Raw genomic sequence first — 139618 nt, 5'->3', positions numbered from 1 at the left:
GCCCCCATCATCCTGCTGCTGCTGCCACTGGTGGCCACCATGGCTGCCTGAGCCTCGGACTTTGCAGCCGTGCGTGGCTTGTCTGAGCCTCAGGCCAGCTCTCACAGCGGCAGCCACCATCCGTGGCTTGCCTGAGCCTCTGGCTGGCCAACCGCAGCTTGCGTGAGCCTCAGGCAGCTGCTGCAGCTTTGTTCAGAAGGAAGTCCGAATATTTCTGCCCTAATTAACATACTACCCTTTTATTAGTATAGACATAGTTTTCTGCTATGTTGCCAGCCAGAAAGAATAATAGACAGTACCAGAGAAACACAAAGGGAAGAATGAAGGGAATGAAGGAGCAGAGAAGGAAGGAAAGTGAGGAAGAATGAAAAGGAAAAAAGAAGGAAATGAGGAAAGTTTAAAGAAAGAACATCTGGTGACAACTTTGCTTTGCATAATCTCTACCAGCTTCCTTTTATTTGTAACATTATGAAACTACTAGAGGCCCATGCATGAATTCGTGCACAGGTGGGGTCCTGCCTGCCTGGCCCCAATCCGCGAATCCAGGCCGGTCAGGAGGAGGAGATGGCGGGAGGTTGGCCGGCTGGCCCGGCCCCAATCGGGGCTGGGCTGGCTGGGGGGAGGGGCTGCAGGCAATTGGCTGGTGGGCCCTGCCCCCAATTGAGGTGGGGGGGCTATTGTGGGTTGGGCCAGCTGTGGGGAGGGCCATGGGTGGTTGGCCAGCCAGCCCTGCCCCTGATCAGAGTGTGGGGGGAGGGGGGGTGCTGATAGGGGGCAGAACTGACTGGGGTGAGAGGCTGTGGGCCAATTGGGTGGTTGGGGCCCATTGGGAGTGGAGCTGGCTGGGGAGAGGGGCTGCAGGCCCATTGGGGTGATGGGGGCCTTTTGGGGGCAGGGCTGGCTGGGGAGAGGGGCTGCAGGCCCATTGGGGTGATGGGGGCCTTTTGGGGGCAGGGCTGGCTGGGGAGAGGGGCTGCAGGCCCATTGGGGTGATGGGGGCCTTTTGGGGGCAGGGCTGGCTGGGGAGAGGGGCTGCAGGAGGTTGGCCGGCTGGCCCTGCCCCTGATCGGGGTGGTAGAGGCCCATCTGGGCAGGACCTGCTGAGGGGAGGGGCTGCAGGAGGTTGGCTAGCTGGCCCCATCCCCTATTCGGGTGGGGGGGTGTCAGGGGTGGGGCCGGCCAGGGGGAGGGGCTGCGGGCTGTTTGGGGTGGACAAACTGATCGGGGTGGAGCAGCTGGTGGGAGGAGCCACAGGAGGTTGGCTGGCTGGCCCCACCCCCTGATCAGGCCAGTTCATTGGCTGCAGTGGGCATCATAGCAACCTGTCATTCCGGTAGTTCTAGCGTTTCAGTGGCTGACTTTATAGATAGATAGATAGATAGATAGATAGATAGATAGATAGATAGATAGATAGATAGATAGATAGATGATAGAGAACTTTATCAAATCAATTTAATTAATAATATTAATTAAAATTTCATGGCCAGAATGCCAAAATTTTATACTTGTTTTAATTATTTGTGACTATGTAGTAGCGGGAAAACATGATCATCTTCACATCATTAAAGCATCCCATCAATCCTCTCTGTCCACTAGTCCTATTTCTGTGTGAGAGCCTACCTATGTCACTCCAGTAAATTACTAACTAGTCTCCACTGGCTCTTAATTTAGCCTAGTTCTAACCCATTTTTTAAAATGATACCTAATGATACTTTAAACTCTCTTCTGATTGTTTCTGTTCCTGGCCCCAAACTCTCTTCTTTTCCTGCTTCTTTTAAAGATCCCTATTACCTCTCAAATGAAGCTCAGCCTTCTTAGGCAACCATTGATCACATTCACCACTGTCTCGGGTTCACACCAAATCTAACTTTTTTACTTTATTTCACGTATCTCCTTGGTGAAGGCAGCTATGATCCAAGCGTTACATGTAGAGACTCTTTAGCCAAACCGCTGAAGTCCAATCCTGCTTTACCATTTTCTAACCATGTAAGTAGCTGGGACAAATAACCTCTCTAAGCCACAGTTTCATCATTTAAAAACAAAGATAATATTCTTAAATAATTCCTATGGACTGTTTAAAAGTTCTTGCCCATAATAAGCAATTTATCTCATTGTCCAATCAAATGAGACTACTGACCATTCCTAAAACACAAATTACCTTTCATACTTCTGTGCCCCTCTTTTCCAATCTTCTCAGCCTAGACCAGTGGTCAGCAAACTGTGGCTCGCGAGCCACATGCGGCTCTTTGGCCCGTTGAGTGTGGCTCTTCCACAAAATACCACGTTCGGGCGTGCACATACAGTGCGATTGAAACTTTGTGGCCCATGTGCAGAAGTTGGTATTTTGTGGAAGAGCCACACTCAAGGGGCCAAAGAGCCGCATGTGGCTTGCGAGTCACAGTTTGCCGACCACTGGCCTAGACTGACGTGCTCACTGATCATCTTTCCAAATCCTACAATTCTTTAAGCTCCACTGTAAATGAGACTCCATGAAGTCTTTCACAATAAAAGTAACTGGAACATTGTTCTCCTTTGAACCCCTATAGTACTTTGTGTCATTCTTCTTCTTTTTTGGATATATTCAAAGCCCACTATTCTTTTATGTTATTTATTTTTAATTGATAATAGAGTAAGGAAGAGAGAAAGAGGGAGAAAAATATCGATGTGAAAAACATCGATCGGTTGCCTCCCATTTGTGCCCCAACTGGGGATTGAACCCACAACGTGGGTATGTGCCCTGACCAGAATCAAACCCACCACCTTTTGGTGTATGAGATGATGCTCCAACCAAGTGAGCTACACTGGCCAGGGCTACTTTATGTCATTCTTAATACTCTTATGAGATACTACCAACGGTCTTAATCATCCATAATATTGTAACCTTTGTGTTTCTCAGGGCATCTAGTACTGTATGTAAGTATAGACTAAATGTGTTTGCTGAATGAGCTAATTCAGTCTATTCAGCTCACTGAGATAATGACAGAAATGTCATGCTTCAGAAATCACTTCAGTAGCTATACATTCCTTACTCAAGTAGGCATTTTAAATCCCTCTTTTGAAGAAGTAGACTATAAATTGATTTATATTATTGAGGTGACAGAGGATAAGAATATTTGTTTCACAGATGAAATGAAATCATACCTCTGTAGAAATGTTGTCATCTTCCACATATTACACCCCAGAGGGACACAGAGAGGATGGGTGAGGGACTGTCGAGGGAACCGGCTCCAGTGGGGAGACAGGTCGCTCTCACATGTTCTCTCTAACCAAACCCACTGAGCGCGCCTGGTGTGAGGCTCCTTTGCCCTCCTAAAGGGTTAGGAGCAGGAGCTATTATCAACTGTTGTGAACAAAGGTTATGTATATTGTTGCTTATGCCCGGCTGTGGGTACATCTAAGAACTGCAGTAGTTACTGTGGGCTGGTGGGTCTCCAGCCAGTAGCTATGTCGGTGAGCACCCTCACAAAGAGGATTACAACTTCCAGTTGAGCTGAGGGTAGCTTTACGCTCTGCCAGAAGAAAATGTGGTCCCTCATTTAACCTGAAGGGATACTATTTCAAGAGTTACTGTCTTTCTTCCTATTTCACATCTCTCCACCTTCTCCAATACCTCCCTACAATCCCACATGTAAATTAGCATATGGGGAGGGGGGGTAAGAGATCAACCAAAGGACTTGTATGCATGCATATAAGCGTAACCAATGGACACAGACACTAGGGGGGTGAGGGCATAGGTTGGGGGATGGGAGTGGCCAGGGAGAGGTCAATGGGGGGGGGGGGGGAGACATATATTTTTTAAAAAAAGAAAAACAAAGTAAATTAGGGTATGAACTAGGTGCCATGTGTTAAATGAAACTTTGTACGTGTTTGGCTAACCTAGTGAAAAAGATGCTAAAAGTATCATAGATTGAATTGGGGGGAAAAAAGTATATTCTCTCATTTTTAAAAAACAACTGTTATAGCTGAAATTTCTAGACATAACAGACATTGAGCTATTGATCCAGAAGAAAGCTTTTAAATCCATAGTGTTAGTATGATTTCTCAGGTTGCTGATTCTGTTTGTGTTGTGTTAAAACAGAAGTTGGCTAATTTTTCATGTGAGCGTTTGCACGTCATATGATCTCTGTCAAAACTATTCTGTTGTGCCTTTGAAACACAGAAGCAGCTGTAAACAATATATGAACAAATGAGTATGGCAGTGAGTCAATGAAAATTTATTTATGAACAGTGAAATTCGAACTTTAATTTTTACATCAAAAAATATTATTCCTTTGATTTTTTTCATGATTAAAAACTTGTAAAACCATTCCTAGTTTTGCAGGCTGGTCAAAAATGGGTGGCAGGCCAGATTTATCCCATGGGGGTAGTTTGCTGACCCCTGTACTATTTAAATGTGGGACCCATAAATTAGTTGAATATGATATGTGTATTCTGTTGTAGTGTATAGATGTCAATTGTATTCAGTTCATTGTTTTTATTGATATTTTGCCTGCTAAATCTGTCCATTTATAATAAAGGGGTATTGACAGTGAATTTATCTATTTCTCCTTGCAATTTTATTAGTTTTTGTCTCATGTCATTTGTCTCTCTGTTATTAGGTTCATACATGTTAAGCGTTGTTGTATCTTCCTGGAGAATTGACTGCTTTATCATTATGTAATGCCCTTCTTTATCTCTGATATCTTTCCTTGCTTTTGTTGGTTTGTTTGTTTTTAATCCTCACCTGAGGATGTTTTTCCATTGATTTTTAGAGGGTGGAAGAGAGACGGAAAGACAGAGAGAAACATCGATGTGAAAAACATTGATTGATTGTCTCCTGCACTCACCCTGACCAGGGCCCAGGCCGGGGAGGAGCCTGCAACCAAGATATATGCCCTTGTCCGGCATCTAACCTGGGACCCTTCAGTCCGCAGGCCGATGCTCTATCCACTGAGCAAAACCAGCTAGAGCTCTTTCCTAGTTTTGAAGTCTGTTCTATCTAAAGTTAATACAGCTACTCCTTCCTTTTTTTTTTTTCTAAATGCCAGGAAAAATCCTTTTATTTTCTTCATTAGATACTGTGTTTACTGTGAAATGATATGAACTCCAAGACAGCCAATTAAAAAACCTAAAATACTCACGATCTCTTATACAAGTGCATATTTTCTATAGCAAGAACTTCCTAGTACTGGAAATTCACTTTTCTTCCAAACTGCCTGCCACATTTATGTCAGCCCAACTTAATGTCAACCAATACAGCTACAACTAATTAGAAACAGGCTACCCTTAAATTCCTAAAGAAGGAAAACAAAAGACTGTACAAGAAATCCACAGTTTGTATATAACACAATATTGAAATAGGGTATGATTTTGATCAATTGATGAAATGTTTTAAAAAAAAATCTATTTAACCTTAACAATGGAAACTTTTTCCTTCTAGTGAATTTCCTATTTCCCTTTCTATAAAAATAATCATAGCCTTTGGTTTCATATTGAAAAATTATAAAGATCATTGACTGCTGCTTACTAGTTTTCAATGTTTATAATCCTATATAATAAAGAGCTAATATGCTAATTAGACTGAACAGCAGAATGATTGTGAGGGCTGGCTGAGGCTGCGAGGGCCTGCGAGGGCCAGCTGGGGCTGCAAGGGTCGAGCCCCTTGCACAAATTTCATGCATCAAGCCTCTCTAGTCTATATATATATATAAAAGGCTAACATGCAAAGTGTCCATCCAGGTAATGATGTCATGTAGCAACACCCAGCTTCCTCTCCCTAGTGATTAGCCTCCTTGGAGTTTTTTCAGTCCAGGAACACAACAGTGGCCCAGGCAGGAAGGGAGAGTGTGGTGTCAAAAGGGGCACAGGTGTTCCTCAGGGGACTGTCTCCATTGAGGTTGAAAATCCTTCTCAAAACCCAGCCAACTTCTCCCTACATCTCATTTGGCCAGAACTGGGTCCAATGCCCACCAGAATGGACACTGGGGAAGCCATAGAGTAGTCATGGTGTCTATCCTGGGGCCTGCTCACTGCCACTTAAAAAAAATGAGGAAATCTGGCCGGCACAGAAGAAGATGGAAAACAACAGTGTCAGCCACAACTGTGTTTAATATTTACCTAAATTTAGCCAAACTGGGTTAAACTTTAAGTTGGGAGGTTGGGAGGTGGAAGTACATATATTGGGAGCAGGGTATCCTCATCTTCCATAGTAGGGAACTGTCAATATAAAAAACTGAGACATTGCTCCGTTCTTTTGATTAATGTTAGCCTGGTGTATTTCTCTATTTCTTTTCCTTAATCTATACTAAATGGAGTTTTTTATAAACATCATATAGTTGAGTTTCTTTTGACCTAGTCTGACAATTTGTCTTCTAGTTGGTGCATTTAGACCATTGATGTTCAAAGTAATTATTAACCATTAAGGAAATTAAAGATAAATACCACTAATCTTCCCAAACTTTATAGATCATTTTAAAATAATTTTAATGTCACCCAAGCCAGTTTGGCTCAATGGATAGAGCATTGGCCTGCAGACTGAAAGGTCCTGGGTTTGATTCTAGTCAAGGGCACATGCCTGGGTTCTGGGCTCGATCCCCAATGGGGGGCGTGCAAGAGGCAGCCGATCAATGATTCCCTCTCATCATTGATATTTCTATCTCTCCTGCTCTCCCTTCCTCTCTGAAATCAATAAAAATATTTTTTTAAAGAGAGAAATGAGGGCTCATCTAAGGCATCGAGTTTACTTCAGGCGAAAAGCAGATTAACATCTATACTCTTAGTTTTTAAAGACAGTTTGTGTCAGCCAAGGGACCTGTGACAGAAAAAAATTTGATACATTTTATGGGAGGTTAAAAGTTTAAATTTGGGGAAATGTTGAGTTCTGGGATATAAATATACTTAAGAAGTGCTCATATCAGTTACATTTTGTTATTGGAAAAGTTAACTAGTTCATTTTACCCCAATAAACACGTGTAGATGTTATGTTGGTGGGCACAGTGGCTCCCTTAGAGAACACTGCTACTTGTACCCAGAAAGATCTGAGGTAAGAGAGACAAGAGAGTGGACAAGAGAGACATGACTTTTCATTCCAACATATGCAAACTACAAGTGCTATGCTAATAATCTCAAAAACTAAATTACACACTATATTTTCTTTTTTGTTAATATTTACCTGAGGATATTTTCCCATTGATTTTTAGAAAGAGTGGAAGGGAGAGGGAGAGACAGACAAAGAGAGACATATGGATAGGTTGCCTCCCGCACACTCCCTGACCAGGGCCAAGGCCAGGGATAGAGCCTGCAACTGAGGTTTGTGCCTTTGACCGGGATCAAACCTGGGACACTTCAGTCGCGGGCTAATGCTCTATCCACTGCGCCAAACTGGCTGGGGCTACACACTGTATTTTAGATTTATATTCTGATGCTCAGTATTGTAGATTTAAATCTGTTGCTCAGATTTATATTCTGATACCATAAGTGGACTATATCAAATATTTACTAAGCTTCTACTATGTCTCAGGTGTAGTAAGAATAAGTAAAACTGCTTTTGCCTTTAGCTCAAAATAGTCTACAAAGAATACCTACTAACTGATAGTAATCACAAACCATGTAATAAGTGATATAGCTAATGTAAGTAAAGCATGAAAGAGAGATGAAAAACAAATCTACATACACCAAATTACATCAATTTTAAGTTTATAGAACTTTCACTTCTATAGGAACTACATAAATCAATTTATAGAAAATTAAAATGCAAAATCTTTTGTAATGAAAAAAGTTAGCTATACAACTAATGGCAATAACAATAGAGAACTCTGCTATATCAACATCATAGGAAAGAATCCAGAAGTCAAATTTAAGAACATATAAAGGAACATTTGTAAATATGCATGTATATAAGTAGAAGTCTGGAAAGATATGTGGGAAATTGAAACAGTGGTGTTAGCTCTGAGTGATATTCTCTTTTTCTTTTACAAAATTTTATTGAGGTTAAAATAAGGAAAATTAAATACTTTGTAGAACTCACATATTCATTATTTATTATTTGTTTTCATATGAATTTTTAACATTAAAAATATTTTTATATTTCAATGTCACAGATTTTCAAGTACTTTAACCACTGAAATGTTTCAAATAATGGTAAATTTAGCAATGTTAGAAAAAGAATTATATAAAAACGCATATTCACAAGCCACCTTTCTCTTACTACATTAAATGCATTTGGGTAGGAAAGTTCTGAAACATGGATTTCATTTTAATTTTCTGGCTTTGACAGAAGTGCTTAGTTTCTCAGTTGTAGAATCCCTCACTGCAGCAGGTTATGTAATCACATGATGTGAAAAAAAATCAGATTCTTTTACACTTTTCCAGATTTTTTTACAGAGTCAGGAATTTGTCAATTCTTTCTTAATGGAATAAACGTTGGAAAAGAAAACAAGCCCTAACCAGCTTGGCTCAGTGGATAGAGCGTCGGCCTGTGGACTGAGGCATCCCAGGTTCGATTTTGGTCAAGGGCATGTACCTTGGTTGCGAGCACATCCCCAGTGGGGGGTGTGCAGGAGGCAGCTGATCAATGTTTCTCTCTCATCGATGTTTCTAACTCTCTACCCTCTCCCTTCCTCTCTGTAAAAAATAAATAAAATATATTTTTTAAAAAACAAAAGAAAACAAAATTTTAATTTTCTCACAAATATCCATTAAGTAGTCTAGATATGATTCCTCAGATAGTCACATTTCAAACATATTTGGGAATTGTTTAATATTTTGCTTCTATGTCATGTTTTGGATAAGCAGGGAATACATGTTTAGCTATTAATAAAACATTAGGTAATAAGTGCATTGTTCTGATGATTATCATAGCACTATAATCAACATTTTTAGTTCATTTACACAAAATAAATTCAATTGTTACATTTCATAGAAAGTAAGAATATTAATATTTAAACCAGCAAAGCTATCATTCAGAATTGAAGGTCAGATAAAGAGCTTCACAGACAAGAAAAAACAAACAAAATGACTTCTTTACATAAGAACAAAAGGGTCTTGTCTATACTCAATGTCAATCACTTTACAGGTAAAGATTGTGTTTCAAAATGCTTTTCTAATGAATTCTTTAATGCATAAGCAAAGGCAACCATTCCCAAAACCCTGTAACAATACCCCAATCCAGTGGTCAGCAAACTGTGGCTCGCGAGCCACGTGCGGCTCTTTGGCCCCTTGAGTGTGGCTCTTCCACAACATACCGACTTCTGCGCATGGGCCACGAAGTTTCAATCGCACTGTACATGCATGCCTGCACTGGGGTGCCTGGCCAGTCTGGGTGAGGGGCTGAGGGCTGTTTTCAGGCTGGCAGGTGACTGAAGCTCCCAACCACTCCTTTTTTTCTTTTTCTTTTTTTATTCTGGGCTAGCTTTAGCTTTGAGGCTTGGCTCCAGCTCTTAGGCCTCTGCTGCTGAAAGTAGGTTTCTGGACTTTGTTTACCTTCTGTATTTGAAACAATGTTGCGATCCTGCTGGCTGTAGCCCGGCGGGACTAAAGCAGGTTTCTGAGGTTTTGCTTAGCTTCTATATTTGTAACATAGTTGCTTAGAGTTGCAGCTCAGAGGCCTGCAGCGGCAGGCAGGGAATGTTGGAGTCCTCTGTCACTAAAGCAAGCAAGCCTCATGTCAGTTTCATGCTGCCTGGCTGCCGGCCGCCATCTTGGCTGGCAGTTAATATGCATATTGCCCTGATTAGCCAATGGGAAAGATAGCGGTCATATGCTAATTACCATGTTTCTCTTTTATTAGATAGGATATAGTTTTTTTATATGATGACTTTAAAAATTTATTAATTCACTCAAAAGGCATTACTAAATACTTATTTTGGAATTTCTTCTAATGTTAATATTAGGAAATGATAACTGTCAAATATTTAAGTGATTTTTATCAAGCCCAAAGAGATTCACATAAATGAAAATATTATTCCATTATGACTGGGACTAGAAAAACATCAGTGAAATATGTAGAAAAATATGTTTATGTCAAAAAAACAGGTGAAAGTAGAACCATTTACAAAGAATATTTACAAAGACTTGTTATAATGCTAAATATCAAACACTATGGAAAGGTGTTAAGAAAGACTTAAATGCTTTTCTAAATAATTTTATCAACAATAAAGAATACCGCAAATCTAGAGAGATAGCAGCATGTTACCAAGAGCTACTACTTACCCTCCTCCCTTACCTGCTGACCCTTGACAAAATAGACAAAGAAATTCTACTTATAGGAAACCTAAGCATACGCTGAAACTAAGCAATGGTGACAATCTTCTAAGATAACCAGAAATGAATACAAGCAATGAATTAAATGATGGCCAACTATAAATTCCAATTTATAAAATAGCATCATAACATTGCTTACAGTAGTGCTGGGAAACTTCACTGACTAACTTGATTAGAGGTTAAAAGGCCTGTGAGTGAGGAAGAACCACCTTCTACCACTCACCACATAGTTTTGTAAACATATAGAACAGGAATAAAGGGAAAAAATTCCAAATACAAGGCAAAATGAGTTTGGGGACAATATTTTCTTGTAGTTGGGGACCAGCCATTGTATTATCACTCAGGCGTAAAGGATATAAAAAAAAACATGAAAAAATGGGAACTTCTTTATTTGGAGCTACATTTACTACCACCATGGTTTAATAGTAGTAAGCTATTAGATGAGTGGTTCTCAACCTTCCTAATGCCACGACCCTTTGATACAGTTCCTCATGTTGTGGTGACCCCCAATTTCATTGTTACAAATTGAACATAATTAAAGCATAGTGATTAATCACAAAAACAATATGTAATTATATATGTGTTTTCCGATGGTCTTAGGCGACCCCTGTGAAAGGGTCGTTCGACCCCCAAAGGGGTTGCGACCCACAGGTTGAGAACCGCTGTATTAGATGAAGTCAGCTGACATGTTTGGGCAATAGAAGAAAAATGAATTGGTATCACAAAATTTATACTTAAATTTATTCCCTATGCATATCCACATGTAAAGAAAGAATGAACATCAACTCTTACCTCTCATAATACACAAAAATTTACTCTAAATGGATCATAGATCTAAATGTAAAAGCTAAAACTATAAAATTTCTGGAAGAAAATATCAGATAAATTCTTTGCCATCTACACTAATAAAAGAGAAGCATGCAAATTGGTGTCACTCCACTATGCCCACCAGCCAATCAGATGAGTATGCAAATTAACTCAACAAAGATGGCAGTTAATTTGCATATGCAGTCACGGAGTGAAGACTGAAGATGACTGAAGATGGTGGCAGCCACGGAGCTGGAGCAAGCAGGAGGCTTGGGTTGCTCCTGGCAATGGAGGAAGCCAAGCTTCCAGCCTGCCCTGGCCACCGCTCAAAGAGGGGCTAGGGACCTGAGGGCCTGGGTCCCCAGAGTCCTAAAAACACCCCTCAGCCCCTCACCCAGGATGGCCATACCCCCATGGGGTGAGGGTCCCCACTGGGGGGCATGGCAAGCCTGCAAACAGCCATAAGCCCCTCACCCCATGGGGGTGTGGCTGGCCTGCAAACCACCACAGGCCCCTCGCCCAGGCCACCCCATGCCCCAAGGGAACCCCCCACCCGATCTGGGACACCCTTCAGGGCAAACCAGCCAGCCCCCACCTGTGCACCAGGCCTCTATCCTATATAATAAAAGGGTAATATGCTGATTAGACTGGGAGACCTCCCAGGAGACCTTCTGGACATTCTTCTGGACAAAGTCATGGTGGCAGGGCCAAGGTAGAAGTGGTTAGAGGCCAAGAGGGGAGGGGGGGCCATTGGAGGTGATCAGGCCAGTAGGAGGGCAGTTGGGGGTGAGCAGACCAGCAGGGGGGCCAGCAGGCCATCAATGGGGGTCAGTTGGGGGTTATCAGGATGCAGGGGGGGCAGTTTGGAGTGAGAAGGCCAGCAGGGGGGCAGTTGGGGGTGATCAGGCTGGCTGGGGGGCATTTGGGGATGAGCAGTCTGGCAGCGCGGGGCAGTTGGGGGCAAGCAGGCCGGCAGGCAGAATGGTTAGGGGCAATCAGGCAGGCAGGCAGGTGAGCGGTTAGGGGCCAGCAGTCCTGGATTGTGAGAGGGATGTCCAACTGCCGATTTAGGCCTGATCCCTGTAAACCGGCAGTAGGACATCCTTCAAGGGGTCCCAGATTGGAAAGGGTGCAGGCTGGGCTGAGGGACACCCCCACCCCCATGCACAAATTTTGTGCACCGGGCCACTAGTCTAGTATAAGAAAGATTTCTTTAGAAGCAGGTAAAATATTTTAACAGACATTTTGCAAAAAAAAAAAAAAAAAAAAAAAAATCATGCATGGTTCATAGGTAATACATATATGCATATAAATTCTTTGGTTAATCTCTTCCTGCCCCCCCCTCCCCTCTAAGATTCAGCAGTCTGTTCCAAGTTTCCATGTCTCTGGTTTTATTTTATTCATCAGTTTATTCTGTCCATTACTTTCCTTATTTGTTTATTTTTAGATTCAATTATTGATAGATATGCATTTTATTGACATCTTATTGTTCATATAATGTTGTTGTTTTTTAAAGAAGACCCTTCAACATTTCATGTAATACTTGTTTGGAAGTGATGAACTCTTTAGCTTTTCCTTGTCTGGGAAGCTCTTTATCTGACCTTCAATTCTAAATGATAACTTTGCTGGGGTGTAGGTCCTAGCTTTTCATCACTTTGAATATTTGTTGGCACTCCCTCTGGCCTACAAAGTTTCTGTTGAGATATCAGCTGACAGTTGTAGGGGCCCTCTCTTGCAGGTAACTGCTTTTCTCTTGCTGCTTTTAAGAATCTCTCTATGTCTTTAACCTTTGGCATTTTGATTATGATGTGTGTTGGTGTGGGCCTCTTTGGGTTCATCTTGTTTGGAATTCTCTCCACTTCCTGGACTTGTAAGTCTATTTCTTTCACCAGGTTGGGGAAGTTTTCTGTCATTACTTTTTCAAATAGGTTTTCAATTTTTTGCTCCCTCTCTTCTTCTTCCATCACCCCCATGATGTGAATGTTGGTACCCTTGAAGTTGTCCCAGAGGCTCCTTACACTATCTTCATATTTTGTATTCTTTTTTCTTTTTGCTGTTCTGATTGGGTATTTTCTGCTTTCTTGTATTCAAATCGCTAATTTCTTGGCATCCTCTATGCTATTGTTGATCCCCTATAAATGATTTTTCATTTTAGTTAGTGTATCCTTCATTTCTGACTGGTCCTTTTTTATGTTGTTGAAGTTCTTAAGTCCCTTGAAGCTCTCATTAAGATCCTTGAGCATCCTTATAAACATTGTTTTGAACTCTGTATCTGGTAGTTTTCTTGCTTCCATTTCATTTAGTTCCTTTTCTGGAGATTTATCCTGTTCTTTCATTTGTGACATGTTTCCTTATTTCTGCATTTTGGCTGCTTCTCTATGTTTGTTTCTGTGTATTAGGTAGATCTGCAATGTCTCCCAGACTTGGTAGAGTCGCTTGTGTAGTAGGTTCCTGTAGGGCCCAGTGGTTCAGTCTCCCCAGTCTCCTGAGCTGGGCACTCCAGGTGCACCCTTGTGTAAGTTGTGTGCACTGTCCTATTGTAGTTGAGCCTTGGTTGATGTTAGTGTCACTGGGAGGGATCGTTCCCCAGGCCAATTGGTGGCAAAGATTCATTGTGACTATAGCAGAAGAGCTGCTGTGCAGGAGCCAATGCTATGGAGCAGGACTTCCTTCAGTGGGACTTTGATGCTCACTGAGTCTGCCCCTTGAGCGTCACTTGTGGAGATGGTAGGGTTATAATCCAGCATGATTGAAGTTGACCACTGGGTGCACTGGCTCTGGGGCCTTCTGGGAGGTGCAAAGTCAGCCTCTGCCTGTGCCCTGCCTGGGACCACCCAGCCCAGCAAAGCATCCTGCAGATGACTGCTGCTTGTGTTGAGCTTGGAGGTGCCTAGGAGAGGCCAAGCAGTAAATCAGATGGGCTGCTGTGAGGGCCAAACCTGAGGCCACTTATGGAGAGGTACAGGACATGCTGATGCCAACTGATGCTTGTTTGAGAGATTTTAGGAAAGTCCAAAGCATAAGACAAGAGGGCCAGTTGTATGGGAAAGCCACTGGAAATGGCTTGGATGAGGGAGGGGTGGGGTCTCAGGGAATCACCAGAGCAAGGCAAAAAGTGTGAACCAGGTTGATGAAAATTCAGATATGGTGCAGCCTGTCAGCTCTGTGCAGGGAGAGCTCAGCAAAGGAACACTCACCTCTGCCAGCACTTCTGTCAGGGAGAAAGCTTCCCCTCTGGCTTTTGCCCTGATTCCAGACAAGTTCGTTCCTCCCCGAATGTCCCAGGCTCCTTTCAAGTTGCTGCCTCAGCATTGGAGCTCAGAGGGAGTAAGTCTCAGTAAGTCCATGCACCAGCCCTGAGTAAGTCCATGCCAATTGCCTGTCACTTCCACAGCCTCTGTAAAAACCAGCCACAATCTCCACTGGTTTTTACAGCCAGAAGTTGTGGAGGCTTCTCTTCCTGGCACTGGAACCCTGAGTTGGGGCACTGGTGTGGGGCAGGGACCCCTCGCTCCTCAGGGAAACCTCCATAGCCAAGATATCCCTCCTGATTTTAAACTGACACATGTGGTGTTGGACCAGGCAGTTCCACAATTCCACCCTGTGTCTCTACCCCTCCTACCAGTCTGAATGTGCTTCTTCTTTAATTCCCCAGTTGTAGGACTTCCGTTCAGCTACATTTCAGGTGGTTCTGAATGATGGTTGTTCTGTATTTTAGTTGTAAATTTTGATGTGGTTGTGGGAGGTTGCAAGTACCACATTTACCTACACTGCCATCTTTAGAAACTGTTGACAGACTTTAGTTGAACTCACCATTCCATCAATTTTTTCCCCTAAAACTAATGACTTAAGACATATAATTCATGGATAGTTTTCATTCAAATCCAATATATTCACCCCATAATTTAGAATAATGCCTTAGAGTTTCTCTGCAGGCCAGAAATACTCCACTATTGAGTTTTGTGGATAGATGTTCTATAACCTATAAAAACATGAGAAGGTGAAAATCCCACCTACCCCCACTCTACACTCAGAAACCCTTCTTTCCCTGCAGTGAAAAAAGTGTTTCCAGATAATAATTTGGGAAAATTCACAGAACTCACCTTGTTCGTTTTTCTTAAAGTATCTCAGACTTATACTACATTTTGTCCAATGTCTGAAAACAATTATTTCATATAGTTGTGTTTGCCTTTAGATTTTGTTTTTGCATACAGAGATAGGATTAATCAAGTTCATTAATTTGTCATGGATAAAAAAGGAACTTTACAGGACGTTGAAAAAAGATATAGAGGAAGACATAAACAGATGGAAGAACATACCGTGTTCATAGATTGGTAGAATCAACATCATTAAAATGTCCATACTACCCAAAGCAATCTATAAATTCAACGCACTTCCCATTAAAATACCAACGGCATACTTCAGAGATCTAGAACGAACTCTCCAAAAATTCATCTGGAATAAAAAAAGACCCCGAATAGCTGCAGCAATCCTGAAAAAGAACCAAGTAGGTGGGATCTCAATACCAGATATCAAGCTGTATTACAAAGCCACTGTTCTCAAAACTGCCTGGTACTGGCACAAGAACAGGCATATAGATCAATGGAATAGAATAGAGAGCCCAGAAATAAGCCCAAACCAATATGCTCAATTAATATTTGACAAAGGAGGCAAGAACATACAATGGAGCCAAGATAGTCTCTTCAATAAATGGTGTTGGGAAAATTGGACAGATATATGCAAGAAAATGAAACTAGACCACCAACTTACACCATACACAAAAATAAACTCAAAATGGATAAAGGACTTAAATGTACAACAGGAAACCATAAAAATTCTAGAAGAATCCAAAGGCAACAAAATCTCAGACATATGCCGAAGCAATTTCTTCACTGATACAGCTCCTAGGGCACTTGAAACTAAAGAAAAAATGAACAAATGGGACTACATCAAAATAAAAAGCTTCTGCACAGCAAAAGAAACCATCAACAAAACAATGAGAAAACCCACTGTGTGGGAAAACATATTTGCCAATGTCATATCTGATAAGGGCCTAATCTCCAAAATTTATAGGGAACTCATACAACTTAGCAAAAGGAAGATAAACAATCCAATCAAAAAATGGGCAAAGGACCTAAATAGACACCTTTCAAAAGAGGACATTCAGAAAGCCAAGAGACATATGAAAACATTCTCAAAGTCACTAATCATCCGAGAGATGCAAATCAAAACAACAATGAGGTACCATCTCACACCTGTCAGACTGGCTATCATCAACAAATCAACAAACGACAAGTGCTGGAGAGGATGTGGAGAAAAAGGAACACTTGTGCACTGCTGGTGGGAATGCAGACTGGTGCAGCCACTATGGAAGACAGTATGGAGTTTCCTTAAAAAACTGAAAATGGAACTCCCATTTGACCCTGTGATCCCACTTCTAGGAATATATCCCAAGAAACCAGAAACACCAATCAGAAAGGATAAATGCACCCCTATGTTCATAGCAGCACAATTCACCATAGCTAAGCTCTGTTAACAGCCTAAGTGCCCATCAGTAGATGAATGGATTAGAAAACTGTGGTACATCTACACGATGGAATACTATGCTGCTGTAAAAAGGAAGGAACTCTTACCATTTGCAATGGCATGGATGGAACTGGAGAGCATTATGCTAAGTGAAATAAGCCAGTCAATGAAGGAAAAATACCACATGATCTCACTCATTCATGGATAATAGAGACCATTATAAACTTTTGAACAATAATAGATACAGAGTCAGAGCTGCCTCAAACAGATTGTCAAACTGTAGCGGGAAGGCCGCGGAGGGTTTGGGGGGCAGGAAGTAGGGGGGTAAGAGATCAACTAAAGGACTTGTATGCATGCATATAAGCATAACCAATGGACATAAGACACTGGGGGATAGGGGAGGCTAGGGGACTGTCTAGGGCGGGGGGATAAAATGGACACATATGTAATACCCTTTGTAATACTTTAAGCAATAAATAAATAAATGTTATTAATACATTTAAAAAAAGGGAATTTGCTGTTTTATTTTTACTGATTATTTATAATTATTTTATTAACATACCATTAGGTAATTTTAGTTGGAAGCTTTCTAACAGGTATATTAAAATATCTGATGGGCTTTCCAGAACATGCATGTTACACACTAGGGTTTATCATCTTTCAGTCATAATCAATAGGGTTATTTATAGCCCTGGCCAGTTTTGCTCAGTGGATAGAGCATTAGCCTGCAGACTGAAAGTTCCCGGGTTTGATTTTGGTCAAGGGCATGTGGTTTGGTTGTGAGGGTTGTGCAGGAGGCAGCTGATTGATGTTTCTCTCTCATCAATGTTTCTAACTTTCTATCCCTCTCCCCTCTTGTTGTAAATGTTTCCCTCCACGTCCCGCGTGGTTGAGGGTTCAGGATCTGGAAGAAGAGCCGCACACGAATGAAAGAGAAAAGACACGAGATAATTTGGGAATACTGGGGGCCAGGCGGGTAAGTCCAACTCAGGAGGAAGGACTTTAAATTAGAATACTTGGGGAGGGGGTGTCTATATTGGATCGCCATGTGCTCCCTTCTTCCCTTCCCCACATGCTTTGGGGGAAGTCTCCCTAGGTAATATTACTGTACAGATAATTATTGCTAGCATGGCAGGAAAGACATTCTCAGGCTTCAGGTGTCTGTACCGTCTTCTTTACCATGCTCCAGGTGGTCTCCGGGCTGTTTATTATCCGGCTCGTCCTCCTCCTGCTGCTCTTCAGTGGACTGCTTGGAGTCGCTGCTCTCTGTGGCTGAGGTAGTTGATTGTCTGCAGCTGCATGGTGTGGCTCCAGGCGCAAGGTCCTCATTAGTCTGGCTAGTTTCTCTCTTGGATCCCTGTTGCAGTTTAATATTTCTAACAGGAATCCACATGGGTTTGGAAAAATTCTCTGTGAATATACAAGCATACCCTCTGCCAAAGGTTAATAATGGGTCAGGTCCCTTCCATAAACCAGATTCCGGATCCTTCCATTTAACTAGACCATTTTCTTTTGTTTTATTCTGACACCAATGTAGCTCCATAGGTGTCTTTCCATCAGCATCGCAAGTGAAAAAATTTAAAGTAATTAAGGCTTGGTGCAGCCTACCCGTAGGTGATTTCTCCAACTTCCTCTCTATAAAAATCAATAAAATACATTTTTTAAAAGGGGGTTATATATAGAGGGCCCTAAAGATTCCACCTAAACACTACTAGAATAAATAAATGAATTCAGTAAAATAGCAGGATGTAAAATAAATATTCAAAAATCATTTGTATTTGTATACACTATCTAGAGGCTTGGTGCATGAAATTCATGTACAGGTAGGATCCCACCTGGCCGGCAATCAAGGCCGATCAGGGCCTTCCAGCTGCCAGCCAGGGCCTTCCTTCCCTGGCTGCCAGCTTCCAGCCAGGGCCTTCCTTTTTTCCACACTGCCCCCTGGTGATCAGCATGTCATAGCAAGTGATCGAACTCCCGGTCTCCCAGTCGAATTCCTGAAGGGACACTTTGCATATTAGCCTTTTAAATATAGAGATAATGAATTATTAGAAAGAGAAATTAAGAAAGCAATCCCATCCACAATTGCTTCAAAAGAATAAAATGCCTAGAACAAAATGTAACAAGGGATCTAGAAGACCTGTACTCAGAAAATTATAAGAATCTGAAGGGTAATTGAAGAAGATACAAGTAAGTGGGAGCATATACTGTGTTCATAGATAGGAAGAATCAACATCATTAAAGTGTCCATCTACTGAAAGCAATCTATAGATTCAACACAGTTCTAATCAAGATACAATAGTGTATTTCACAGACCTAGAACAAATATTTCAAAAATATATAAGGAACCATGAAAGATCCCAAATAGCAACAGTGCTCATAACAAAAGAAAACAAATTTGGAGGAATCACATTGCCTGATATCAAACTATACTACAAAGCTGTAATAATCAAAACAGCATAGTACTGATATAAAACAGACATATAGATTAATATAACAGAAGAGAGAGCCCAGAAATAAACTCACACCTTTAAAGTCAATTAATATTTGACAAAGGAGGCAAAAACATACAGTGGGACAAAGAGAGTTTATTCAATAAGTGATGTTGGGAAAATTAGATAGATTCATGCAAAAACACTAGACAACCTTCTTATATCATACACAAGAATAAACTAAAAATGGATTAAAGACTTAAATGTTAGACTTGAAACCATAAAAATCCTAGGAGAAAATGCAGGTAATAAAATCTTGGACACTTTTCATAGCAATGTTTTTTCTGATATATCTCCTTGAGCAAAGGAAACTAAAGAAAAAAAATGAACAAATGGGACTATATAAAACTAAAATTTATTTGGACAGCAACACAAACTATCAACAAAATGAAAAGACAGCCCAGCTGGTGTGGATCAGTAATTGAGTGTCGACCTGTGAACCAGGAGGTCACCTTTCGATTCTCAGTCAAGGCACATGCTAGGTTGCAGGCTCAGTCCCCAGGGGGGGGGGGGGGGGGGGGGGGGCATGCAGGAGGCAACTGATAAATGATTCTCTCTCATCATTGATGTTTCTGTCTCTCTCTTCCTCTCCCTTCCTTTCTGAAATCAATAAAAATATATATTTTTTAAAAAGATGAGAACACCAGACCACCATTTAAAAAATAACCCACTAAGTGTAGGGAAGCACAGGAGACTTGGTTGGAAAGTCTGTAAGGAGGAAATTCCAAAAAGGGAAGTTGGCTGAAGGTAGCCCACCCCTGTTTATCTGAATTCTGACTTAGGGGAGTTTGCTGAAGGCATCTACCCCTAATTGTTTCTTGACCTTTCCAAACAAGTCTGTGCACATGCGGACCCTTGGGTGTTTACCAGAATCTTTATGCTTAATCTTTAGGTGTCACTGCAGACACATGTGTCCTCCCAAGATTACTTACCCTACTGATTGTATCTAAAAGATAAACTTTATCACAAACTGCTATTACAATAAAAGCCTGAAGAGGCAGGCAATTGAGGCTATTGGTTTTTTTAGCCAGGCAGTCCCTTAACCCTCTCTTTCACAACAATCCTGCATCAGAGTAATCATTCATCCATCACTCAAGGTCTCCAACTAAGTGGGAGAACATTTTTACCAATGATATATCTGATAAGAGGTTAATATCCAAATATATAAAGAACTGATAAAACTCAACACCAAAAAAGCAAAAAATTAAATTAAAAAATAGGCACAAGACCTGAATAGACATATGAAAGGATGCTCAATGTCACCAATCTTCAGAGAAATGCAAATTAATACCACAATGAGATATCACCTCTCACCTGACAGGAGGGTTATCATCAATAAATCAACAAACAACAAGTGTTGGTGAAGATGTGGAGAAAAGGGCACTCTCATGCACTGTTGGTGGGAATCCTGATTGGTGCAGCCACTGTGGAAAGTAGTATGCCATTACCTCAAAAAATAAAAAATGAGCTGCTGTTACCTCAAAAAATAAAAAATGAACTGCTTTATCACCCACTTCTGGGAATATACCCAAAGAAACCCCAAAGACTAATTCGAACAAATATATGGACCCCTATGTTCATAGTAGCATCCATGTATATAAAAGCCTAAGTGACCGGCCAACTGGCCAACTGTTCAACCATCTGACCAGTAGCTATGACACGCACTGACCACCATGAGGCAGACACCCTATGCAAGAGCTGTGGTGACTTGGCAGCTGCAGTTCTCATGTGACACACCCAGAAACAGAGAGGAGGGAGCCCGATTCCAGGGTGTGTCACCTGAGAACCACTCTCTTACAATCCAGGAGCCCTTGGGGGATGTCAGAGAGCCAGTTTCAGTCTGATCCCTGCAGGCCAGGCCGAGGAACCCCACCAGTGCATGAATCCATGCACCGGGCCTCTAGCCCATTGGCTCCCCACTTTGGTTCTGGCTCCACACCAGTCCTCTAGTGCATTGCAGAGGTCGTGGGTCTGGCCCTTACAGTAACTTTTCAACTCGATTAGCTAAATGATGAGATGTGCAGGACCTACTGGCTGCGACCTGGACATATGGCACCCAGACCGGCCCATCCGTTTAGTATTGATTTCCAGTGGAGGCAGTGAATTTTCCTGCTACTGCTCTGGGGTGGGAAACTGGCTGAGGTTCTCTCCTTCCGGGTGGAGAGCAGCACCAGCAGGCAACCTCTAGGGAGGGAAGGAGGTGTAGTAGCAGCTTAGGTGGGAAGGAGGAGGTTCCCACTGCCACAGGCCTCTGCCTGGGTGGAAGAGCCCGGGCGGGAACCTGACATTGAGCAGGGTCCTGCCCTAGGCCGACTAGATTCCAGGCTAAGTAAATAGTGTTTGCTAAATAATTGCATTTTCCAGCTAAATGCCCACAAGTCATCAATTACCACCAAACTTAGGGTAAAGTGAGATGAAAGAAGCAGGACAGATACAGAGAGAAAGTGACATAATATTGGGAGAAGAGAGGAGGGAGCCCGATTCCGGGTTGCGTCACCTGAGAACCGCCTTCTGGCAATCTGGGACCCCTCACAGGATGTCGGAGGGCCGGTTTCAGTCCTATCCCCGCAGGCCAGGCCAAGGGACCCCACTGGTGCATGAATCTGCGCACCAGGCCTCTAGTTATTTATAACAGCCAAGATTTGGAAGCAGCCAAACAGTCCATCAGTAGATGAGTGGATAAAAACAAAACAAAACAGTGGTATGTTTACACTGTGGAATACTACTCTGCCAGCCATAAAAATGGAAGGAAATTTTATCCTTTGTGACAGCATTGATGGACCTATAAGCATTATGCTAAGTGAAATAAGCCAGTCAGAGAAAGACAGGTTCCATATGATTTCACTCATGTGTGGAATCTAATGAACAAGATGAACTAACAAGCAAAATAGAGACAGACTTATAGATAGAGAGCAGGCTGACAGCTGTTGGGGAAGGCTGGGTGTGGAGAATACAGAGATTAAGCAAAAAAGAAAAACAAAGAGAAAAAACTTATGGACACGAACAACAGTGTGATGAAAAGCTGGGGAAATGGGTTGTTGGGGAGTTAGAAGGAGGTATAAGGAGGATAAATGGTGAAATTTATAACACATCATCAGTGTATAGATGATGTGTTGTAGAATTATGCACCTGAATCCTGTATAGATTTGTTAATCAGTGTCTTCCCAATAAATTCAATAAGGAGGAAAAAATAAAATTAAAACAATTACCCTACAATTTTTCAGGTTAAAACAACAAATGTATTATCTCATAGTTTCCGTAGGTCTGAAATCTGGGTGTGGTGTGGTTGGGTGGTTCTGGCTCAGGGTCTTTTATGAGGTTACCATCAAGCTGACAGCCAAGTCTACAATCAGCTCAAGGCTGTAAGATCTGGTTTGGGTTTTTTCACGTGGCTATTGAGAGGCCAGCTGGCTATTGGCCACACTTCAGTTCCTTGCTATATGGACTCTCTATTGGGCTGCTTCCCCCAGAGTGAATGATCCAGCACAGGAAGGGAACTCATCAAGGAAGCCATCATTTTTTTGGAATCTAATCTCCTGATGTGACATACCATCACTTTTGCTGTTTGCTATTGGTCACACAGACCACCCCTGGTGTGGTGTGGGAGGGTGTGAATCCTGGGAGTGGAGGAGTTGTTGGGGGCCTCTGTGCAGGCTGTCTACCACAAGGTATATGAGATGTCCAAGGGGAAATGTCATATAGACTGTTGGGTATATTTTACTGTAGCTCCCAGAAGAGATCTGGGCAACACATAATTATTTCAAAGTCATTCATCATGATATATGAAGCTGTTGGAAATGTAGGAGAACCCAGGGAGAGAAACATATAAGGAAGGAAGAGGACCCTGGACCCAGTCTGGAAAAGCCTAATATTTAGAGAGCAGTGGAGGGGCCAGCAAAGGAAGATGGCCAGTGAGGATGGAGCAAACATTTGGAGATCAGTGGAGGAGGATCCAGCAGAGGAAGATGGCCATTGGGGATGGAGGCATACCAGGACAATGTGTATGCTGGCATTGACTTAAATGAAGGCAGGAAATACCTTGAATATGGCTAAAGTGAAAGAATTTCTGAAAACAAAAGCAATTTAATACACTTTAAAATGAGAATTTAAATTTTGACCCAGATAGAATCAAAGAACAAGGGATTGCATATACAAATAGAACATTTAAAGTCTTGAAAAGTCTATGCTTGTGTACTTACTGCCCCCTTGGCCTGAGGGTTGGCTATAAGCTCTCTGGGGTTGTAGTAGTATGTAGAAAATCCCTATGTAATGCTTTTAAAGGTTGATCTTGGAAATTAAGCTTGTAGACAAGATAATAAACTGTATTGTATGGGAGGAGCTACTGACTTTGGAAAAATGTCCATCCTTATTTTCATATGCTTTAAGTGCTATATGAGGAGTCTTTTTCTTCAATTGTCTTAAATATACCCAAAACCCTAAGCTGATTAAGCTGTGCTCAGTGGTTCTATGAACTTCACTGTTAATAAGAGGACCTGAGATGGTTGTTGAATATGTTTTTCATATACCAGATGTAGCCTCCTTCCTGTTTTCTTTAGCTGCTCTTTGCAGTGGTCGCCAACCTTTTTGGACCTCACAGACCACCAATTGGCAACTGCTGCTCCAAAATTTCCTTAAACCAGCGGTCACCAACCTTTCAGACCTCACGGACCACCAGTGGTCTGTGGACCACCGGTTGGCGACTGCTGCTTAGAGTATATTTTCAATTGTCCGGGTTTTTATAAAGAATTACATTTTACAAAATACCCTACACATTCCTCCTTTAACAAAAAAAAAAAAAAAAAAAGAAAAAAAATCTGTTCTCACTTGACCACCAGGCCAAACTGGCTTTGTGGTTCTGACTACCTGCTTCATGAAAACAATATCTGCATATACCAGTGATGGTGAACCTTTTGAGCTCAGCGTGTCAGCATTTTGAAAAACCCTAACTTAACTCTGGTGCCGTGTCACACATAGAAATTTTTTTAATATTTGCAACCATAGTAAAACAAAGATTTATATTTTTGATATTTATTTTATATATTTAAATGCCATTTAACAAAGAAAAATGAACCAAAAAAAATGAGTTCGCGTGTCACCTCTGACACGCTTGTCATAGGTTCGCCATCACTGGCATATACAAATACCTCTGCCTGCACAACATGAGTCATGAGTGTTAAACATTTCTCTGTCCCCTTCCAATTAGGCATGGCCATGTAACTTATTTTGGTCAATCAAATATATGCGAAGTGACATGTGTTACTTGCAGATGGAAGCTTTAAAAGCCAGTGAGAAATTTGTCACATATTCTTTCCCTCTTCCAGAATGACCAATTTTTAGATCATGGCTATTCTGTCAGCTTGGGTCATGGGATGAAGACAATGAGCAAAATCCCCCTGTCACTCTGTGTTAGACACAGTGTGAACCAGAAATAAGCATTTGTTTTGATTTTGGGACTTGCTTGTTAATGAAGCATACCCTAGCCTATCCTAACTAATATACTCAGGTAAGGTCTGAGACACATGCCTGTAAGGATTACAGGTCTCCAATTTATCAGACACCTTGGAGCCTAAGAGGGAGCCTAATTTAATAGGTGAAAAACCTTAAAAGAAGACTGAGCCCTCCCTGAAGGGATAGCTTCTCCTTGTTGGCTTCATTAAGTAGGCAGCCATACTGAGTAAGCTCACATGGACAAGAGCTTTAAATGAACTTGCTAGACTGAATGCTTTTGTCCACTTCCCTCCCCCCAATTCATATGTTAAAGCCTAATGCCCGATATGATAGTATTCAGTAGTGGTGCCTTTAGGAGATGATTAGGTCATCAGGGTGGAGCTATCATGAATGGGATTAGTGCTTTTATAAAACAGGCCTAAGAGAAATCCCTTAACTCTCTGCCATGTGCCACAGCAAGATCCTGTCTCCAGAAACAAGGAAGTGGGCCCTCACCAGACACTGAATCTTGATCTTGGGCTTCCCAGCCCCCAGAATTGTGAAAAATAAAGTTCTGTTGTTTATCAGTCTATAGTACTTTGTTGTAGCAGTCCAAATAAAAAGCAGTCTGCATTAGCTTGTACTAAGTAAGCTCTCAGGAATTGTAGACAACCACTATGACCCAAGGACAGCCTTCAACTGAGAGGTAGCAATTAGCTGGGGAAATACATAGACAGTCGTAAGAAAATAAATTCTGCAAAGAAACGAAATGAGCTTCAAAGCAGTCTTCCAGTTAGGCCTCCAAATGACAATGCAGCCCAGTGGACACCCTGACTGCAGCCTTGTGAGACCCAGAGCAAAGGAAACAGCTGAGCATGCCCAGACTCCTGCCCTATGAGAATGTGAAATAATAAATGTGTATGTTTTAAAGTGCAAAGTTGGTAGTGATCTGTTATAGGGCAAGATAAAACTAATATACTAATAAAGGATCTTTACTTTAACGCTCCCCCCACCCCCGCACTATCTCCATAATTACAGATATTGTTTCTTTGGAATTTCAAAAAATGTGAGTACCCATTATCCCACTTTTATCCAACACCACTTTGTAGTATCAAAGAAAAAAATTTAAAACTCTAAATATTGGAAAGAAAACTGTCACAATTTATAAATTATATGTCTGTCCATGTAGAAAATCCAAAAAAAAAAAAAAATCTGCAGATAAATTATTTGAGTAAGAAAAAAATGAGAGTTTAGCAAGATACTGAATCCAAGCTCAAAATGCAACATAGCAATTTTATTTCTACAAGCTAACAACAAAAAGGAAATGAAATTGATTTTTTAAATAATTATTATAGGATCAAAAGTGTCAAATAAATGATAATAAATCTAAAAATATATATACAAGACTTCTATGGTAAATATTAAACATTGAGAATTAATGAGATTGACTATTAAGTAGTTTGAAAAATTCAATATGAACTTTTTCTCCACAATTTATTTATAAATTCAATGCAATTCCATCAAAATCCTTGCTGTGTATTGGTAGAGCTTGACTAGTTGATTATAAAAGATATATGGAACCCTTTCTTGCTTTCTTTTTTCTTTTTTAAAACATTTCGATGCAAAGGCCTGGGGACAAAATCAGGGAGGTGTTGTGCCCAGAGTGAGGTGTTGGAGCCTGGATGGAAGAGAAAGGTTTCAGTCTGGGAGGGCCTCCTTGCACAGTGTTGGAGCTCAAGTCAGAGCATCCCTGAAAGGTGAATGACATAGGATGAGAGGTCAACGACTGAACAAGGTCAGGAGGCATCCAACAGAGGCAGGGCAGCCCAGCTTGAGTTTTCAGAGCCTGATGGGGCAAATCATCTGCAGAAGAGGTGGCCTGGCAGGGCTCTGAGGAAGGATGGGGTGAAGAGAGCATACGCTTTGGAGGGACAGCAGTTAGAGACAATCTAGTGTGGAGTGTTACAATTCAAGTGGGAGTGAGGAGGATATGTCTGTATGTGGCAGGGACAACAGAGACTAGTTACAAACAAGAAGATTGAACAAATAATCAAAGATACTGATGATGGGAGCCAGCTTACTGTCAGGAAAGAAAGTTAAAATTGAAAGGGAAAAACTAGAATGAACCATGTGGGATTGGATTGGAATGGAAATATTGGTAAGAGCGCCTGCTTTTCCATATATTTTTTATGCAGAACTGCAGATTAATGTATGCACGTGTGTATGTGTATTTATGTATACACATATGACCCCTGCTGCTCACTGAGGGAGCCTATGAACAATGACAACCCCAATAGCGATATGCACTCTACCATAATTAGCGCCCAGATCTGGTTTCTAAACATCACTGGCCCCTGGAAGGAATCAGGGCTTTTATGAAAACTGACTGACTCTAGGGCTGGGGCAAAAAGCTACAGGATGAGCTTGAAACATCTTATTGTCCAGAGAGTAAGGAAATGCTCAAAGAATAATAGGGACAGGTAAAAAAGACATGAAGTCACCTTGAAATGGCTACCACTGGCCCAATTTTGGGGAAATTAAGCACCAAAATAATAAGCTTTTCCTTCTCCCTCACTTGTTCATTTGTTTGGTTTGGCTTTATGTATTTATCAATGTAGAAGCAGTGAAAAAATAAGAATATCATCATTTGGCAAACAACGTAATAACTAATTTAAACAAGAATCACCAATGGATGTTATATAAACTGGGAGAAATTCTGAGGAATAACCAAATATTTACAGAGACTCAAATTACCTCCACATCAGATATGTGTGAAATACAAAAGGTAAATAGTACTTTTACTGTGGACAAACCTGGCAGACACTTCTTAATCACATGATCAAAGTGAATGCTGTACGTAATGGAGCTGAGCATGTGCCTGCAGATTTGCTGCATGAGGAGAACTTAGCATCGCTTGTGACATTCTTGCCCAAATGGCATAACCTGAAGCTACATAAGGAAATTTCATACAGACCTTAGCGGAAAGTCTACAAATAACTGGCTTTTACTCTTCAAACTGTAAAAGTCATGAAAAGTTAAGGAAGCCTAAAGAATTGTCCCAGATTGAAGAAGACTAGAGAAAGAGGACAATTGGACACCCACATCATTTTGAGTTTTCTTTTACTATAAAGGCTATTACTGAGATGATTGGAAAAAACTGAATAAGACCTAATATTAAATATTAATACTGAACCAATTTTAATTCCCCAATTTTGAGAATTGTACTACAGTTCCTTTTTCTTAGGAATTACACACTAAAGTATTTAGGAGTGAAGAGGCACCATGTCTACAACTTACAAATGCTTCATATATTATACATATTATATATATTATATGGTATATTTGATATGTCTAATGGTACTATAACAATTGTAATATATCCAAACTTTGATGGTAGCTGTAACAGTGGATATAAAAATGATGTCTGTCTAAATCTTTAGGACCAAATCCTATCTAATAAAAAGGTAATATGCAAAATGACCATCACTCCAACATAAAAGATGGCCACCCCCATGTGGACACAAGATGGCCAGCAGGGGAAGGCAGTTGTGGGCAATCAGGCCATCAGGGAGGGCAGTTGGGGGGGACCAGGCCATCAGGGGAGGGCAGTTGGGGGTGATCAGGCCTACAGGGGAGGGCAGTTGGGGGAGATCAGGCCAGCAGGGGAGGGCAGTTGGGGGGGACCAGGCCATCAGGGGAGGGCAGTTGGGGGGGACCAGGCCATCAGGGGAGGGCAGTTGGGGGTGATCAGGCCTGCAGGGGAGGGAAGTTGGGGGGTGACCAGGCCAGCAAGGGAGGGCAGTTAGGGGTGACCAGGCCTGCAGGGGAGGGCAGTTGGGGGCGATCAGGCCTGCAGGGGAGGGAAGTTGGGGGGTGACCAGGCCAGCAAGGGAGGGCAGTTAGGGGTGACCAGGCCATCAGGGGAGGGCAGTAGGGGGCGATCAGGCCTGCAGGGGAGGGCAGATAGGGGCAATCAGGCAGGCAGGAAGGCGAGTGGTTGGGAGCCAGCAGTCCTGGATTGTGAGAGGGATCCCAGATTGGAGAGGGTGTAGGCTGGGCTGAGGGACACACCTCCCCCACCCCCCCACCCCGTGCACGAATTTCATGCACTGAGCCTCTAGTATAGTGGTAAAATCGAAAAATTCACAAAAGCTATCAATTATATAGCTAGAGTGTGAATGACAACTTGTTTGTTTGGGTGTTGTTCAAAGAGCTATCATTTTGATATGTAAATAAGCTGTCATTTTACATACATACATATGTTGTATGTAAAACTCAACAGTGCTGGCTTTAACCTACAAAATTTGCTTAAAAGTTAATTAGATGCCAAGAAACAGAGTTTAAAATACTATATATATTTTCATCACACAAATGTGATCCAAAAGTATTTTTCTTTAATAAAGATTTTACATGTCATGAGTTTAATGGAAAATAATAAAAATATTTTGTAAATAGTCCAGTAAATACATTTTTACTATTTATGTTTCAGATCATATAATTTTTCTTCAAAATCTGTACATATTCTCGTGACGTTTTCAAAAGTAAATCTTGATATGAATTTGACTGGTCAACTAATCCTACAGGATAAGCTGTATAGGATTCAGATTCAAATTCAGCAGCATCTGGAAAAAAAAGGAAGAATTATATTTTTTACTTAAACTATAAATGAGTAAAAGTGTTAAGAAGACAAACATCTATATATGATTACAGTACATAAGATTTATTATGAAATATAATTTGCCCATGGTTGCACACTGAATTGGTTGATATTGTGGCTATCAAAGCTTCTAGTTTTCTTGCCCTTCATTCATTTATTCAACAACATGCACTAAGGTAGTATGACAAGTGCTGGAGTTACAAGACAAAGATGACAGAGTCAAACTGAAAAGACAGATAAGTAGTCAGTTTCCACTCAGAGTCATATGTACTGCAAAAAAACACAAACAGGGCACCACTGGAGTACACAGAAGGGACATCTCAGTTTTGTGTCAATCTTGTTGGCTTTTTGGTGGAGGGATTGGTAAGTTCATACCTGAAGGACAAAGAAAAAGTATGCCAGAAAGTGAAATGCAGCAGATGCCAAGATTAGAGGTGAGGATGAGCACTGTAGAATTATAAATAGTCCAGTTTGCTAGATGCTAGAGCAAAGGACAGAGTAGGGTAAGTAGCATCTAGAAATAAGACTGAATTATGTGGCAAGAACTAAATGGATTGTGGTATTTTTACTCCATGCAAAGGAATCTGGAGATTTTCCTGAGGGTGAAAGGTAAAAAAATGACAAAGTCAATGCCTGGAGATCTAAATGTCTCCCCTCGGGTGATAGCTATATGAACTATAACTGCTTGACTAAGTATTGCATCACTAGCGAAAACATGAGAAGTGGATGAAGCCCAGTTTTCTGACGGCTTCAGTGTGTATGTTGACAGTTCCATAGGGTTGGCAGAGGAAAGGAAGGGGACAGCCAGAACTGAAAAGAGATACATGGACTTTTGAAATTTTTAAAAAGCTATGGAATGTGATGAATAAATGCAGAATAAGTGTATTCTTCCTTATGAATACTTATGCTTTCACATTTTTCATTCATTATGTATAAGAAAACATTTAATGCAGTCTATGTTACCCAAACATGGAAACAATGCCACTTACTGTTCACAGTGAATTTCAGAAATCAATGCTACCTAATTTGATTAATAAATTTTGGCAACATACCTTCTTTTAGTTCGCTAGTTAGAGTTTTTTCAAAGTCCTGCTGCATCTGCAATAAGTCAAATATTATTTGTTGTATTTAAGTAAAACATGAGACATTATTATAGGAATGATAAACAGCCTATGAAAGATATCCCTTAGAGACCAGACCTAACTTAGGGATTACATAAATAGAAAAATAATCACATAACTAAAATAAAATAAATTCTTATTATAATTTTAGATAATGGAAACATGTATGTGTAATGCTATTTAGATTAATCTGATAAAATTATAATTAATACTGGTCTATTGCATAAACCTGATCTCACTGGTACAAAGAAGCTTAAACATGTCAAGCCATATTTTACACATAATGCGTAACTCTAAAATTCTTAGTAAAACTGCCCTTTATAAAAATTTAATCAGAGACTTCCTGGCAAGATGGCAGTGTAGGTAAATGTAGTACTCGAATCCTCCCACAACCACATCAAAACTACAACTGAACTACAGAACAACCGTCATTCAGAACTGCCTGAAATCTATCTGAATGAAAGTTCTCCAACCAGGGATTTAAATAAGAAGCCACATTGAGACGGGTGGGAGGGGAGGACAGTGGAAACAGGTTGGTCCCACACCTACATGTGGCTACCGAGGTCCCCCTGAGGAGTGAGGGATCTCAGCCCCACACCAGGTACCCCAGCCCAGGGTTCAAGTGCCAGGAAGAGAAATCCCCATAACTTCTGGCTATAACAACCAGCAGGGATTGTGGCTGAGGAAGACTGAGGGCTGCTGGGAGTCCCAGGCAGTTCCTCTTAAAGGGACCATGTGCAGACTTATGCTAGACTCACAGCCTCTGAACTCTAGTGCTGTGGCAGCAGCTCCATATGAGGAGGAACTGAATTGTCTGGCATCAGGGCAAGAGCTGGAGATGCAGCTTTCTGCCAGACAAAACTGCTGGCAGAGGCCATTGTTCTTATTCTAAGACCCACCCCACTCTCCCACTGGCACAGAGAGGGCAGGCAGGCATCATATCTGAGGCTCCATCAACCAGGCTTGCATTGTTTGCATGCCCTGGTGATTCCTTGAGACCCCACCAAAACCAACATGTGACACCACCCAAGCTGTTTCCAGAAAGAGAAGGGGTAAGGGAAAGGAAAACAGGGCAGTTATATTCCCTAAGCAGAAAAGCCAGCAGTCTCAAGGCTTGGCAAGATAAAGTGCTTCTCATGTGTTCTAGGAAGGCCACAACAAAGTAAAAAGGGACCTTGAGAATGAATCTATAGCAAAATATTTAGCAAAGCAATTTTGAAACCTATAGACAGGAGGGTATATAACTCCTCGGACCCCCACCCTACTCACTCTTCAGATTAGCTGAGAGCCCAGAGCCCTCTGCACTTCATAAGCCAGATGTATAGGCTTGCTTTCTTTGCTCTTTAATAAAGGTGCATGTTTTTATTGCTTTAATAAATTGGCTTTACACAGAGCAGTCAAGGTCTCTCATATTAATTCATTTATATGAGAAGACAAGGATTGAGGTTGGAGACAGCCCTCTCCCACTGACTCGGGGCTGTCCAGTATACCTCTCTGGTGTCTGTGAGAGGTGCCTCTAACAAAACAAATTCTGGAGCTAAAGAAGTCAATAAATGAAGAATGGATATATTAATAACAATGACACACAATGAAAACTAGCTGCTATTTCAAGCCTCCCTATCACTGCCATCTTAGTCATCAGTCATTCAAGGGCTAACAAGGCATACAGACATAGTGAACTTCATTTTAAAAATTCACAGATAAAAAATAAATTAAAAAAAATTTTAATTCAAATATTTCCTTAATTTAACTATATAGAAAATGTAAAACTGCTCAGTAACACATTTGATAAAAATTGAAATAAAAATGCTGTAAGTAAAATAGCAATTAAAAATGTTTTCTCCCATTAAGAAGATGGCAAAAATTCTCATTTAAAAACAGAAATTAATCCTTTTAGTGTTACAAGTTTATTTAATTCATAAAAGGATTTATCTCAGTTTCATTTAAATAACTAACATCCAGATATGGATAAGTGCTTGGATGTCAATCATTTGCTTATGCTTAGGGGTGAAAAAACCAGGGTGCAGCAAAACTTTAAAATTGTTATGAACCATCACCAAACTAAAACCTATTAGAAAGTACGCTAAAGCATCTCCAAGCATTGATCATTAGGCAATAATACTTAATTTCTAAAATAAAACTTTAATGCAGCTTTTTAAGAAATTTAAAATGTATCACTTTAGTCACATTTATTAATAAAGTTAACGATAGGTATTTTTTATAAATGACAGGTCCAGGGACTTAAAAAAGACTAAAATTTCAGTCTCCTTTCTATGTAAGCAAAATAATGAAGATTTTTACTTAGTGTGCATTAGTCAATTAAACAACTCAATTTCACCAAATTAAATGCAAGAATTGTATAAAAAATCTGAAACCCAAGGGAAAAAAGATAATGTAACAAACCTTGATCAAGTAAGTCTCTATGCTGTTATTTGAAATCCGTGGCCTTGAGGTAGGAATCACCATGTTTTCTCTTGGAAGAGAATGTCCATAGAGTACAAAACTATTATTAAAGTTTCCAACACCAGGTGTCTCCAGGACTGGCCTCGTATTAGGAACACTGAGTAAAGATCTGTTCTGCTGTTTCTGCAGGAAAAGTTCGGTGCTGACCTCTGCTAGCCTCTCATTAGTCCTGTGGAGATTGAAAAAAAAATGCTTAGTACTTACCTTTTCCCTAAGTTACTTACATTTTTTTAAGTTGCCACAATAGTAAATGGAATTCCCCATTAAACAGGATTTTAACACTGAAAATGTGTCAGAGCAGAACTACTATATGTAAGAATAGGTTCTAAATTGTTCTAAAGAAATACCTGTGTGGAATGGGGGTTCCTAACTAACAAGTAATCTAAAGTACAGAGGAGAGAGAAATGACTATTACTGATGTAAATGGCTCATCAAATAATACTTGCTGCCTTTTGGAAGGGCTATACTCAGAGATTCTTGAAGATGCCTTTGGACACACTTAGTGAACCAGTTTAGAGATTAAAAAAACACCTCTCTAAGATATTGTCAAGCATTTGCTTTCATCACCCTTGTACAATACACTCATTACCTTGGAGATTTTAAGCATTTTACCAAGGCATAATTTAGAACAACAACCTCTAAGGCAGAACAAGATAGCCGAGTAAATTGGTTCCAACCTGGGGCACACACCCCACAGGGGGGCAATTCGAGAATGAGTTATTAACAGTGAATTTTTTGCATTTCTTATGGTTCTAGCGACCTCATATACAGTATATAAACATACATTGACACATTTATGCATTTCAGTTCTCTATTTGTATGTTTTGAAACTTTATTTGTTATTTTTTTATATCACTTCATATTATTATTTTTTAACAATTTTTTTAGTGATTTCTTCTTCAATACTTCAACTGTCCTTTCATTCTTTTTTTCTTTCATTGATGCCATATTCTTTGGAAGTTTGTTTAGACCAAGTTAATGTCCTTTTAGGCTTCCTCCACATGAATAAAAGTTCACTTTTTTAATAATAAGAATTTTATGTCACAGGGGGTGGAGGGCATCAGGATTTTAGAGATGGTTAGGTGGGGCATGGCCAAAAAAAAGTTGGGAACCACTGGTCTAGCTGGTGATCAAAATGAATGAAAACAGCTCTGGAGGCAATCAGCATATAACATTGTTACCAGGGCATTAGAGGTGGGATCTGCCCTTTGTCTTCCACATCCCCCTCAGACAGACCACCTTATCACTTTTAGCCACTTTGTTAATTATACTGCCCTTCACCCCATGTTAATCTTTCCCTATTTAACACATATATCTCTATGTAAGGATAGTTTTCTCAAGGTGCCCTTTAGTGATAATAACAAAGATCACAATCAAGAAAGTAAATTTGCCAAATGCCAGAATGTGTCCAATACTTAACCCTTTGCATTTAAGTTATTAACTTCAAAGAAAAATAGTTAAACTTGTTAATATTTCTATTTAGGGAAATTCTGACAATTTTATAATAATATTGCTGTCTAAATTATAAAACTTTCAAAGCACTTAGCTTAAAGACTAGTAGATCAGGTTAGCTACATGAAAATATTAGGGGGAAGAAACATAAAGGCACATAAAACCAAAAATGAGGGAGATGCAAACTGTTCTGAACAAAGATTTGAAGGATAAGTTCATTTACTAACATCATTTTCCAAAATTATACTACTTAGTTTCCATGTTCTACTAATCTCATGAACCTAGTTCGATAAAAATTATGCTTTAGAAACTAAATAATGAGGTAAATTTATTTTCTCTGATTCCGCCTTTTGTCTTCCACACCTATGTTTTGACTTACTTGTTTAGTTTATTTGCCAATGATTTTCTACCTTCTAATTCTTCTAGGTAGAGTTGCTTATATTTTTCCAAATTTATTTCTGTAGAATCTTGAGAAGTTTTCATTTTGAAGAGTTCATATTCCAGATCTTTAATTCTGAGTTCCAACTGACTTCTTATTGAAGTATTATGATTCTCTCTTAACTGCTCTAGATTTTCTTGAGATGCTGCTTGTGTCTAAAGCAATAAGAAGGATATATTTTTAAAATAAGTATAATCTGAATAATTATATTTTTTTCCTTTGAGTTAATGATTAAGGGAGCATCTTTAAACATGAAAAAAAGCTTAAGTTTTAAAAATTTAATATCAAAGTTAACAAAACTAAATCTACATTATAAAAATAAAGCCTGTCTTTTATTAGTACTCATACATTTGGATAATTCAAGACTAATAGAATCAATTTAAAATTTTAAAAATTGAACAATATACCTTAACTAGAGGCCCAGTGCACAAAATTCGTGCACTGGGTGGGTGGGGGGGGGGGTCCCCCCTCGTCCCGGCCTGCACCCTTTCTCAGTCCAGGACCCCTCAGGAGACATCCCTCTTGCAGTCTGGGACACCTCGCTCCTTACCACTTAGCTCGCTGTTCCTTAGTGCTGCCGCAGAGGCAGGAGAGGCTCCTGCCACTGCTGATGCGCTCGCCAGCCATGAGCCCAGCTTCTGGATGAGCAGCACTCCCCTGTGGGAACAGCTCCTGCATTGAACATTTGCCCCCCCCCCCCCCCGGTGTTCAGTATGCATCATAGCGACTGGTCGTCCTGGTCATTCTACCATAACGGTCGCTTAGGCTTTTATTATATAGACTAGAGGTCCGGTGCACAAAAATTTGTGTACTCGGGTGGGGGGGGCGGTCCCTCAGCCTGGCCTGAGCCCTCTCACAGTCTGGGACCCCTCAGGGACCAGTCATTTCCAATCTTTCTGCTGTTAGGGTCAGTTTTCATATTACCCTTTTACTATATAGGATAGAGGCCTGGTGCATGGGTGGGGGCTGGCTGGTTTGCCCTGAAAGGTGTCCCAGATCAGGGTAGGGGTCCTGCTTGGGTGCCTGGCCAACCTGGATGAGGGGCTGATGGCTGTTTGCAGCTGGTCCCATCCCCTTCAGGGTGGGGGTCCCGATTGGGTGCCTGGCGAGCCTGGATGAGGGGATGATGGCTGTTTGCAGCTGGTCACATCCCCTTCGGGGTGGGGGGTCCCCACAGGGGTGCCTGGCCAGTCTGGGTGAGGGGCTGAGGGCCGTTTTCAGGCTGGTGGGTGACTGAAGCTCCAACCTCTCCTTTTTTTCTTTTTTTTTTTTATTCTGTGATTTATTTACCTTCTATGGCTGTCACTGGAGCTGAGAGCCGGCTTTAGCTCTGAGGCTCGGCTCCAGCTCTGACACCTCAGCTGTTGAAAGCAGGTATCTGGGTTTGTTTGGGTTCTATAATTGTAACACTGTTGTGGTCCACTAGCTCCAGCTCTGATGGCTGAAAGCAGGTTTCTGGGGATTGTTTAACTTCTATAATTGCAACATAGTTGCTTAGAGTGCAAGCTCAGAGGCCGGCAGCGGCAGGCGGGGAACCTTGGCTTCCTCTATCACTGGAGTAAGCAAGCCTCCTGTTCGCTTCAGCTGCCTGGCTGCTGGCTGCCATCTTGGTTGACAGTTAATTTGCATATCTTGCTGATTAGCCAATGGGAAGGGTAGCGAAGTTATGGCTAATTACCATGTTTCTCTATTATTAGATAGGATAATGGTATAATTTTTAACACATTGTATGCGGGAAACATATTTACACGTTTTATGTTGACTGGTAGTAGAGCGCGGGACACGTATTAATACGTTTTTTTATAGACTAGCAGTAGAATGCGGGTAACATATAAATACATTTATTTTTATACTTTTTTATTGCTCTAAAGGGATGCTAACATGCAGATATACGAATTCCAAAGGACAAAATTTGGGTCTCTAACACATACAATGGTAAATTATGTATGTACATCCAGGTATAATGGTAATCAATCTATTCAACTGCAAAAATGGCCCGTGCCACCTCTTAGCACATGATAAAAACTACCCGCAAACAATGTGTTAAATTACATTTTTTTCTTTTCTTCCTAATAGTCTTGTTTTACATTATTGGTCTTAAAAATAAAATTATCCTTTAATAAAAACCATTCTGAAAGATTAATTTGGTAATAATGATGAAAAAGTAAATATTGGAAGGAGAAACAAAAGCCACCTTCCTTCCAGAAATCTACAAAACAAACTGCTATTAAGGGAAGTAGGAAAATACATACAATGTAATTTACAGTGTAATGAATTAAAGCACATTAAGATCAATAAATTAACCTGTAAAAATAGATTGACTTCTTTTAATTTTTCTACTACATCCTGTCTTGCTCTTTCTTCAATCTTCCGTTTATACTGCTCTACTTCACCAAATTCGACCACATTCATTTCTAAAAGTCTATTGAGGTTTACTACTTCTTGTTTCCACTTCTTTTTTTCATTCTCTAGCTTTTCACATTTCTTTTGTATTGCTTTCATAGATAATAACTCCTGTTGAAGAAATTTATTTTTTTCATCCAGATGTATACACTTTGAAGATGCACTTTCCAGTTTTGCTGTAAGATCATCATTCTGCAAGAATAAAATAATATAGTTTGGTTATTAAGGTGCAGACTAAGAATAGTCTAACTCAACACCAGTATCAAATTTTGAAGCAAATTTAGTTGCAATCAAATTTTATCTGTACTGTAGTAGAGTCTTAGAATGTGGAATTTTGAATTATTCAAGATTAAGATCAAAGTTAAAACCATCAGGAGTCACAAAAATATAATTATTGTCATTTTTGCCACACAATGTGTACACTTGATTTTATACTCTTTTTTCTATGAGTGTTTCATGTCTTTCCTCCACAAAATGACTATAGGTCACCTCTTAGTAGAAAGTCTTTACCTCTTCCCCAATATTAATTCTCCATAGTTTTTAAAGACGTTTTAGGGATATCATATTGAGATATTTAGACCTGAATAAATAAATGCCTCCCCAAATAAGACTTTCAAAATAAGACTTTAATTAATGAATCTTATAAATACAGATTCTAATGTCATAGACTGAACTACCAATGTTTGATGCTAAGTTAAATTGTATTCCAAGAAGAAATGATTATCAGGGTTAAATAGAAATCACATCTGCCACTATAAAGTGAGATGAGCCGTACATTTTTAAGAAAAATAACAAAAAGGCTTAGTTTAGTAGTGCTATCTTGAAATTGTTATTTTCCACAAAATAAGAGAACATACTCAAACAACAACAACACAACAGAAACTTGCTGGAAATTCAGTCCTGACTTTGGGAAAACTACTTTCTTTAGATATGATGATGATTTGGCCAGACAAGGTGAATGTTGTGGAGTTTCTAAAACACATCTACAAATTCTTTGGCATATCTCCCTCCATGAAATAGGTGCTTAGTACTAACGGTTTCTAGTGAATAGAATAGGGTGGCATTGCTGTGTGACTGCTATGTCTGGTGATACTCTCTCCCTCTAGGGAAGCTCACCCTGAGAACCCAGCCACCATCTTATAAAGAATGAAGCAGCCCAGGCCACATAGCCAGTCCTTGTATAGGTGTCCAGCTGAGACTGCCCCAGTGAATGACCCAGCAAGAAGCCTGCTGCACCTGATAGGTGAGTGAACAAGACTTAAGATGATTCCAGGTCCCAGTTTCAAGTCATCCCAGCTGATGGCAAGTCGAAAAGAAATGAGCTGGCCTTACTGAGCCTGGCCTCACTGCAGATTTGTGAACAAAATTAATGCTGTTTTGAGCTACTAGCTTTGGAGGTGTTTTATTTAGCAGCAATCAATAACTGGCACAGATACTGACATTAAAAATAGAGTGTTAACACTAAAAGAGAAAAAAACACACACATGTGGGGGTACCTTTGAACAGGAGGCAGGTGGAACCTGAGATAATGTAGAGAAGCATGAGAATGAAAACCAAAGGGCCTCCAAGAAACAGTAAGTGGAGGCCTGATGGTCCCTAAAGAGGCTGACAGCAAGGGCTTCTGGACAAATGAACAAAATGACACTGAAACAAGGATGACAGGGATTCTTTCTAGGAAGCTGGTGAAAGTGAAACTGATGAGAAAGATAAGCTAAAGAAAGACTATCCTATATAATAAAAGCCTAATATGCTAAGTGCCCTGTCATTCAGTCGGCCATTAAACCAATCAAAGCATGATATGCTAATGATATGCTAAGGCCACTCAACTGCTCGCAATGATGTGCACTGACCACCAGCGGACAGACTGTTGACCGGTCGACCAGTCGCTATGACTGGCACTGATCACCAGGGGGCAGATGTTCCAACTGGTAGGCTCGTTTGCTGCTGGTGTCTGGCCGATCAGGACTGAGCAAGATGGGCCAGATATATCCTAGAACCCTCCCATGGTCCCTCCCCAGCTGGCCAACTTCCCGCATCCCTCCCCGGCCCTGATTGTGCACCAGTGGGGTCTCTCAGCCTGGCCTGCACCTTCCTGCAATCCGGGACCCCTTGGGGGATGTTAGAGAGCCAGTTTTGGTCCGATCCCACAGGCCAGGCTGAGGACCCACTGGTGCACGAATTCGTGCACCGGGCCTCTAGTTAAATATAAGAGAACCAGGACTTACGGTTTCAAATATCCATTTTCCATTTATAGCTTCTCCCACATGTCCAATAGTCAAATAATTTTAAATAAATAAATGGCTTCTGGGCTAACATCAAATCCAGGGTGCTTCCTGGAAAACAGTCTAAGGATGACTAAGCAAGACTATAAAACCCTTAAGATCTCAGAGAGATTTACGTGGTGCCTCACATTCCTCTAAGGATTTTCAGAATGTAAGAATTTTAAAGGCATTGTCCTTCAGGAAGCCCAAGCTATCTGAAAACCATTTATGAAAGTGGCTTTTCTAATGGCATGAACCCAATAAAATTCACAGGAAACTCAAAGCTTCTAAGAGAACTGTAGTAGCAAAACCCTATTTGCTAGCTTGGACTAAAGGAGACCAAGACCATAAAGACCTGTGGGTGTTAGATGTTCCTCAGGGAGGAAGCAGGCTAAGAAAAGAGCTGCAAGCACAGGTCACTTCTTATGAAAAGGACAGAACAAAGAGCTCAGAGGGAACAGCCACAGCCATGGAAAATCATTCCATGTTCAGAACTAAGTTTTCCTTTCCTCAGTGAGGAAACAGAGAAAATTATGAAATCATTTTAAATCTCAGCAGTAAAACAAATGCAGTGTTTTTTGGCACCATTTAAATACAATTTCTCCTCTACCGTACTTCAAACTTGTCTGTATTGGAGAGTAAGACCACCTCATCTTTATGTTATACTGCAATACTTCACCATAGCACACAAATTTGCTTTAAAATTTTGACATTTCAAATTGAGAGATTTCTAAAGAGGAAAGGTGACAGTCCGGATTTTAATCTTTTCCTCCCTAGGCAGTAAAATCTATCAATGAGTCTATGGATTAGGAGTTAAACATAGTGAAATAGATGACTAAGTCATATTAACATAAGAAACATTCAAACCTGTAAATAATTTTTGTAAATTTGTTTGAGCCAGGAAGCAGAATCCCAATGCATTGAGACAATGCTCCTGAGAAAGGTGGTTTTTCACCTATTTTTATAAATTACCATAAAAGGTAGAGACATAACTGGGTTACATGTAATCCATTGGTGATAGAATAGGGAGACAGGAGAAATCAAAGGATAGGGGGGTCCTCTGGGATTGGGTAAAAAGTAAAATGATAGACACAAGCTTTTTTTACATAGGTGGGTACAGGATAGTTAAGTCAACAATTAACATAACAATAATCCTATGTAATAAAGAACTAAATATGCAAATGGTTATCATGCCATCAGGGTCATCACACCATCACACTGTAATGGCTCAGACACTCAACACTGGGGAGAGAGGGACGGGGACCAGCCAGGCTGTGGCCCTGGAGAGGGACAATCCGCACGCCCCACGGTCCCCGTGGTCCTGGGTGCCAGTGGCTGTGCCTGTGGCCCAGGAGAGGGACAAGCCACCTGCCCATAGTCCCGGGCACCAGTGGCTGTGCCTGCAGCCCAGGAGAGGGACAAGCTATCTGTCCACAGTCCCCTGTGGCTGTGGCCGGCCCGGGAGAAGCCAGCCTGGGTCCTGGGTGCCTGTGGCCGGCCAGAGGGAGGGAAGCCCGGGTGCCTGCGACCAGCCGGAGGAGAGAATCCTGAGTCCCGGGTGTGGGGCGAGGCAGAGGCAGTTAGGGGCAATCAGGTCAGCAGGGAAGCAGTTAGGGGCTATCAGGCAGGCAGGCAGAGGTGGTTAGGGGCAATCAGTCAGGAAGGCAGAGGAGTTAGGGACGATAAGGCAAGCAGGAAGGCGAGTAGTTAGGAGCCAGCGGTCCTAGATTGCGAGAGGCAGTCGGACCTCCCCCGAGGGGTCCCAGATTGGAGAGGGTGTGGGCTGGGCTGAAGGACTGCCTCTCCCTCTATCCCCTCACCCCCACCCCCCCGTGCACGAGTTTCATACCCCAGGCCTCTAGTAATGAGATATTTTGTGGTCTCCACCCTGAGGGGTCCGAAAAAAGGGAAGTTACAAGGTACCCTGACATTCTAAAGATATTTATTTAGATGCAAAAAGACATTAGGCTCAGTTAAGATCAAAATTGATCCTTGTCAGGGAAGATACCAGCCTAAGCTATGACTACCCACCATACCTGCTTTTGGTTAAAGTTTAATTTCAGAACATTCTTTGTGGTTATTTTAGGTCTCTGAGTTTGCAAGGCCACCATGCAGGCCTTTCCTGAGCTAGTCAGATTAGCATGTGGCCCCTTTTCATCCAGTCAGCAGATCCTGTTACCAGGATTTAATGGAAATGGGAGTGAAGTGAGAGGCACTGGGTTAGAGATTAAACTTTTGCATGGAGAAAAAAGGAGTAGATATTACCTTTGTAAGCCTACTTTTCCATCATGTCACAGAGTCAGCAAAACATAAGCTGGCCACAGACTTTATCAAGAAGCAAAAAAAATCTTCACAAAAGTAGAGTTAAAAACATTCCACTACACTGACTTTTTATTATTACTAGAGGCCCGGTGCACAGATTTGTGCGTGGGGGGGGGGGGAGTCCCCTCAGCCTCGCCTGCACTCTCTTGCAATCCAGGACCACTTTGGGGAAGTCTGACTGCGGTTTAGGCTAGGCCTGCAGGGATTGGGCCTAAACTGGCAGTCAGACATCCCCTGAGGGATGCAGCAGTGCGCCAAGAAGCAGGTGGCCAGAGAGGAGCCTGAGCTGGCGCCGCACCGCTCACGCACATCCCAGTCCGCTGTGCCTGCCACCGCAGCTTGGTAGCACTGCCGCAGAGTCGGAAGAGGCTCCCGCCACCACTGCGCTCACCAGACGTGAGCCCGGCTTCTGGATGAGCAGGCACTCCCCGGGAATGCACTGACCACCAGGGGCAGCTCCTGCATTGAACATCTGCCCCCTGGTGGTCAGTGTGCATCATAGCAACTGGTTGACCTGTCGTTCCAGACGTAACAGTCGCTTAGCATTTTATATATATAGATACTAGAGGCCTGATGCACAAAATTCATGCAAGGGGCTGGGACCCCGCCACCACTGCGGCTGTCTTGGCCCCTGCCACCGCAGCAGCTGCCTCTGCCTTGTCTGTGGCACTGGGGGTCTCTGCTGCCTCTGCCTCGGCCCCTGCCTGCCACTGTGGCTGGGGGCCTCTGCCTCGGCCCCTGTCACCGTGGCTTCATCCAGAAGGTTGTCCAGTCTAGTAAGCATATTACGCTTTTATTATTATAGATAAAATAACTGCTAATATGCAAAATGACTGGGAAGGAGTTCTCATAAAATTTGATTTGGTACTGGCATAAGGACAGACTTATAGATCAATGAATTAGAAGGGAGAATTCAAAAATTAACCCTCACATTATCACCTAGTGCTTTTTAACAAGGGTGCCAAACAAGTAAATCAGACATGAATAGTCTTTTTTTAACAAATTGTACTGGGACAACTGGATATTCACAAGCTAAATAATAAAATTAGACATCTAACTCATACTATACATAAAAATTAACTCAAAATGTAAACGCTAAAACTACAAAACTCTTTGAAGGAAACATAGACGTGAACTTGGATGTCTTTTTAGTTGTGAAACCAAAAGACAAAAATAGATTAACTGGACTTCAAAATCCAAAATTTCTGAGCTTTAATAGATACCATCAAGAAAGTGAAAAGGTGAACTGAATGGAAGGAATATTTGAAAATCCTTTATCTAATAAGGAATTTGTAACTAGGATATATAAAGAACTCTTACAATTCAATAATAAAAAATCCAATTAAATTCAGGCAAAGGAATTGAATAGACAGTTCTTCAAAGAAGATATATGAATGGGTAACAAGCACAAGAAAAGATGGTCAACATTATTAGCCACTGGAAAAGTACAAATCAAAACCACAAAAAGGTGTCACTTCACACCCATCAGGATGGCTACAATCAAGACAGGCAATGATAGTGTTGGCAAGAATGTGGAGGAATTGGAACTCCCATACACTGCATATGAAAATGTAAAATGGTGCAGCTACTTTGGAAAACAGTCTGGCTGTTCCACAAAAGGTTAAAGATATGAATCAGCAATTCCATTTTATAAGTATATTCCTAAGAGAATGAAAATATATGTTCACATAAAAACTTGGGCATGGATGTTCATAGCAGCATTATTAACCAAGCCAAAAAGTGGTAACAGAAAGATCCATCAAATGATGAACACACAGAAAAATGTGGTTGCTCCCAGACAATGAAATGTTATTCAGCAATAAACAGAAATGAAGTACTGATGATACATGCTCCAAAATAGATGTGCCTTAAAAACATTATGCTAATTAAAAGAGGCAGTCAGAAGGACCACATATTGTGTGATTCCATTGACAGGAAATGTGCAGAATAGACAAATCTATAGAGACCAAGAGTACAGTGGTGGTTCCTTAGGACTCGGAAGAGGAGAAAGTGGACACCCTGCACAGGGTTACTTTTTAAGGTGATACTAATGGGCATAGGGTTATTTTTTAAGGTGATGAAAATGTTCTAAAATTTATTTGTGATGATCATTGTATAACTCTTTGAATGTAGGAAAGCCACTGCATTGTACATTTCAAATGAGTGAACTGCAATGGTATGTGCATTATATCTCAATAAAGCCGTTACCCCCCAAAATTTTGATTTGGTGCTGGTGCCTGGGGACCTGTAATGAAACGGTATGCTTCCTATCAGGGTTCAAGATAGGAGAGTTAACAATATGCCCTTTTAATAGAAAAGTGATCAGGAAAAAAGCTCTTCTTCACTGATATCAAGTCTATAAAATTAATAGAAAAATCTATATTTCATTACTCAAAGCATCAAGTGATATATATTTTCCCAACTTAGGTGATCTGTTGTCCCAAAAATGATTTAAAAATTACCTTGTGTTTTAATATATTAATCTGAATATCCATTTCAACTTGATTCGGTTTTAAATCTCCAGGGAAACTAAGCTCTTCATTTTCATATTCATTTAACTTCCTTTTTGTAATTTTTAAGAGTTTCTTAAATCTGCAGAAATGTATAAAATGAGTAAGTCAAATTCTTTAAGGATACATATTTAATAATTATTTAAACAGATATTATGTTCTGTCATATAATTCTATAAATATCCTTTCATTTGTCCCAATTTAATACTGTTTGAAACTATACTACTAAATTATATTATATAATAACATGAAAAAAATTTCATGACATATATGATAGAGTTAATATTGTAACTACATAGAATTCTTATAAATAAATTATTAATATTAATTTAGTATATTAAATAAAACATTAACCTATAATTAAATATCAACTAGAAACCAGAGATCACTATCCAAGGTAAAATAGGAAAGTATAATTACATGTGAATGTTTGAAAAGACACGAAAATACCTTTGATACCTACTGACAACAAGAAGAAAAGAAGAAAAGTACCAACAAAAAACATCAAGGAGGTCATTCAAAATAAAAAGAGAAGCAGGAAAGAAAAATATTTGAAGTCTGAGTTGAAGGGAAATTCGGAAAGGGGCAGGGCTCTAGAAGAAAGTAAATCAGAGATAATGTGTAACAGTCTCTTCAACAGACTTTTTTTTTTAAATAAAGATTTTAAAGCCATCAACTTTTTTCTTTATATATACATTTTTTATTGATTTCAGAAAGGGAGGGAGAGGGAGAGGGAGAGAGATAGAAACATCAATGATGAGAAAGAATCATTGATTGGCTGCTTCCTGCACGCCCCACACTGGGGATCAAGCCTGCAATCCAGGCATGTGCCCTTACCAGGAATTGAACCAGGACCTCCTGGTTCATAGGTCGAGGCTCAATCACTGAGCAACACCGGCCAGGCTCAAGACTGTTTTAGGAAAAGATACTTGCTAGCACAATCTTAACAAAATGAAAGGGATACAAAACAACTCGAGAAAGACAGTTAAATGAGGGAAAACACTGATGAGAATGAGAGGACAAACTTAAGTGCTCAGCGAATAAACAGGAAAGAAGTCATGTGGGGACTTCCCAGACTCTGGGAAAGACCATCATTATTATTATTATTATTATTATTGTTATTAGTAGTAATTTAATCTTCACCCAAGGATGTTTTTATTGATTTTTAGAGAGAAAGAGGAAAAGAAAGCAAGAGAAACATCCATTAGTTGCCTCCCATGTATACCCTGACTGGGAATCGAACCCGCAATCTAGGTATGTGTCCTGGCCGACAATCTAACCTGTAACCTTTTGGTGCATGGGATGAAGCTCCTACTAACTGAGCCACCTGGCCAGGGCCTATTTTTTTATTTTATTGATTGATAAAAACATGATTATACAACTTTTTAAAGTCACATATACATTTTTGTATATGTGATATATTTTATCACTAAAAATGGAGAAAGAAATGTAAGCCAAATCAAGATAATGTTTGATGCTGTTAAGCAATGACATAGATATTAAACTATTTGAATGCTGAAGGAAAGCACACTCTTAAATGAAGGAAAGATTACCACAGAGAGCAAAGATATCTTGCAAAAATAAAAATTCAAGGTAGACTTGAAAAGTGCAGTTGACAGGATATGTAAAAGGTATCCTCATTATGGTTTTAGGAATCATAAAAGAGTAAGTACAATATCGTGGCCCTCAAAACAGTTTCAGATTGTGCTGTGTGTTTCTGCGGTAATTTTTAAAATAGGATAATTTAATTATGAAAATTACAGAGGTGAAATAAAATTATATTTCAGTTTTAATAAAGTAAAATGACAGTTAAATCTTAATTCATGGCAGAAATGATCTGAAATATTAAAATCTTGCCTGGTCTTCTCTTTTTCTAAGTCATTCTTTGTATTCGCTGCTTGCTGCCACCTCTGTTGCAGAAAGATGTTTGACTCAATATATTTTTTTAAGTCTTCCTTTTCATGCTGAGACTTTGAAAAAAAATTAAAGAAAATCTTAAAAATTGAGAGACTCACTTTTCTTTCTTAAAAATACGGTTTCTCATGAGTTAATGAATAACATGTGTAGACAAGTTTATAAAAGGTAGTAGACAGGTTTATAAAATCTAGTTTATAAACTTGGTGCCAATATGGAGAGATTTAAAAAATAATTACTTCTTACAGCAGCTTAAATTGATTTTACATTCTCACCACTTTCTTTCTGAAACTTAAATTGCCAAAGTTGGTGAAAACAGAGGTTTTTATATATAAAATACTATGTCTTAAAATTTTTTAAGAGAATGGCTATATTGACAATTTAGTTTCTAAAGATGCCTTAGAAACATTTTCAACAATAGTTCAACATATTCTAGGTTCTATTAAATCCCATCTTACTAAGATAATCTCTGAAATTCCCACAGTTTCCATTTCTTTATAATGACAATCTGACTTTAGGATGAGCTAAAGACTCTCATTCTCTGTAAACTTTCTTCCAGAGGTTTCAATTTCTCTTTTTCTATTAAACATGTTTCTCTTTAAATAAAGTTTGTCTTCTCTATATTTTACAAAAACATAACTTTTATTTGATTCTTATAGCTTTTCTACCATCCTGTTTTCCCTTTTCATTAAACTCTAACATTCTATAATGCAAGGTCTCATCTGCATATTCATATTTTCTTTTTTTAAAAAATATATTTTATTGATTTTTTTTACAGAGAGGAAGGGAAAGAGATAGAGTCAGAAACATTGATGAGAGAGAAACATCGATCAGCTGCCTCCTGCACATCTCCTACTGGGGATGTGCCCGCAACCCAGGTACATGCCCTTGACCGGAATCGAACCTGGGATCCTTCAGTCCGCAGACCGACGCTCTATCCACTGAGCCAAACCGGTTTCGGCCACATTTTCAATACTTATTCTCTTCTTTTACATAAGAATCTGATTTTCAATCCTATAATTGCACTAAAACAATTTGAGGGCCATCTTTTTCTTTAGTCCTGATCTTGCCTTACTTCTCAGCAGTAACTGATAACAATGATTACACACACACCTTCCCTCTACTCCTCTAACCCCAATTTGTTTCCAAATAGTAACCCTGATGTATAGGTATTGACTCTATTACTTTTTAAAAAATTCTGAGTTCCTTAAATTTCAACACTTCAAACCAGATTCCCTAATCAACATTTCCAATTTGATCCCTTTACTGAGGTCATCTGTACTTTTCTTTCTCCCTTTAGTTCCCAATAGACAATATCCTTAACCACACACTCATAAACCATAACTTTGTATGGGTTACCTTTGTAGATAGGTAATCTTGTACATTTTATGTTCTTATTGGTGTTATTTTTTTTAAATATATTTTATTGATTTTTTACAGAGAGAAAGGGAGAGAGTTAGTTAGAAACATCGACGAGAGAGAAACATCGATCAGCTGCCTCCTGCACACTCCCCCCTGGGTATGTGCCCGCAACCAAGGTACATGCCCTTGGCCGGAATCGAACCTGGGACCCTTGAGTCCTCAGGCCGACGCTCTATCCACTGAGCCAAACCAGTCAGGGCAATATTGGTGTTATTTTGAGTGTAGTATTATTTTTCTGATCTTGGGGCCACCTTCAGCCTTAGGATGTTGACCAGCATTCTGTATCTGGTTTTCCTCTTATAATGCAAATGTTTTTCACAAGTATCAGATCATCAATTATTTGCCTTTCTAAAAAACTAGAAGCCAGTGCACAAATTCGTACACGGTTGGGGTCTGGCCGGGCCACCCCGATCAGGGCCGATCGGGCCGGGCCAGCCAGGGCGAGGAGCTGCCGTGGGCGGTTGGCCAGCCGGCCCTGCCCCCTGGTTGAACTCTCGGTTGAACTCCCGGTCGAGGGGACAATTTGCATATTAGCCTTTGATTATCCTATATATAATAAAAGCCCAATATGCTAAGTGTCCAGTCGTTCAGTCGTCCGTCCAACCAACAAAGTGTAGCATGCTAATGATATGCTAAGGCAGCTCAACTACTTGCTATGATGTGAACTGACCATCAGCGGGCAGACACTCCGACCAGTAGGTTAGCTTGCTGCTGGGGTCCAGCCGATTGGGACAGCAAGACAGGCCAGCCATGCCCTCGAGCCCTCCTATGATCCCTCCCCAGCTGGCCAACCTCCCGCCTCGCTCCCTGGCCCCAGTCATGCACTGGTGGGGTCCCTTGGCCTGGCCTGCGTCCTCTCACAATCCAGGATCCCTTGGGGGATGTTGGAGGGCCAGTTTTGGCCCGATCCCGCAGGCCTATGGAAGTCTTCTGAAGTTCTTTTCACGTGCATACTCAACTACATAGTTTAAAGGTTTGAGAAAACTAGAGTTATCTTCTTGCCAATTCAGACTCTTCACCTCAATATTGTGTTGGTCAAATATCCTAACCCAGATAGTCTCTGGCTTGAGAATTCATGAGATGAGAACTTTCCAGAGAAGTTAGGTCTATTGATTAAATTGGTTGAAATGTTTACTCTATAAATTTTTTATTCACAGGGTAGGCCTTAAGGTGGCTAATAATTCTATGTCATAAACCTAACTGGAATCTACAAAAAAAATTCCTCATTATTTTTGTATAAGTTTAATCAATTTTGGGTATTCTTACAAATTTTTCAATTTTTGATACCTTAAGAGATTTTTGTATGAAATTTTAAGGTGACAACTCCTGGCACTCTAATTCACAGAAGACTCCTTATCAATATATCATTTCACTTGTATGAAAAGTATGCTAATACAATATGACTTATTCATATAAAGTCTAGAAAAAAGTAATTTTAAATGTTTCTTCAGCCATAAGAAGGACCAGTGAACACAATGTTCTAGTTCCCCTGATAGGTATATCTTGAATAATGAAACTGCATGAACCTAGCTATTGAGACTGAAAGAAACTAGTTGGTAGGTGCATCTACTAGACTGCTTAAACTTCGGGTTCACAGTGCAATCTTCTGATCTTAGATCATAGGTAGCCTCTCCTACAGAGGAAAGTATGAATGGAAGGAGAAACCTGTTCTGCTGGGTAATTAGTTATGCAGTTTTCACCATTCATTAAAAAATTGAAATACTGGATCTCACACCCATCTTTTCTGAGATTGGATTGTTCAATCTTTGAAAGGCTGATTAGCACAAGTGAATGGAAAATAAATAATCTGCAAATTTGTAGTGCTAGAAGTAATATGTTGCTATATAAGGCCCTGATTGAGCAGCCTTTCCTACTTTTTCATTGGCATCTCTTTTCTTTTTAAAAATCCAGCAAAGGGTCCACCTAGTGTGGTTCAGTGGTTGAGTGTCTACCTGTGGACCATGAGGTTGCAGTTTGAGGCACATGCCTGGGTTGTGAGCTTGACCCCCAGTGTGGGGCATGCAGGAAACAGCCAATCAATGATTCTCTCTCATCATTAATGTTTCTATTTCTCTCTCCCTCTCTCTTCGTCTTTGAAATCAATAAAAATGTATTTTTTTAAAAACTGGAAAAATCCAGCAAAGGGAAAAAATATACTCCTTTCAAAAAACACTTGCATGGCCAAAGCCGGTTTGGCTCAGTGGATAGAGCGTCGGCCTGTGGACTGAAGGGTCCCCGGTTCGATTCTGGTCAAGGGCATGTACCTGGGTTGCGGGCACATCCCCAGTGGGGGATGTGCAGGAGGCAGCTGATCGATGTTTCTCTCTCGTCGATGTTTCTAACTCTCTCTCTCCCTTCCTCTCTGTAAAAGATCAATAAAATATATTTAAAAAAAAAAAACACTTGCATGATGACCTAGTATTCATTCTTGATGAAGAGAACAAACTAGAACATTAAAAGTAATTCATTTACAAAATCTCACTGGAGGGTTTTTATTACAAGAGAAATTCAGAATTGTAGATTAGATCATTACTCAAATTTCTGGACTCAAATAAATATCTGTAATGTCTATATCATCATTATTAACAACAGCCAGAAGCTGAAAAACCCAAATGTTGGACAAATGAATAAAGAAAATGTGATATATATCAAATACTGCTTCTAGACTATCACAATATTTTTATTAAAATCTTACTATAAAAACCATTAATTTTATGAATTCAGTAAACTTCATCTATAAAGAGGAATTACATTACTAGAATATAATAAATATGAATACAATAAATACTTTAATCTGTGAGACTTTCATGTTGTCCAAAATATCTTATATACTACTACTAGAGAATAAAAATTCATTTTCAGTGTGTGGAAATTAAGAGATTGACTTACCGAATTTTTCCCCAACAGGTTTGTCTGAAGCTGTTCAATTTTGTGTGCTTGTTTTTTTATTGTAACTTTTAACTTGTCATTTTCAATTTCAAGCCTAAAATATATATTTTGCAAATAATTATTCTCACACATAATATAAAAATACCAAATAATTTCTGAAAAAGACTTCTGAAGGTGCAATTACATAAAATCTTAAAATTTGAAAAGTAGATGATTTGGCAATTAGGCCATTTTTCTAGTTGTGTTTTGTGGATAATGTGCAAAATTTAGAGACAATGTACACAAATTATGTATTTCAAAATAGCTCAAAGCTAAAATATTTATCCAGCTTAACACAAATGTTTTTCCTACAATAATTGATCTATTTCTCATCTTATACTGCTCATTTGCTTTATAAATATTTTCTGTGCTGTTTTAAATTATACTTTTGCATGTGCTCTTGCGTCTCCTCGGCACATTTTACAGCCGCAGTACATCGATCTTGTGCTTCTTGCAACTAAAATAAAGAGAAAAAAAATACTTTTAACTACTGATAGTCTAGTACAAATCTACCAGTTTTTGTAACTAAAATTTTATTGCAACACAGCCACACTCTTTCATGTGTACTTTTTTATGGCTACTTTGTGCCAAACAGCAGAACTGAGTTGTGACAACAGAGACCTCGTGGCCCACAAAGCCTAAAATATTTACTACCTGGCCCTTTCCAGAAAAGTTCACCACCTCTCCTCTAGTACTAAAACAAAAACATTATTCAGGTTTTAAAATTATATCTATCAAATAAATATACAAATTTATAAATTGGTCAAATGGGTTAAAATAGAAAATTACCTTATGATAAACATTTATATTTTGTATTCCAAGCACCATATCAACTATAATTTTAAATATTCACAAATGTGAATGGCCATGGCTATTCCAGTGCTTATAAGAGTTAACATGCCGCTTTCGTTGACACCTAGAAGTTTCATGGAATAGCTTGAGAGACAGACTCTAAACAGGAGCCAGAATGCCTGTTTGCATCCCAAATCCCCCAGTTATTAGCTGTGTGAACTTGAGCAAATTACTTAAATTTCCTTTGTTAGTTTCTTCATCTGTAAAATGGAGATAATAATGGCATTTACATCACTAGGATGTTGGGAAGATAAAATTAGGGAATATACATAAAGGACTTAGAAGAGTATGTGGCTCATTGTACACGCTAAGTGTTTGTAGTTAGCATTATTATTGTTGTATATTTTATATTCTAATAAAATTTTATATTTTAGGCAAATGGCATGTCAATGGAAGTGGTCTCTTGTTTAAGTTACTCTGAAACTTTCACCAATTCTACTAGCCAATAATACTTTTCTGCTTATAATAATTTATAACATACTTCCTCTCTGCACTTCTCAGTGGACAATCATCACGAGCTACAATGCAAACACGAGCTACTTCCTGGACTGAGAACATGACTTACAGGAGAAAGCCGCTAACATGGAGCTAACGGACTCTATTGCTAAATCAAAGTTCCCAAACCCATTCATTCCCAGGAACTGTTTATGTTGGGCTGCTTTAGTAAGTACTCTGATAAGTAGGTTAAGGTGATGTGGTATAGCATACCAGAAAAGCTGTTCCAGAGTTTACAAAGTGCTATAAATCTGTATATCCCAGTTCTGGCTGCATAGTCAAGGAAGGCTGATTTACATTTTTTTTTCTTACAGTGAGGGTAAAAAAGATGAGCTTCTGAATAAACAATTCTCTATTATATTTATATTTAATTGCTTAAAATACACTGAAAACAAATGATTAATTATATCAACATCTACAAGAAGAAAGTATGGTGTAGTATAAAGTATTTAATTTTATCCTAATAATAGTTAAGCTAAAATATTTTCAAGGTATACAAGGATAGGAACCATCATATCTAATAATATGCCCCCCAAAACAAACTTATACTTAGAAAGACAAGATTATCTTTCGTGAAAATAATGAAAACAAATGTAAAACTAAGGGCCAAATTGTTCTGGACAGAAAAGATGACAAGTGCTGAAAAGAATGAGGTCACTGAGTGTTTGAACAGTCAGAGCATGCTTCATGGAGAAGGAGAGATTGCACATACATGAGATACACAGAACAGGCAAATCTATAGAGATAGAAAGTAGACTGGCTGTTGCCTGCTGCAGGGTGAGATGAGAAGCTGGTAGTGACATCTAAAAGGTGTGGAGTTTGTTATTTTGGAATAATACAGATATTGCATAATTGACAGGTGATAGGTAGACAACTCTCTAACTATGTTAAAAAATATTGAATTATACAATTTAAATGGGTAAATTATATGATATGTGAATTACATTAATACAGGTGTGTTTTTTAATCCAATGGTGGATCTAATTTTCGTTTTCTTAATTGTCTGTTGTACATACTATCATGATCTGAATATTTCCATGTTTTTATAATATTTCTAAGGGAGAGAAATGAAGGATATGCCTACTTCAAATGTTTTGTATAATGAACTTCCTGTACAAGTTATTCTGAAATCTATGATAAAGATTCTAGATCCATTCACCAAAGTGAAGATAAGAAATAAAAAAATTTTCTGCAACATCCCATTAAATATTATCCTCTGATTTCACCTGGCTGTCTCATCATAATAATGGAGATATCACTAAAAATATTTTTTAGTAGAAAAAAGTCTCTTGACTTCTATGAAGAATCATGCATTTTTCTCAACTTTCCTAAGGGCAAATATTATAAGAAAAAAAACCTATAAAATATAAGTGGCAGAATTAAAGCCAGGGTCTAAGAAATAAGTGCATTATAAAGACAATAAAATTATAATTAATTACAATAACTATACAAAAGAAAGCTGCCCATGAAATGTAGTACCCTAAAACACTTTATTATTTAACCAGCTACAGATTAACTGACAGGTTAAATTTCATACATACCTGACTTCTGCTTTGATCTAGTTCCTTCTTTAACTCTTGTTTCTCATCTTCTAAATTCATACGATAACGTGATGTAACCTCCAGTGAGGCCTCTGACATAGACTGTTTTTTCAGTGTATCAGCCAGTTCTTGTTGAAGTTGTCTCACAGCTGCCTAGGTAAGATATTTCTGATTTTATAAATTATATTATTTTTAAATTGTTAATAATAAATAACTTCACATACAGGATGAAGCAAAAGAAGGTTTAAAGTTGTGAATACGTGAAACACTGAGTTTATTCTTGTATTGTTATTTCATTAATTATTGTATTTTTCTCTGTCTGAACAACTATAAACCTACTTTTGCCCCATTCTGTTTATACTTTGTTAGAGTCACATGTTATTAGCATAATATATAACTGGAAAAATATCACCACCTACATCAATTTGCCTTCTTTTTCTCATATGGACACATTCCTGTTTGCTCAATCAGGTTAAAGACAGAGAAAATGTAATCCTCTTGCCTAATCAGTATTAGGTTACTTAGACAATTGATTCAACCCCCTCCCCCCTCATAATTCCCCCTTCATGAATCTCAAATCTTTATAATCTACTGATGTCTGAAAGAAAAATGGGTATGTAGGTGAATCAAGTGGTGGGACATTCAATATTGCAGAACATTCTCTCTCTTTTTTCTTTTATCAGAGGCTTCAAGTAACTTTAGAGGTCCTTGCATATTCAATCTCCTGCTCAAATCCTTCCAATAGTTTCTATCTTAGAAGAAAAGTGAAGTCATTCCAATGGCCTTGACCTCCCTCCCTGCTACACATAAATCCTGCCACCCCTCACTAGTCTGAATAGAGATACAATGCCAAATGAATAAGTCACAGAAAGCTAAAATTTTCTCTTTGGAGAAACTTATCTCTAAATGATAGTAATTTGGCCTTGAAATGAGAAATATGAGTAAATTACTTGTAAAATATTCAAAGAAAACCGCAAATAGTAGTGGAAAGATTAAATCAAGTATAGTTTTGCTAAAACTCATCATACTTGCCCCAAAATATGATTTAATTAAATAGATACTTCTAAAGAATTGACAGGTCATAAGAATATATTACTTGAGACTGAAACACTTCCAAATTTCATTCAAATTGACATGAATAAAAATAACATTATAACTACTAAAATGTCTAAGAAGCCACTGAAGGAAAGATACTATGCGATATAACATCTACACTTCAGTTCATCTGAGAAATCTGAACTTAACTGTCAAGATAATACATTTAATTGAATCTTAATTTCAAAATGCTAAATTTAGGTATAGCATTTCTATTTATCTGCTTTCCAATGGTATTAAAATATGGTGACAGAAAGATTAAAATTATTATTCTATCAATATAAGACTAAATTATTAATATCAATCTATAAACCTATTAAAAATCTATAACTTAAACTCTTAAAATTTCATGGGCAACACAATGTCTCTACTCAAAACAAAGTACCTCTCAGGTTTAATGTTCATTTGCTGGATACAATGTCTGCTTTTAAGCTGATAGAGCAAACACATATATAATCTACGTATTTTTAAAATATTCAACTAGATTCAACATTTAGCCATCATCAAATATTACTTTGAATTTTCTCTTAGGAAATTTGAAAAATACTTATCTGTCTGGATACTTACATCTCTTTCTGCATTATCATTTTCATACTGATACATTCTTTCTTTTAAATGATGCCATTCATTGATTAACTCCTTATTTCTTTCATTCAGCATAAGACCTTGCTTTTCACTTTCGGCTTGAAATATTTTTATGATATCCTGAATCTGATCTTGGATGTTAATTACTGTCTTTTCTTCTCTGTCAGCTTTGTTGTGAGCCTGATCCAGTTGCTGTCGAAGCAACATATTTTCACTCTGTAGGTGAGATAGCCTCTCCTGTAAGGATTCCTGCTTTCCAATGTCTTTATCCACTTTACCTTGTTCCTTTTGATACATGTGTTCAGTTTCCTCCTTTTGACACTGTTTTTGAATGAGGCCTCTTTCTAAAACCAGTGTCCTTTCTTTGAGAGCATCTCTTGTGTGATGAAGCTCAATTTCTAAGCTATTGCTTTTACTTTCTTTTAGAAAGTTGTTGAGAAAGAATCTCATTGTTATGTTTTAGGTTAGACATATCAGAATTCATTTTGTCACATAAACAAAACCATTCATCTCTTGGTCTCTGGAAAGTAAGTTGTAGGTCTCCTTTTGATGTCTGACAATGTTCAAGATCCTGTACAGCGGTAGCCAGTCTAGACCGGTATGATTCAACTTGTGCTTCCAGTCTTTCTCTGTTTTGTTTTTCATTCTCCAGTTTAGAGTTTAGCATTGTATTCTCAGCTGTCAGAACATCAAGTTGTCCATTATGTTGAAATGCTGTTCTTGTTAATGTTTCCTCATTCAGTTTTATTGTCTTTTGAAGATGGTCATTCTTTTCTTTGACAATTGCAATGTCCTCAAAATATTTTTTTCCCATTTCCTGGTTCTGATTTTCTACTGTGTCTATTTCCAGTCTTAGCTTGGCATTTTCATCCCGCAACATGCAATTTTCATGCAACAAAGTTTTTTCTTTTTCATAATTATCAGAAACCTAAGTAATACAAAGAAGACTTTAAGCTAACACTCATTGAAATGACATATCATGATATCTTCTGAAATTAAAGGGTAACCTATATGTTTATATAATTAAAAAGGTTGCAATAAGTGGATACCCACTAGAAAAAATGGAGTTGGATCCAAATCTCTAAATTTATATAATTCCCCAAAGTTCAAAAATTTAATATATTATGATGAATCCATAAAAGTGAAAGAGGAATCATAAGAGAATTTTTAAGCGTCTCAAAATTAGAAAGGTCTTTCTCTGAATTATCACAAACCCTGAAGGCATAAAACAAAAGATTAATAAATCTGATTACATTTAAAAATTGAGTGCATGGTCTCAGCCCTGGCAGTGTGGCTCAGTTGGTTGGAGTATCATCCCATGGACCAAAGGGTCTCAGATCCAATCCCCAGTCAGGTCTTGTGCAGGAAGCAACCAATCAATGTTTCTCTTCACATTGATGTCTCTGTCTCTCTGTCTCTCTCTCCTTTGTTCTCTCTCTAAAACCTATTTTAAAAACTTAAACAAACAAGAAACAGAAAGAAAAGGTTCATAGGATTTATATTAGCAGGTGGAAATCTTTAAAATAAAATAAAATAAATAAATATTGACTGTACACGCTGAATATACAGCTACCCCACAGTAAGAATATTAACCCTGCATATATTAGGACAGATTAAATTTCCTATAATTCTTTTTTTCCTGAGAATAATCCATATACTACTTTTCTAATACTTTCATAGTCAGTTATAAGAACTACATCTACTAATAACTGATCATCTAGGCATTGTCCTAAGCACTTGTACATATATCACTGAACTCATTCATTTATCACAATCTTGAATGGAGAGGTTAAAAAGACAAGCAAATTTAGGATTTTGTGTATTGTGCACAAACACAGAGATATGCTTTTAAAATCCTCTATACTTTCCATTATATACAGTATTGGTTTTTTAAACATATGCACACAAATATATGTACAAGAGCATTTGAAAATTACTAAACAAAATACCTCAGAAGTCATTTTCTTATGAGCTATTTCTATTTCCTTTTCTTTGCATAGGTGATTGGTCAGAATTCCATCTTGTAATATTCTGGCATTCTGTTCTCGAGAAAGTTGCCTCTGAATGTCATTTCGTTCTTCTACAACCTAGAGACACATTTCATTAGGTTTTTGCACTCATACCATTAAGAAGTTATAAGCTTAAGAGCAGAACCTTTAAAAATCTGTTCAAAGAAGATAGCCTTTTTAAACACAAGGATCTTACCTCCCATGAAAAACTCAAATCTTAACTTAAATCACAGCTAACTTGTTAAAGAGCAAAAAAAAAAAAAAACAGTGCTGTGAAATGTCTTTACGAGACATTTGACTTCTATCACGGTCTCAAGGCAACTTAGCCTGCATGTTAAACATTTTAAAAAGCCAAAATTAGTATTTATGTTAATGGTTAAACTCAATTTACCTTCCATTTCTTCATTTAGAAAAGATAAACATAGCATTTATTAGATGTCAAGAGTTGCAATAAATTGATAGTTTTAATTATATGTGTCATAGTTCATATTTTAAATGAGATAACATTTTTTAATTGTTTTAAACTTAAATAATATAAATTAAACCAAAGGGACATTATAAACATTGATGAAATACTATAAGAAATAAGAAATTTTACCAAAGATAAATTTACCTGATTTAAATTCTTTCTTATAATTTTCAATTCCATCTCTAGTGTTCTAAGAGTGGTTTCAAGTTGTTGGTTCACTTCAACTTCTTTAATATATTGCTCTTCTTTATTTCTTAACTGCTCCCTAATTTTATCATATAACAAATCAGTATTTCTTCTCTTCTCTTTTTCTTCTTTTAAGGTAAATCTGCAGTTAAATACACTTATCTTAAAATTCATTTTATTAGAAAATAAAATGTCCATTTTAAATATTTTATTGATTTTTTACAGAGCAGAAGGGAGAAGGATAGAGAATTAGAAACATCATCGATGAGAGAGAAACATCGAAAAATGTCCATTTTATAACATGGTTGTACATATGTTGGTTTATTACCCTAATTAAATTTCTATGTTCTTGCATGTTTTTATTTCTCATTTAAATCTCTTCTAAAAGTTATATATACCTGAAAGGCAGCAATGAGAAAACATTCTTCTACTTAGTAAGCTTTAGTCAATAGTAACTCTGGTAAATAATATAGGAAAGGAAATTTGAAATTATTCAGTGAATGTAAAGTTGATATTAGCCTATTTCCGCAGTCATAATTACTCTTCCATTAGGAAAAATAACTTAGTTACTAATTAGAAGGAGCAGTTGTTTACAAACAAGTTTATAAATTGACTAGAAATAAAATTTCAGCTTGACAAAATATATAGGTACCCCTAAAATGATTTACAGTGAAAGTCAGCATCTGCAGATGTCTTTTACAGAAGACATCCACTGACTACTGTACTCTAAGACTAGTCTAGGAGTCTATTATCTGTTACTCTATACTTTTTGTTGTTTTTTTTTTTAGAAGACTTTCTTCTTTGCCAAGGATATGCTTACTGATTTAAAAGAGAGGGGGGGAGAGAGAGAGAGAGAGAGAGAGAGAGAGAGAAAGAGAGAGAGAGAGAGAGAGAGAAACATCATTGTGAGGAAGAACACTGATCGGTTGCCCTAACCGGGGGTTAAAACCCACAACCTAGGTATGTGCCTTGACCAGGAATTGAACCCACAACCTTTAGGTGTATGGGACGATGCTCCAACCAACTGAGCCACACCTTCTCTTGTTGGTCATTATTTACTTTATAGTTCACTTTAAAATCCTTATTAGAACAAAATAGAATTCATATTAAGTCAACAATAAAGAGTAATACATGCTTTCAGTATGGCCCTTTTAATTAATTTTATCTATGTATAAGATGTTGAATAAAGTAATCAGTCATCACTTTCTATTTTACTTTTCATTTCATGCATATATTACAACTAAAACTGCATCAGTTTTTTTTTAATTTTCTGTCTTGATAAAAGTGATCATTTAATAACTCTTTTGGTGGGAATGTAAATTAGTACAAATTACCTTGATAACAATTTAGAAATATGAATAAAAATCTTTTTTAAAAGTTCTTACATGTAACCAAATAATAATACTCTATTAAATAATTTACTATTAAATAATTTATTCAGAGTATATAATAAAAAAATGTAGAAACAAACATATATGAGACATTCCTGGAAGCATTAATTATAATACACAATAATGAAAAACAATGAAAATTCAATTTATTAAATAAATAATGAGGTTTCCATTTGGTGAACTTTTATATGGTCATTCAAATGATATATAAAAATATACATTAACTTATTACTAGAAGTATGCACTATTAAAAATTGCTATATTATTTCCAAAAATGTCATACTCCATACCACTAAAGAAATGTTCTTCCCTATAAAATCTTAGAAGGTAAGAAGGCAGTTACAAAACTTCTCCTACATATATGTAGAATAAAAGTAAATATTCAAATATTTCTTTAAAACCAAATTATTCAATACCTCAAATTGCAGAGTTCTTGTTCCCATTCCACCTTTTGATGCTCTAATTGTGTTTTCATTTCTTTTGTTTCTGATAGTTCCTTCTGCAGTCCACTAATCCTCTTTTCCATTTTTTTAATTTTTCCAGTAAGCATTTCACAGTGATTTTTTCTAAGTTCTATTAATCGTTCATATGAAAGAACTGCATCCTGGATTTTCAATAAGCTAATAGAATCTGCATAAGAAAGAAAACAAAAATAGAAAGATATATGAATTATTTTTGTGTATAAAGAACTGTGCATATTCACATTCATTCATACATTGAAGGGGACCTATCCTGTGGAAGACTAAGCTCTGCACATAAAACAGACAAAACCCCTGGCTCTTATTTAGCTTAAAGTCTAACAGCGGAGAAAGACAAATAAAATGATCATCACAAATCAGATAGATACCTAGAAAACAGAGTTCTATGGTCACATAACAGAACTTGATCTAGACTGGGCCCAGGGAAGATTTCCCCATGAGTGGATGGCTACATTGACAAAGGCAAGATGAGCAGGAAGCCGTCAGATAAAGGAAGAAGGAGAGTATACTCTACAGCACATGCAAAAGTTCTATGCAATCTGTCTCTAGCAAGATGGAGTAACAGGTACTGATTTACCTTCCTACCTGAAATGAGCCAAAATGAAACAGACAAAACACATTAAAAACTTATTTGCAAGACAATGGAATTCAGGCAATGAAGGGCAATGATTCCTGAAACAAATGAAGTGAGCCTAACGAATGTCCCAGCTCACTGCCTTGAGAGAATTTCCAGGCCACAACGCAGGGAGAAGGAACTGAGGTAGAGTCCACCAGACTCCTTGACTTAGGTGATGAAGCTGATGGTCTGGTAAAACAACGGCAAGTAGAGATCACAGGTCTAGACCCTGGGGAAGAGGGAGCGGAACAGAAAAACCCTGGAGATCTGCAGAGGGTACTCAGCTGAGTAATGCATAATGCATACTTGTGAGGAAATCACTTGAGACCAGGGAAAACAAACATCTGAAAAGAGTAGAGGAAACAGTGCCTGGTACTCACTCAGCACCAGGAATACTGTCTTCCCATTAGCCAGGCTGAAAAGCTCATAACTCTCAGGACAATGAATAGAGCAGGCAGAAAGGACTCTCCTTAGTAGTGGGGAATAATTAGTCCCTGGCCAAGCACTGCTCTGGATTCACCTAACAAATCATAAGAGTGAGACCAAAAAGAATCAAACTGTTTTTAAGTAACTCAACTATATAACAAAACAAGCTAAAAAAATATATAGGTAGAGGCATGAAACCGATGTTCTAAAACTCAAATAGCACTTACAGAAATGCAAATTATGCCTGATATAAAAAATACACTGGGTGGGAATAAATGCATATTAGAAATCACAAAATAAAAGATTAGTAACTTTCACATCAGTGAAATATGAGAAAACTTAAATGGCTAATGTAGCATAAAGAAGCAGGAGGAAGAGACAGAAAATATTTGAAGAAACAATGGCCAAAAACTTTCTAGACTTAATGAAAAATATAATCACACAGATCCAGGACAGATCTGGGTTGCAGAGAAGAAATGAAAGTAAATTACTATATTTTTATTATATTACATATGATGTACTATAATATTACTTGTACAATATGATCACTTAAAATCATTTACCATAAACCAGTCCTAAACCTACCACTATAATAGCAACAGTTATCGCTAATAAGCCAAAAGAAATACAGTGGGGACTTGACTTACGAGTGTCCTGACTAATGAGTTTTTCGAGATACGAGCCATCTCTTGGCCAATTTTTTGCTTTGAGTTGCGAGCTAAAATTCGGGTACAAGCCAGCTTCAGATACCCCACCGCTAGTTGGAGCAGCAAACGTCACAGTGAACGCCACAACATCAGCCCAGCATCATGTGTCTCACTCGTTCACTTTTTGATTTGACATACGAGTAATTTGAGTTATGAGCTCCATCACGGAATGAATTAAACTCGTAATTCAAGCCCCACTGTACTACTAAATTATAAAAATTACTTGATGAATATAAAAGACAGAAAAAGATGAAAACAGGAAAAAGAGATGTAACCAAAAAAAAAAAAATCAAACACATGAATGACAAATTCAAATCTATTACTAGTATATTAACAACCACATTAAATGAAAACTGTCTAAAAACCTCAATTAATAGACAGATTGTCCAACTGGATAAAAAACTAAGACCCAACTACATGCCACCTGTCAGAAATGGACTTTAAACATAAAGACACAATTTTTTTAAAAGCATAGAAATAAGATAAATAACATTAACACCTGGTAAAAGAAGGCTGAGGTAAGTGACTATCTTAACATTAAAGGTCACTGCATAATGATAATAAGCAGCATAACAATCCTAAATGATCATGCACTTAATAACAGTTTCAAAATACATGAAGTATAAATGGATACAACTCAAAGAAAAATAGAAAACTTCACAATTATAGTCTGAGATTTTAAAAAATTTATTTATTGTTGACACTATTACAGATGATCCTAATTTTATCCCCCGTTACCGCCCTCTTCCTAGCCCCCATACCCCCTCCCTCTGGCCATCACCACACTGTTTGTGTCCATGGGCTATGTATATATGATCTTTAGCTAATCTCTTCAGCTCCTTTCATCTGTTCTCCCCCACCCCACCTCCCCTAACCAATGTCACTCTGTTCCATGTATCCATACTTCTGATTCTATTTTGTTCATTAGTTTATTTTGTTCATTAGGTTCCACATATAAATGAGATCATATGATATTTGTCTTTTCTCTGTCTGGCTTATTGCATTTAGCACAGTAATAATCTCCAGGTCCATCCATAATGTCGCTAAAAGTAAGAGATCCTTCTTTTTCATAGCCATGTAGTATTCCATTGTATAAATGTACCACATCATTTTTATCTACTCATCCACTAATGGGCACTTGGGCTATTTCCATATCTTGGGTATTGTAAATACCACTGCTACAAACACTAGGGTGCATATATTCTTTCTGATTGGTGTTTTGGCATCCTTAGAATATATTCCCAGAAGTGGGATCACTGAGTCAAATGGCAATTCCATACCTAATTTTTTGAGGAAACTACATATTGTTTTCCATAATGGCTGCACCAGTCTGCATTCCCACCAAAAATACACAAAGGTTTCTTTTTCTATACATCCTTGCACGCACTGTTGTTGTTGATTTACTGATGGTAGCCATTCTGACAGGCTTGAGGTGATATTTCATTGTAGTTTTAATTTGCATTTCTCTGATGATTAGTGACGTTGAGCATTTTTTCATATGTCTATTGACCATCTGTATGTTTGAGATTTTAATACCACTCACTTTAAGTCATAGAACAAGTAGACAGAAAATCATCTCAAGTATTCATGGAATACTTAAAACAGACTATATTCTGAGTCATAAAATAAATCTTAATAAAAAGTCAGTCAAAAAGATTTGAGTCATACAATGTATGTACCCTGGCCACAAAGCAGTAGGATTGAAAATCTAAAACAAAAATAACTCTGGAAAATATTCAAATATTTGGAAACTAAGTAACATACATATAAATCGCTGCTGGGTCAAAATAGTAATGAAGATTTTTTTTGTGGGGGAGGGAAAATGGAGACCAAATAGGCAGACCTTTCAGGCACCTCATCCCAGGGCCAGGCTGTAAATACAACTAAATTGGAGAACATTCACCTGGAATTTCCAACTGTGGTCCAGCTGAGGGAGTGACTTATATCAAGGCAGGACAGAAAATACCTGGAGAATGGTAGGAAGGGCAAGATCATGAGAGGTGGAGAGCCCAGAGAGGAGGGACCTGAGTTATGGGAGAACTGTTCTGGGACACAGGCAGGGCTCCACACACCCATCTGTGGTGAGCTTCCTGGCAGGTGGAGGCGGAGACCTGACACATGGTACTCCCAAACAGCAGCATGACCTGCAGCACCTGTATCATCCAAGCAGCTGCAAAAGGTAGCAGGACTTCTGGCGGCAGTGGAGTCTAGACCGGGCAGACCAGAGCCAGTGGAGGAGATAGTCGCAGTTTCAACTGCCTTTTTTTTAATCATTATTATCTCTAAACCCAGAGCATGGGGTGGAGGGGTTGGGGTAAGCAGTGCAGAGAGACTTGGAAAAGCAGTAACTAAGAGTTCTGCATTGGGTCATTCATACGCTTCCAAACCGAAACAGCCATTTTCCCTGGGGGGAGCTACCTCCTCCCAACAGCTAGAGGACAGGTAAAAGGGGGGGGGGGGGACCCACCCTAGGTGATACAGCCTGCCACACCCTGCATTTTGAGCTTTACTGAGGAAACAAAGGCCGAGGTCAAGCTTATGGGTCTGAACAGTCTCAGGGAACCCTCAGTGACCGGAGTGGAGGAGAGGCCATCAGCCCCACTATTCTAGGAACCAGACTGATAAACAGTACAGGGTCCCAGCTGACCTCATTGGTTTCCATACAAGGATCTCTGTCCAGCCAAAGGCAGAGTAATATTTTGGGCCATTTGTGGAGGAGTAGCTCTGGGACAGAAAAAAACGCCCCCATCATATTCCCTGAACGTGAAATAGCACCAATCCCACCTAAAGTCCTATCAGAAACAGACTCTTGAGTGATGAAGATTAACAGCTGGCAGATAGGCAAAGAGGGCAGATTGGCCCCTCCTGTTTGCAGCCAAGGCCTGTGGAGACAGACAGAAGCAATGGACCAGTGGAGCAGTTGGAGTTTCAATCAGGGTGCTAAAGGCCAAAAGATAGTTCCTGACAGTGGTTAGCACCTAAGTACCTAAGAGAAAGCCCAGAATTGGCAGACAAAAGAATGGGGACTAAGCTACTTCCCATGGGGCAGTAAAACTCAGCTGAAGCAAACGAACTCAGTTCACTTCACATTTTTTTAAAATACCTTTTTCTTCCTCTTTTCCCTTTTTTTCCTTCTGTTTTTTGTTTTCCTTTTTCTTTTTCCTTTCTTCCTCCTTTTTTAAACTGATCTTATTTATCTGTCTACTTTATTAATCTGTTATTATTCTAGTCTCTGTTTTGTTCACATATCTAATTTCCTCTTCTCTGTTCCTTTCCTCTTTCCCTTTCTCTTTCCTTTTTTCCCTTTGCTACTCAATTTTTTTATTTCTTTTTTCTCTCTTCTCTTTCTCTTTTCTTCTCCTAATTTCTTAACTTCACTTCCTAAATTTAGACCTATCTGGTTTCTCCTCTATACTCCTTTTCAAAATTTTTTTTCTTGTCTTCTCATTTCTTTTCTCCCTCTGTTATTCTAAACCATGGTCCTTCTCCTATTCCTCTAACTCCTTAACCTTATTTTCTTTATTTAAGTCCTGCATCTACAGATTCTGTCTACTCTGCCCCCTCCTTGCTGGGTGTGTTTTGTTCATGCTTTTTGGTTTGTTTGTCTGTTTTGTTGTGTTTTCTCCCCATATCTTTTCTTTCTTTTTTTCTATCATACTTATACTCTTTCCAAATTCTCTTTTCTCTGGTGGTCACTTTTGTTGGGGCCATAAGGGTCTTGTGTACAGTCTTGTTCTGTTTCTTCTGTGTCATGTCTTGTATTGTTGTATTTTGTGCTGTTCAGTCAGCACCTCTACAACAATGGCTGGCATGATATAGTAGGGAGTGAACCACATAATCATACACCCTGATTGGAGACTTCATCCATGAATGGGACAATAGCAAATTCAAAACCCAACTACAACAGGAGAACCCAAATTCACAAGTACAGGGCCTCCCTAGAATACCCAGCTCAGGAGACCTGAGAAACTGCACCACTGGATCCCACAAAACATCTACTACATAAAATAAATTTGAGTGGAATAGCAATTTGATCTAATATATAGAAACAATTTGAGTAGCATAGCAATTTGATCTTATACAGAAACAAATACAAAGAAACAGCAAAAATGGGGAGACAAAGAAACAACCCCCAAATGAAAGGAAAGGAGAAATCACTAGAAATGGAACTAAATGAAACAGAGGCAAGTAATTTGTCAGAGAAAGAATTCAGAGTAATGGTTATAAGGATGCTCAAATGTCTGGATGACAAATAAACATAAACCAGTGAGAATTATAAGGAGCTGAATGAGAAATACACCACCATGAGTAAGAATCAAGAGGAAATGAAGAATGGCATAGCTGTAATAAAGGATACCATGAAAGGTTTCAATAGTAGATTAGAAGACTGAATCAGTGAGTTAGAAGACAAGGTAGAAAAAAAACAAAAACACCCATTCAGAGCAACTGGAAACAAAAATTAAAAAGCAGGAGGAGAATCTAAGGAAACTTTGAGACACCATGAAATGAAACAACATCTACATAATAGTGGTCCCAGAAGGAGAGGAACCTGAGCAAAGAATAGAAACTAGTTAGAAGAAATGACAGAAAACTTCCCTGACTTTGGGAAGAAACAAGTCACACAAGTCCAGGAAGCACAAAACGTCCCAAACAAGATGAACGCAAAAAGACCTACACCAAGATGCATGATAATTAAATTAGCAAATGTAAAAGACAAAGAAGGAATATTAAAGGCTGCCAGAGAAAGACAGAAAGTTATCTACAAGGGATCTTCTATTAGACTATCAGATAATTTCTCAACAGAAACACATCAGGCAAGAATAGAATGAAAGTGATGAAAAGCAAGGAACTGAATCCAAGAATATTCTATCCGGCAAGGCTATCATTCAAAATTGAAGGTGAATTAGGAGCGATGCAGAGAAAAAAAACTAAGAGAGGTTATTACCACCAAACCAACAATGCATGAAATGCTAAAGGGACTGCTGCAAAAAGAAGAAATAGAAAGGGAGGAAGGAACACAGGCATAAAGAATAAAAATGGTAATAAGTACCTATCAATAATAACCTTAAATGTAAAGGAATTACATGCTCCAGTCAAAGAACATAGGGTAGTAAATGGATAAGAAAACCCATATATATATTGTCTACAAGAGACCAATCTCAGAACAAAGGGCTCATACTACTATTTGTGGCAACATAGATGGACCTTGAGAAGACTATGCTAAGCAAAGTAAGTCAGAAAAAGCTAAGAACCACATGATTTCACTCATGTGTGTTATAAAACTGAAACTCATAGACACAGACAACAGCATGGTGGTTACCAGAGGGAATGGGTTGGGGTAGTAAAAGGTAAAGGGGGCCTAATATATGGTGATGGAAGACGATTTGACTTTGGGTGGTGGGCACACACTGCAATATAGATTATGTATCATAGGAATGTACCCTTGAAACCTATATGATCTTATTAACCAATGTCACCCCAATAAAATTAATTTTAAAAGAAACAAAAAACAGTAATGAAAGCCCTGGCTGGGTAGATTAGTTTGTTTGAGTGTTGTCCTGATGCAATCCCCAGTCAGGGCACATAAAAGAATGAACCAATGAATGAATAATTGGAATAACAAATCGAAGTTTTCTTTCTCTCCCTTCCACTCTCTCTAAAAACCAATTAAAAAAAAAAAAAGGTAATGAAAGAGAAATTAGAAAAAATTTGAACTAAATTGCAATGAAAAACAAAACATTAGATTTTGTGGAAGGCTTCTACAATAATATTTATATAAAAATTTTAGCAATGAATGTCCATATTACAAATGAAGGAAGATCTCAAATTATGACCTTGGCTTACACCTTAAGAAACTAGAAACAGAAGAGTAAATTAAACTCAAAGCAAACAGAAGAAAGGAAATAATAAGCATCTATGGGGATCCCTGTTCGAGGCATCAGATATGGGGGGAATGGCGTTCTCTCTTCTTGTGACCAGAGCAGAAGAGAGAACTCGGAGGTTGCTGAAATCTTGAATTGAACGCGACGAGGTTTTAAGAAAAATTGAATAAAACAAGACTGAGACAGAAATAGAGGAAAGCTGGGACTGGGTGTGGCGTCTGCTCTCTGATAGATGAACAGGGCCTAGAACCAGCACAGCAACTTTTATTTATAGCCAATTACCAGGAAGTTTTACTAAGGGTAAATAAAAGGGGGATGTGTGCGTTCTTGTAGCTTCCTGGTAAATAGTCACCTCCAGGTGGATCCGAATCGCATTCTTTCCTGGTACTTGACTAGATTTAGATAAGAACGCTTTTCCTGGCACCTGGCTTTGAAGGTCAACTGAGGCATTCCCACCTCTTGGTTGGATATACCCCCAAGATAAGGTTCTGCCTTCATCATGGGTTCAGTCAACATGAATTTAAAAGAAAGCCAGTGCCTTCCCTGGCAGAGGGCCTTCCACAGTAAATTAAACTCAAAGCAAACATAAGAAAGGGAATAATAAGCATCAAAGACTAAATCAATGAGGAAAAAACAATTAAAAAAGGAAAGAAGTCAATGAAACCAAGTGCTTTCTGAGGATCAGTAAAAGTAATAAACCTTCAGCTACTAGACTGATAAAGAAAAAGAGAGAAGATACAAGTTACCAATATCAGAAATCATATGACATTGCTACAGATCAGGGGTCCTCAAACTTTTTAAACAGGGGGCCAGTTCACTGTCCCTCAGACCGTTGGAGGGCCGGACTATAGTTTAAAAAAAAAACAAAACTATAGCCAAAGCCAGTTTGGCTCAGTGGATAGAGCGTTGGCTTGCGGACTGAAAGGTCCCAGGTTCGATTCCGGTCAAGGGCATGTACCTGGGTTGCGGGCACATCCCCAGTAGGAGATGTGCAGGAGGCAGCTGATCGATGTTTCTCTCTCATCGATGTTTCTAACTCTCCATCTCTCTCCCTTTCTCTCTGTAAAAAATCAATAAAATATATTTAAAATAAATAAATAAAGATAAAATAAATTAAAAAAAAACTATGAAAAAATTCCTATGCACACTGCACATATCTTATTTTGATGTAAAAAAACAAAACGGAAACAAATACAATATTTGTATTTGCATGTGGCCCGCGGGCCATAGTTTGAGGACCCCTGCTACAGATATTAAAAGAATAACAGAGTAATATAAAATTTATGTAAATAAATATGAGGACTCAGATAAAGTGGGTCAATTCCTTGAAAAACAGAAATTACTGTAGCTCAATCAAGAAAGAACAGGTAAAAGAACCTAAAGTCCTGTTAAAGACCTTTCCAAAAAGGAAATTCCAGAACTAAATGCTATATGGTGAATTTTACCAAACATTTTGGAAAAAAATAATACCAATTCCACACAAACTCTCTCAAAAAATGAAGAGTAGAAATATGCCCCAACTTATTCCCTAGTACCCTGAAACCAAAACCAGACAAATATATTATAAGAATGAAAACTATGTCATGAGCATGGAGGTAAAAATTCTGAACAAAACATAGCAAATCAAATTCAACAACAGATTAAAATAACAATTTGTCAGGACCAGATAGGGTTTATCCCAAAAATGCAGGGTAAGTTTAACATTCAAAATTCAATTAGGATAAAGGGGCCAAATATACGCTGATGGAAGTAGACTTTGAGTGCAAAGCGCACAATACAGTATACAGATGTATTGTAATGTTGTACACCTGAATTTCATATTATGTTACTAACCAATATTAACTCAATAAATTTAAGTAAAAAAAGATCTTTCCATATCAGCACCAAATTTTTTTTTTAATTAAAAGATAAAAACAAATCCTATAATCACAGGAAGGGAAATTTTCAGTGGGAGTGGGACGTGAATCTTTAGCTACCTCATATATTATGCACATCTCTGACATCCTATCTAATAAAAGAGAAACATGGTAATTGCCGTATGACCGTTACCCTTCCCACTGGCTAATCAGGGCGATATGCAAATTAACTGCCAGCCAAGATGGCGGCTGGCAGCCAGGCAGCTTGAAACTAACATGAGGCTTGCTTGCTTTAGTGACGGAGGACTCCAAGGTTCCCCGCCTGCTACTGCAGGCCTCTGAGCTGGCAGTTTGAAACATAGTTACAAAAATAGAAGCTAAACAAAACCCCAGAAACCAGCTTTCAGCTAGCCAGGATCTCAGACCTGGAGTTGATACAGAGTTTCGATTGTAGAACCTAGACAAACCAGATACCTGCTTTCAGGAGCGGAGGCCTAAGAGCTGGAGCCTCAGAGCTAAAGCTGGCTCAGAATAAAAGAAAAAAAGAAAAAAAGGAGCAGTTGGGAGCTTCAGTCCCAGCCTGAAAACAGCCCTCAGCCCTTCACCCAGACTGGCCAGGCACCCCAGTGGGGACCCCCACCCTGAAGGGTGTGTGACCAGCTGCAAACAGCCATCATCCCCTCATCCAGGCTGGCCAGGCACCCCAGTGGGGACCTCCACCCTGATCCAGGACACCCTTCAGGGCAAACCAGCTAGCCCCCACCCATGCACCAGGCCTCTATTCTATATAGTAAAAGGGTAATATGCCTCCCAGCACCGGGATCAGCGAAGCTGAGAGGCCTCCTGGCACCGGGATCAGCATGACAGGGGGCAGCGCCCAAACCCCCTGATCGCCCTGTGGCTCTGTGTGTGACAGGGGGCGGGGCCACAACCTCCCTATCGGCCCTGCTCTGTTCGTGACAGGGGAAGGCGCCCCAACCCCCTGATCAGCCCTGCTCTGTGCCTGGTATGGGGGAGCTCCCCAACCCCCTGATCGCCCTGCGGCTCTGTGTGTGACAGGGTGCAGTGCCCCAACCCCCCCACCCCACAGGCCCTGCTCTGTGTGTGACGGGGTAGAGCCATAACCTCCCCATTGGCCCTTCCCTGAGTGTGAGAGTGGCGACGCCCCAACCCCTGATCGGCCCTGCTCTGTGGGTGATATAGTGCAGCGCCCCAACCCCCCCACCCCATGGGCCCTGCTCTGTGTGTGATGGGGTAGAGCCATAACCTCCCCATCGGCCCTGCCCTGAGTGTGACAGTGGCGGCGCCCCAACCCCGATCGGCCCTGCTCTGTGGGTAATAGAGGGCGGCGCCCCAACCCCTTGATCCGCCCTGCTCTGTGCGTGACGGGGGGAGCTCCCCAACCCCCGGAAGGGCCCTGCTCTGTGCGTGACAGGGGGGAGCTCCCCAACCCCCGATCAGCCCTGCTCTGTGAGTGACAGGGGGCAGCGCCCCAACCCCCTGATTGGCCCTGCCCTGTGCGTGACAGGGGGTGGCGCCGCAACCTCCCCATCGACCCTGCCTTGAGTGTGACAAGGGGTGGTGCCCCAACCCCCCAATCAGCTCTACCCTGAGTGTGACTGAGGGTGGCATTGCAACCTCCCAATCTGCCCTGCTCTGTGCATGACAGGGGGTGGCGCCCCAATTCCCCAATCGGCCCTGCTCTGAGCCAGACCAGGGGCTGCACCTAAGGATTAGGCCTGCCTTCTGCCACCCGGGAGCAGGCCTAAGCCAGCAGGTCGTTATCTCCTGAGGGGTCCCAGACTGCCAGAGGGCACAGGCCGGGCTGAGGAACCCCCCCTTCCCCCCCCCCCCAGTGCACAAATTTTTGTGCACCGGGCCTCTAGTCTAATATATAAAAGGCTAAGTGTCTGTCCTTCCTTCCGACTGGTAGCTACGATGTGCAATGACCACCAGGGTGCAGATGCTCCAACCAGTAGCTATGATGTGCACTGACCACCAGGAAGGAGATGCTCAACGCATGAGCTGCTATGAGGCGCACTGGCCATTTAAAAATAAACAGCACCATGGACCTGGCGCTGACAAACCAACATTCAGCTTCCCCCAAGTGGGACACAGGCCCCGCCACCACCCTGGAGTGACACCCCACCAAATCGCAGCCAATGCTGCCAAGACCCCATGGCGGAAAATGTGGCCACAGCCCAGCCCAGCCCAGAAATGGTCACTGTGGGCGCGAGATAATGATATCATGTAGCAATGCCCAGCTTCCTTTCCCTAGTGACTAGCCTCCTTGGAGTTTCTTCAGCCCAGGAACCTGACTTGCTTTAAACATTTTACAGTTTAATCAAAAGTTTGTGCAGCGTTTTCCCATGCCTCATCTCATTTGATCCTCACAGAAGTCCTGGAGTAGGTAGATAGGAGACCCGGTAGAATCCTATTTTCTTTTCATTAGCAAGACAATGGAGATTTAGAAAGTATAGGAACTTTACCTGACTGAAGAGAAGTAAGAAATGATAGAACTTGAAAATGACTTCAGATTTTCTCACTGCACAGAATATAGTTAAACACTGCTGCAGTTAAATATTTTACCCTTTGTTCTCCCTGTGTGTTCTACAATAATAATCTGCTTCATGGTGATATTTACTGCTATGTTGCTGACAATTACTTGAAAGAGAAGTTGGGGTGCTTCACTGGGCTGGAAAAAGTTTTGCTACATCAGAAAGCAGGTCTAATTAAGTTTATCTATACTAATAAAAGGGTAATATGCTAATTAGAGCAGAGACCTTCCGGGAGACCGTCCTTCCGGACAAAGCCATGGTTGGCAGGGCTGAGGCAGAGGCAGTTAGGGGTGAGCAGGCCAACAGGGGGGGCAGTTGGGGGTGAGTGGGCTGGCAGAGGGGGACACTGGGGGTGAGCAGGCCAGCAGGGGGGGCAGTTGGGGGTGATCAGGCTGGCAGGGGGGCAGGTGGGGGTGGTCAGGCTGGCAGGGGGGCAGTTGGGAGTGGTCAGGCTGGCAGGGGGGACAGTTGGGAGCGAGCAGGCCAGTGGTGGGGGCAGCTGGGGGCGAGCAGGCTGGCAGGTGGGGGCAGTTGGGGGTGATCAGGCTGGCAGAGGGGGACACTTGGGGGTGAGCAGGCCAGCAGGGGGGGCAGTTGGGGGTGATCAGGCTGGCAGGGGGGCAGTTGGGGGTGGTCAGGCTGGCAGGGGGGACAGTTGGGAGCGAGCAGGCCAGTGGGGGGGGGCAGCTGGGGGCGAGCAGGCTGGCAGGTGGGGGCAGTTGGGGGCCACAGGGATCAGGCCTAAATTGGCAGTCAGATATTCTCCAAGGGGTTCCAGATTGGAGAGGGTGCAGGCCGGGCTGAGGGACACCCCACCCCCTGCATGAATTTCATGCACTGGGCCACTAGTCTATATGTACAAAAGGCTAAGTGGACTCACACATGCAGAATACATATAAAGCTCTTGCTGGCGCCAATCACATGCATGTGTTTTGATCCGTCATTGTTGATGGTAAATTTGGTTGACATGTCACTTCTATTATAGAGAAAGGGTGAATAGTGATATTGAAATATTTCTTCTAATTAATTTCCTGTCAATGTGGACGAATCTGTGCACCAGGATACTAGTTCCATTATAAAAGTCTACTAATTTTGTTGATTATTGTACTAAGAGTACAACTAGGTGGATGTTTGTGAATCTCAGTGTGACCAATTTATCACAAGCAAAGTCAAATTTAGCTAATTATCCATTATAATACAATAGCAAATTAAGTTTTTATTTTGTTTAAGACTCTTTCAAATTAGAGCTACTTAATCCAGCCTCTTACCAAGTGAGAGAGAAAAAAATGTTTTTCTTTTGAGCTGCATAGTCCTAAATTCGTCTTTAAAAAAATAGTTACAAATGGGTACAGGGTTTCTTTTCAGGGTGATGAAAATGTCCTTACATTGTGGTGATGGTTGTACAATTCTGTGAAAACACTAAAAACTACTTTATTGTGTTCCTTAAATTGATAATTTGTATGTCATATATTATATCTCAATAAAGGCATTTTTTAAAGTAAAAAGAAATCAACTGTTACTCACCATATTAATAAACTTATGATCATATTAGTAGGGGGGGGGGAAGCACTAGACAAAATTCAAAAAGTATTCCTGATAAAAGCTTTCAGCAGACTAGGAATACAAGGAAACTTCTTCAATATGATAAGAAAAGATCTATGCGAACTCTACAGTTGACATCATAGGTAATAGTGAAAAGCTGAATTCTTGCCCTAGGAACAAGACAGGAATGACAGCTTTTACTCCTATTCAGCACTAAACTAGAGGTCCTAGCATAATTATGCAAGATAAAGAAACATAAGGCATCCATATGGGAAAGGAAGAAGTAAATCTGTCTTTATTAGCAGACAACATGATCACATAATAAGACCTAGCAAACTCCCACCTGTGGGTCAGGTTGCTTATTTTAGTAAATTAATTTTTATGGAACTATAGTCATGTCCATTAATTTATGTATTGTCTATGGCTACTCTCATGCTACAATGTCAGAGCTGATTAGGTGTAATAGAGAATGTTACAAGTCTTAAATATTTCCTATCTTTAGTAAAATAGTAGTTTAAGAAAGAAAGTTTGACAACCTTTGTTTATGAGGAAAATCTACCGAAAAGCTACTAGAATAAATGAATTTAGCAAAGTGGAAGGATAGAGAATCAATGTACAAAAATCAACTGTATGTCTATATATCAGTAGTGCACAATCAGAGATTAAAATTAAAGATACATTACAACTGCATTGATAAATAAAAAATACTTATGAGTAATATAATAAAAGATGGAAAGACCTATACAATAAAATATTACTGAGAAAATAAAAGAAGATCTGTATGTTTTGATCAAGGGTAGACAATTCAATATTATTAAAAAGTCAATTTTTCAAAAATTAATCTGTGGATTCAACATGACCCAAACCTAATTTTGAGAATGCTAGCAGACTATCTTTAGAAATTGAAAAACTGATTTAAAGTTCATGCGGAAATGCATCAAGAATCTAGAATAGCAAAATGGCCATTAAAAATAACATATTATCTGATTTCAAGAATTTTTATAAACTTAAAGTAATTAAAATACATTGTTATTGGTATAAAGATGGCCAAACAGATCAATGGGACAGAACGGAGTCCAGAAATAAACCTACAAACATATGCTCAACTGATTTTGACAAAGGCACAGTAGCATGAAGTAAATAAAATATAGCCTTTGTAACAAATGGTGCTGGAACAACTTGAATATCCATGAGCAAAAAAAAATTAATTTGGATCCATACTCTGCATCATATGTAAAAGAGAACAAAAAATGAATCATAGGTCTAAACACAAAACCTGTAAAACTTCTAAGGGAACTCTTTAAAGAAAATGTGACCTTGTGCTAGGCAAAGTATTCTTAGATATGAATAACAAAAGCAAAGTCTATAAAATAACAAAGGATAAATTGAGTTTCATCAAAAAGAGAAAGAGTTGCTCTTCAAAAGACACTGTGAAAACGACGAAAAGACAAGCCACAGATTGGGAGAAACCCTTAGAAAAAATATAACTGATAAAGGAATTGTATCTAGAATATATAAAGAATCCTCAAAATTCTACAAATAAGAAGACACCCTAATTTTGAAAATGGCAAAAGATCCAGATGGACAGTTCAGAGATGTACAGATGGCAAATACACACATGAAAAGATTTCAACGTTATTATTAGGGAAATGAATACTAAAACCATAATGATATATACACTACACACCCATCAGAATGGCTAAGGTTTTTAAAAACTGACAATACTAAATGTCTGTGAAGATATCATGCTCTGCTGGTGGGAATGGAAAGTGGTATAACTACTTCAGAAAACAATTTGGCAGTCTCTTAATAAGAGATATAAAGGGTCATGATGAGACTTTTAGGGATGATGGATATGTTAACTATCTGGATTGTGCTGATGAATTCATATGTGTTCACATATATCAGAACTATAAAGTTATACACTTCATATATGTGTAGTTTACCTAACCAAGCTGTTGAAAAAAAAGCTCTACTACAGGAAAAAAAACACATAAGACATTGGCTATAACGTTGGTTCTCAACCTTTCTAATGCCACAACCCTTTAATACAGTTCCTCGTGTTGTGGTGACCCCCAATTTCATTGTTACAAATTGAACATAATTAAAGCATAATGATTAATCACAAAAACAAGATGTAATTATATATGTGTTTTCTGATGGTCTTAGGTGACCCCTGTGAAAGGGTAGTTCAACCCCCAAAGGGGTCGTGACCCACAGGTTGAGAACTGCTGACATAGATGGTACAAAATGAAGCTAGAGGATTATGGCCTTTAACCTTAAAGCAATGAGAAATAATAGCTTGGTCTTAAACATGATGAGATCTGAATGTTTAAGTGTATAATAATAATGGTGGCAATATAGACCAAGGTTCCAGGAGGTGGGAAGGCATACAATCACTCATTTTATCTATATACTAGAGGCCCAATGCACAAAATTCATGCAAGGTGCTTGGCCCTAGCAGCCCCAGCTGTCTCTGCCAGCCCTTGCAGCCCTGGCTTCATCCTGAAGGTCGTCGGGACAGTCATTCTGCTGTTTGGTCTAATTAGCATATTAGCTCTTTATTATATAGGATATATAAAAGCCTAAGCTACTGTTTGATAGTATGACCATTTGACCAGTAGCAATGATGCATACTTACCACCAGGGAGCAGACGCTCAACACACAGACAGGCATGGAAACATGGAATAGACTAATGAATCTCAGAGGGAAGCGGGGGAGAAGAGAGGGCGGGAAGAGATTAACCAAAGATCTTATATGCATACTAGAGGCCCAATGCACAAATCTGTGCACTGGGCCGGTTTCAGCCTGATCCCCGCAAGCCAGGCCGAGGGACGCCACCAGTGCACGAATCTGTGCACTGGGCCTCTAGTTATAATATAAAACATATTTCCCAGATAAATACCTCAACAATATATCCTCTGTGGTGCAGAACTAGACAAGGTGTGCATATATTTCTACATTATAAAGAAAAAGGCTTTACATTTATACAATGGTGTTACCTTTACAATTCATGCCAAGTTGTTCAATTAGCAACATGGAATTTTTATAATTGGAGTAAGGCACCTCGCAATGTTCTGAAATTATTTCAGATGACTGAGTTAAGTCATCAAGGTCATCCATGGAACCAATTTTCTCTTTAACCTACAAATAAATAATACTGTTTTCAAAATGTTGATAAAATATACTAAGTGTATACTGTATGGGTAAATATCCACCTTTTTATAAAAACAAACACATAGGTATTCTTAAAAAAACTGATTGTTATCAAATAGGTACCTTTATCAATAACTAGTGTTTCTAAATTTTTAAAATAAATGTCTCTACAACAAAGATTTTCTACTTTTCATTATATTTTTATAATGTATTTTTACTACAGATAATAGTTTTGATAATTTAACTTTTAAAATACCTTGTTCTCTTCACTAGATGTTTTCTCTTCACTAGATGTTTGCTTTGCTGACCTAAAAAAAATATAAACATTTCTTTTCAGGCGAATATTAAATACTTAAAATACAAAGAATAGTTAACCTATTATTTCTTATATAAAATCTCTGAATTTGTAATTAACTTTCTATAAGGGGGATTAAACAATAAACAAAAAGAATAACTAACATTAAGGGACAAAATAGATAATATTAACACAACTTATTAAAATTAGATCAAGATGATAGTCAAAGCAAAAGGAAAAACATAATGTTTATTAACAATATACCATGGTTTTTATTGTCATGTTCAATAAAAACAAGTTTTTATTGGCCCTGAGACCTATTTGGAAAGTATGACTTACGTTCTTATGTGAAGGAAACCCTTTTATAGTAGTTATATTAGCTTCTTGAGGACTTAGTATGCATTATTATGAGCATTTTACATGTCTTAGGAACATTTTATATATGTATGTATTTATTTATTTGTCTAAAGTTTTACATATGTCTCATTTTTCCCCAATTGACCCCCCCCTCCCCGCCCCCAGCCATTCCAACCCCGGGCAAGCCCCCACTGCCCCAGTGTCTGTGTCCATTGGTTATGCTAATATGCATGCATACAAGTCCTTTGGTTGCTCTCTAACCCCCGTCCCCTTCCCCTGCCATTTGTCTCTGGATCTATTTTGTTTATCAAATTATGTTGATCATTATATCCCACATATGAGTGAGATCATGTGATATTTATCTTTCTCTGACTGGCTTATTTTGCTTAGCATAATGCTCTCCAGTTCCACACATGCTGTTGCAAATGGTAAAAGTTCCTTCTTTCTTATAGCAGCATAGTATTCCATTGTGTAGATGTACCTTTTAGGAACATTTTAATCCTCACAAAAATTCTGGGAGGTAGGCAATATGTTAGGTATTTTACAGAGGAAGAAACTGAGGCACAGAAAGGCTAACTAGTCAGAGTCTACAGAGCTAGTCAATAGCAGAACCAGAATTCAAACACAGAAAATCTGGTTTCAGAACATGCGCTTCACAATATGCTTTGAAAGTAATACTTATTTTTAAGAACCTTATTTTTCCATGTATAAGACACCCTCATGTATAAGACGCACCCCTTTTCCAACCCACAATTAAAAAATCAATATTTTAAACATTTTGCTGGTTTTCCTCTTAAGGCCTTCTTTTTTGGCATCTTAAGAAGCTGTTCTTTAACTAATAATAAAAAAAAAAAAAAAAAAAGCTGTTCTTCCTGTTTTCTCCAATGTCTAATCATACATACAGTGGAAGGACGTCCAAACTGTCTTTCTGCAGCTCTATTTCCATGCTCTCTGGTATAGCTGATTACATTCAGTTTGAATCTTGCAGAGTAAGACAATCGCTTATCGGTATTTATCTTTTTATTTTTTTACATTTTTATGAACTCAAAACCCTCTGGTCTTTATTGCATCTGCACACTCTCCACCACCACCTCAATTAGGGCATCAGCTGACATCAGTAACAATAAGGCCTGTGATTGCAAACAGGAGGAAGCCTGTTTGACAAGGCCTGGGCAGCTATGCACCTGCATGGCGCCCTCCTTGGCTGACTCCCGTGTATAAGATGCCCCTCAATTTTCAGTGTAATGATTTGAGAAAAAAATAGCACCTTATACACAGAAAAATATGGTACTACGATGGCAAATGAGTTTATATTATTATTCAATTTCTACCTATAATTATAAATAATTTCTAAATATACATATTTTTTAAATAAAAAGGAATTTATATCTAGGCCATATTGAAAATAGTTTTTCAATAAACTAAAGATTTTTTTAAAATTGATTTTGAGAGAAAGAGGAAGGGAGAGGGAGAGATAGAAACATCAATGAGAGAGAAATATTGATTGGCTGCCTCCTGCATGCCCCTTAATGAGGATCGAATCCACAACCCAGGCATGTGCCCTGACTTTGAATCAAACCAGTAACCTCTTGGTTCATGGGTGAATGCTCAACCACTGAGCCATACCAGCCAGTCAAGATTTTTTTGATAAACAAATTCACCAACAGGCATTCATTCATCCATTCAAAAATTTATACATGCATTAAACATACATATACTTATTGAGAACGTAGTATGTGTTAATGACACTGTTGTTACAGAAGGCATGGTTTTTATATTTCAGAACTTTACAATCCAAAAGTGATAGATTGTTACTAGTTTATTTTTCCATTGTACATACATAAAATCTTCACCTTAGCCCAGTGATGGCAAACCTATGACACGTGTTTCAGAGGTGACATGCGAACTCATTTTTTTGGTTGATTTTTCTTTGTTAAATGGCATTTAAATATATAAAATAAATATCAAAAATATAAGTCTTTGTTTTACTATGGTTGCAAATATCAAAAAATTTCTATATGTGACACGGCACCAGAGTTAAGTTAGGGTTTTTCAAAATGCTGACACACCAAGCTCAAAAGGTTCGCCATCACTGCCCTAGCCCCATATCTAAAAGACTATTAAGTTAATTTAACTTAATACTTTAGAATATGTTACAAAATCATAGCTATTCATGATGATACTGTCAAAGGCACTATAATAGCTTGAATCTTTAAGGGATGATTAAATTCTATTCAGTATGGTCTCAATGTTTATGTTTATCATTACATAATTTTTAAAAATGTGTATTATCGTATAAATTTTAGGTAATTGTCTGCATATTCAATATATGAGAATAATCGAACCATGACTTCCTGGTTCTAAGTCAATGCTCAATCACTGAGCCACACGAGCTGAGCTACTTTATGCTGTTTTATTTCCAGAAAAAGTAATTATCGATAATATTCTTTCACCTAGAAACAAAAAATGTATAGATGTCACCTTCTACCATCCTAATCTATTTCATTTAAACATCTGTTATCATTCACTTGAGGTAGACTACCAGTTAGTGAATCAGCCTTCTCAAATGTTGGTGTAATCACAGGTTCTTCTAATGTCCATTTTTCATTTTTCTTTACTTCCTTCATTTGCAAGCCATTGACTACTACTTTTAAAAGATCCATTAAAGAAGTCAATGTTTTCTAATAACCCTACTGATAAAAAATTTTAAAATACTATAAAATTCCAAATCTTACCTATCTTAATAATCACTTATTAATTCATAAAACTGTTACGAAGTACCAACCATAGGCATACACATCCCTTGCTAAAAAGACCTCAGAAATACAAGTATAATACTATGTAGTATTGTGGAGTTCACATATGAAAAGTTTTACGGGAACACAAGAAAGACTTTACAGAAGAGGAGGTCACCAGGAAAACAAATGGTAGAAAGCAATGCTACTTAGAGATCAGAATGTGAACATAAAAATTAGGCACATAGCATCGAGGTGTGTCCTAACTTGAAAGAAAAAGTATCCTATATAATAAAAGGGTAATATGCAAAAAGACCGAACGGCAAAACAACCAAAGAATAATATGCTAATGATATGCTAAGGCTGCTCAACCACTCACTATGATGTGCACTGACCACCAGGGGGCAAACACTCAACGCAGGAGCTGCCAAGCAACAGCAGCTTTGCAGAGTGCCCTCTCCCACTCTGGGACCCCTCAGGGGTTGTTGGAAAGCCGGTTTCTGCCCTATCCCTGTAGGCCAGGCCGAGGGACTCTGCCTGCCAGAGCGACCTCGCTTACTCTGCAGACACCCTTTGAGCCATGTCACCACCCCAGGTGCGACTGGCTGGGGAGGGACTGCAGGAGGTTGGCTCCAGGGCATGTCTGGCCCATCTCGCAAAGTCCTGCCTGCTCTGCCAACCACCTTCTAATTAATTTCCTTTCAATGTGCACAAATCTGTGCACCAGGCCACTAGTATATAATAAATGTCCTTAGAATGTGTACATGTGTGTATATACAAGTCATGTTTTCCTGTAGAATCTAGTTCTAGAAGTGAAGCTGTTGGGATAAAGGGATGACACATTTGAAATTTTGACACATGCTGCTAAATTTCCCTTCAAGAAAGATGTACCAATTTCATCTACCAACAGTGTGTGAGAATGCCTTTTTTCTCCCATTTGCCAAACATGGTTGTTATTTTTTAAATAAGATATTTATTATTATGACTTCAAAAAATGGTATCTCATTGTTTGTTGATTTGCATTTTTCTGATTACCAGGCAAGGTTGAATATCCCTAGTAGAAATAGATAATTTGTTGATCATGAATATTAGCTCAAATTAGGATTTGTTTTATAGGGAAATAATTACCTACTGTCCCTCCTACTGTTAAATATTGCTTTAGGCTTACCAATCAGCATCTTCATTCTCCATAGTAGGAAATTGTTGGTTACCAGTCTGTCCTCTCTTTCTTTGTTGAATTAATTCATCGCTGTCATCAGCATCAGCATTATGGAAGTTTTCTGTAACTTCCATTTCACAACCTCTGTGCATCTTTTTTTCTTCTTCAACCTTTGATGAAGGTTTGATATTAAGGATATAGTTATTACCTTTGTCATTAAAAAGACTGTTTATGTTTTCATTAATTTTATCATTTGGCTTTTAGTTTAATTGCCACGACTTTAATCAATAAAAATATTTTGTGTTTTTATCATTATAAGTCATTGAAATTTTTATAAATTCTGCTTCATTTCTGTTTCAGTAAAGAAGCAGAATTTTCCAAGATTTCTAATAGGGCTTTCTTAATTTTGTGCTCTTATTCACATCTACGTTTTACTACGTAGAACCCCCGCCCCATTCCCCTTGCATTTGTCTAGGAGAGACAGAGAAACAAAAAGACAAAGACACAAAATGTGTCCTCTTCTGTCTTTCCCACCTGGGTCTTGCATTACACAGCCAGATTTAGAGGATGTGACATTGTGCGTCAGTAACAAATAGGAAGCTTTCATCTTTCTGTACGAAGCGAATTATATCAATACATACATTACCATAGTATATCATTTGAATTAAAATTTAGGAATTTGCTTGATTGATTTTAATGATTTTTGGCTCCTAATAATTTAAAGATTGCCTCTTCAGTTATTTTTTTATTCTTTTTTTAAAATTTTATTCTTCGGTTATAGTTTACATTCATTATTATTTTGTATTAGTTGCAGGTATGCAGCATAGTGGTTAGATAATCATAAAAATACTCATAGACACATAACATAAAAAAAATGAAAAAAATTGTATCATCTCTTTTGGTGCCATAAATGTTAGGTAATGCATCTTTAGGAGCTTTGGGCAGATTATTTAAACTTTCTTGGTTTTATTCACATTATCAGCAAATATGGGGCTAAAGTAGATAATTACTTCTATCCCATACCTTCTAGCTATAACATTTTATTTATTCAATGTGAAATTTGGGGAGCATTGCTCATTTTCCAGAGTTCTACATTATCTAACAATTCAACACTTTTGCTCTGCTCCTGTAATGTGGTAAACTTTGGTTCATATATTTTTATAAATACCATCACTTTTTTGATAACCCCAGGATCTAAGAGCAAAAAGAACTGTAAAAGGCAATGGGGAAAAGATTAGCTCTAAAAGCCTAGCTTGAAAGGTAATTTCAACTGGACTACGTTACATTTTTAAAACATAGAAAACAATATTATACTAGAAGTTTGAATTTTTACATACCTGTGGGTGGTTATTTTCACTTCCATTAAGCCTTTCTTGTTCTTCCTGTGATGTCATTTCTAAGTCTAGTTCTGCTAACAAATCTACATATTAGTTAAAATGAACTACTCAAACCAGTTAAATAAAAGCTATAATCATTATAAAAAATGGAAAATACATTTTATCAATTGAGGGATAAATTAAGCTTAATCTTTAGCTGAATACGTATTTGAGAAATACTTCTAATCATTGTAAACTTCAACAAAGCACTTAGGAAACATTAGATATCACAAAGTTCAAAGCATAGAAACATCTCAAAAATTCATTCATATAAAATCAATGAATAAAACAATCAGAGATAAAACAAAGTTAAGAAATACGGTACAAATATATACAGTCACACTATATTCTCTACCTCATAATGGTACTTTTTTAACATATCCCTACATTTCAACTGCCATGTTATTCACAATTTTCAAAATCTGTCACTTTTTATGCCTTTATCAGTGTACACCTTTGTTATATCTGAAATGTTTTCCTCTACTATTTTGACAAATTTCTTTTCACCTTTTAGTACTTGGCACTGGGGCTTAAAGAACATAGATAAGAGGCGTCAGGAATGGCTTTTCTAGAGACATGCCTGAGCTGAGACTTAAACAGTGAGGTTAGCCAGAATCAAAGGGGAAGAGAGCAGGAAAGGGAGACACACAGTATGCAAAGCTATATCAAGACAGGGAGAGAAGCATACAATAGAATCAATTTTATCTAAAATACAGAGATTGGCGAGGAGGGCATCACCAGTAATTTAGTAAATGAGCTAAAGATGGAGAGTTAGGCAGAAGTCAGATTATAAGAGCCTTATATGTAATTTTAAAAGACCTGGTCATTAAATATCTATATTTTTAAAATCCTCACTCAGCCCTAGAGAGTTTGGCTCAGTGGACTGAGCGTCAGCCTGCAGACCAAAAGATCCCAGGTTCGATTCCAGTCAAGGGCATGTACCTTGGTTGCAAGCTCCTCCCCGGCTTGGGTACTGATCAGGGTTCATGCAAGAGGCAACCAATCAATGTTTCTCTCACAATGATATTTCTCTCTCTTCCACTCTCTTTAAAAATCTGCTCTTTCATCATTCGATGATGCTCTCTCATCACTGACGTTTCTATCCCTCTCTCTTCCTCTCTGAAATCAATTAAAAAATATTTTTAAAAAATCCTCAAAGATATGTTCACTGATTTTAGAGAAAGAGGGAAACATATATTTATATACATATATATATATATGCTAGAGGCCCAGTGCACAAATTTGTGCACGGGTTGGGTCTGGCCAGCCTGACCCCAATCGGGGAGGATCAGGGCTGGGCCTGTCGGGAGGAGGAGATGGCAGGAGATTGGCTGGCCAGCCCACCCCGATCAGGGCTGGCCAGCCATGGGGAGGGGCTGTGGGCCATGGGCCAGCCGGCCTCACCCCCAAATGGGGTAGGGGGTGCCGATTGGGGGCCAGCAGCCTGGAGGAGGGGCCATGGGTGGTTGGCCGGCCAGCTCTGCCCCTGATCAGGGTGGGGGGGCCAATCAAGGGTGGGACTGGCGGGGGGTGGAGAGACTGCGGGCCTATCGTGGTAGGGCAGGCCGATCGGGGGTGGGGCTAGCTGGGGAGAAGGGGTTGGGGCATTTGGCCAGTGGGCCCTGCCCTTGATCGGGGTGGGAGAGTCCGGGAGTGGGCAGTACTTATTAAAGGATACTTCTGAGAACAGTAACTGGGAAGAACGGGAAAAGAGCAGGTTTGAGCAGAGGAATAAGTAAAGCTGCAATGCTGGCCAGGGATCAGCTTCAGCTAACCATATAGAAAGCTCTTGGGTCAATGGGGAAAAAAGGAGGCATATGTACCTGATCAGGCTGGGTCACTGGCCACAGAGGGCATCACGTCATAGCGACCAGTTGTTACGGTCGCTGGCTTTTTATATATATAGAGAGAGGGGTGGGGCACACATGAATGTGACAAGTATCAATCCGTTGCCTCCCTTACATGTTCTTACCAAGGATCAAACCTGCAACCTAGGTATGTGCCCTGACCAGGAATATTGCCTGCAACTTTTTGGTGCACAGACTACACTCCAACCAAATGAGCTCCTGGCCAGGGCAACATTAATATGTTTTAAACAGTGGCCTATTGTCATATTTGCATCACTCTAAATGCTATCAAAGTGAGAATTTGAGGGGCATAAAAATAATGGAGGATGATGAATTAGAAGGCAATACTGCAAAATAGAGGATACAGGCCTGAAATGAAGAAATATTTCCAGAAATATTTAAGATATAAAAACTTCAGGGGACAGTATATAATAAATCTTTATTCAATGAATAAATATCCAAATCTTGGGTCAACTTGATTCTGCTCATTACTTTAAAAAAGGTATCAACTATGAAGAAAAAACAACTAAAACTACATTAACTGTGTTCAGTTGCTTGAGTTTATTTTGCAGTTTTTCTGTTTCACATATTTCTGTGATGAGGGAGCTTATGTAGGTATTTTCTTGTATCTACCAAGTTCATGAAGAAATGAAACCCTTGTATAGACAGGTAAATAACTGAATTTTAGCTTGAAGTTACTACTCTAGGAGATAATTCAAAATCTTTTGTAAATATAATGTTAGCTCTAGAGGTAAAGATAGAAGATGAAATTGTAGGGGTAAAAAATACATGTTTATTCTATTACTATACACCTGATCATATGACTTTTAAAGGGTACTAAGTTAATAGTACATAAAGTGGAACAAAGATGTGGTTAGTCAATAGAATGAATAATCTAGTAGAATTAAAATTGGCTTTCCATGCATTAATTTTAAATGATAAAGTGCTCCTTAAAACCAAAATTCTTTGTGAATGATGTAGTTGTTAAAAAAATAAAACAAAGTGACAGTCGATATGGACACAGCTAAGAAGCAGGTACTATGTAGTAAATTCTCAATGATTCCCATTACTGCTGGAAAGCCTATTCTATGTATCAAGCCATAGAAAATATAAGAAAAATTTTAATATTCGGTTTTGGATGGTGCTTTTTCAGTTACATTTAATATAGTTATAACTAATACTTATAAATTGAGAGCTATAAAAATATAGCTAAGAAACCATGTTTTGTTTGAGTAGGCAATCTTCAGATCTCTTAGTTTTCCCATTTAGTCTCAAAGTTCTAAATTTAATTCTGCTACCCACCCCAAGTGTATGCTAAACACTAATGGAAAGGAGCTTACTCTTCCTCCTAATTCTCTTTATTATTTAAATATATGTTACTTTGATTACAGTACAGGAAGAATGCAAATGTCTTGTTAAAAGATATTCTGTTTGGTTGTAGGTTCCATAAAAGGAGAAAACACAAAGTAGATTTTGCCACAAAATGATTTTTGAAAAGTCAAAACTATGATGAGGTCACAGAGGTGGTCTAGAGATGAACTCTGTTTCTTTTTTCTTTTCTTTCTTTTTTAATCCTCACCCGAGGTTATTTTCCCACTGATTTTTAGAGAGAGTAGAAGAGAGGGAAAGACATAGAAAAACATGGATGTGAGAGAAACACATTGGTTGTCTCCTGCAGGAGTCCTGACTAGGGCCTGGGCCAGGGAGGAGACTGCAACCGCAATATGTACCCTTGACCAGAATAGAACCTGGGACCTTTCATTCTGCAGGCCGACACTCTACCCACTGAGCCAAACCAGCTATGAATCTGTTTTTTTATTACCATCTTTGCCCTCTTTCTTTGCTGGTAGCTGTGATTCATACAGGTCATGGAGACTATAATTCCCTAACAGAAACAGAGCTCTGATATTAACCTTTTCTTTATCTATTAAGGTCATCTGCCTAAAGTCTGTGGATGCTGACTGACTTTTGATAATTGATTATAATACTAATGGACATTTATCATCAACTTTAAAATCCTCAGATCTATGACAAGTCTCATGATTGAGAGTCAAACTAGTAGTAGACCCACATTCTGAAGAACCTGAAAATAAGGTTTCCATTAGAATGTAAATAATTATACAAATTGGCCAGACTTGTAAAAACTCTTTTTTCAGACAAGTAGTTCCATGTACACTTCTTCCCAAAACACACTATTCCTTCATTGGACGTTTTACTTTATGTGTCCTATTCTTGCTGTTCACAGAGAAGTTTAACTAAATGTTGTCTCTCATTTTTGTACTTTTTTTATTTTCTCATACTACTTACTTTTATTCACTCAGCAATTTCTATTGTATATTCTGTTTTCTATAAAAGCTCTGTTTGTCAATAGTTAAGATTCTTCAAGGTATACAATTTTTGTTATTATAAAAATTTATGTCTAACAACTTATTTTAAGTTTAAATATGGATGACAAAAAATGGGTTTAAAAAACCTTTTAATGAATAGTACTACTTCAAAAAAGAAATTTCAGCCCTAGCCAGTTTGGCTCACTGGACAGAGCATCGGCCTGCGAACCAAAGGTCCTGGATTCTATTCCAGTCAAGGGCACATACCGTGGTGCAGACTCTTCCCTGGCCTGGGCCCTGGTCAGGACTCCTGTAGGAGGCAACCAATTGATGTTTCTCTCACATCGATGTTTCTCTCTGTCTTTCCCTCTCTCTTCTACTTTCTCTAAAAATCAATGGAAAAATATCCTCAGGTGAGGATTAAAAAACAAACAAAAAGAAATTACATAATTACAACACAATGGTCTTTTCTATGTGCATGAGTATTTTCAGAATTCATTCTTAAGCCTTAGATAAATATAAATTCATATGAGAAGAGAGAGCCTTGAGTGACCTCATTGTTTTCATGCAAAAATAGAATCAGTCTGGGTCCACACTACATACAATGAGTAAACAGTGCATGACATAGAAAATGAATATAACAAAAATATTTTCCTTTTATGTCAGATTTAAACTTTTTAAAACAAATGAAGGCAAGAGGCAACAAATGTATAAATAAAGCTTTAAAATTGTTTCATCACAAGGGTCCCTTTATCATTTGACATCCATGAACCTCATACATGATTTAAAACAGTGATATTCAAGTATCACCTGAGAATCCCTTGAGTCCTAAGATACCCTGGTTCAGGGGGTCCAAAGGTTCAAGACTATTTTCACAGTAACACTAAATATTTGCCATTTTCACTCTCATTCTTTTGTAAGTATACAGTGGAGATTTCCACAGACATGATATGTGACAACATCATAGCTCTAATGGTTAATAAATTTATGACTGTATTTAAAATTTTTCAGTTTGAATTTCTAGTATTGTAAACGTCAATAGGTACTTCCCACTTAAAAATAATTCTTTGGAATTCTCAATAATTTTTAATAGTATAAAAGAATCCCGTATACAATAAGTTTCAGAATTACTGTTTAAAAAGATGTGTCTACCAAATATTCACTATGATTAATTACTTCCCCCATTTTTAATACTCAAAGACACCATAAACACACACACACACACACACACACCCATACACGCTGAGTCTGCTATCAGAACATCTGGTTGGTTTAAGATCATCGGTGTAACAGCTCTAAGATGAAATAAAGTTAAAACACTATTGACATGTTAGCAAATGAAGCTTTACTCTAGATAAAGGTCAGAATTCAAATAAGTATTTTATAACAATGGGAAAATCTCACAGTCTAAAAATTAACCTCTGGGAATCCCTAATAAGTGTAAGGATTCCAAACTTAGAACTTTAGGTTACCAAAACAAATGTAAAAGCATCTTCCTTAAAGCTTACATTTAAAAAAATCTTTTAAATTTCTGTAAATTTCTCTTTTTCAAACATGGATACCAACAATGACATCTACATTACTTATGTCAAAACCCACAATTAAACTTGCAAAGCAAAAAAAGAATTAGGGCCCATCCGGTGTGGCTCAGTGATTCAGTGTCAACCTATGAACCAGGAGGTCATGATCCGGTTCCAAGTCAGGGCACATCTGGACTCGTGGGCTCAATCCCCAGGAGGGGGGCATGCAGGAGGCAGCTGATCAATGATTCTCTCTCATCATTGATGTGTCTATCTCTCTCTCCCTTTCCCTTCCTCTCTGAAATCAATAAAAACATATATTTTTTTAAAAAAAGGAATTAGGAATAAAAAGACTATGAGCATGTCAAGTATTTTCCTGATTCCTTTCCAGAGTTAAATATGAATTACAGAATTCACCTGATTTGAATGCTTGTACACCCTTCATTCCTTCTGCTTTGTTGGGAACAGGATCTGTCACTACAAGGGTAGGCTGAATGGGTTTGAAATAAGATGATTACTAAATAATGTACTTTTCATATGATCTGTAGTTAATACTTAAATGTAAAAATATAAAAGTTACTACCTTCAAGTGAGAATATTTTCCAGGAGAATCTAAGAGCAAGAGACATATACTCAATTACATGAAAATATGGAAGCCAATTATACATTCATGCAGAGTTAGTATGCAGCTGAATCCTCATGCTTAGCTTTGGAAATGATTACTTTGGGTGTTAGTGGGGTTTTTTGTTTTTCTTTTTTCCCCCCCAGTGGGCAGGCGGATTAGGGCAAGAACTAGGCAGAAATATGAATCTACCATAAATACTGAAGAAAAAACAGGAATATAGGTTTAACAAAACATGCAGTTGAGATTTCAAAAGTAAGATTATGTTTCAAAAGACTATAACTAAAGTGGAAGTGTGGATATACCAATGTGAACATAACAGTTGATGGGAAAAAAGTGATCTTTAATCAGAGGAACAAACCATGACCCTGACAGGATAAATGTGAAACAGAATGGAACAGCGTATCTTTAATGCAATACATCAGAATCACTTATACCATTATGCTACAGGTATTTATCATGTTCTTCAATCTGTCCTGTAATTTAGGAAGTACACGACTGTGAAGATAGTTCAGTTGAATGCATAATCCATTTATCAACAGAGAAAGTGTTATGAATTGATCAGTTTGGGTATACATTAAGAGAAGACTAGTTAATAAAAATATTCATATTTTTCATACCAATGCAGGCTACTGGTATGCCTATATTTCTCGTATCCTCTACTTTAGCCATCTTAAAGTTTCTTGATCCACTCATGCAAGAAGGTATATAAAGCACATCTAAGAAATAATGTAAAATAAGCTTTCAATTTTGAAATATGGTTACTAAAAATTAAAAGAATTTAATTGCCACAGAAATATTCGATATTAAAAATCTTTATTTCTAAATCTGTGTAATAATATATTGAAAATAACAACTGTAGCACTTAGGGAATATACTCTACTTTCTTTTCTTTCCAAAATCAGTTTGGTATATTATACTAGTCTTTAAATGAGTTTTATAAAACAGCTATCCTTTCAAAACCTGAGTTATCATTAAAAAACAGCCAATGCTTCTATATTCAAATTACTCTCACTGGAATAAAAAATACTGATGTAACATATATTGTTGATGTCCCATACGCATGAGGAAGATAAATGAGGAGCTACAGTTTACCCCAATTCTAGCACTCCCTCCTGCTACCAGTATACTCTGGAGCAGCAATTATCTAATCTTTTGTTTCACTGCCAATATCCTAAAGCTGTCTAAAGTAAGGTCTCTCAATTTTCCTCAACTCCAAAATGACCTTAGCTAATGCCTTTCTTTCCTCCCTCCTTCTCTTCACCATCCCCTTTCCTCTTCAAAAGTAATTTCTAGATCTGAGGTCTTAATTCTTCCCCTATTTCCATTCTTTTGTGAATTATTCCCACCATTTCTTCTTCCCTGTTTAGCAGTAGTATCTTACATCTATAATTTCTACTTCTTCATCTCTTTGCTTCCCTTTGGCTATAGACATGCTCAGAAATAAACACAAAATAATGCTTTTCATGAATCCTTTCATGTCTTAAACTATCTATCCAAAGGCTCTTCTTCCAGATTTCTCTGAAGAGAAGTCTCATGCCTTTGACTTGGACACACATGGTCTGAGGACCAGCCATGTTGGTGTCACCTGAGAGCTTGTGAGAAATGCAGAATAGCAGGCCTGCTATCATCAGTTCTTTAAAACTGAATCTGCATTCAAAGCCATAAACTTTCTACTGGACTTTTTATCAGGTTATAGCTTCTTTGATCCCCCCATAACTGATTCTGCTCTTTCCTTTCCAATGCTCTTATTTTGGAACACATAATACTAACCTATAAAGTAGCAAAATTTTATGACTTCAAAAGTATAGTTATTTATAGCTGACCATATATCCTTACGCTCATCCATGGTAGATAAAATACAGCTCTACATGATCAGATAACTCAATCCTTAATGCCTTCCCAATAGTGAGGAAAAGAGTAAGAGTGGGAAAATTTTGCTGTACTTCTCTGACAAGTTTTGGCATTGGAAGCTGTCTTTATAGTCTTCCCACATTTCAAACACTCTGCTCTTTTTTTTTTAAAGAATTATTTTATCACCTCCCACTATATATATACCTGCTTCTTTTCCCTTCATTTACTCCTTGTAATTTCTGCCTTTCTCATTCTTCACTCCCTATTTAATTCTTCTCCTCTTCCTTACTTCCTGACTTTCCTCAGGTCTTAGCATATCTTGAAATGGAACAGATAAGTTAGCTCCTGCAGTGGCACTCTCAATCTCATAAGAAATACAACTTTTCGCCTTTTCACTTCTCACTATGCATCTAACAGGTGATTTTCTTTGGCTATTAGAATATATAAGTATTCATGTTTTAAATCAACATTCTGTCAAAGGACCTTTTTATAAAATACAGTTCTTACCTTCTACTTGTTCATTTAGTATATATTTTCCTCTTTGATCTGCAGCTTCAGATAAGTGATCAACAAACTTCTGTGGAAGACTTGTAGAGAAACTCTGTAAAAATTTGTATCAATAATGAGTTACATAAGATTTCTTAAGCCCTTTCTAAGAAAAATCTCAATTACTTACTTTAAAAGCAATTAGACTTAAAAATAAAAGAAGCATGTGTTGACCAAAACATTTAAATAGAAAAGCTCATATATGCTCTCTGCATCAAGTTTTCATTTATCTTCATTTGGCTACTGACTGTATATTCAGCATGGAAAGCTAGAAAAAATGCTTTCATAGACAAAATACTGATATCTATGCACATTTTAACAAAGAGCTAACTTCAAAACACCTAATTCTACTTTGCATTACCCACCAAAATAAGAGGACATTTTGAAAAAATACCCTTTTAAACAAATTATTTAATAAGTACACTTGCTATGAATTTAAAATGACATATTAATGACAGAATTCTTTTTAGTGTTAAAAAAAGATATTTGAGCCCGGTCTGTGTGGTTCAGTGGTTGAGCATTGACCTATGAACCAGGAAGTCATGGTTCGATTCTTGGTCAGGGCACATGCCCGGGTTTTGGGTTTGATCCCCGGTAGGGGACATGCAGGAGGCAGCTGATCAATGATTCTCTCTCCCTCTCCCGACCTCTCTAAAATTAAAAAAAAAAGAAAAGAAAAAAAGATACTTGACATGATAGGAAACCTTGGAATACATTATGTTGAATATAAACAGAACACTGTATAACTTGCTTCAGTTAGGTACACTAAGGCTTAGATAAAGCTATTACTTGATAAAATTTTTGACAGGAAAAAATGGTTGAATAAAATGTCGAAGTAGTAAGGAAAACTTGTTTAAATAATTGCAATAAAACTGTATATACTATTATGCAACTCTTCAAAAAATTATAGTAAGCTTTATAAGAGAAGAATAAGAACATTTATTCATTAACCACCTAAAATGTGCCAGGCACTTATTATTATGCACATTTTGTTTCTTTTCCACACCCAATGATAATAAAATGATATGACAACGGTTAACCTGCTTCCTGCTTCCTGCTCATTCCAAGATGTTAGAGCAAAATGATAATCATATGTGATCTATTGTCCTCTCTGTCCAGTATTCCTTCTCCTAGTTCTTCACGACTGGTTCCTTTACTTGGCTAATTTAGTCACACTTAGGAAGATCTTTTCTGACCACCTAACTTCCATTCCCACGCCCATCCTATCTAATAAAAGAGAAACATGGTAATTAGCCGTACATCTACTACCCTTCCCATTGGCTAATCAGGGCAATATGCAAATTAACTGCCAGCCAAGATGGCGGCCGACAGCCAGGCAGGTTGAAGCGAACAGGAGGCTTGCTTGCTTCAGTGACAGAGGAAACCAACGTTCCCCGCCTGCCTTGCCAGCCTCTGAGCTTGCAGTTTGAAACACTGTTACAAATATAGAAGCTAAACAAAACCCCAGAAACCTGCTTTCAGCCAGCCAGGATCTCAGAGCTGGAGTTGAAACAGTGTTTCGATTATAGAACCAAACAAACCAGATACCTGCTTTGAGCAGCAGAGGCCTCAGAGCTGGAGCCAGAGCTAAAGCTGGCCCAGAATTAAAAAAAAAAAAAAAAAAAAAACAGAAAAAAAGGAGCAGTTGGGAGCTTCAGTCACCCGCCAGCCTGAAAACAGCCCTCAGCCCCTCACCCAGACTGGCCAGGCACCCCAGTGGGGACCCCTACCCTGATCCAGGACACCCTTCAGGGCAAACCAGCCGGCCCCCACCCATGCACCAGGCCTCTATCCTATATAGTAAAAGGGTAATATGCCTCTCAGCACCAGGATCAGCGGAGCCGTGAGGCCTCCCGGCACCGGGATCAGCGTGACAGGGGGCAGCGCCCAAACCCCCTGATCGCCCTGTGGCTCTGTGTGTGACAGGGGGCGGGGCCACAACCTCCTTATCTGCCCTGCTCTGTTCATGACAGGGGAAGGCACCTCAACCCCCTCATTGGCCCCGTTCTGTGCCTGATAGGGGGGAGCTCCCCAACCCCCTGATCGCCCTGCGGCTCTGTGTGTGACAGGGTGCGGTGCCCCAACCCCCTGATCGGCCCTGCTCTGTGTGTGACAGGGTGCGGTGCCCCAAACCCCTGATCAGCCCTGCTCTGTGTGTGACAGGGTGCGGCATCCCAACCCCTCCCCCGCCATGGGCCCTGCTCTGTGTGTGACGGGGTAGAGCCATAACCTCCCCATCGGCCCTGCCCTGAGTGTGAGAGTGGCGGTGCCCCAACCCCCTGATCTGCCCTGCTCTGTGGGTGATAGAGGGCAGCGCCCCAACCCCCCTCCCCCACAAGCCCTGCTCTGTGTGTGATGGGGTAGAGCCATAACCTCCCCATTGGCCCTGCCCTGAGTGTGACAGGGGGCAGTGCCCCAACCCCCTAATCGGCCCTACCCTGAGCATGACTGAGGGTGGCATCGCAACCTCCCAATCCGCCCTGCTCTGTGCATGACGGGGTGGCACCCCAACTCCCCAATCGGCCCTGCTCTGAGCCCGACCAGGGGCTGCACCTAGGGATTGGGCCTGCCCTCTGCCACCCGGGAGCAGGCCTAAGCCAGCAGGTCGTTATCTCCCGAGGAGTCCCAGACTGCGAGAGGGCACAGGCCGGGCTGAGGGACCCCCCTCCGCCCCCCCCCCGTGCACAAATTTTTGTGCACCGGGCCTCTAGTCCTATATAATAAAAGCCTAATATGCTAAGTGTCCTGTCATCTGTTCAACCAATCAAAGCATAATATGCTAATGACATGCTAAGGCAGCTAAACTGCTCGCTATGACGTGCAGACCCTCCGACCAGTAGGTTAGTTTGCTGCTGTGGTCCAGCTGATCGGGACTCAGAGAGATGGGCCAGGCACACCCTGGAACCCTCCTGCAGTCTCTCCCCGGCTGCCCAACCTCCCGCGTCCCTCCCCAGCTCCAATAGTGCACCAGTGGGGTCCCTGTGCCCTCTCGCAATCTGGGACCTCTCGGGGGATGTTGGAGAGCCGCTTTCGGCCTGATCCCAATCAACGCAGGTGCTGGGGTCCGACCCCAGCAGGTCCAGGGGTCCCCAAAGGTGTGGACGGAGTCGGCAAAGAAGGAATGACACGGAGACAGCGTTCAGTTGATCATCAGAGCGAGGTTCTCTAGCCAGGTTCTAGCCAGGTTCTCCAGCCAGGTTCTGTCCAGGTTCTCTTGCCATGTTCTCTTGCTAGGTTCTCCAGCCAGGTTCTGTAGCCATGTTCCCTCGCTAGGTTCTGTCCAGGTTCTGTCCAGGTTCTCCAGCCAGGTTCAGTCACCAGGTTCTAGTCAGGTTCTCTTGCCATGTTCTACCCAGGTTCTGTAGCCAGATTCTGTCTCTAGGTTCTTCAGCCATGTTCTCTCGCTAGGTTCTGTCTCTAGGTTCTGTCTCCAGTTTCTGTCCAGGATCTTTTGCCATGTTCTCTCGCTAGGTCCTGTCTCTAGGTTCTGTCTCCAGTTTCTGTCCAGGATCTTTTGCCATGTTCTCTCCAGCGAAGTTCTTCTCTCTCTAGTTCTGTGTAGGTTCTGTGTCTAGGTTCTGTGTCTTGTTGTCTTGTTGCATCTGTATTTATACCAGTTGATTCCAATCCTATCAATCTCTATTCCAAAGGTTAGGGTGTTTCTTATCTCCATTCCAGGGAGTAAAGATTATGTAGCTTAAGCATGATTGTTCGTAGTTAAAGTGGTTAATTACCCGCCTGGCACTTAGTTAAGGGGTTTTATTCCCTCCCTAACTTCAGGGGAAAATCCCTACCTGGGGAAACAACCTTTCTCAGAGAGGTGACCTTGGTTAAAACACATAGTGCCAAGAAGGTGAGCAAACATATTAAGAACAGTATGCCATATATGCCAGGTCCCTTGAAACAGCAAGGATGGACTGGCTCCCGGCACGCAGGAGCTGCCCCCTGGTGGTCAGTGTGCTCCCACAGGGGGAGCACTGCTCAGCCAGAAGCCGGGCTCACAGCTGGTGAGCACAGCGGCGGCAGTGGTGGGAGCCTCTCCCACTTCCGCGGCAGTGCTAAAGATGTCTGACTGTCAGCTTAGGACTGCTCGCCCCGTGAGGCTCCCAGACTGCAAGAGGGCGCAGGCTGGGCTGAGGGACCCTCCCCCCCCCCTGCCCACCACCGAGTGCACGAATTTCGTGCACCAGTTCTCTAGTTCTAACTATAAACTCCCCCCATATTCTCTAACCCAGTGGTTCTCAACCTTCCTAATGCCGTGACCCTTTAATACAGTTCCTCATGTTGTGGTGACCCCCAATCATAAAATTATTTTCGTTGCTACTTCATAACTGTAATTTTGCTACTGTTATGAATCGTAATGTAAATATCTGATATGCAGGATGTATTTAGGTGACCCCTGTGAAAGGGTCGGTCGTTTGACCCCCAAAGGAGTTGCGACCCACAGATTGAGAAATGCTGCAACCTAACATTCTCCATTCTTTCTTTATATGAAGCACTTGTAATGACTTATAATAAACTGTTGTTTACTTATTTTTCTACTCTTCCCACTCATGATAGCCTAACCCCTCAACCTATACATTCAGTGTCTAACTGCCCAGCACATAGCTGCTATTCAATAACAGAAATTTACTAAGGACAAAGCATGTAAGATCTCATTAAGAAGGCCTCAAGTACCAAAGCAGTACATACCTATAGGATATCTCCATTAATAGTCTAAAAAAAATTAATCCCCCAAATTAGAAATCCTCATACCCAAACTTACCCATTATTTTCTTGATACTACTGCCATTTTATTGTCCTTCGGGTTTATAAAAAGCATCCTTAGTATTTAGTAAGTCACTGAATACCACTGTGATCTTACATTACATTTCCATAGTACCCTTTACAGTTTACAAAATGTTTTCATATTGTTATCACAATTGTTCATCACACATACACAAAAGGTAGATACTACAGTGGAACCTTGGTTCTCGAACCTAATTTGTTCCAGAAGGCTGTTCGACAAGTGATTTGTTCAAAAACGGAATCATTTTTCCCCATTAGAAATAATGTATACTGAACTAATCCATTCCAAATGATCCCTGCTTTAACCTTTCTTATATACAGTGCATGTCTAATGTACTGTTTAATCCATAAATAAACAATTCTTTTCTTAAATTTATCAAACCCCTCCTACTAGCCTTAAACAAATTTTTCATATATCTCTGGCTCTGAAATGCTATCACTGGCTAACTGCTTTTCAGCTAACTGCTTTTTCATTTATCCAATGAACAGCAGTGTTTCTACCTATTCAAGTGCCTGTGATTGTTGTTTTGTGAGTACTTTCACACTGCTAGCAACAATGGCACTCTTGATGGCCTGTCTATGTCTTTAAATTGTGCTAATCCTCGATTTTGCCAGCAACAAAAACATTCTTTCCTTTGTTTGTTGTGTGAGAGATGCTTTCTGTCATGCTGAGGTATCAGCAGGAAAGGGTTATCCGGTCAAAAACTGAAGTTTTGGTCGACAATGGAAACATTTTTTCTGAGACTGGTCGAGAACCAAATTGTTCCAGATGGGAGAAATTCGAGAAATGAGGTTTGGCTGCAGTACCATTATTATGAATGAGGTCACCAACGTTCCAACAGGTTAAAACAAGTTTTCCCAAGATCCCATAGCTAGGCAGAGACTGTTCCATGATCTTAGACATCAAATACAGTGTTTGTACTATTAGGCAGCAGATGCCTGTAACCAAAAGATCACAGCTGCCACCTTAGATCAGCTTATCATGTTTTTATATTTATATTACTACACATATGGCTGTCATAAAGGTACTTAATGCATGCTGTTTTAACCATACAAAACAACTATTACTTACCAAAACACCACTAAACCAAATTGTTATTATTATAATCCTACATATATTACTATTCACTATGCTTTACTTTCTCTGGAAATATTCCTTGCAGATCTACTTGACAATCCAAATAGAATAATAAATAATACTTCGAAGTCCCAGGCATTTTCTTTTCAAGTGCCAAGTTATTAAAAAAAAACAAAACACACACACAAAAAAACACTACAACTACAATCTAAACTGTCCTCTCTGAATCTCATCATTAGGAGTTTTACACATCCATATAAATCACAGAAACATACATTTGGCCATAGAGTTGACCTGGAATAATTCTTTAGTTTTTTGATAAACTTAACTTCAGAACTCAAACTGATACTTACGACTTAAAAGCCTTAGCATTTGATAGTATACTATCCTGATTTCATTAGGTAAATCTTGCAAATTAGCAGAATTGTACTATGCAATATTATTATATGGGGTGGGGCAAACATAGGTTTGCAGTTGTAAGTATATGAAGCAGAGTTTATTCTTGTATTATTAATTATTGTATTACTTTCCATATGAACAGCTATAAACCTACTTTTACTCCTCTCTGAATTTAGCACATAGTTCTTTTATTAATTACTAGAGGCCCAATGTACAGATTTGTGCACTGGTGGGGTCCCTCAGTATGGCCTGCAGGGATCGGGCCAAAACCAGAAGTCCAATGCTGCCTGCTGCTCCTGCTCATCCTGGCCCTGCTGTGCCTGCCGCAAGCTGACACCCAGTCAGTACCAATTGGAAGAGGCTTGTGCCGCCACAGAGGCGCTCGCCAGCCTTGAGCCCTGCGTCTGGCACCCGTCAGTCAGTGTGCGGTGCACCCGCTGTGGGAGCGCACTGACCACCAGGGGGCAGCTCCTGAATTGAGCAACTGGTCAACCGGTCGTTCAGTCGCTTAGGCTTTTATATATATAGATAGTTAGAAAACATAAGAAAATAATTTTTATGGGCAAATGTAGAGGTGAGAAAAGTAAAGTTAAGGCATCCCTTTTATGTTTTAACATCATCAATGCTGATATTTAAAATAATAAGAATAATAATGGTAGACAGTACCTCAGAATCCCAAGGTGATTCTGTATCTTCGTCTTCTCCTAATCCTAATGCTGACATTTTATCTATAAAATGTAGTCACAGATACATTAATGTGAACATTTTTACTATGAATTTTAAATACATATATAAGTCTATCTCCACTTATGAATATTTCAATAAAATAAAAATAATAGCAGAAAAGACTTTCAGCAAGACGAAGCATTTGCAGGAAGAAAAAGATGGTAGCAGTAAGGATACTTCTGAATAAAGATAGCAAAAAAATACTTTTAAAAATGGATAACATTTGGATCTATTCAAATTAGATTTGTTTATAGCAATATTTAAGGATAGGAAAAAATTCATAGTCACTAACTTACCACTACTATTATTTTTGTGTTCTCCATCAACATAGGTCAAATTGTCATTATTTATTTGGCTCTTTGGAGCACTTTCAATAATATCAATACCATTTTCTTTTTTTTTAATTGTTGGCTTTATTGCATCTTCCTATAGAAAGGAAACAAAAACCCAACTTTAGAAAATGTCATATTCATTCACTTGCTCAAGTCACTCAGTAAGACAACAAACATTTACTGTATCTATCAATCATAGGCACTAACCTAGAAGCTATAAATAAAAGATTTTGTCCTATAGTCTAGTAGGGGTAGAGATACATGAAAACAATAAAAAGAAAAGTATCATTTGCTAGTTCTACAACTGAAGTGAATAAACTACAGTAAGGGCGCAGATGAGATAACAGTGGGTGTACCTGGGAATCTCAGGAAATTATAGAAATCAATCTTGAAAGATATACTAAGTGCAGTAGGAGGGCGTGAAGGGCATTCTAGAAAGAGCAGCATGAACAAAAGTATAAGGTCTGAGACAATACAGTAAGTGAGGATACCAAAGTAATGTGATAAAACTGGAATGGTGAATGGAATGGAGAGAGAAAACTGGAGAATCAGAGCCTAATCAAAAAAGGGATGTGTCTTGCTCGCACATGAATTTTACCCACAAGTAATGGAGAGAAACTAAATCAGCAGAGAAGCTACATCATCACAAATATATTTTGGAGCAGTCACTCTGGCAGCAACGTAAAGATGAACATAAGGGGAGCCAAACTAGAAAGAATATTTAAAAATTAAAAGTGAGGAAGTAAATTACTGATATAAAAATGGTAGCAGGTAGAAAATATTAAATTACTTGAGTGACTAAAGGTGGTGATTTCAGGGAGGATTGGAGTCCAGGATTTTCATGCTTCTGTATTTTAGTGCTGCTATGTAGGAGGACGGGAAAACAGATGACAATAGATTACAGAGAGTCAGGGAAGAGAAAGGGTCAGAGGCAATGTCTTCAGTTTGGGACATAACAAATTTGAGGCACCCAGGGGACTTAGAATAAAGATCTAGATAAATACCCTTGAAGTAAAAATAGATGACCTTATTCATGAAAAGCATGTGATGGTAAAAAGGTAAAATATACTACACTGATATAATTCAATAATGCAAACCTACACAGAACTTGTGAAAATGAAAACAAGAGCAGGGAAAAAACAACATGTAATTCAAATGTTTAATTATACATTTCAAAATTTGCTTCAACAACATAAAATAGCCTTTTACAAATATATGCAAATATTTCTGGGAAATTTTGGCAATAAGCATTTTAAGTTTAATGAAAATGTAATGGTAAAACACCAATTCACAATTGTAGGAGACTCCTTTTTAAAAATTAAGTTTAAAAGGAAAGTTTTAAATTGTAGAAGAGAAATGCTTATGTGACTATAGAATTATGAGGCATTTTTAAGTGTCACTATGATGTAAGAAAGAAAACCCTATTTAAAATTCACATGACTTTTTTTAAAATATATTTTATTGATTTTTTTACAGAGAGGAAGGGAGAGGGATGGAGAGTTAGAAACATCGATGAGAGAGAAACATCGATCAGCTGCCTCCTGCATACCCCCCACTGGGGATGTGCCCACAACCAAGGTACATGCCCTTGACCGGAATTGAACCTGGGACCCTTCAGTCCACAGGCCGACGCTCCAAACCGGTTAGGGTTCACATGACTTTCTTAATGGCTCTAACTGCCTGTCTACTCCATATAGAATGCAATTAAAGCTGTATTAAAATATCTAGTATAAAAACTATTAAAACTGAGTACCCAAGTTAAAGACTGAAATCTTCAAATACATCTATGATTATCAAGGAGAGAATGAAAACAGGACTAAAAAAATCAAGTCACTAGGATGTCTGAGATTTAGATATGAAAGAATTTTTATTTTAGGTTTAACAACTATGTTAATAAAGTTTCTTAAAAATAATAAGAAATGCACCCATTGCTGGAGATATTTGAAAAAGTAAAAATTATCTTTCCTTTTTTATTTTATAACAGCATTATATATATCAAGAAAATAATAAATTGTGATTTCATTTATTTGATGTGTGCATGTGTCCATAAATTGAAGATATTATCAGGAAAAGAAAAATCAGAATCTTTAGCTCCAAAAGGCTAGGTGAGCTGCCCACAGTCTTGCAGTGTAGGAAATGGGACAGAATGGGCTCAAGCCCAGGCTGCCTGTCTCCCAAGCCCACCCTGGGACCACATTCTGCTCTACCATTCCTCTCCCTCCCTGCTCCGATTTCATGCCTACCTCTGATTTATTCTTCTTTTTGTCCCCATTCCTGAAGAAACTCTAAAGTAAAGCACTGTTTTAGGCACTCAGAGAACAAAGAGAGGGAACGTGTTATAGTCTGTGTGCCTGCCGGAAGCCGGTCCATCCTTGCTGCTTGACACAGTCGCTGCAGGATAGAAACATCTGCACAGCATATGTTTCAAGGGACCTGGCATATATAGCATACTGTTCTTAATATGTTTTGCTCCCCTTAGCGCTGTGTGTTTTAACCAAGGTCACCTCTCCGAGAAAGGTTGTTTCCCCAGGTAGGGATTTTTCCCTGAAGTTAGGGAGGGGATGAAACTCCTTAACTAAGTGCCAGGCGGGTAGTTAATCACTTTAACTACAAATAATCATGCTTAAGCTACATAATCTTTACTCCCTGGAATGGAGATAAGAAACGCCCTAACCTTTGTAATAGAAATTGACAGGATTAAAATCAACTGGTATAAATACGGATGTAACAAGACAATAAACAGCAGAACTTCGCTGGAGATCCAGACCAGAACTTGGCTGGAGATCCTGGCTAGAGATCCTGGCTAGGCTGCTGATCAACTGAACGCTGTCTCTGTGTCATTCCTTCTTCGCCGACTCCATCCACACCTTTGGGGACCCCTGGACCTGCTGGGGTTGGACTCCGGCATGTGCCCTCCTAGCCCTGCTCAGTCTGATCCTGTCCTGAAGGAGGCTGCAGACAAGAGCTTAGAGATGTTCTATGTATCATTGTTTATAATGGGAAAGCAACTAGCTATCCATCCATAGGGGAGTGAATAAATAACATGTGACTTCTGCACAATATAAATCTTTGAGCCACTGCAACAAACCAAGTAGCTGCTTAGAAAACAATGTTAACTGATATGTCTTAAATGAGCCCACTTGATGGTTTTAAAATGTAAAACATGATCTGATCTTAAGGAAAATGACTTTAGCTTTTTCCATTATGTACAATGTTAGCTGTGAGTTTGTCATAGAGGATTTTTATTATGTTGGGGAATGTTCCCCTCTATTCCCACTATGCTAAGAGCTCTTATTGTAACTGGATGCTGGATTTTATCAAATGCTTTCACTGAATCTATTGATATGATCATGTGATTTTTATCCTTCCTTTTGTTTATTTGGTATAACACATTAATTGATTTGCAGATATTAAACCAACCTTGTATACCAGGGATAAATCCCACTTGACCATGGTGTATGATCTTTTTAATGTATTGCTAAATTTAGTTTGCTAATATTTTATTGAGGATTTCTACCTGTATGTTCATCAAGAATACTGGCCTATAATTTCCCCCCCCCCCCTTTTTTTTGGTAATATCTTTGTCTGGTTTTGGAGTCAGGATAACACTGGCATCGTAAAATAAGTTTGGGAGCCTTCCCTCCTTTTGAATTATTTGGAATAGTTTCAGAAGGATAGGTGTTAGTTCTTCATTGACTGTTTGGTAAAATTCACCTGTAAAGCCATCTAATCTAGAACTTTTGTTTGTTGAGAGTTTTTATTATTATTATTATTATTATTATTATTATTATTACTGATTCAATTTTACTGGTAGTAATTTATCTGTTCAGATTTAATATTTCTTGATTTAATTTTGTAATATTTTGTTTCTAGGAACTTGTTCATTTCATCTAGGTTGTTCATTTTTTTTGGCATATAATTGTTTTTAGTATCTTCTTATAACCCTTTGTATTTCTGGGGTATCAACTGTCACTTCCCTTTCATTTGTGTCCTCTCCCTTTTTTTCTTAATGAGTCTCATAAAAGATTTAGCAATCTTATTTATTATTTTAAAGAACCAGTTCCTGGTTTCATTGATTTTTTGTTTTGTTTTGTTTCTTATGGATTATACTTCATTTATTACCACTCTGATCTTTATTATTCCTTTCCTTCTACTCTTGACTTTGCTTGTTGTTCTTTCTCTAGTCCCTTCGGGTATAAGGTTAAATTGTTTGATCTTTTTCTTGTTTCTTAAGGTAGGTCTGTATTAGTATGAATTTTCATTTGTCTCAAGGTATCTTATTTCTTTCTTTATCTCATTGTTAACCCATTCGTTGTTTAGTAGCATGTTACTTAGCCTCCATGTGTTTGTATGTTTTTCAGTTTTCTTCTTGTACTTTGTGGTCAAAGAATATGCTTGATATAATTTCAATCTTTTAATATTTATTGAGACTTGTTTGGTGGCCTAAAACATGGTCTATCTTGGAAAATGTTCCATGTACACTTTTAAAAAATGTATATTCTTCTCCTTTGGGGTGAAAACTCTAAAAATATCAATTAAATCCATCTAGTCAAATGTATTACTTAAGTCTGCTGTCTGAAAATTCTATCTATTGATGTCAATGGGGTATTAAAGACCCCTACTATGACTGTATTACTATTGATCTCTCCCTTTATGTCCATCATGATTTGCTTTATATATTTAGGTGCTCCTATGTAGAAAGCATACATGTTTACAGAGACAATATTCTCTTGTTGCACTGATCCCTTTATCATTATGTAATGTCCTTCTTTGTCTTTTACTATAGACTTTTTTAAGTCCACTTCACCACTTTTATTCAACATAGTATTAGAAGTTCTAGCTACAGCAATCAGACAAGAAAAAGAAATAAAAGGCATCCAATCTGGAAAGGAAGAAGTAATACTATCATTATCTGGAGATGACATAATACCATATATAAAAACCCTGAACAATTACACCAAAAAACTACTAAAACTGATGCATGATTTCAGTAATGTAGCAGGATACAAAATTAATATTCAGAAATTGGTTGTATTTTTATACATCAATAATAAACAACCAAAAATGAAATTAAGAAAACAATCCCATTTATAATTGCATCAAAAAGAAATAAAATACCTAGGAATAAATTTTTAAACATATTTTTATTGATTTAAGAGAGGAAGGGAGAGGGAGAGAGACAGAAACATCAATGATGAAAGAGAATCATTGATTGGCTGCCTCCTGCACGCCCCCTACTGGAGATCGAGCCTGCAACCCAGGAATGTGCCCTTGACCGGAACTGAGCCTGGGACACTCCGGTCCGCAGGCCAACACTCTATCCACTAAGCCAAATCAACTTGGGCAAGGAATAAATTTAACCAAGGAAGTAAAAGACCTGTACTCAGAAAATTATAAGACACTGAAAAAAAAAAAAAGTAAAAGAAGATGCAAATAAATGTAAGCATATGCCATGCTCATGAATAGAAATAATTAACATTGTTAAAATGTCCGGACTACCCTAAACAATCTACAGATTCAACATGGTCCCTGAAAAATACCAATGGCATTTTTTACAAAACTAGAACAAATAATCCTAAAATTTATAAGGAATCACAAAAGACCTTGAATAACTACAGGAATCTTGAAAAGGAAGAATAAAGCCGGGGGTATCACTCTACCTGATATCAAACTATACTACAAGGCTATAGTAATGAAAACAGCATGGTACTGACATAATAACAGACTCATAGACCAAGGAAACAGAATAGAATACCCCAAAAATAAAGCCATGCTTCTATATTTAATCAATATATGAAAAAAAAGCAATAGTATACAATGAAGGGAAGACAATCTCTTCAATAAATGGTGATGGGAAAATTGGACAGATAAATTTTTTAAAAATCTAAAACCCTATACCACCCTCTTATGCCATATATAAGGATAAACTAAAAATGGATTAAAATAATTAAATATAAGACCTGAAACCATCAAAGTTCTAGAGAAAAACAAAAAACAATAAATTATGACATTACTCTTAGTAAAATTGTTTTCTGATATGTCTCCTTGGGCAAGGAAAACAAAAGAAAAACAAACAAATGGGACTACACCAAACGAAAATGTTTTGTACGGCAAAGAAAACCATAAACAAAGCAAAAAGACAACCTACTGAATGGGAGAACATATTAACCAATAATACATCTCCTAAGGTGTTAATATCCAAAATTTATAAATTAAACAACTCAACACCACCACCACCACAAATAATCTAATTAAAAATGGGCAGAAAACCTGAACAGATTTTCTCCAAAGAGGACATATAGATGGCAAACAGACATATAAAAAGATGCTCAATGTCACTAATCATCAGAGAAATGCAAATTAAGACCAGTGAGAAATTACCTCATACCTGTCAGAATGGCTAATCAACAAACAACAACTGTTGGTGAGGATGTGAAGAAAGGGAACCCTCATGCAGTTGTTGAGATTGCAAATTGGTGCAACCCATATAGAAAACAGTGTGGAGTTTCCGCAAAAAAATTAAAAATAGAACTACTATATGACTTAGCAATTCCACTACTAGGAATATATTTGAGAAATCCAAAACACTAATTTAAAAAGATATATGCATTGCACCCCTCTGTTCACTGCAGTGTTTTTTACAATAGCCAAGATATGGAAGCAACCCAAGTACCCATCAATAGACTATTGGATAAAGAAGATTTAGTAAATATTTACAATGGAATATTACTTTAACATAAAAAAGAATAAAACCTTACCATTTGTGAAATGGATAGACCTATAGGGAATTATGCTAAATGAAATAAGTCAGACAAGACAAATACCATATGATTTCATTAATACAGTGATGGCGAACCTTTTGAGCTCGGCGTGTCAGCATTTTGAAAAACCCTAACTTAACTCTGGTGCCGTGTCACATATAAAAATTTTTTTATATTTGCAACCATAGTAAAACAAAGACTTATATTTTTGATATTTATTTTATATATTTAAATGCCATTTAACAAAGAAAAATCAACCAAAAAAATGAGTTCGCGTGTCACCTCTGACATGCGTGTCATAGGTTCGCCATCACTGCATTAACATGTGGAATTTAAAAAATAAAATAAAGAAACAAAAAAACAGAAACAGACTCATACATAATGAACAAACACTAAAGGGTTGCCAAATGGGAATGGAGTGGAGGAGATAAGGGAAAGAGGTGAAGGGAACAGAAATTTACAAAAAATAGTCAAGGGGATATGAAGTACAGCACAGGTACTAGTATTACCAGGGGGATAACTTTATAAATTATATAACTGTCAAACCACTATACTATCCATTTGGCTGTTGTTATTAATCCTCACCTCAGGACATTTTTTCCATTACTTTTCAAAGAGAGTGGAAGGTAGGGAGAGAGAGAGAGGCAGAGAGAGAGGCAGAAAGAAACACTGATGTGATAGAAACACATCAACTGGTTGCCTCCCACATGTGCCCCAAGTGGGGACAGGGAGCAAATCCACAACCCAGGTACCAGCCCTTGACTGGGAATAGAACCTACGACACTTGGGTCCAAGGGCCAATGCTCTAACCACTTAGTCACACTGACCAGGGATATGCTGTACATTTGAAACAAATATTAAATTACACTAATTGCCAATGGTAACTTTAAAATTATAAAGTGTAACATGATCTTAATTTAATCGATTAGTTGTTGTTATGACAGTATTCTTTATTTAGTGAGGTAAAGTTCATAAAACATAAAGTTAACCTTTATAAAGTGAAAAATTCAGTAGTATTTGGTACATTCACAATATTGTGCAACCATCATCTCTAGTTCTAAAACATCTTCAATCACCCCAAAAGGAAATCCCATTCCCATTAAAAAGACACTCCCAATCCTCCCACCCCTAACCCCTGGCAAGCACTAACCTGCTTTCTATCTCTATAGATTAACTTATTCTGGGTATTTTACATAAAAGAAATCATACAATTAAAAATAATTTTTAAAATGAATCGTTACAGAAAAAGGTAATTATTATTATTTCTTTTTATTTAGGAGAATTTCAGTTTAAAATTTGTCATTTAATGAACAGAGATTAAGAACCTCATTTACGACTGGCTGGTGTGGCTCAGTGGTTGAGTGTCAACCTATGTACCAGGAAGTCATGGTTTGATTTCAGGTCAGGGCACGTGCCCAGGTTGCAGCCTCAATCCCTAGTAGGGGACATGCAGGAAGCAGCCTATCAATGATTCTCTCTCATCATTGATGTTTCTATCTCTCCCTCTCTCTTCCTCTCTGAATCAATCTAAAAAATATTAAAAAAACAAGGAAAAAAAAGAACCACATTTACATAATTTTTTATTTTAATTCATGAAAAAAACTAAATAAAATGCTTATTTATTTTCTCTCTTTACTGACAAAAAAATCTAAAACACCTACCCAGATCATACCAAACAGTAAGATAAGTTAATTTAGAATGTTAAGTATATACAAAACAGTGAGATGATAGAAACAGCAAGAAAAAGAAGGGCCAAAAAATTCATAATTCTTATAAATCTTGTAAGGCCTAAAACAGATTTCAAATTGCATTATTTAGGAACATAGGTTTTGCTAGGTAAAATATAAGATGTCAACTTATTAAACTTCAATGTGAGGATTTAAAAAAAAAATCCTTCAAATTAAAACTTCAATAGCCCTGACTGGTGTGCTCAGTTGGTTGGAGCATAGTTCCTTGTACCTAAAAGGGAAACCTTTTTTCTGCCAAGGGCCATTTGGATATTTATAACAACATTCGCAGACCATACAAAATTATCAACTTAAAATTAGCCTACTATATTTGATCAAACATTTAATTAACTCACACCTACTGCCCTAGCAGGGCATGACCAAATGATTTATTGGGCTTTATAGGGCCCACAGGCTGGACGTTCCCTACCCCTGAGTCAGGGCAAAATACCTAGGTTGCAGGTTCAATCCCTGATGGGAGCACATACGAGAGGCAACCAATTGATTTTCTTTCTTTTTTATTTTTAATTTGCAGGATTTTCTCTCATACATCAATGTGTCCATCAAATCAGTAAAACATGTCCTTGGGAAAGGATTAATTTCAAAAATAAAAACACATTTCTAACCAAACAAAAGTGAGAATTAAATTTCCTTCAGTTCTTCATAAAAATCAGCTATAAATAATTCATAAGAGTCTGAGAACTTTTTTTTTCATTACCTGGCTTTCTTTTCTTAATTTGCATTTAAAATTATTTCTATCGTATTTCATAATATAGTGAGTTCCTACCATCACTTAAGTCCCTATTTCTGTTGTGTCTTTATAATAATCCCCTTATCTTCACTTTCTTATTAAATATTTTTTTTATCTTGCTCTTCTTAAATGAATTTTTCCCCTTCATCATCTTCACATTCATCCACCGGTTCTTTCTAGTTGCTTTCTAATTTCTTTCCTTCCATTATGGCATACGTAAGAACTGTTTATTCCCACTAACCTGTACAAGTCCTAATCCTGTGCGCATATTGCTCTACTTATTACACTTGTTTTCTATTAAGATCTTGAGGACTTCTATTTCTTTCTGGGATCCTTTTCATTACTATAAGGATTAGGGAGATGGTATGTGAAAAATCATTTTACAAGCAAATTAAGAAAAGAAAGTCAGGTAATGAAAATAAAAGTGCTCAGACTCTTCTGAATTACTTACTTATAGCTGATTTTTATAAAGGAAAAAACTTTAAAAAACAAATAAAACAACTTACCTTTGTAAGACCAATGACTGCTGAAGACATAGGAGAAGCTTTTAGAACAGGTTCAAGTAATGAAAAGGCAGGTTGAGAAAAGCCCTGGATTTGTTCTGATGTGTTGGGAAAGGTTTCAACCACATCTTCATTTTCACTATGAAAATTATTGTCCTCATATAAGGTCCTATTTTCTGATCTCACAATGGCATATTTTGCTTCTCCTACAGTAAAACAAAGTAAAGAATACATAAAAAATATCTGTAATTTCATATCAATGAATAACATCAAGAACAGTCTTCAAATAGCTTACTGTTTTTCTGGGATTGTTGAATAGCAGTCTTTAGCTTTGCTAAGCTCGGCTTCATGAAATTCTAGAAGAAAAATCATATCTTTAAGTATCAAATTTGATAACAATAATGATAATATTCACCATTACTATATGATCTCACACAAAAATGGAATCATTCAGATGTAGAGTTGTATTCCAGTTCTGCCATTTACTAACCTACATCTTCTCATGGGGTTAGGTTTATGAGATGACATAGCAAGCCCCAAAATGTTACCATTTTTACCTGTAAATAAATATTACCCAAATACTCTGATATCAATAGATTATAAAATTTATCCCTAGGTAGTTTATAGGACTGTTGCAAAAAAACTAGTATTAAGAAATGTAAATTAGTTGTTGTATTTTGTAATGTATTTGCCTGATTTATATTGACATGAATTATCTCTTGTGGGGGAAAGTACAAGAGTTTAGTTTTTAGTAATATCATGTTTAAATGGGTTGGAATTGCAAACAGTATGAAGTTGTTTCTTCTATTCTGTTTATAAAAAAGCTAAGAAGAAATGATTGTTTAAATTCAACTCCCTCCAAGAAAGAGAATATAAAAGACTAAATCTGTGGGGCAATGATTCATGACTGAGAATAGTAAATAGAAAGCCATGCCCAAATATGTTGATAATGGAGACAGAGATGGACTGAAAACACAGACACTGAAGAAATGCTTTCTACAAGGGAAAAAATAGGCTGGTGGTAAATCAGAAGGAAAAAGGTGGGAGAAAAGAAAGAAAGGTATAAAATGAGATATAATCAGTTAATCAAGTAGTATAAGCTTAAGACAAGAAAAACAAGGAAAGCATAAATACAATATAATATGAAGAGAAAAATATATAGAATTTTAGTATATATGAATATCTTTATAACCCCTGAATAATATATTAATTGGTGTTATTAGGACTATGAATAAAAGCCTGTTTTATATTTAATTATATTAAAGTACACAAAATTTTATAAAACTATATAAAATATTATATATAAAATTACATAAAATATATAAAATTTTATAAAATAAATATATTACATAATAGATATAAAATGTATAAATATATAAAAATACATAAAATAGAGGTTTTTGTTCATAGTATAACCCTAATAAACTGATTTAAAGGAGAACTGTATGGCTTGAAAAAACATTTAATGGAAGATGAGATGGGGCTAAAACATTAAGAAAAGGTTAAAACATTTTAGTCTAAAATCATAAATTGAAGGATACAAAAAAATACTATAATTCAGTATCTACATATCACAAAATTCTCATTTCCTTCTTATTTATATTTCCTCAACATAACTCAATAGAACTTATATATCCTAAACATTAAAAGAGACTATTATGGTTAAGCCATAATTCAAGAAATTCAATTAATGTAATTAGGTTGTTTGATGTCAATATATATTACTTGCAACATTTCATTACACAGCTCTACATCTGTCTGTTCATTTATATACATTTAAAAATATTAAAAATACTTCTTAAATTAAGACCTTGTAGGTGCTCCAGGATATGCACAATTATGTTTCCTAACCACTAGTAGCTTATAGTGATGTGGGGAATTTAAAATGAATATTTAAATAACTATAATAATAAAAATCTGAAATTTGAACTTTTAAAAGGTGATATAGGACTTTGGGTAACTATTCTTTTTAAATATAATACAAAACTTTATTTTCTTGGCTTCTGGTCAAGATGGCAGAGTAGGTAAATGCTGTGCTCAACTGCTCCATAACCACATCAAAATAACAATTAAATTGTAGAACCACCACCCTTGAGACCCAACTGAAGACTAGCTGAGAAGAATTCTTATAGCCAAGAATATCAAGAAGAAGCCAAAGACTGGTAGGAGGGGCAAGATGTAAAATGGACTGGCCCTACACCCATGTTTTCCAGTTAAGAATTGGGAGGGATATCTTAGCTTCATTGGTCTCTCAATGACTGAGCCCAGAGCAACAGTAATGGGAAGAGGAGTCCCCACAGCATTTGACTTTGAATATCAATGGGAATTCCATCCTGTGAGACAGAGGGCTGCTAGAGTCCCTGGTGTTTCTCTTAGAGTCCACACACAAACTCACTTACTCACTGACACACTCACTTTGAGCTCCAGAGCAGGACAGCAGCTTGAAAAGCATCAGGGACATAGAAGTAGGAACTGAATGGTCTGATTTCAGGGCAAGGGTGGAGGAGAAGCTCTCTCCACCATTTTGTTCTTTTATTTAGACCTCTCCACACAAAACTGGCAGGTGTGGGTGAACTCCCAACCTCAGTCTCCATCAAATTCCCCACACCCTGGTGATTTCCAGAGAGCCCATCACAGCCAATTCATGCACAGGCCAGAACTTCTCTCTGTGGCTCTTATTAACAAGCTGCTAAAATCTCATAAAGGTCCAGACCATGGCACGCACGCCCTGTAACTCTTGCTAAGCAGCTCTCAGTCCCAACAGTGGCAGCCAGATTCGGATCACAATATAGCTTCTCCCAGGAGCCTCCAAGCCAAGCGCAGGCACCCACCAACCACAGATCACTTTGAAGCTCCTACCAGGTGTCCCCAGGCAAGCCATAAGCAGGAGCTAACAAGGTACTGCACTGGAACCCTTCCCAAGAGGCCCCAGAACTGATTCATCCAGTGACAAGCTTCAGATCACACTAGAGCACCACCCAATTAGCTCCACAAACCCAAAGGATAGACTCAGCAGGCACCGGAGCCCGCCACAGTAAATTTTACTCCATGAGGTTGATCCCCGAATACAACAGCTCATCCACTATAGTCAGGACCAGTCATCACACACATCACCCTGAGGTCCAATTTCACCCACCTATGTGGCAATAGCAAACAAGGCTCAAGTACAACAGGAGAGCACATACAACCCACATAAGGAACACCCCTAAAGCATCTGCCTCAGGTGATCAGAGAGACTATACTATACCACTGGGCCCCATAGAACATAAGGTCACCCTGCCAACACTGGGAGACTTAGCAACTACATAAGGTCACCCTGCCAACACTGGGAGACTTAGCAACTACATAAGGTCACCCTGCCAACACTGGGAGACTTAGCAACTCTACCTAATACATAGAAAAAAAAACCAGACAGGCAGTCAAAACAAGGAGACAAAGAAACACCCCAAATGAAAGAACAGGAAAAAATTTCAGAAAAAGAAATAAACAAAATGGAGGCAAACAATCTACCAAAAAGAGTTCAAAGCACTGGTTATAAAGATGCTCACCTGATATAAAAGATGAAGAGATGAACACAGTGAGAACTTCAGCAAAGATAGTAAACACACAAAAAAGACATAGAAACCATAAAAAAAATAGTTAAAACTGAAGAATACAATAATTGCAATGAAGAATACATTAGATAAAATCAACAGCTGATTATATGATGCAGAGGATCAATTCAGTGATTTGAAAGACAAGGTAGCAGAAAATACCCAAGCAAAACAGAAAAAAGAAAATCCAATAAAAATGAGACTAGTTTAAGGGACCTCTGGAATGACATCAAGCATAAGAACAATAGCATCATATGGGTACAAGAAGGATGAGGAGCAAATAATTAAAAACCTATTTGAGGAAATAATAACTAAAAACTTCTCTTTCCTGGCAAAGAAAATAAGCACACAAGCCTAAAAAGTATGGAGAGCCCCCCCAAAAAAGATGAACCCAAATAGACCCACATCTTAAAAGGAGCATAAAAAATCAGTTAGTTATATATAAGGGAACTCCCATGAAAGACTGTCATTTGATCTCTCAACAGAAACTTTGCAAGCCAGAGGGATTGGTACTAAATATTCAAAGTAATGAAAAGCAGGGACCTATAACCAAGATTACTATCCTCATCAAGGATATCATTTAGAATCAAAGGAGAGATAAAGACAAGAAAAAAATGAAGAGTTCATCACCACCAAAACAGTATTACAATAAATGTTACAGGGATGTCTTGAAAAAAGAAAAAATAATAAAGAAGTAATAACTACATACCTATCAATAATTACTTTAAAAGTAAATGAATACTCCAACCAAAGAACAGAGGGTGGCTGAATAAATCAGAAAACAAGTCCCATTCATATTATAGACTCCAGCTGTTCACAAATTTGTGCACCGGGCCTCTAGTATGGTTATAAAGAACTGCTTCTAGAACTGGTTATTATTTTAGGCAAAACATGTATTTTTCAATTAAATAAATAGTGTTAAATAGACTCTTAATGGAATGATTCAGAACACAGTGGAATACCTTTGTAATACAGTTTTCAAGAGAGAGAATTTAAATTTCAAACTTTACATATTTTATAATATTATTTCGGTTCAAATGTGGAACCCAGGTTAGAAATTTAAAAAAAATAACTCACCTAACAATTATATGATACCAAAATAAATATAGTTCAAGAAAAAAAAATAGATATTATATGATATTGCTTTGGAACTGAGAAGCACTAGGAAGATTTCATGATTACTACAATAAGTAATTAGATCCATTTAAGAATTCATTTAGGCATATTATAAAAGTCATGTTGGTATGATTTAAAAGTCACATTAAAAATTCTTATCCTTGACCAAATTTCATATCTCCTCTATTATGGGAAACTTTTCCCCAATATAATTTTCTATCACTATATATTTTCCAGCTCTTTCTCTTTTTCAGCCCCTACCTTCAGTACTTACTAAAGTAAATAAGAAATGCAGTGCATCATATTTCTACAAATACTAGAGGCCCAGTGCACAAATTGAGGGAGAAGGGTGTCCCTCAGCCCAGCCTGCACCCTCTCCAATCTGGGACCCCTCAGGGCATGTCTGACTGCCAGTTTATGCCCAATCCCTATGGGGATGTTGTGAGTCAGACATCCCTCTCATAATCCGGGACTGCTGGCTCCCAACCGCTTATCTGCCTGCCTGCCTGCCTACCTGATTGCCCTTAACCGCTTCTGCCTTCCAGCCTGATCACCCCTAACCCCTCCCTTGCTGGCCTGATCGCCCCCAACTGCCCTCCCCTGCCAACCTGTTCACCCCTAACTACCCTCCTCTGCCAACCTGTTCACCCCTAACTGCCCTCCTCTGCTGGCCATCTTGTGGCGGCCATCTTGTGCGAGGGTGTGACAGTCAATTTGCATATTACCTCTTTATTATATATGATAGTTTTCTCTAACCAATTTCCCATTATAATCATAAAATAATGACAGATAGACCACTGCTAAATTTAAAGAGTAAGTACTACACAAAACTAAATTCAGAGCAGGGAAATTAATTTTATGACAGAGCATTCACCTTGGTATCAAAATCGAAGTCTTCATCCTCTGATGTAGGCCATGAATCATCAATGCCAGGTTTGCTGGAAAATAACCAACAAAAATAAGTGAGTTCATTTATTTAAAAGATCAACCAAAAAGTTGAGTGAAAGGTCAGCTATCTGTGTATTAGATGAAGTTTCTTGATATAATTAAATTTTGGCCTGTTTTTAAAAAAGTTTTTAGTTACCTATTTCTACCTCCACCACTCCTCCAGCCTGTGAACTATTCAATAAAGGCACACTCTAGGTGTGCCTTTAGGACATAGGACATAGACCTATGTCCCTCCTGCCCAACCCTGCCTGCACATGGGAAGCACACCAGCTAACTGGGAAAGGAAGTAGAGGTGAGAAGACACCTGCCTTGGGGCATAGATCTATGTAGTTCAGCATCTCCAGTCCCCTAGGCCTCAAGGGGACCTAAGCCCCACTCTGTGAATCAGCGTTCAGGTAGCTGACATCACAATCCTTTATGCGATCAAAAGAATCTTTCCAGTGGCTCAAATGATTTTAATATCTTTCTACAGAAATGGTGACTTTTGATAGTTCCTCCAATTAAAGAAACAAAAGACCAGCAACTTCTTCAGGACTCCCTTGATCCCTTTATTTTATTTTATTTTTTAAATATACTTTTATTGTTAGTATTATAGATATCTCCCTTTTTCTCCCTTTATCCTCCTCCTCCCATCCTCTACCTCCCCTTGCTTCCAGGTTTTCACTACTGTATCCTATTGCCCGTGTCCATGGGCTAGGCATATAAGTATGTAAGTTCTTTGAATCCTTTATTTTAATCTGCCTTTCTATACAACTCCTAACATCCTCTGGTCTTCCTTGCTGTAACCTATCTTTAACTTGTCATAAATCCCAATATTCTGATCTTTTTTCCCTTATCTGATCTCTCATCTCTTTTCTAAAATCCATATTCCTATCCCAACCCAATGTTGTTCCTCTTGAAACTTGGATTTACCTGTTCATTTCATTCTTATCTTCCTCCATTGCATTCACTAAACACACGCCCTACTTTTCTATTATTAAAACACTCACCTATAGGATGATAAAAAAGAGTACTAAACTTGAAACCTGAATTTACATCTCATGTCCACCACTTAACCATATCCAAATAAGTCATTTTAATTTCTTTGAGTTTCAAATTCTTCGTGCAAGTAACCAGTCGGCCAGGATGTTAAAAACAGGCTGAAGTACTAAAGGGTGTTTTGATTAATTAATTGCTAGGCTTCCTTAAACTCCTGCAGTTGTACCTGCCTTAGATTCTGTCTACAGAAAAATGGAGAACACCAGAGCTGGACAAAGTGGAAAAAAATAACACGAGAAAAACACCAAGAACAGCAGAGAAGAAAATAAAAAAGCAAAAAAAAAGTCATTAAAAAAAAGGACTCTAGGAAAAAACTTCATACAACTAGGCAAAGTTAGTAGCCTGAAGGAAAAACCAGACTAGGAAGTCAATGAGTAGAGAAATCAATTAGGAATATCCTCTAAATACATGCTGAATATAATTAACATAACATGGTCTATACATAGAGATAATTCAGTTACAGATAAATAATTCATGTCAAGAAGAGTAGATATCATTTTATGTAAAAACACTTGCCTGATTAGGCCTTGCTGAGGTAAAACCTTTGGTTCTGTGGCCATAGCTAACTGAGATGTGCCCTAAAAGCTTTGGTGGGAAGAACAAGGTCCTATTTAACACTACAATTGTCAAGGATAGTAAGATAAATGCTTAGACTAATTGGGCCTCTTAGAAAACTCTAAATCAGAGTTAACACAATTAGATTTTACTTTCTGAGTTGCCAGAAATTGAGTTAACACAATTAGATTTACTGTCTGTATCTCAATGCCAGTGCTACACAGGAACTTATCAGTGTATGTTGAGGGACAACACAGTAGATTTGGGAGCCAGGCTAGTTGACAGTCAAATCATGGGTCAGCCACTTGCTAACTATGAAATCATGGGTCAATGCATCCACCTCCCTGAACCACAGTTGCCTCATTAATAAAAATGTAGGCTACAATACAGCTACTTTGCAGCTATTGTGATGACTATATAACACAGGTTAATTATATAATATAGGGTCTAGCCCATAGTAGAACACTCTAGAAATGTTAGTTTCTTTTCTCTGCATTCCCTTAGTTAATATATAATTTTTAAAAATCCTACCTGCTTAAAGAGTCTTCTTCAGAGATCTCATGCACTATTAAAGAAAAAATAAAATACATTTTAAAACAATAACAGAAAAATACAGGACTTTGAAAGTACCAGACTGATTCCTGTGAGACCTTGTTGGAATCACACCTGAAGACTATACTAGAGTGAATATCAATGATACTATGGGTAGGCCATTAATACATTATTTCCTCTCCTTTATATATCAAATGCAAGGGGAAAAAAAAAGGAATGGGATCTATCATAATTTGACACCTACAAGTAAACTGCTATTTACAATTATCATAATCTTAATCAAACCCCATCAGATTGACAGAAAATGGTATCATTAGCAGAATCAGTATCATAAACTAACAATGTCAAACTTAAATAGCATGATGGTTTTCTCAACTCCTTCCATTAAGAGCAGTTAGAAGAGAGTACTTATTTTGCTGTAACACAATATAAATTGTCTAGCTCTTCAGTGAAGACTAGCCAGTTTAGGATGAAACACTCTATCACAAAAAAGCTTGGTCGCCAGGCACTACACTTTGCAGCACAGCAAAACATAGGAACCAAACTCTTTCTGGCCCATTTCCAATTGCAAGATACATATGAAAGACAGTTGTATAAAGTATAACCCCTTGAGATCGTCTCCTTCCATTGATAGAGTCCACCTAGAACTACCTCACAGAGCAGGGTGGTCCAGACAGTCAGTGCTCTGCAGTAGTGCGTGAGGTCATTTTTCTCAACCCTGCCCAGCAGGTGGCAAATGCCTGTAGAAATCATTCTCTTTCTGCTAGTAGAGCATATGTCATCAGAGCCTATGCTGATGAACAACAACGACAAATAACGAAGGACAAAGAACATCTTGGATAAATACATCCAATTACCTTGGAATTTTAATTTTTTAAACATTCAAAAAGATACCCACTGTATGATTCCAACTATACAACATTCAGGAAAAGGCAAAACTATGGAGACAGTAAAAAGATCAGTGGTTTCCATGGTTTAGGGAGAAGGGAAGGATGAATAAGCACAGCACAGAGGATTTTTAGGGAAGTGAGATGATTCTACATAATCCTGTAATGTGGGCTATGTGTCATCACACATTTGTCAAAACCCATACAATGTATACCACCAAGAGTGAACCTTAATATAAACTATGGACTTTGGGTGATAATAATGAGTAACTATTTAGGCTGATGTGTGATACATGATGACAGTCAGAAAGTTATTTCACAGAATACCTGTCCTTAAATTAGTTTTTCTTGATACTTGTTTTAGAGATTCCTGTAGATCTGTAACTATTGGAATAAAGGCATGAAAGGGATAAATGAAACAATGATGTCAGAAAATGATATGAAACAAGCAACAATCTTATTTTAATCAGAATAAAAAATAAAGAATTCTAACGATTGACCACATATTCTATGGTATAAAATTTTCTGTAAAGAAAATAAAAACACGACACTGCCAATTTTCTTCTACTAAGCAGGGCTTAATTTCTTTTTAGAATAGTTATGAATCAATCAAGTAACTGGGATAACTACAGAAAAACAATAATTACCATATACAGTATAATTGTGTAGTAGTAATTATAGAGTACTTTTTATTTGTTCCTAATTTTTTCTTATTTTCTTGTTAAACTAAAAACATGGCTCATCTATTAAAGGCAGTTCTTGACAGGTCAAGTCAAAAAGTCAAAAAAATTGTATCCAAAATGTACATATCCATGGATATTCTATCAAACTAAACATGTATAGAAAAAAAGCTAATCTTTCCTGTTGACCTGTTGCTCTTCCCTGTTCATGTGATAAAGTCCTGTTCTTCATGTCCAATTTAAATGCCAGTGCACAACCTGGAAACCTATGAATCGTATCGATTTCTCTCTCCCCATTAACTTTTTTCATTCAATCATCACTAAGTCATATGAACTGTTCCTATTTTCTGTCTCTGCTTTATTTTCCCACTTCCTTTGCCCTAGTCAAACACGGGCTCTTAAGAGATGGCTTTCTAGGAGAGGTGGGGGGAGGAACAAAACATTACCAATTATTGCTGCTATTTCTTAAATAAGTAAGATTTTTTTTAGCAAAACAAATAAAAAACATATAGGCCTAGAAAAAGACCACATTTTAAATTGAATAAATTGAGCTTCCTGATTTTCTTATTTCAGCATGGATAGGTGAAAACTTCATAATGGACTGATGGTAGTCCAAGGAAAATTCTATCCACTTTTTGAAAACTTAACTCCCCATTATACACTTAAAGTGTCTGGCACACCATTATACACTTAAAGTGTCTGGCACATATTATGCAATAATAATAATTATGAGCTCCTAGTGGGCGCTGGAACCTAGTAAGCACTGAATAAAGTACAGCAAATAATAAAAATTGCAATAACAACAACCTCTTAGAGGGTAGGGACAGTATTTTTAAAATGTTTGAATTCTGTAGCATCAGAATAATATTAGTGCCTGAAAGACAATTGAGAATTAAATAGCAAACCATTAAGCAAACAAATTAATAAATGAATTTTGAAATTTTCTTTGAAAATTCTGTTTTAAAAAACCCACAGATATAAACCAGGTCCAGGTCTATGATATGACAAGCACCTTAAAGGTCAAAACTCTATTTCATCATTGTTTCCTATAATTTACAAATCCAACCTATACAAGTTCTCTGATAAAGGTCTACTAAGTCCAAGTGTCCTCATACAGTTCAGATTGCACAATGAACTAGGTGCCACATCTGGGTAGCACACTGGCATTTTTGTTATTGTGAAACTAGAGGACGGGTGCACGAATTCGTGCAAGGGTGGGGTCCCTCAGGGTGCCCTGCAGGAATTGGGCCAAAACCCGCAGTCCAATGCCACCTGCAGCTCCTACCTGCCGCTCCCACTCATCCTGGCCCCACTGTGCCTGCCGCAGGCTTGCGCCCAATCAGTCCCGATCGGGAGAGGCTCACACCATCGCAGCAGCGCTCAACAGCCATGAACCCTGAGTCTGGCGCCCTCCCAAGGTGAGTGGCCTGTGGGATCAGGCTGAAACCAGCTCTCCGACATCCCCCAAGGGGTCCCGGATTGTGAGAGGGGGCAGGCCAGGCTGAGGGACCCCACCAGTCCACGGTCAGGCCGGGGAGGGACCACCGGAGGGTTCCAGGGCATGTCCGGCCCATCTCGCTCAGTCCTGATTGGCCGGACCCCAGCAGCAAGCTAACCTGCCGGTTGGAGCATCTGCCCCCTGGTGGTCAGTGCACATCATAGTGACTGGTTGACCAGTCGACTGTCTGCCCCCTGGTTATCAGTGCATGTCATAGCGAGCAGTTGAACAGCCTTAGCATATCATTAGCATATTACGTGTTGATTGGTTGTTCAGTTTTTCTGCTGTTTGGTCTATTTGCATATTACCCTTTTATTATATAGGATATTTTTGTACTTTTATTATAATTTGTTGAGTCCTGAGTTGGACTATCTGAATATTTATTTGATTATTTTTTTGACCAATGGCTTCAGAGCATCTTGTTCTAAAGAAATTAGTGTCACAGCAATTATGCAACAAACAGAAGGAAACAACTTCTTCTAATGAAGACAACATATCTCATTGTTTTGACTTCTGAAGAATAAAGCAAATAATAGTGAGACCTTGTTGGTATAACAGTATGTAAAATAACCTATGCTTCTCAACAAGGCACTGTCTTTCTGACTTCTGTACTATATTGTAAATATCTTTAAAAAAACAATTTCATTGGGATTACAGCACACTGGACAAATATAGTTCTTATTGTTTGCCATTTGTTTGTGGTACCAGGAAAAGTATTAAGCTCCTAGTTTTAGTTACTTTTTTTAGTGAAACAAATCACTATGTAATAACAAGGATTCATTTACTAAATGTAATCCATTTGCTGTAAAAAATAAACAAAAGATCACCCTGGCCAGTTTTGCTCGGTGATTAGAGCGTAGGCCCACAGAAGAGTCGTGGATTCGATTCCCAGTCAAGGGTGCATGCCCTGGTTGCAGATTCAATCCCAGGCCCTAGTTGGGGCAGGTGTAGGAGGCAACCAGTCAATGTGTCTCTCTCACAGTGATTTTCTTGATGCCTCTCTCTCTCTCTCCCCAGCCCCCTTCTTTCCCTTCCACTCTCTTAAGATCAATGGAAAAAAATATCCTTGGTGAGGATTTAAAAATCCTATATAATAAAGAGTAATATGCAAATTGGCCATCACTCCAACACACAAGATGGCCGCCCCCATGTGGTCCAAGACGGCCAACAGGGGAGGGCAGTTAGGGGCAATCGGGCTGGCAAGAGAGCAGTTGGCATTGATTAGGCTGGCAGGGGAGTGGTTAGGGGCAATCAGGCTGGCAGGCCGGCAAGTGGTTGGGAGCCAGCAGTCCTGGATTGTGAGAGGGATCCCAGATTGGAGGGTGCAGGCTGGGCTGAGGGACACACATCCCCACCCCCAACCCCCGTGCATAAATTTCGTGCACCAGGCCTCTAGTATAATAATAAAAAAATAAACAAAAGATTCATTTTTATAACAAGTCCAATTTGTTATAATGTGAATATAGAGGAAACATACAACATCGTAACTTAAAATCTTTTTTCTTTTTTACATAAAGATATCATATGGGATTTTAGGGGTCAGTTCTAAATAAATGAACTTCTTTTCAAACAATATTGCCCCAGATTTTAAAATTACCTACAATTAATTTTTAAATAATTCTGAATACTAAACTATTTTAATGAAATTAAGAAAAAAAACTATGCATACAATTTATACATTGTGTTTTTTTGTGGGTTTTTTTTTTCACTGCCCTTTCATTATCAAAATTTCCTTGCTCTTACTTTATCTATGGTAGGACCATCAAGAATAATTCACTATTAGAAGTCTTACCAAAACTTTTGCTACTTTCAGAAGACTTTTTAGCTCTCCTTTCTTCTTTATATTCAGAAGTTACTTGTTGCTTCCTGTGTATAAAAAAATGGTGATAAATAATATTACTATCTTAATGTTAATATAAAAATTTTTTCCAAATATATTCTTAGGACATTTCAAATAACATCAGAGCTAATATTAAAACTTTAATTTTATACCATACACTTCAAATTTGTTAAGTTCTATAAACTTTTTATTAAGCATGTAATTTTAAAAAGTAATGTGAAACAGCCATGATTTGAGGGCACTATACAGTGGGGCCTTGACTTACAAGTGTCCCAACTAACGAGTTTTTTGAGATACCAGCTGCCTCTCGGCCGATTTTTTGCATTGAGTTAATAGAGTAATTTGAGTTAATGAGCTCCTTAACAAGCTCAGTCTCGGAACGAATTAAACTCGTAAGTCAAGGCTCCACTGTGTATATTGTTCAGTTAATTAGAGTTAGCTTGACATAATGGCAATTGTCTTGAACTCAGACATCCTAGTTCAATAATCAACAGCTATTTGTTCTCAAACAAGTCACTTTTCTTTGGCTCAAGGTCCTCCTCTACAAAATAACAGTTTTACTGCCTTATTTTAGAAGGTTGTTAGGAGGATTAAATGAGATAACATAGCAAAAAGTGATGCTCAGAGAAACAGTAAGACAAAGGAAAGTCTGTTCATGAACTTTATTTGTTGAAACTATTTTGGAATCCCAGATAAACCCCAAAGTTGGTTTTTCATAGTTTGTAACATTCAAATGTTACAGTTTTGGTTATTAGCTGTTCTTTCTTTGTGGTTTATAATTCAGGGTATCTCAGCTATTCTATAATTTGGAAACTAAGTTTATTTATAAATATACTAGAGGCCTGTTGCACGAAAAGATTCGTGCAACAGGCCTTCCCTTCCCCTGGCTGCCGGCACCGGTTTTCCTCCGGCACCCGGCACCCCTTCAGTCTTCGCTGCTCCGGCCAGAGCCACCTTCAAGCCTTCGCTGCTCCGGCTGGAGCCGCCTTCAAGCCTTTGCAGCTGCGGTTGGAGCAGCCTTCAAGCCTTCGCAGCTGCGGCTGGAGCCACCTTCAAGCCTTTGTGGCTCCAGCCAGTGCCGCCTTCAGTCTTCGCTCCACTGCTTCGTGCCTACATATGCAAATTAACCGCCATCTTTGTTGGCGGTTAATTAGCATAACACTCTGCTTAGCCCATGGTAGGCATAGCGAAGGTACGGTCAATTACCATGTTTGTCTATTATTAGATAGGATTACCTCATGAAGTCCCATAACAGAATGTTACCCTATCTTTATAGCAAATGCAGAACATTAATATAAGTCAGGACTTGGCCTGGACTACTACTATCCCTTCTCTACCTACTCAAACTGTGAACCAGCAGATCTTTATGAAAATGATGCTTAATCTCCCTGTCCACCCCCAATTGGCTTGGAAGATATAATCCTACATGTGGATACTGATGAGTGATGGAAGGGACTTCAGCAATTCTAAGGATCAATAACTTTTGATTCAATAGCTTTCTGTTGACTGGCTTCCATCTGAGGCACAATTTAAAATACTATGAAACCTGAGGTAAATTCAATCTACTTGGGAAAGTTTCATTGTTATAGCAAAGAGATCACTTGAGGGACCAACCTCAATTATGGAACCTCAGGCAAGTTGGTGCCTACCTCTCTGGGAAAGGCGATATAAGACCTTCCACTATCTAAACAAAGATGCTACAGATATAAAGTACCTTGGGGTACAGATCTGGTAACAAAGTAGAAAGTCTTGTCTTTTCCTGCAGCATTATTTGAACCTCTCTGACAGCTTAGAATAGTTCCAATTGATACCTAGCAAAAAACAAACAGGAAATTCAAAGGATGACTCATCCACAAAGGTCTGGGCTAAGAAGTGAGCTCCACATAGGCTTTCCAGTGTGTGTGGGGGTAGGGGTTGGGGGGGGGGGGGGGCGGTGGGTGGCTAAACTAGGAGGCCCAGCGACCACAACAGGGTGCTGGTAATTGGAATAGTGACTGAACATAACAGCATATGTATGTAAACTAATAAAAAGCTGTGACTTTCAACTCCAAGAGAGAATCAACAGGAAGACCCAGGAATCTGAATCAGCAAGGCGACCTGGGAGCAAAGGTCAATCATGACTACAGAAACAGTTTCAATAGCAACTCTGTATGTCAGCAATAGAATCAATAGAAACAACAGAAAGATTAGAATGTCCTTTTTTACCTCTCCAGCTGACTGGTGAGAGAAGATTGCCTCCCTTGGACTTATGGAATCCTTTATGTTCCTGAAGAATTTAAGGGGAGGGGATAGGAGATAGCCTCCAGAAAATACAGGTTTTTCTGCTGAAGTGAACACTTCAAGACCCCAAATAACTAGTTAGAAAAATCAGTTATTTGTACTCCAAGCATAAGAGTTCTACATGGAATGAAATAAATAATGTTAGGAAGCCTAAAGATAAAGATCTTACAAGTTCTGAGATAAAGAATCTGGCCCATTGCTCCTTCTAACTAGGCAAACCTTTTGCTAGGTTTCTGGCTGTTGACATAGACCCGGGGTCGGCAAACTGCGGCTCGCGAGCCACATGTGGCTCTTTGGGCCCTTGAGTGTGGCTCTTCCACAAAATACCACGTGCGGGCACACATGTGCAGTGCAATTGAAACTTCGTGGCCCATGCACAGAAGTCGGTTTTCGGCCTGGGTGAGTCTATTTTGAAGAAGTACTGTTGATATTTGGCTCTGTTGACTAATGAGTTTGTCGACCACTGAGTCATAGACTAACTCACTGCCATTCCCAAACTGCCTGAACCAAACTATGAAATCTCACCTGGTACATAAAAAGGAACAGTGAAGCTATTTTAAACCTCAGTTTAGTGATAACTAGCATTTTAATTTAAACATTTACAAATTAAAACCACAACAAAAGCTTATTCTTCTGCAGGCCACCCACAGTTATCTTGAGAAAAGATATCAGTACCTTGCTGAAAGAGAAGTCTAACTATTTTTTCAGGCTCATCATTTACAGCAAGCATGAGTGTTGTATATATAACACAGAGATCACTTTACCCTCAGGAACTTCAATTATGTTATTTAAACAGCTAATTTGATATACTTAGTAAGTCAATACCCTGTTGCCTATCTAGAATTGATCATTTACATGCTGAAGTGTTCACCTTTGTAAATTACCTCCAAGGCTAAAATAAAAGGACAAAAAGGAAGCCTCTTGTCCTACTTGGGTATTGCATAGTAGAAGTTGCTAATTTAAAGTCCTCAAACAGATAAGAAACTATGCTGTGGTCACTAATCTGAAGTAGGTGAAGATTTAAATGAAGAATTTCCTGTTTGATCCTTAGTCTGATATATTGTATTTCAAAGTGAGCTAGAAGTCAGGATAGAAAAGCTATTTGGAAGGCTTAAAACAACGTTAATTATAATTATAACAATAATAGCCATATGTAGAGTTAATGATGTTGATAAGCAGGTGCTAGACCAGGGGTGGGCAAACTTTTTGACTCGAGGGCCATAATGGGTTCTTAAACTGGACTGGAGGGCCGGAACAAAAGCATGGATGGAGTGTTTGTGTGGACTAATATAAATTCAAAGTAAACATCATTACATAAAAGGGTACTTTTTTTTTTCAATAGTTTTATTCATTTCAAACGGGCCGGATCCGGCCCGCGGGCTGTAGTTTGCCCACGGCTGTGCTAGACACTAAATTAAATGCTAGATAATCTCATACATGATCACCCTAGAAGGATATAATATTAATCTCCATTTTATATCTGGGAACATATTTGATGATAAGTAATTAAATAACAATTAAAAATAAAAACATCAAAATATACCAGAAATGAAAAAGGATAAAAACTGATGAGCCCACAGTGTCTGGTAGCAGTAATTCATAGTCACTTAGGGATAACATAATAAAAAGGTTAAAAAAAACTGCAAGAGAGACTAAGTCCACTATCTATATATATAAAAGCCTCATATGCAGTGTCCCCTCGGGAATTCGACCAACTGGGAGTTCGATCACTCACTATGACATGCGCTGACCACCAGGGGGTGGCGCAGAATGAAGGAAGGCTCTGGCCGGCAGCTGGCAGCCGGGGAAAGGAAGCCCCACCAGCAGCCGGCAGCCACTAGGTACCCTAACCGTGCACTGGGCCTCTAGTTGTATCATAAAGTAAACTAAGAGTCCATATACTATAAAATTAATAATAAGCCCCTCTATTTAATGTAAGACCATATGACCCAAAAAATCATATTACAAATGACATCAGTTAATATTATAAATGAATATGAATCCTGCAGTATATTGTTTTTCCAGTTGCCCAGTAGTCAGAATAATTGCTTTTCTAACTGATGTGTTGATATTGTTCACAATATAAAGATAAATTAATCCTCTTATTAACTTAATTTCTGACTTGAGTGATTATGACCACTCTAGAACAGTACTAAGGTTTTATAAAAATGAACTGTACCTTTCCATCTGATCGACTGTGCGTATTCTTGCACCTCTATTTACTAGAAATTCCACCATTTGCTCTTTATTTTCACTTTGAGCAAGTGAAAGTGGTGTGAGGTCTTCCTGTAAAGCAGCAAAAACAATTTATAATTTATAAAATTAGATATATCCAAACTGAATTTTAAAACTTATAAAAGATCCTCTGGACTTTAAACATCCTATATAATAAAAGCCTAATATGCAAATTGTCCTCTTGGGCAGTCATTCGACCGGGAGACCAGGAGTTCAACTGCCAGGGGGGGCACAGAACATGGCGGGCGTTGGCGATGTGCTGCAACCTCTCACCAGCTACCTGAGGGTGGGGGTGACAGGGACAAAGGTACAGTGAGAATGCAGGGTGTCCACCAAGCTTGCTCTCACTAACCCTCTTCCGGGATGCCAGGGCTCATGCGCCAGGGAAGCCCCCGCGCTCAGGTGCTGGGAGCCCATGAGGAGCCTGCCCCACACCCGCACAGCCTCTTCTGGGTGAGCTAGGCCACAGCTGCTGGGACTGCAGGGGCCGGTCTGGCTCCCCGTGGATTCGCGCAGGAGCCGGTCTGTGAGGATGGCCGGGAGAGAGCGCGCTGCCCATCTGGCTTCCATGTGGCGCCGCTGGGCAGTCACACTATGCCTTGGCCCACAGCGTCCGGCCATGCTCACCACATCTCCACGTGGGGACTCAGGTGCTGTGACTCAGGCAGAGGGGGTGTACGGGGGCCCAGGTGCTGCCCAGGGCCCAGAGGTCAGCTGGGACCTACCCTTCCATGCCAGACACTCACGCCTTGATCACCGACCAGGCCTAGGGACCGCACCTGTGCACGAATTTCATGCACCAGGCCTCTAGTATAATACAGAAAGTAAATAAAAACTAACCCCTTCCTTCTAACCCCTGTGCTGTTACTGGCTGCTCCTTCTCTTTAAAATGCCCTCCACTCCCTCCTTCAAAAGATTAGCTGCAACGCCATTCTCTAAAACTGTTCCTATCACATAACCTATCGTGCTATAGTGTCATTATTTTATTGCTCCCCATCTAAACCAAGAGCTTCTTGAGGACTGAGGCAATTTTTTTATCTCTATGTCTCCATACTATAAAACATAGTAGTAAATGCTTTAAGTATTTTTACTGAATAAATAACCTAAATGATTAGCTCTAGAGTAGTGTTTCTTAAATTATATTTCAAAGAATATGTAGTTTACCAGAAGTTCAGTACTTTACCCCAATAGAAAAAGAATCCAGAAAAAGCGTGTGTTTAAGAAACATTACAAAACTATACACTGTATTCCTAGTACTAAAAATGTTTAACTTCACTTAATCCTGATTTGACAATAGTTTTCTGTCACAAACATTAACATTTGAAAAATTACAGGGTTTCAGGTATACAGTTTTGAGAACTTTTCAACAAAGGTGAAGGTTTTCTCCAGGTTACACACAGTTGATTCTCTTCTACCAATGCTATCAGGATCCCAGATGTCAACATCAGTCACTCCTGCTCCAAAAAGGTCTCTAAAAAAATTGACTAAATTAATAGTCTTCAAATGAACTCTGATTGCTTATTACTTAGTGGTCCATGGTTTTCTTCTTTTATGACAGGATAGCTTTTTATTTTAGCTGTTACATAGCTCAATACAAAACTATATTCTCAATTATGTTGATAATCTTGGGATATTGTAGTGAATCTTTTGAAGAAAGGAGGGGAGGGCATTCTAAAGGGAAAGAGCAGCCAGTGACAGCACAGGGGTAAGAAGGAAGAGGCTCTGTTTTCTTTGCTCAGTAGTTCACCCCTAATCCCCTTAATGGCATGCTTTGCTCCACCCTCCCCCCCCCATGTTTTTATTGATTTCAGAAAGAGAAAGGGAGAAGGAGAGAGAGAAACATCTATGTGAGAGCAGAACAGCAATCTGGGCTTCCTGCATGTCCCTACCAGGGATCAAGCCCACAACCCGAGCATGTGCCCTGACTGAGAATCGAACTGGCAACCCTTCAGTACATGGGAGGATGACCAACCAACTGAGCCATACTGGCCAGAGTAGAATATATACCTTTTTAAAAATTTTAATCCTGATTTCATTTTAATTGTACTTAAAAGTACTTTATATTTGAGGCAAAATATAAATCAGAAGCAAAAACATAATGGCTTGTCAATGAAAAGTTTAACACTGATCTATATAAATTATTTTTAGCACAATGAAAGCTACTAAGTCACTTGCATTTCTGAGGAACAATGCTGAGAAGAAAGATATAATACTGTCTGGAATATGCATCCCCTATACAGCTCTAACCATGAGACTTATAGACATTCCAATGAGAATATGATTATTTACAGGACATATAAAGGAAAAGAGTTTTTTAAAATAATAACCTATAAATTCTAACTTGAAAAATTCAATTCCACTCCTGGGGATTAATATAAAATATATATTATAAATTAATGTAGATGATCTTGAATATCTTGAAGTCTTTAATAAAATATACTATAAAATAGGAATTGTAAACTCAAGCGCTTATGGAGGCAAAGTAGGTGAGCCAAGTAAATGAAGAATCTAGGTGAGGACGGCAGCAAACTAGAGAACACATGTTTCAAATGCAAGGGGCAGCCTCTGCACAGCACACAAAAAGCAGTGGGGGCTTACGGGTTGCCAGATTTGATTCTATAAGAGAAGCTTGAAGTTCAGATTTCTACAAGAGTCTTCTAAAATTTTAATGTTGAGTCAATTTATGAAGGCAAACTAAACATATGCAGAGCCCATATTTAGTCAGGAGCCCACTTGTGTTTTTATATTTGCTGTGTTTTTAAATGGTCATGCATGAAGCAAATATTTTGTATTTAAAACCTTTCATTTGTATCATGTTTTATCAATATTTTTGACACAAACATGTAATAAAAATCATTATTTAGCTTGATAATACCCATTATAAAAAATGTTTCTAATACATATTAAAACTACAATTGATTTATATTTATTTCTCCCAGATTTGTTGATGTGGGACAAATAAACAATTAGTTCATAGAACTGCTGGAACTAAATTACTAAAGCCATTCTCATCTTTACTGTTATTAATGTCATGGTTTTTGATGTATATCTTTTTAATAATTTATTGATTTTTTAGAGACAGAGAAAGGGAGAGGAGAGAAACATCAATGTGAGAGCACCAGTTGCCTCCTACATACCCCCTACAGGGATCAAGTCGGCAATCAAGGCATATGCCCCTATTGGGAATCCACCCAGCAACCTCTTGGTGCATGGGACAATGCCCAACCAACTGAGCCACACCAGCCAGGGTGGTTTTTGATGTTTAAAACTGCCATCCTGATTATGCCAGGGCTCTGTGAAATTAATAGACATACTGAGACAATCTATCACACAGCTTCAACTAAAAAGAAGGCTCAAGACTTATGATATTGCAGGAAAATCCTGCTTGTAGTAAATATTTGTTTATCTAAGGACTGAATGAGAAAGAATAAAAAATTCTTAAAGGGTCAGATTCTACTTCTTAACAGACTACCCGTAAGCAAATTTCTAAAGACTGTGTGCCAGTGAATGACTGATGGCTGAAAGGAAAAAGATGTTCTTTAAGTCATTAGATATCACCAACAATGTTCCCTATAACTTTTCAAGAGAAGAGGTAGAACCAGTTGAAAGTCAGGCCAATATTCCTGAAAAGGGAAGAGTTGAAGGAAGTATCACCTATCAAATTCCAATTCTTCTAGAGATTTCTTAAGTTTGTGAGAACTGTGAATTTATATATTATACTTATCCATTCAGTAGTTCTTAACCAAGAATTGTATCAGAATCTCAAGGAAATATTTCTACATATACATGTCCAGGCCTTATTAGATTACTCGATCTAAATCTTCAGGGGAGAGCGGAGGTTTGTAAACTTAAGTTCCTCAGGTGATTGTGATTCACCAGCACAATTCTAGCTGAGAACTAGTGCAGTACACAAACACTTTATTCTCATCTCAGCAGCACAATTTCTATTATAGTATAAAATGCTTTGCTATGTTTGAGACTTAAGATAATGCCTATTTCCGTGGCAAATTTTGCCCTCTTGTGTTGTTTTATATTAATTAGAAAAAAACTCAGGTGCAAAAAAATATTTTTAAAAAGAGTTTTGCCTCTAACAAATTGTGTTTTCACAATTATTTGTCATAAGGGCATAAAAGAGAGCTGTAATATCTACTGCTTCTTCAGAAATGTCATTATGTAAAGTGAAATCCTAGACAATTAAGTTATTTCAAAACATTTCAATTCAGGGAATGCTTGAGCTTCCAAATATGTAAAATTGACCCTACCCTTGTCAGCCAAGACCATTCCTGTCAAGGTTGCAGTGGTGATATGTAATGTATGTCCAGAAAAAAAAGCAGGTGAACAGCTTTGCCATCACCTGCTCCCTATGTAAAACTACAACCCCGCTGAGGAGCTACATAAGGCTTACATGGAAAACCCCAAGGTGGTATGTGGCTGGCAGAGTGGCTACGAGCATAAGTGGGTGTACTTGCTAGATGTTAAGACATGACCTGACTCTTTCTGCAATCTTCAGGACCTTGGGGTCCTGGAGAGTTCAGGGCCTGTGGACTGCTGCTTCCCCTTCCCACTTGCACTCTTCCAGCTCCCCCTGCTGAGTACTAGGTCTCCTCCTCCCACCCATCCCCAAGAGCACCCATTTCCTAAGCCCCTGCCTGCATAAGAGCCAGCCCCCACCATCACTTCATTCCCCCAAGCCTTCAGTCCTTTGTGGGCTCTGAGCCTATCACCCACTCCCAGGCACTAACACAGGGGTGGGCAAACTTTTTGACTCGAGGGCCACAATGGGTTCTTAAACTGGACCGGAGGGCCGGAACAAAAGCATGGATGGAGTGTTTGTGTGAACTAATATAAATTCAAAGTAAACATCATTACATAAAAGGGTACGGTCTTTTTTTTCAATAGTTTTATTCATTTCAAACAGGCCGTAGTTTGCCCGCGGCTGCACTAACAGGAAGTTCTTCCTTCTGGGTGGAAGGGAGACGAGCTTTGCTCCTTCCGTGGACCCTACATTTCTCCAACCCTCCCTGACTGGGCTTTGGAGTAGTTTCCATGGTGTCAGGGTCTGACAGTGTATGTATAGGAGAAAGAAAATGCTTTTGGCTAAAGTAAAAACATGTATTTCAAATATTTTAGAAATAAAGTTACCTTGTTTCTCGCTTCAATATTTGCCTTGAATGAAAGCAGCTTTTCCACTATCGCTGTATTGTGACCAAGGACAGCATAGTGGAGAGCAGTGTTGCCATCGATGTCCATTATGTTTGGATCAGCACCATGGTCTAGTAGAATAGTTACACATTCCTCTTCCTGGCTTTGTACGGCCTGTCAGTATTATACCAAAAAGTAGATTATAAATTCTAGTAATTTAAAGTAAACATTCCACAGTTTTTACCAATAACAGTTAAATGAGATAAATTCATTTTTATCCTAAGTAATTGAATCAAATCCACCTCATGTTGACATAGTTGGCTACTACATACCTTAATCAGAGCTGTCCTGTTTTCATTATCACAGAGGTTCAACAGGCATTTTCTGTCTACTAGGAGAGTTACCACTCCTGGATGGCCATTGGCACAGGCCAAATGTAGAGCAGTCCTATGAAAGTGAAAGGACTCCTTAGGAATTTAGAGCACAGTATCTCAAAACATACAATTATTCATGTAATTGTAGACATTACATGTTATCTCTATGCCTTTAAAACAAATATTTATTTAATTTTCTTCTGGAGACAGTACAATAGTTATTAGTTCTTATTAATGAAGAAGCAGCCTATCTGAACAGAGAGAGGATGACCTGGGAATTCAGCTCAACTTGTGTCTGATCCTATTTTAACTGTCATGTATTAGCTACCTATCACTTGGCCTTTCTGAACCTCAATTTCCTCATCAACAAAATGGGGATAAAAACAGTAGTAATCTCACCCAGCTGGCATGGCTCAGTGGTTGAGTATTGACCTATGAACCAGAAGATCATGGTTTGATTCCTGGTCAGGGCATATGCCCTGGTTGTTGGCTTGATCCTCAGTGTGGGGCATGAAAGAGGCAGCCAATCAATGATTCCCTCTTATCGTTGATGTTTCTATCTCTCTCTCCCTCTTCCTTCATCTTTGAAAGGAATATAAATATATTTAAAAAAATAGTAGTGATCTCACAGATCACCATTGTTTGCTTAAATAAAAAGCTAAGCAGTGTTTACTATAGTTCCCAGCACAAAAAATCTCAATAATTTTTAGATTGTATTATTATAATTACTACTATTGCTACAACTTTACAAAGACATATCAATTAAGTAAAATCATATCTACTTTGCAGATGTGTTTTTTTTGTTGTTGTTTTTTTTTTCTTTTTCTTTTTTTTTTTTCTTCTCAATGTCTCCCCATTCACAATACAGACCAAGCAAAGAGCCTGAGCTGAGGTGTATATGCGGTAAGTTTACTCTGCCTCCTATTTCTGTATAGTCAGTGTAAGAACACAGCCTGTGGTAAGCACCAGGAGGCCTGCAGATGTGTTTTAAGAACTAAAAGTACACTGTATTTCAATGATTCTAATATGCTTATTTTTTCACATTTTAACATCTCTGCCATTGGGATGCAATTTATAATTCAGAATGTTTTACAACTATAATTGGCAGCAACTTTAAAAAAAAATTCTTATTGGTATATTGGGCATCATACCATCCACGGTGTCTTATGTCAAGTGAAATAATGGTAAATACAATAGACCTTTTGCAGTTCTAGTCAAACGTTTAGGATTAAAACCATTTTTAGTTCTTAAAAGCATTATAGAAAAAGAGGACTAAAATATCAAAACAATAAAGTATTTTTTTAAAGTAACTTTTACTTTGGTCTTCAAGAAACTTAAAGCCAAAGGACACTCAGAATTCAAATGAACAGGGATGGCTCATTTTGTTCAATATTTAGATTTTTAGGTTGTAGGGAAAACGGATGTTCCCAATGATCAATATTAGTATTTATTACTATTATATATTAACAAAAGTCCAGTTAAAGTTTATCGTTTACAATTTCCTACTTTCAGAAATAGTTTGGTTTGGAAGCATGAAGAAAAAGCTTCAATTAAGATTAGGTCCTAATACTTCCATTTTAAATTTCTCATTTGATCATACTGGACAACATGAAGTTTTTAAGAATGAAAAGGGCCTGGGAGACAGATTGAAAAGGTCCTGAGTAGAATATATCTGCTAGATAGCTATTCAGGTTATATTTCATGAATAGATAAATTGAAAGAATGAATAAATTTAGTTGGAGAGTTCAATATTTTTAAATAATACTTTTAAAAGTAAAGCAATACTTTTGCAATAGTAATAGTAACATATTTGCTATGTTTTATTGTAATAAGAACATAACTAAATTATTAATTTACTAGAGGCCCGGTGAACAAAATTCGTACACAGGTAGGGTCTGGCGATCAGGGCCAATCTGTGGGATGACTGGTGGGGTGATCGGGGGCCCCTGCTGGCACGCACCTCAGCTGGCCTGGTGCCGCTCACCCACCGGCCCCACCCCCAGCTGCCGCCGGTTGCCTCCCTCTGTGGGGAAACCAGCAGGGCAATCGGGGGGGGGGGGGGGCCTTTGCTGGCACCCACCTTGACTGGCCTGGGGCCTGTGGGCTGGGGGCAGCTAATGTGTTGAGCATCTGCCTCCTGGTGATGAGTGCACATCATAGCGACCGGTCGTTCTGCCATTCAGTCGATTTGCATATTAGGCTTTTATTATATAGGATAATCACTTATATATTATACTAGAGGCCCGGTGCACAAATTCATGCTTGGGTGGGGTCCCTCTGGGTGGCCTGCAGGGATCAGGCCGAAACCCGCAGTCCAATGCTGCCTGCAGCTACTACCTGCCACTCCCGCTCATCCCGGCCCCACTGTGCCTGCTGCGGGCTCGTGCCCAATCAGTCCCGATCAGGAGAGGCTCACGCTGCTGCAGCAGTACTCGCCAGCCATGAGCCCTGCATCTGACGCCCTCCCAAGGGGAGTGGCCTGCGGGATCGGGCAGAAACTGGCTCTCTGACATTCCCCAAGGGGTCCCAAATTGCAAGAGGGCACAGGCCAGGCTGAGGGACCCCACCAGTGCATGATCGGGCAGGGAGGGACCGCGGGAGGGCTCCAGGGTGTGTCCAACCCATCTAACTCAGTCCTGATCAGCTGGACCCCAGCAGTAAGCTAACCTACCAGTCAGAGCATCTGCCTCCTGGTGCTCAGTGCACATCATAGCAAGCTGTTGAGCAGCCTTAGCATAACATTAGCATATTACTCTTTGCTTTTTCTGTTGCTCTACCATTCGGTCTATTTGCATATTACCCTTTTATTATATAGGATGTAATAAAGAAAGCTATATAAAGTAAAAAAAATATGTACAATTAGATACATACATATACTCTATAAACACAGATAAAAAGATTCCTTTTACTTCTGAAGAGGTTAAAATTTGTCAGAAGGTGCCAATTCTCAAAAACATTTTTTAAAAAAAGTGATGAATTATTTTTTATCTATGTAAGATTCATATTCCTGCTCTTCCCCAGGATTATTTCTATCATAATATACTTTTACTAGAATTTCTACACTTGTTCATTGTAAAAATTAGATTTTTTAAACTGGAATTGTTCAGTTATAATACAAACTAGCGGCCTGATGCACGAATTCAAACATAGGTGGGGTACAGCTGGCACACCCCTATCTGGCCCGATCGGGATGGGCTGGCTGGGGGGAGGGGCCACAGGCGGTTGGCCAGCTGGCCCAACCCCTGATTGCAGTGGGGGGGGGGGCAATCGGGGGTGGGGCTGGTCAGGGGAAAGGGCCACAGGCAGTTGGCCAGCAGGCCCAGCCCCCGCTTGGGGTGGGGCCAATTGGGGGTGGGGCCAGCCAGGGGGAAGGGCTGTGGGCAGTTGGCCGGCCAGCCCCTACCCCGATCAGAGTTGGGGGGCCAGTTGGGGATGGGGCCGGATACAGGTAGGGGCTGTGGGCAGTTGGCTGGTGACCCCGCCACCTGGTCCAACTCCTGGTAGAGGGGACAATCTGCATATTAGTCTTTTATTATATACTAGAGGCCCAGTGCACAAAATTCATGCACTTGGGGGGGGGGTCCATGAGCCCGGCCTGCACCCTCTCACTATCCAGGAGCCCTCAGGGGATGTCCAACTGATGGCTTAGGCCCGTTCCCAAGCCAGCAGTCAGACATCCTTAGCACTGCTGCAGAGCCGTTGTACTTGCCAGACGTGAGCCCAGCTCAGGGTTTCTGGCTGAGCAGTAGTCCCCACACTGACCACCAGGGGACAGCTCCTGCATTGAGTGTCTGCCCCCTGGTAGTCAGTGCCCATTATAGTGACCAGTCGTGCCACCGGCCGATTTGTATATTAGCCTTTTATTATATGGGAAGGATGTTCAGAAATAAATTTTATCACATTTTGCACATTTTTTAGCTAATATAGGATCAGTCTGTGTGTATGGCTAATCAAAGTGATTTTTGTCTCCCTTTCTGAACTACCAAAGTACATCTTTGCATGTCAACATATATCTCTTATCTATACCACCTTCAATGGTCATATATTCCATCCTATGGATGTACTATAATTTTGAAATAAAATCCATTTATATGAGTTCTTCTTAATACACTGCTATTATGAGCAGTGCTGAGAAAAAAAAAATTTCTGTAATTTAGCTAATCCTATCTAATAAAAGAGAAACATGGTAATTAGCACCCTTCCCATTGGCTAATCAGGGCGATATGCAAATTAACTGCCAGCCAAGATGGCGGCCGGCAGCCAGGCAGCTGGAAGCGAACATGAGGCTTGCTTGCTTCAGCGATGGAGGAATCCAACGTTCCCCGCCTGCCGCTGATGGCCTCTGAGCTGCAACTCTAAGCAACTATGTTACAAATATAGAAGCTAAACAAAACCCCAGAAACCTGCTTTAGTCCGCCAGGCTTCAGCCAGCAGGATAGCAACATTGTTTCAAATACAGAAGGTAAACAAAGGCCAGAAACCTGCTTTCAGCAGTGGAGGCCTAAGATCTGGAGCCAAGCCTCAAAGCTAAAGCTGGCCCTGAATTTAAAAAAAAGAAAAAAAGGAGCGGTTGGGAGCTTCAGTCACCCGCCAGCCTGAAAACAGCCCTCAGTCCCTCACCCAGACTGCCCAGGCACCCCAGTGGAGACCCCCACCCTGAAGGCTGTGTGACCAGCTGCAAACAGCCATCATCCCCTCACCCAGACTGGCCAGGCACCCCAGTGGGAACCCCCACCCTGATCCACCCTTCAGGGCAAACCAGCCAGCCCCACCCATGCACCAGGCCACTATTCTATATAGTAAAAGGGTAATATGCCTCCCAGCACCGGGATCAGCGGAGCCAAGAGGCCTCCCGGCACCGGGATCACTGTGACAGGGGCAGCGCCCAAACCCCCTGATCGCCCTGCGGCTCTGTGTGTGACAGGGGGCGGGGCCACAACCTCCCTATCCGCCCTGCTCTGTTCGTGACAGGGGAAGGCGCCCCAACCCCCTGATCAGCCCTGCTCTGTGCCTGATGGGGGGAGCTCCCCAACTCCCTGATCACCCTTCGGCTCTGTGTGTGACAGGGTGTGGCGCCCCAACCCCCTGATCGGCCCTGCTCTCTGTGTGACGGGGTAGAGCCATAACCTCCCCATGGGCCCCGCCCTGAGTGTGAGAGTGGCGGCGCCCCAAACCCCTGATCAGCCCTGCTCTGTGGGTGATAAAGGGCGGCGCCCCAACCCCCACCCCATGGGCCCTGCTCTGTGTGTGATGGGGTAGAGCCATAACCTCCCCATGGGCCCTGCCCTGAGTGTGACAGTGGCGGTGCCCCAACCCCCTGATCGGCCCTGCTCTGTGGGTGATAGAGGGTGGCGCCCAACCCCCTGATCTGCCCTGCTCTGTGTGTGACAGGGGGCGGTGCCCCAACTCCCCTACCAGCCCTACTCTTTGAGTGACAGGGGGGAGCTCCTCAACCCCCTGATCGGCCCTGCTCTGTGCGTGACAGGGGGGAGCTCCCCAACCCCCTGATGGGCCCTGCTCTGTGCGTGACAGGGTATGGAGCCCCAACCCCCCTGATGGGCCCTGCTCTGTGAGTGACAGGGGGCAGCGCCCCAACCCCGATTGGCCCTGCTCTGTGCATGACAGGGGGTGGCGCCGCAACCTCCCCATCGACCCTGCCTTGAGTGTAACAGGGGGCAGTGCCCCAACCTCCCAATCGGCCCTACCCTGAGCGTGACTGAGGGTGGCATCGCAACCTCCCAATCCGCCCTGCTCTGTGCATGACGGGGGCGGTGCCCCAACTCCCCAATCGTCCCTGCTCTGAGCCCGACCAGGGGCTGCACCTAGGGATTGGGCCTGCCCTCTGCCACCTGGGAGCAGGCCTAAGGCAGCAGGTCGTTATCTCCCCAGGGGTACCAGACTGCGAGAGGGCACAGGCCGGGCTGAGGGACACCCCCTCCCCCCCCGAGTGCACAAATTTTTGTGCACCGGGCCTCTAGTCTATAATAATAAAAGCATAATATGCTAATTAGAGCGGACATCCTTCTGGACTAAGCTGGGGCTGCAGCTGCCATGGCTGCAAGGGAGGGATCCAGGCAGCCACCCATGGCTGCGAAGGCCTACTCTTGCACGAATTTTGTGCATCAGGCCTCTAGCTATTTTATAAAGGTATTTTAGTATAATTAGAATTAATGGGTAAAAATAACATAAATTTTTAAATGTGGTACTAATAAACAAGTTGTCTATTTGAAAAGTCAAAAGTAACTTAACCTTTAAGCAGCAGTATAAGTACCACTGCTGGTCATCTTCACAAACTTTGTGCATGGAAAATGGTATTTCACTCCTTTTCTTACCAGTGACACTAAATATCTTGACACTAAATATCCATCATTCCCTTGTACATATGCTAAAAACACTTTGTCCAATTTTAAATGAGTTTTTTTTCTTGTTGATTTCAAAGTCTCCTCTGTAAAATAAAGATATACTTTTTCTCCAATGTGCATACATTGTAAATATTTTGCAAGTACATCTTCTTAATATTACTTTCTTGCATTGCTCACCCTCCTATTTTTCTTGCTTTTAAGATCTTTGTCAACTTAAAAATATACATATATATATATATATATGTATATAGGCATTTATGTTTTCTTCTGGTAATTTTCATATTTTATATATTTGAAATTTTAATCTATATTCCACCTGAAACTTATTTTTCTGAAATAAAATCTTGCTAGTTTTCTCCAAATACTTAGCAATTATTTCGCAACCATTTATAAGCAAGTCATCTTTTCCTACAAACATGAAATGTCACCAGTATCAGGTTCTAAAGTTCTTACATACATTTGGGTGTTTAGACATTTCTAATCTGTTCTAATCATTTCTGTCTTTTCAGCTACTGATAGACAAATAACTTGTGGAAATTTATAGCACATGTTGATATCTAAAAGGGCAAAGCTTTACCTACTAACTAAACAGTAATTTTCCTAATTTCACCACAACAATAAAGGCAGCATCTGTGACTCAAAAATTTTAAAACCATACTTTATTGTTTATGTAAAATTAATAAATATAGGAAGAACACATTTTGAGAAAATGAATCTTCCTATTCAAGTCCACAGCTATCTTTTCACTTCAAAGTTCCCTTTGGAGGTCCCTCAATAAAGAACATAGGTGTACACTGTTTTATATTTGTTATTGGATTTTATCTGAAGAATTTTTAGGCCAAAAGTTGATTATGGGAATTATTTCTCTCATTATGTACTTGCCTATAATATACAGCATTATGGTATAAAAATGTGAACATCAAATATATAATGCGAAATATACTTAATTTCGTTTCTATTATTGCTATTTAATTAAATCACGTAAAAATGTCAGTACGTGCTCTGTAAGAGGAATTAGGGGCGGGTCCTTAAGTTTTTGTTCTTAAGGACCTGGGCGCTAGACCCCAGGTAAGGCGTCCACCACCGACCTGCCCGCGGCGCGGGAGGGAAGCTGGCCCAGCACCTCGGTGACAGCAGGGCTGCGCCCACCTGCGGAGCCGGCCGGCGGGGTGCGCTTCCCCCAGGGCCGCCCGCCTCCTCCCGGCGGCCCGCGGGAGCCGCGCAGGCCTTATTACCTGTTCATCTTGTCTCTATCATTCAAGCCACTTATCCGGAGCAGCAGAATCTGCTTCACTTTGGCGACGCTGCCCACGCTGGCCGCTCTGTGGATCTTGCCCAGGTCTCGGTCTCGGACGTGGTACCCGCGCGGCGAGGCGCCTCTGCCACCACCCGGCGGCCTCTCTCCCAGGCTGCGCCCGGGGCTGGTGGACGCGGCCAAGGGCGACACCCCCTTCCTACTCCCAAAGCCAAAAATCTTCTTCATCGCAGAGCGCCTGACGGCTTCAGCGAAGCCTCACCTTCCCCTCAGCTTTCCGCGCCGCCCCCCGAGTCAAGCACTTTGGCTCCAGGGACGCTCCTGAGGCCACAGCATCCGGCGGGCAGCGCCGCGGTTTGAAATCTTTCAGCCTGCAAGGATTGTAACCCAGCAAAGCCCTCTGCACGCAACTGCGCGTGCGCGCCTCCGAGCCGACGTCATTGCGCGTGCGCACTAAGTCCCTGCGACCAGAGCTACCCAGCGCGCATGTGCAAGGTACAGACTTCTAAAATCTCAGGGACCGCCTCTGGTCACGGTTCTAACGTCGATGGGAATTGGCCGGATCTTGTGAAACATTTGCAAAGGTTAGACTCACCCCAGTGGAAAAGGGAGTCTTTACCCACTGGGGCTAGGGTGGCGTGGAACTTAAGGATGCCAAAGGCCTCCTCCCGCAGAAAACTCCCCTAAAAAAAATCTATAAATCTTTTTGTTCCTCTTCCACATCCCTCTGGGCCCCAGTCTCCAGGGAATTTAGCGGATGCAACAACAGAAAGATGTTCCACAGCGTTAGAGATTGTGGCAATATGTGTATTCAAGTGCAAATTTCTGAGAAACAAATGTACCTTCTCCAGATGAAATGAAAGCACATTTCTGAGTGCCTCTTAGTCCTCCCTTTGGCCCACCCATACATTTACATTTTCTTTATTTTTATTTCCCCAATTAAATCTTTAATCAACCCAATATTTATTTTGGAGCATGGAGTAACATTTAAGAACTTAAAAAAAAGCTATTGTGGGAACCATGCCAGGACCGCGGATAATCAAGGCCGGTGGGAGCACAGAGGCCTCATTATCAATACATCAGAATGACCAAAGGCTGCTCTGGGCATGTGCCTAAATGGAATGTTCAAGGACTCTGAGCCTGGGAATCCTAATCAGGCCACGATACCATGAGCGGGTGCAAGGACACACAGTACACTGTGCCCTTCAGTAGCCAATATGATTGATGTAACTATTGGCACAAAGCCTTTGTCTAAATAGTATAAAAGTAGGTTACTGACCAGCTAGTTGGCTGGAGTCAGCTAGAGAGAGCAGCTAGGATGGAGTGTGGGA

At 39.1% G+C, this 139618-nt stretch overlaps 1 protein-coding gene and 1 non-coding gene across 2 annotated transcripts; both read right to left on the bottom strand.

The window, feature by feature from the left end:
* Positions 1–28889: 28889 nt before the first annotated feature.
* Positions 28890–138695, bottom strand: ANKRD26 (ankyrin repeat domain 26). The gene is given in 34 exon segments (XM_036338112.1): positions 28890–29113; positions 30201–30246; positions 32673–32901; positions 34564–34778; positions 36928–37218; positions 44072–44201; positions 45977–46089; positions 50345–50438; positions 50770–50840; positions 53272–53424; positions 54934–55372; positions 55374–55879; positions 56901–57038; positions 57574–57757; positions 59423–59636; positions 76076–76217; positions 76486–76537; positions 80785–80945; positions 82113–82186; positions 88263–88335; positions 88429–88457; positions 89088–89186; positions 90829–90922; positions 97799–97860; positions 98155–98284; positions 107936–108138; positions 108228–108288; positions 113516–113579; positions 113833–113837; positions 120560–120665; positions 125099–125205; positions 130297–130470; positions 130629–130743; positions 138268–138695. Coding segments are annotated over 34 exon segments (4959 nt in total). The 5' UTR covers positions 138516–138695; the 3' UTR covers positions 28890–28976.
* Positions 131514–131645, bottom strand: LOC118662017. Its single transcript, XR_004969573.1, has one exon. It is a non-coding gene; the product is annotated as a small nucleolar RNA SNORA51 (small nucleolar RNA).
* Positions 138696–139618: the final 923 nt, after the last annotated feature.

The sequence above is a fragment of the Myotis myotis genome, unplaced genomic scaffold (assembly GCF_014108235.1).
Source record: "Myotis myotis isolate mMyoMyo1 unplaced genomic scaffold, mMyoMyo1.p scaffold_m19_p_1, whole genome shotgun sequence".
Classification (NCBI taxonomy): domain Eukaryota; kingdom Metazoa; phylum Chordata; class Mammalia; order Chiroptera; family Vespertilionidae; genus Myotis; species Myotis myotis.
The sequence above is the reverse complement of the archived record's forward strand: the minus strand, read 5'-3'. Positions and strand labels throughout refer to the sequence as shown.